The 144,179-nt window shown below is 42.1% G+C and overlaps 1 protein-coding gene across 1 annotated transcript; it reads right to left on the reverse strand.

Moving 5' to 3' along the window:
• Positions 1–3,211: 3,211 nt before the first annotated feature.
• On the reverse strand, positions 3,212–101,571 carry SPHKAP (SPHK1 interactor, AKAP domain containing). Its single transcript, XM_075004187.1, has 12 exons — positions 101,444–101,571; positions 73,956–74,058; positions 66,208–66,318; positions 39,444–39,503; positions 33,362–33,496; positions 25,080–25,335; positions 20,969–24,773; positions 11,764–11,943; positions 8,802–8,888; positions 8,340–8,392; positions 8,060–8,244; positions 3,212–5,435 (listed from the first exon to the last, which is right to left on the reverse strand). The coding sequence occupies exons 1-12, from the start codon at positions 101,554–101,556 to the stop codon at positions 5,292–5,294; spliced, it is 5,232 nt and encodes a 1,743-aa protein (XP_074860288.1). The 5' UTR covers positions 101,557–101,571; the 3' UTR covers positions 3,212–5,291.
• Positions 101,572–144,179: the final 42,608 nt, after the last annotated feature.

Genomic DNA, 144,179 nt, shown 5'->3' on the forward strand with positions numbered 1-144,179 from the left:
CCCTGTCTGCAGCTGTGCCTGGCTCCCTTATTTCGATGTGTGCTACTTTGGCGTGTAGACGTTCCCTCGCTGCGCCTATTTCGATGTTGGGCTGAGCAACGTCGAAGTTGAACATCGACGTTGCCAGCCCTGGAGGACGTGTAGACGTTATTCATCGAAATAGCCTATTTCGATGTCGCAACATCGAAATAAGCTATTTCGAAGTTGGGTGCACGTGTAGACGTAGCCCCAGAGTGGCAATAAGATCTGCCATATAAGAAATTAAATGTTTTATTCTGTCATCCTTTTTTATGTTGAGGAATCAGTACTATATACATACAGGGAGTACTATAAACTTCACTGAACCTTAGTGAAGGTTGGATTCTAGCTCCGCTATACGTGGGTGTGGTGTTTACTGAAGAGAAGAGCTATATGGAGATTTCCTCTGCATGCTCCCCCTCACCTTTATGTATGGGTAAGGTGGAATTATTAAGCAGAGCCACAGGCTGAGGAGCTGTAGTGATCTAAGTCCAAGTGTAGGCTGCTGGCATTATCTGAATCTGGATAAAATATGGTGTTCTCATTTCTGGTGAATTTCCCATACCATTTAACATTCACTGTAATTTTGCACTGCACTTTTTGATAATGGACTCCCCCACACCCCAGTCTGATTTTCAAACCCAGTTAAACCTGGCTTTGGGTATTCTTTTCTGTTCAGAAGTGGGAAAAGCATTTTTTTTTATATCTGCCCCTTAGGAGTGTGCAGCATTTATGACAATTAAGTAAGGCACAGGCATTTCTGCACTGCTTAACCAGTGACAATAAGGAACCTTCTTAGGTCTTGCATCTCTCCTGCACTGAGCAAAAAGGAGAAAGAATAGTTTGGTTTTCTGAACCCAGTCCTGAAACCCAATGAGCACTTCCTTCCTATAAATTTCCAGGGAGATGCAGGTGCTCAAGATTTCAGGATCAGGTCACATGTAATCTGAATAAAACTTGGACCCTCAGTAAAGCCATGGCGCTCTCAATGGAAACGAAAATGAACATACTCTCAAAAGAAAAGTTAAATGTATAACATGAATATAACATTTCATTGACACAGGTCTCTAAACATGTTAGAACCAATGTACGAGTTAGTTACAGTTACTTAGATTCACCCACTCTTAAAATTTTGAAGTGTTAATATTGCTAGTTAGTTTGCTGCCAGCCCATTGCTCAAGAGTTTTGTAAAACTGCAGGAGTGAGGCTAATTACCACCCCCAAACACAACAGTGATCCTGTGGAAGACAATCTTCCAAAAGATTATCTTTTGAGGAATCACATCCACACGTAAAAAGCAGATTGAAAGGGTGATCTGCTCTTTTGAAAGAGCATGGCCACGCAGCCAGAACAGGCCAGGAAATGCCATGGACAGGCTTGCATGGCTGGAAAGCCCTTCCAGAAGTGCTGGCCATGGGCTCCCTTAAAAGGCCCCTCCAAACACCCCCTTCCTGCACATGCTGCAAAGGCCTGCCTCACTGCACAAAGCACAGCAGAGCCCATCTGTGGTCCTGAAGCTCACAGCCAGGAGCCATGGAGCCCTAGACCCACATGCTTGCCCTGGCTGGGCTGCTGGCCACCATTGTTGCAACCACCTTATGGAAAGCTTATGCTCCAAAATACCTGTTAGTCTGTAAGGTGCCAGAGGACTTCTTGTTGTTCTTGAAGATACAGACTAACATGGCTACCTCTCTGATACAGATATCCTCTGTGTAGCGTGAAAGCTTGTTATCAATAGAAGTTGGTCCAGTAAAAACATTATCTCGCCCACCTTCTCTTGCTAATATTCTGGGACCAACATGGCTACAACTAACCTGCATATTACCTTATTATAGAGTGATCAGTGTTTTCCAGAAAGACAGTGCCTCTAGCAGGAAAATGTCTTCTCATACTTTGCAGGGATGTTGGTTTATTACTGATTCACTTCCTATTGCATCGGATCCTCTTACAAAATTACATATCAGTCTATTGCCAAGCCTGGAAAAATTGGAGGATTGGGCCAAAAGCAATCTGGTGCAGTTCAACAAGGAGAAGTGTGGAATCCTGCACCTGGGGCAGAAGAATCCCAAGCATTGTTACCGGCTGGGGACCTCCTGGCTAAGCAGAAGTACAGTGGAAAGGGACCTAGGAATCATAGTGGATGAAAGGCTGGATATGGGTAAATGGTGTGTCCTTGTAGCCAAGAAAGAAGGCCAATGGTATATTAGGGTGCATTAGGAGGAACATTTCAAGCAGATCGAGAGAGGTGGTTGTTCCCCTCTATTCGGCATTGGTGAGGCCACATTTAGACTATCGCATCCAGTTTTGGGCCCCCCGGTATAGGAAGAATGTGGATGTGCTGGAGCAGGGTCAGCAGAGGGCACAGAAAATGATTAAAGGGCTGGAGCACATGAGTTATGAGGAGAGGCTGAGGAATTTGGGCTTATTTAGTTGCAGAAGAGCAGACTGAGGAGTGATTTGATAGCAGTCTTCAACTTCCTGAAGAGGTGCTCTGAAAAGGATGGAGAGAAACTGTTCTTGGTAGTGACAGACAGCATAACAAGGGTTACTGGTCTGAAGTTACAGAAGGAGAGGAGTAGGTTGGATATTAGGAAAAACTACTTCAGCAGGAGGGTGGTGAAGCACTGGAATGTGTTGCCTACAGAGGTGGTGGAATCTCCATCCCTGGAGGTTTTTAAGTCCCAGCTTGACATCATCATGGCTGGGATGACTTAGTTGGGGTTGATCCTGTTTGGGGCATGGGGCTGGACTCGATGACCTCTTGAGGTCCCTTCCAGCTCTGTGCTTCTATGATTCTATGACTGTAAGTCTCACCCTGCAGGGCTTCTGATAACTGTTAAGATCTAATCACTCATTTCATAGCCTTTAAAAATAGAACCACAAGTAGGTACAAGTGATGGCTTGATTTTCATAGGTGCTGAGCAGCTACAAATCCCACTGAAGTCAGTGGGTGCTAGAGATGAAAATTAGAACATAAACTAGGGGCGTGTGCCTTTGAGGAGATAAGTGACATCAACTTCCACTGACACCTTTTGTGTCAGGGCCAATTGTGAGACATGGCAATTAGCAAAAGCAGGTCGGCAAGGAAAGAGGATATTGTCTAGTTGGTTCAACAAACTATATGACACTGCTATTCTGTCCATTTACAATATGCAATAAACACATCAACACCTTTTAGAAAAGCAAAAGAGACTCATACTATAACACAAATTTATTTTGGATTAGATTGCAACATTAAGAACTACTGTATAGAAGGAACTTCATCACACCGTTACAACCAACTCATGATAGTTGTGCTTTGTAGGATAAGTAAACATGTATTTTAGCACAGCAAAAGTTTGTATACTGACAACTAATTGGATTTTGTCTAAAAATACCTTTTCCCATTAATTAGAACAAACTACTTCCAATCTGTTAACACAATGTACTTAGTTATTAATAGCCAGCCTCTCAAAGATGCTGAGAGCTCCCACAACTTCTACTGGCATCAACAGGAGCCAGGGAGCTTCAGCACCTCTCGGGAACCAGGCCCAATAGCTGTACAGTTAATGTATATAGTAGATTGATCTTTATATTGGCAGTAAAGCGACCTTTACTGTTTTGTGCATACTGCAGAGTAAATGTAGAGTTAGCCATTTGCCTTTCTCGCAAAGATACAGGTGTAGATTCAATGACGATTTTCCTCCCTAGCAAATGAGTGAGAGAAGGTGGAGATGAATTTAATGGTGGTAAATTGATAGTATGGCTCTTCATAATTTATTTAAAACTATTTCAAAAGTTTCAAAAATATTTAGTGCAAAAGGATAATAATTTCAGGAAAAATTACAGATGCATATACTAATATAAGGAAAATAAATGAGCTCTGTCCTATCATTTTATCAGGGATATAAAGGTAGAATTTCTATGACATCATTTAGTGTGTGGGGAAAACAAAAAATGTGTTTTCAAAGAAATAAATCACAGTATATGTGAAATTAAGCAATAGGAGCTCTACTGCAATAAACTTTTTTCCCTTTAAATTCAAAACCAAACTCTTTGGCAGAATCAAAAGAATTTACAATTACATGCATAATACTAACTGATCTTCGCAACAGTCAAGTCTACTGTAATTATATCATGTTATTTTAATAACATCAACTATCATTTTTATGCTAAACGTATACCTCCAAAATGAGAAGGTAGCCCAAGCGTAAGTATGTGCTTATAGATGCTAAGAATCATTCTGTATTCTTACAAGTAACAAAACTAAAATTACCATTTAGGCATATGTATGATAGGATAATCAGTTTTTCAGGTAGCACTATGTTCAGCTGATTTTTCTTTTTAAGAATCAAATTAATTAGACTAAAAATCATGCCATATGCTCTGCTTCTATCCATAGATTTCAAAGCACTTTTCATAAGAAAATGGCCGCATCACCCTCTTTTCAAATATAGGAAAACTGAAGCACAGAGGTGATGTGACTTGCCCAAGATGACACAGCAGGTCAGAGCTGGGATAGAACCTATTATCTTTTGATTATCCACTGGTCCAAACTGCCTCTGATTAAAATGGAAAGGAATCAGAATGGTTTTTAAAGAGTAATATTTGAGCATCTGGATCTCAGCTCCTCCAGAAGAACACAAGTACAGTGAAAGGTTATAGGGAATAAATAAATGGTCTGACATGAGGAAACTATGATGCATTTTCAGCAGCTTTTTATTGTATCAGCTGCCTGTAATGGTCTAATAGTTCAAAGCCTTTTACCTCTTCAAACACTGTGAGGATTTAAAAAAATATCTATATAGATCTATATTACTTATCTAAAGAAGCACATCTTTCTAAACACTCATTTAGTTGGCCATAAGAAAAAACCACTAGTGTTCTTATAGTTAACCTGTACAAATATTAATGTTTTAAAAACTGAATGTTATTACTGTGTAATTCCATTTCAGTTGATTGAATTAATCAAAGGATATTAATAGACTATTTGTTTATATCAGTATATCTTTTTTCATCCATAATCTTATCCATTCACTTCACAGGCAAAAAAACCATCTCTACTAATACAATACATCCAAAAGTAGGATATGTCAAAGTTTCTCCACATGATACTACAGTAAATGGTGCACCTTGATTTCACTTTGCTCAGTGTACAGTTGTGTGCACAGTGTCGGCAGAATTTCTGTATCTCTGCTTGTTTTATGCACTGATGTTTGAAAATTAGAGCATTACACAAATGACTGCCACTTAAGCTGGATTGAAATGAAAATGTCAGACATTTAAGAGGTTTCTTATCCCAATTCGAGAAGCCAGTCAAAGAGGCTAGGCGTCCTCTCCCTGCTTTCCTCATGTAGCTTGCAGTATTGCACCACCGCATGAAAGATATCACCCACTTTCCAGGACTTCTGGTGAACTAACTGCACAACATCTAGAAACTAGATAAAATGGCACATTTAGGGTTTCATTCAATGTGTATTCTTAACCATCTTTTGTTAAATAAACACATGCAAATAATGCTTTAGAGTATGATGACATTCCTGATCCCTGCCAGGCATCAGAAATTCACTGTTTCAGGAACTGCATACACAAAATCGCAATGCAATATGCTGAGGGTTCTGTCTATAAAATATGGAACTGAAAGATGTCTACTTTTGGACAGCTGGAGACTTTGCTTTTAATTTCTGAAAGTCTAAAATCTGTGAGAGTCAGATTCTGTTCTTCATGACACCAATTAAATCAAGAGCAAATCTGCTCTAATTAGTGAAGTTATTCCTGTTTACCTCTATGTGAGATCTTTAACCTTGATAAATAATTGCAACCTTCCATGATATTGACAGCATATTATCAAAATAACGGGTACTTTATCTTGTACATCCCCAGGGATCCAACCTGAAAAACTTAGATATGAAGAAAGAATACTTTTCTCTTTCAATATCATAGCTGGCATTCTTGCTTACACTTAATTTGAAGTCTTAAACAGCTGGAAAACCCCCCCCCCACATTCTATCCACTTCTGTGTTTTTGTATTTTTAAAAAAGGACTTCATAATGCCATCCATCTGGCCTGTCTTTTCTCTGACTTGGAAAAGGCAATCAAAGCTTTTCACTTCCTTGAATTTCACAATCAATAGCTAATTAGGCTCCTTTTTATACATCTTCCAGTTTTAAACCACACAGGAAAATATTGTGTGTGTAGCTTGTGTAGCTGTTTGCTATTTACATAGTGAGTCCTAAACTTTAATAGGTGTTTTAATTATATGTAATAAGCATGTGATTCCCAAAAGCAGCTTTGTAGGCAGGATGTACTTCATTATTCTCTAGTGTATTTTAGCAATTGAATTAACTGTTTGGAAAAGCACATGGGTAAAGCTGACATCTGCTTCTTAAATAAGATGCAATTTGGACAGTTGCTGCTGAATGGTTTTTAATTTATGTTTATAATTCCCAAATGCATGTACTCAAGAAATACCAAATATCTGTGGTACATAAATGGAACTTCACACAGATATTATTTTAAAATACCAAAATATTGACTCTTTCTTTATTTTGTTACTTATTTAAATATCTTGACATTTCCATAAACCTGATGGCTGTATGGGCCCTTTAACACTGAACCTGGGAAAGGGACAGACTTTGGCAGCCATAACCTGCTTTTAATGGTATCCTATGAATATCATTAAGGGGGAGTCATCAAGCCTTTGGTGTCTGAAACAGCCCATTGTGCTGTAGGCCATTTTGAGTCTGAATGCTCTGGAAAAACACCATAATGAAACGTGAAAGGGCTTAAAATTCTGTCTCCTTCTACATCGAAAGATAAACTATCCCACAGCCCTTTGAAGACGAACGAACTTATTTACTAGGTAATTGGTACTGCTACTAGGTAATGCTAGTCTTTAAGGTGCTACAAGACTGCTTGTTTTTTATGAAGTTACAGACTAACATGGTTACCCTTCCGAGACAACTAAAAATAGTTACGCCTTCACAAATGTGGTTGCCAAGATAATGATTAATTAGTAGCAAAAGCCAGAGTCCTGATGGACTGTCAGTTTTAACAGGGAAAGATATTCTTGTGGAAAGCTGATTGCTGTAAGTAAACATGCATATTCAGAGGATAGGCCATTGCGGGTTTTGCAATACACTGAAAAGGTCTGGAAAAAACCCTCTTCATTGGGCAGAATAAACAACAGATCAAAGGTCTAGTCAGTAGATCATGCTGTCTTGTACGTGTGAGCTCTGGGGCTCCAGGTCTTTACTGTACTGCACCTTCTCTAGGACAAAGGGACTATAAAGCCAAGGGATCTGCCCCCAGGAGAGTTTCTTTTGGGTGTGTGGCTGTGGAAAGGGAGGCATGCTCAGCACACAGCTGTGCTCCAACACTTCCCACCTGCAGGAATGGCATCTTGGGTCTTTGGGCAACTAGGCATGAGTTAGTCATGTCTGAGGTACCTCTAATGTGCTGGAGTGGAAGCAGGATGACCCTGTCAAGGGGCAGTTCAGTGTTGGTGTAGAGCTATTAGCAGTGCACCAATCCTAAGTCAAGCATGAGTAAACAAGACCCCTTTTCATTTTTTTTTTGGAAGTGAAATTCATTTCCCTGTACAGGGTCCATGCAGAGTTTTATGTGCTACTATGGTCTATGTCAGAATCTGTTCCTGTTGCCACTGACATCAATGGGATCAGGATTTTGCCCACCTGGTTTAAGTGAGAGTTCAGTGGAGACTAAGACCTTGCATGGCATTTGTTAAACTCCATGTAACCCCTTGGCATTGTCCAAGAACATCCTCACCAATGGCCTCTTTTTTGTTAACACTGTCTCACTTTATGCATCTGTCACTTTCATGCAATGGAATGGTTGATCTGAATATGTGAAATTTGCTTTGCTGGTGCATACTGTACTATATTTGAGAAGGTCTAATGTTATACGGTGATTGTTCTTTTGAACTACATTTAACAGCTGTAAAACCCCTTTAGCGGGGAATTTTTTTTGTCATTACAAACTTTTAATTTATGGTTCTGAGGTTCAAGTACATTATGCTTATGCCCTACACTGTAAATACTACCTTTTCAATTCTGTTTTCCTGAGATTTCTGAAAATAGATGGTTGGAATTCCAAGTTCAGAAGCAGCTATCCACTGAAGAGTGGTTCGTAGCTCTGCATCCGGGCACTCTGGCTCCAGGTCGAAGTTTATCACCAGTAAGTCTTTTTGACAATTGGCTGTTCCCACTGATTGCCCAGAAGTACTTTCTGAAAAAGTAGTCACTATGAAATTACGCATATTAACCTCAGAAGCCCTACATCAAATCATATGTCTATGTCACAATTGATACAATTCAACTTACCCTCTACGTTTTCTGGTTGTTCTTCAGGAAAAGACTTTTCTTCTGCTAATTCACTTAGAAACAAACAACAACAATGCCTGTTGTTAGTAATATTATGAACAGCATAAAGCATTGTTTCATTAGCGTTGAGATGACAAATTTATCTTATGATGTAAAATTTTAACCATAATATTGCAAAAATGATAAACAATATGGGGAGAGATCTCAATCCACCAGTGTAATCACCTGTGTATGATATACCACTTACAGGCCGTGTCTACACTGAAACAAAATTTCGAAATGGCCATGCAAATGGCCATTTTGAAGATAACTAATGAGGCACTGAAATGCATAATGACTTAATCAGCATCTTAGAAGCACTGATAAGCAAGGGTTTGCACATTTTGGTTGATATAAATGACCTTCAGTTGAAACTGGAACAGTATTTCTATATATTAGACTTGATTTTTAGTGGCTACTTACTTAAGCACAGGAGAAGAGGGCATGTTTTCCTGATAAATTTCCAGGTCCATAATGCCAAGACTGCTAGTGGTACTGCTGTTGCCATTGCTAACAAAGCAAAAGTTTAAATATTAGTGCCAATCTGCATGAATCCAGGTTACACAAAACTAGGGCACGTTACTCCACTCCTGCTCAACAAGTGATTTCCAAGAAACAGGATACTGACATGTTTAAAACAGTTCTAGGTGAGTTATGCATCCAGTGATTCTCTGCGCTGAAAAATAATGTAACCTATCTTTTTAATGGCCTATGCAGTGATATATATGAATTTTAATCCAACAAATGACCTTTGATAGAAGAATAAGCTGCATAAAAAACAGCGTAACTATCAAGTAGTTGGAGATGTCCTGGGTTCACCTGCAGAGATTCAAGTACCTCTGATCATGGTGTGGTGAGGCAAGGTATCTGCTTGCTTGCCTCACTACTTACCTTCTGGGTAACTCCATACCAATAACACAGGCAACTTTCAGTGCCTTAAATCATATCATCTGAACACTTCAGGGAATCTGATGGAATTTACAGGCACAGTGGCAATCTGTCTGGTTTTCCTGGACAATGTGAAATAGACTGAGATTGCAACCAGAGCATTGCTTTCAATAATTTTTTATCCTCTGTTGCAGGGCTGAAATTGAACCAATCTATTTCTGTTAAAACTCCTATAGTATTTTTATCACATCAGAGTAGTGATTATAGAGTACACCTTGCCATCGACTTTTACAAAGTCAGTGATTGGTGCACTAGACGTCTTTGCGTTCCTTCCTCAGTGGGGAAAGCCATGAATAAGAGAATATTAGCTTTTTCACAGTTAAGAATTAGTTAAAGGCTGAGTCTATGTACATCATGAGATGAGCATTCGCTCAAACTCATATACATAGCCCAGCTCAACATTCTTTCAACTAACCCAGTATTGCTGTATTACTTTCCTAGACCCTCTGCTGTTTCCTGCCCAATAAAGTACATTCTCTCTTGTCTTCATAATGCTGAAGAGAATGATGTGGTTAACTGGCAAACATTTTACCTTTATCTAAGAGTTCGTGAGGATAGATTTTAGTAAACAGTATATCTGTAAAGGGCTGAGGTCAGTCAGACTAACAGAACTGTATATAAACTCTAACGGTCAGGACCTTTTTTAATGGCGTGGCTGTGGGAAAGGCACAGAGGCTACATCTACAATACAGAGTTACTTTGAAATAAGATATTTCAAAACAGCTGTTATTTTGAAATAACAGAGGTGCATGCAAACTATGTCAAAATAGCTCCCAACTATTTTGAAATAGCATTTCCAGACTCTCAGCGCCATTCTGAAACAGTGCCATTGGACACCACTGTGGATTGTTTTGTAACAGTGCTATTCCATGTCGTAACGGTGACTATGTTCAAATACAGTAAACTCTTTGAATCTGGCATCCAGGGGATCAGCAGGTTGCTGGATAATCAAATATTCTGTATAATGGAGGGGTCATTAGTCATGCTGGCTGGGGTGCAGAGGAGCCTGCCAGCTGCACTCACGTGGAGCATGGAGGGATGCAGGGCAGTGCTCAGTGGGATGCCCCCGTGAGGGGCAGGGTTTTGCTTGCGCTCTGTTCACAACCCCCAGCTCCCGCTCCCTGTACTTTTCTTTCTGACTCTATGCTTGGGCAAAGCAGGCAGGTTTGCAGCTGCCATCTTTCACCCGCAGGGCTCTGCAAAGCCCTCCAAGGTGGAGCTGCACAGCATGTAGTGAAGGGAGTAGCACCACAGGGGAGCTGCGGCTGGTTCTGGAGTGGCTCTCCGCCCCCGGCTGCCAGCTTTCCCCTTTTAAGAGAAGGCAGATCATCGTGGATCCTGAAGCAGGCGTCAGGTTCAGAGGAGAAAGGTAGCGCCTGTTATGTATTAAATCGTTACCTAACTACATGATTAATGGAGCTAGATTAAACATGTCTGTTTTTAATTTCTTTAGGGAACAGGATGCCAAGACATGTGAGGTTTGTCAGTTACCATCTAAATGTCCCTCTACAAGAGCCACTTCCAACTAAACCAATGAGATTTTATTGCTGCCAGCTTATTACAATGTATCTTGTAGCTGCTGCCAGGGGGCACAGGGAGGGAGGTGTGCCGGTTATTTGAGAGTGCTGGTTACTCGAGTACTGGTTAAACAAGTTTACTGTACCTATTTTGAAACAGGTGCAATTGCTCCTGTAATGAGGTTTACTGATTTCAAAACAATGCACCCGCTATTTTGAATTTATTTCATAGCCAGACTGTGGAGTACTATAATGGCAATTCCAGGAAAAAGTTTTGCCAAGTCAGCCACAATTGCACCTGCTAATCCCCCAAAAGAACATACTAGAGCAGAAACTCTGTCATCCTTTAATCTTCTGCCTGTGTTGGTCAGCTGTGAGAGTACAGAGGGGAACACTAATACTACCAAGTGCTGCTGGCCTTGTCCAGGCCCTACACTTCCTGTAGCTGCATCTAGGACTCCAGGGAAAGGTGAAACTTCCTGTGCAGCAATGGAGGCCCAGTGACAAAATGGCCCTAATATTTTGCTCTGTATTCAGTCAACAGAGAGCACTGTACAACATCCTAAAATGCAAATTATCTCAAAAGATGCCAAAATGAGAATGTTTGCCCACAGCAGGAGATGAAAGAATTCACAGTCAATGGTAATTAATCTGGCAGGTGGTCCTTTCATTGTAGAGGAATGATGCTTTTGTTTGGGGTTGCGTAGTTCTTTCTGTGTAGGCTTTTAGTGACTAATTCATACAAAGACCTGTCTAAGAAGCAGCACATGCACTAGAATTCAAAAGACACATTCCGTGGCTAGTTCTGTTTCTAAACATTCTCGTTACACCTCGAGTGTCTCTCACATTCTTGACACGTACTCATTAAACCTTGGTAATTAGTCCCTATTGTACATCAAACTTAAATAGAATGCACATACCTCATGGATCTCTCACTGAGTTGCAAGTAGCTACTTGCATCATCAGGATTGTCCTCATCATTAACTAGCTGGGACCAGCTGCCTGTACTTTCGTCACTGCTGTTGAGAGGGTTTGGAAAGTCTTCAACTGTTTTTGTTTCCACCATGATTTCAGCATCTGGTTTGCTTCTAGTATCAACACTGCAAGCAAAAGCATTATTGATATGGTAAGTCAAAAATGTAGGAGTTTAAACTAGAGTGGTTGGCAATCAGGCAGTGCAGAGACAAGTTGCAGCAGGACACCATATGACAATTTTTGGCTGTGCTGGAGTGGGGATACTTGTGGAGACTAATTCTTTTCCCATTCATTGTAAATGTAGGGTAAGTCCAGCACTGAAGTGAATGTTCAGCAGAATAAAATGGCATGAGCTCAGAATCTAGACTATTGGTTGGTCCATAAAAAGTTAGTTAAAAATCTGGTATAAGAGTCTCTTTAAAATGGTTTTTATTACTACAAACCAAACCAAATGAACCTTTATTCTTTTGGGATGGCACAACACATAACTGTTAAAACTGTCAAATTATGGACCTGTATCATAAGCCAATTGTAACTGGATGTTTAAACCCACACATGTAAAATATGTCCTTTGGCTGGGAAGGGAAATGGGTGTCAATTAAAGTCCAGTTCAGGCAAAGAGAAACATCTCTTAGTATGCCCTTAGAACATCAGTAATTCGCAGTTACATGGGACAGCACTTAACATTTGTATAGTGCTTTGAAAATATAAATGCATTAATTTTGTTAGCATTAAGTATTTTAAGTATCCTTGTTCTTTTTCCATTTACAGTTGCATAATTGTGGTGTTAAATTTCTTAAAGTGCAACAGTAAAAAAGACATCACCAACTATTAAAGACAAGAAACATTTCAGTCAAAAATCCCTGAAAACAAGCATGCATGATAAAAACTATTAAAATATTTAGAAGTGAAAGATACCAAATTTATACTCAAATGCAAGTCCCATTTCATATTTTCTTATGTGATACATACATTCTTTTCCCTAATCCATTTGGACTCAAAGTACAGATGCTTTGTGAAAGACCATCTCATACATATTCCAGCTACTGACTGTGCTGTACTCCAAAGCTCTCCTTTATGTTTAATTAAAAAGTGTCTGAATTATTTACAATGTAAACATCCTGCTTAAAAAATGCAAAATGCGGCCAGCAAATTTTCACCATCTTTTGACCAAAACTTGGCTATTTCAATACAACATGCAAAAAATCTAACAATCAACCTTTAAGGCAACAGTAAATCCATTCATAAGAAATGACAAGAGAAACTAAATAAACAATAGCGTCTTTCATCATGAAGGACCGTCACCCTAACCTATTAGAATTACATTAACTATTTATTCATGCCATCATTGAAACCCAGCTATCTGTTGGTTGGACAGATGGGTTGAAAGCACACTGCACAACAGAAGGTAATGGAAAATTTTCTGAAGGATGCTGTGTCAGATGTTTTTACTCTCAACATCCATGAAACATGTCTGAAATGCTGAATTTTACAGAGCTGCTCCATGTGCTTATCCAGTCATATTGCCTTACTTTAAACAAGCTTTTACTCTTTGTATTCCTGATACAGCACTGCAGACCCAACTGAATGCATGGTGGGTAAACTGGATAGTATTCTGGTTCATGCATCCACACAGGCCGAAACTCTCTAATCCATAACTCTCTCATCTGGCAACTACCATAATCCGGCATCATTTTCGTTAGCTGGGCAATCACTTATCATGGGTGTGGCAGAGTTTCCATGATCTCATAGTCTGTTTACAGCCTCCAGTCCTGGCTCTCAGTGTTTTGTGCTGTTATTTAGCTGTAATTTACCCCTACATGTCTTCTAAAAGCCCAATAAGCAGTGAAAGCATTGGTAATGTGCTACAAAATATTGACCTCCCATGGTCTGGCAAATTCTCTCATCTGGCACCAGTCAGGTCTTGAAGGTGCCAGATGAGCTAGGTTCAACCTGTAGATTAATTATAAGGCTCTTGCATAAGCATAATCCTATTGAAGACTATGTGGTTGCACAAGCCACAGTGAGGCTATATCTGCACTATGAGACAATATTGATTTTAAGTCATTTAGCCTGATTTTACCAAGTGCCTGTCTTCACTGTAAATTCCATTCGTTCGATTTATGGAGCACTATTGATATCATAATATTGTAGTAACCTGACAGGTATAGCATTCAGTTAGAATATAAAATTCCGAATGAAAGACTGTGAGGAAGCACCGTGTCTTTACATTGAATTCATTAGCCTCCAGACACATCCTGTATGTGCCCCACAATTCCCCCCAGTTCTCTGCTCTGACCTCTTCCATCTCCACTGCTCTCAGGTGCAGAGGAATTAGGCAACAGGAAGCCCATTTCAATTCAACACCTGGAAGCCTGCGGCTGTAGAGTCATGAGAGGCTGAAAAATCTTCTTTCTTTTTCTTTGCTGGTAGCACAGCTGTGGGGTCTGTAGTTCTGTGTCTGGCTTTGCTAGCTACCTTTTCATTCTGCAATGCCTGGCACCAGCTGCTGCCCTCCCCCCCGCCTCACGTGGCAGCTAGTTTGTGGGTGGGAGGTCATGTTTGGACATGAAACTTCTTTTCAGCTGCTTACATTTTGTCCTGATCCCCGCATCCCTTCCCTTCCCTCTCCCCGGAGGCGCCACAGTCTGGAACCTTCCCATGCCCAAGTATATCACGTAGCTTGACCCCAAACCAATAAAAGGACGTGCTGTGAAAGGTGCCAGGGAAAGTAAGTCACTATTTTGGGGTGACTGAGGAAAATACTTTGTCTCTAGCATGGCTGTCCTCTGAGAGAAAATTTTTGGATAGGCTTTATCTAAAGACCACGGGGCAGGCTGTAGCCAGGGGTCTTTTAGCCACCCGGGGGAAGTCTCCCTCAGCAGTCACGATTTTCAGGGCTGGCTGTAGTTGGGGGTCTTTCAGCTGCCTGGGGGAAGCCTCCCTCAGCGGTCATAATTTTCAGGTGCTGGCTGTATCTGGGGGTCTTTTAGCCTCTTCAAGCCCTAACTGTTTCAAGGAAGGCAATGTTGTAGCTATACAATTACCACAGTTCTCGACGTAAGGCTTGCGGTGAGGAATATTCTTGTTCTGAGGGTCTTTTATGGCAGGTGCAATCCCGGCTGTAGTCTAGGATCTATTAGCCACCCGGGAGAAGTCTCCCTTGCTGGAAACCACTGTTGGGGCTGGCTACAGTCTTTTAGCTGCCCCGAGCTGTAACTGTTTCAATGATTCATTGCAGTTTCAGTGTAGCACCCCGTCTACCTAAACATTTTCTTCTGAGGGTCTTCTTTTCCAGGAGGCTTAAACCCAGATTCAGGTCCAAACCTAGATACAAGCCTAGGCATACTGTTAATAGGGGCTGGTGGTTGGGCTCCCTCGGTGGTCATGATTTTCTGGGCTGGCTATAGTCTGGGGGTCTTTTAGCCAGCTTTTACTTCTGAGTGTTTTCTTTGACAGGAGGTCTAAATCCAGATCCAAGTCAGCAAAAATCTAGTGCTTTTGCATCTCTTTTTCAAAAAATTGTCAGTTGGGACAGGTTTACTACCCCTCCTTTCCCCTCAATTATAAAAAAGCACATCTCTTACAAAAGCAAGCCAGACCTGCATCTGGAAAAAGGGACATTTGTTTAACACGGCAGGGGAAAGAGGGGAATGAAATGTGGGAAGCTGTTGTCAGATACCCACATCTACTTGTGGAGCATTTTTTCCCATTCTGCACCAGTGAAAATAGCTAGAATGCTACCAGGCTCAGGGAACTGTGGGATAGATTCCCATAATACATTGCTACAGCACTCAATTTAAGCTACTTGTGTGTGGCAGCAATAAGTTGATTTTTGTGGGGAGCATGTGGGAAGGTGAGGATGCTGAAAACTGAATTGATAAAACCCAGCATTAATAAATCAATTTTAATACATTTGATTTTCGCTTGTAGTGTAGACGCAGCCTGAAAGTTTACTGTGAATCAGGGATCAAACCTCCCAGCCTGGGTCCATGGTCCTGTCCTAGCAGGGCTTTCACTTATGCACTGAAAATAGCTGCACAGACATTACAGCTCAGCTGGAGTTTGGGCTCTGTAAGGTGGGGCTGGGAGGTGGACATGAGCACCTGAACATCTACACGGTGACAGCTGAACCTCAGAGTTACCAAGACCTCAGGACTGGAGGTTGTTCATATCACTGAATGTCTGTAACTCTGAACAAAACATGATGTCTGTCGTTTAGAAAGTCTACAACTGGACACTGACTTATTACAGCTTTGAAACTTCATTGTACAGGGAAAAAGCTGCTTTCAACCACCATAATTTACATGAAACAAGGCTGAGAACGTTTCCTTACATTGTCAGCGTGGTTAAAAATCTTTCTATGTAGTATTTTAATAGTTTACATTTAACCAGCAATATTGTCCAATATTGGCTTTTTTTATTTGTCTCGGTCGCTGGTAATTGTGTACCTCTGGCTCCAAATGAGCTTTGTGGATGATTTGTCAGTTGACCGTTCCCTTCAAGGGTAGTCAGGGACTAGTCTACTTCTGAAAGAAGAACAAATCATCTTGGCCTATTTGGAAGCAATTACCTGCCTCACCAGTGGGCTGGCACCTAACAGACAGATAGATGGAACACTTGGTCCCAGCATGTTTCCAGAGCACAGCTGGAGGGCTGTACTTTTCAGACCAGCCTTAAAGAGGTGCAGCTCCCAGATCAGCTAAGAAGAGGAAAAGCTGACTGAGGACTACATCTGAACTGAACTGTGACTCAGCCCTAGGAGAGCTGTGGACTTCTTATCTGAAGAGGGTGAGTTTACTGAGCTCTAACCCAGGCTTGGGAGCTTGGCTGGGGACTCCTGAATTGCAGAGAGGAAGCTCATCAGTGTTGGACTGAGGGAGAAAAGAGGCAGCTTTGAGCTCTGTGAAAAGAGTTAATATGTGGGATCCCCACAAAGGGGGGATCTTCTTCTCAGTTTCCAGATCTAAGTAAATGACTGTAGGCACCGAGAAAGCGCTGTGGACATTGAACCTGCAGGGCTATGCTGGGGTGTGCCACTGCAAGCAGGATGCCCAGGGGGCTGTGCACAGAGAAATTAACCTCATTTTCATGTGGTTCCCTATTCCCACAAGGAAGTGCCACACTTTGTCCTCCTTTCAGCATAAAACCATCACCTTTATCTTTCAGCCTGCTGAGCAGCCAAGTAACATGGCAGTAGGGCATATTGCCATGTCAGCCACACCTGATACTTAGCCTTAAACATATAATTCCCTCACGTTTTTGTTACTGACAAGTATGTCCTTTTCTTTTAGAGTCATTAAGCAATTAGACGCTGCAACTGAAATGTCTCAACCTAACCACTCTTTCCGTGTGGTCCTCATCCTCACATAGAGAAATTCCACTGGATTCACTCAGTTTTGTCTCAAAGGGGTGAGTAGTCATGTTAGTCTGTAGCATCTGTAACAAAACAAAACAACCCCCTCCCCACCAAAACAATCCTGTGAAGACTAAGAATATATTGTTTGGGTAATGAGCTTTCATGGGGGTAAGACCCACTTCATGGAGTAGAACTAAGCAATGAAGGAAATATAAAGCAGGGAGTGGGGAAGGAGGATGGGGAGAAAAAAACAAAACAAAAAAGAGATGGAGGCGGCAGTCACCTATCATTTAGAGGATCTCTGGAAGGGTGAGTTAAGTGGGATGGCTGAGATTCCTATGAATATCAAAGAAGGGGAAATTGTCCTTGTAATGCATAGGATAATTGAGATCCCAGTTGAGCTCAGGGTTAAATGTGTCAAACTTGCAAATGAATTCTAATTCAGAGTCTCCCTTTGTAGTCTGGTGTTAAAATCTCTTTGTAACAACAGGAAGTCCTGTGGCACGTTATAGACTAACAGATATTTTGGAGCATAAGCTTTCATGGGTAAAGCCCCACTTTGTCAGATGCATCTGCCGAAGCGGGTCTTTGCCCATGAAAGCTTATGCTCCAAAATACCCGTTAGTCTAAAAGGTGCCACAGGACTTCTTGTTGTCTTTGAAGATACAGACTAACTCGGGTACCCCTCTGATACTTGTCTCTTTGTAACGTTACCCTAAGGTCTGTTATAGTATATCTTGCAAGATTAAAGTGTTCACCTACAGATTTATGTGTATTTCAATTCCTGATGTCTGCTTTGTCCATTCATTCTTTGGCGTAGGGATGATTCAGTTTATTCTACGTATGTGGGACAGGGCATTGCTGGCACATGATGGCATATATCACATTGGTGGATGTGCAGGTGTATGAGCCCTTATGGTGTGGTTGATGTGGTTAGGTTCAGTGATGGTGTCTCTTGTGTAGATATGTGGACAGAGCTGGCAACAGGGTTACCTAATAAATAATTAGTCTTTAAGGTGCTACAGGACTGCTTGTTTTTGTTTTTGTCAGAGTTTTGTGTGTGGATCTTCACTGGGACCAATATATTCGCTGCAGAGAGAGCTTCCTACCCCAGCTTATCATGCTCCATTTGTTTCCTCAACTATTTTCTCTCTCCATTGCTGTATCAACTAACCCAAAATGAAGTAAGCCACTGTTAGAGAGTCATATCAGGTATATTGGGTGGAACAAGAGTGGCATTCTTTTGTTTGCTTTTAGACAAAAGAGGAAAACTTGAAAGAGGAATATTTCAGTAACATAACCTCAGCTTTTCTCTCTCTTCATTTCATAGAGGGTCATTCAAGGTCTGTACAGCCTGTATTTCTGGACAATGAGAGCGTGCTGCTCACTGCACAGGTAGAGCATCTGGGCTAAAATGTTTGTACTGGACCCCTCTGTTTCACAAGTATCAGCAGTGCGTGCACATGGCCATATCGAGAATGGTTCACCCAAGGCACGGATGAGCCAGGGCATATTTGTCTGACAACAGAGGCTACGACAACTCATCATTCACTTCATCTCCCTGCATATAAACTTTACGTATGCAAACAGAAGCATGTTGTCAAGTGTGCAGATGCATACAGCCTTGCTCTGTTATCTTTCTTTCCCCAGTTTTTGTGGTATCTTCCCCCCTGCACCACACACACCATGGAAGAGTAACTGGGACCCATCTGCCTGTGTGGTGAGCCCTGCATGACCCCTGCATCGCTATGCATTGAAACCTTACTGTTTCCTCTATCCGCAGGGAGAAGTGAAATCCTGGCCTCACTGAGTTTTTTCATTGACTTACATGGAGCCAGGATTTTAGCCAAGGTCTCTCATTTCTTTCTCTCTTAAGAAGTCCTGTTATACCACATGAGCTACATAAGTCACAAAATCTCCATAGCTGTCTTCATGGAAAACCTTGCAAACTCAGAATTGGCCTCAGCTGTCTTTCACAAAGGAAAGTGCAAACAGTATCTTTAAGCATATCAGAAGCAGGCACACACATTGAAGTGATTATCCACCAAGATATTCAAAATAGGGGTTCAACCTCTCTAATCAGGAACTCTGTCATCCAACAACATCCATAATCCAGCATGATTTTAATTAGCTGGATGACCACTTATCATGGGTGTGGCCAAGTTTCCTGTGATCCCAAAAAATTTGGTTACAGCCACCAGTCCTGGCTCTTAGTGTTCTTTGCTGTAAATAAGCTATAATTTACCCCTAAATGTCTTCTAAGAGCCCAGTAAGCAGTGAAAGTGTTGGCAATGTGCTAGACAACATTGACCTCCATGGTCCATCAAATTCTCTCATCTGGCACCAGACAGGTCCTGAGGGCATCAGATGAAAGAGGTTCAATCTGTAGTTCAGTTTCTACTACTTTAAACCTCTACGCTATACAGAAGGAGCAGATACAGTTGATTGAAACATAGTATAACCAATTGCAGAAAACTGGGTCTTCACACTATAACAATAAGTATGATGTAACTATGCCCTGAATTTACTCCAGCTGGAATTACTCTCCAAAGGTACAGGCTTCTGGGCGTTCTGAGTTTCATGAAATCCAAAGCCAATTCAATATAAGAAAATCCCCTCTTGTCAGTAACTCTTGAGCACCCAACTCATCATCCAAGCATTACATCTAGTTACATCAAACCAGCCCTGCAAAATTCTAGTTACTAGCTCTTTTGTTTCTGGACAGGCAAGAAAATAGTTAGGATTTCCATTCCAAGTGGTGCTTCTGCAAATAATGCACAAGTAATTGAGAGAGTGAAAACCAGATTTGGACACTGTCCTACTGCCACACAGCTTCCTGTTCCGGTGGGCAGTTACTGGCACATGTATACAGTTGCTTTCTTAGCAATGAAAATTAGGACCAGCACATACTAGAATTAGTCTCTCTATATTTAGATGTTGCTACAAGACAATAGAACTCATATTTGTCCCAAACTGAGACAGAAGCAGAGGTAGCATTCTCCAAGAGAGAGATACCATGCTTCTTTGAACCAAACGAGCCAAACTTTTCATTTCACTAAAGATCTGCAGCTCAATAGAGACTTCTTCCTGTCCAGGGTTGTCAAGATGCCCATCCCAACATATGTAATCACAGAACTGAATGTCAAATTCTAAGAGGTCTAATTCTCCTTTCCAGGCACAGAGTATAGGGCTGAACAGAATGGACAGCTCAAGTCCAAACTGTGGTTTTGTTTTTACAAAAGCAGCATTAGTTTAAGCATAGGTGTTAGCCAAGTGTGCATGCCCACATCGTTAACTGTGAATATGATTTTTGCCTGGGTGGCATTAATGGGCAAAGAAGAAAAAGCAGAGTGTCATCAGGTGAACCAATAAGGTCCACACTAAAACACATGTTGAGTCACAGACAAGCCTAGAAGTAGCAAAGAAGAGAGGACATGGACAATGCTAAGTCTGTGGGGTCCTGATGGTAATGCAAACCATGTGGAAACCATTCAAGCCTTTCACTCTCTCCCACCCTGATTTTTCAGCTGTAAACCAGATGTTGGTCAGCATTCAGCTCTATGTGTCCCATGGTGTTAGAAGTGGGACTCAGTAGTATTTTTGCTGTGAATTTACTCATGGGTCTTTGGGAGAAATTATTTAGTATTTCAATTTGTTTCCTTCATTAGGGAGCTGTGATCAGATTTATCTCCAATATATCTGAAAAAGGTAGGTTCCCCACAGACACCAGTACATACGGTTAAAGTTTAAAAGGAAAGTGGTGTCTTGACTTACCTTTTTCAGTCGCTTACCTGGTATTTATTATGGAGCTGGAAACCACATGCTTCCCAGAATATGCTGCTGGAGGCTTTTCTTTGGGTAGATGCTCCTGATTTTCCCCACTGGGGATGATACTAGAAGTGAAGGACTCCAAGTCTTTATTCAGCTCTTCTCTTTGATCTGTTTCTATCTGAATCAAAGGCACTTCCCTCAGGAAGGCAGAGGAGCCTGTGTGGCTTCCTTGAAGGGATCCACGGTTTGCAATCTGTTCTTTTTTCTCACCTAAATTTATGCTGTCCATTGTGGGTTTACACTGACTTTGAATCACACTTGGGAGATATCTGCTTTCTGCTACATGTTCCCTGTTTGTCTCAGCAAAGGAATCTTGATGGATGACAATTAATGTTTTCCCACTTTCAACAATATTCGCAGCCAGTTTGTTTGCATATTGTTCTACGTGCAGTGGGGAATCACTAGAGAACTGAGCAGTGTCCGTACCTTGTGCATCATCCCCTATAATCTTGTTCTTACGCATTAGCGATTCAATTGAGCTCGCCCATGTCTCATGAATCAGCATATCTGTTATCTGGTCAGTTCTACATCTTTGGTATAGGCACGAGTCTGACTTGCAAAGACCTGAAGAAGACACAGAGCTGACCTGCTGTACACTTAAGGAATCTCGGTGTCGGTTGTGAGCAAAGCCATCTAATGAGTTGGCTTTGATGGGTGCATTCACTGTTAGCTTGGAACCTGAAGATCTGCTGTCAGGCATAGAGGATTGTCTAAAACAAAATGGTGATCGTGGAGAAGGTGGTAACAAGTTGTCACTCCAGTCCTTTGAATTCCTGATGGATGAAGCATCATCTTTATTCTCCTTTTCTATTTCCCTTAACATATACCTATAAAACTCCTCTGTGATGCTCTCTGTGCTAGACTGTTTGGATGGGCAACTTGGCCTTACGTTGAGGTGGCCATTTTTCCTGGCTACTTGTTGCAAGGCAGAAGTTAGAATGTTGCTTGCATTTTTTCCAGCATAGTAGTCCAATAATAAATCAAACCCTCTCCCTTCATTTTCCATCTGGTTCACCATAAATCTTGAAAATTCCTCTGTAATACTTTCACAACTAGACTGCTTAGAAACAGAACTCGTCTGACTTCCCATCTGACTTAAAATGTTCATTGGGCCCAAAGTATTTATGGACCTTCTGGAATCCAAATCCTCCTCTGGTATGCTCTCACAACTGGATGCCTTGGCCCGGCTCCATCTTTCACAGTGCAATCTGTTTCTGGGATGGTTTGGACCCTGCCAGACATGATCAACCAGAGAGAGCTCAGTTAGGTTCATAATTTTAGCAGCCACCTCATTTGCAAAGAGGCTGACGGACTCTGGAGTGTCTTCAAGGTTGATGGATTCATCCACTACTCTATTCATCAATCTCTCCTTTAGTTCAGGGTGCTCATCTGTTTTCCTCTTGATCTCACTAAGCCTAGGTGGCCTGTGCTTCCTAACAACTGAGCCATTGGGCTGTGATTCCTTCTTTCTTTTTATAGTTCTGCATGATAAACTCTGTGTCACCAGATATTCATTTCCTCTCTTCCACGCACAGAACCAGGGTTGCTTACCATTTGAATTTTCAAGACAAATGGCAGCTATTTCTGTGGCCATAGAAACCACAGTTTCTGCCAATTCTTCTGCAAAATCTGTTACACAGTATTTATCCCTTGGATGTTTTACCTGCAGTACAGGCTGAGAAGGAAGCAAGACGTGATTACCTAATAAAGACACACCAACTTGGAGTTCGTTATTTAGCACAGCATCACACTTACTTGTGCTCTGATTTTCTGTGGTCACAAAGGCATCTGAGGGTAACTGCTCTTGCACGCCATGTGTGCATTCGTTGACTGTAAGTGAGTTTTCTCTGTCTGAAAATGATCTGAGGTCTTTCCTGCTTTGATATGGGGATCTGTAGCCATCTCTTGTGGCTCTTTTCAGATACCTTTTCTTGGGGGATGTTTTTGTAACCAGTGCATTATGTCCACTGACACCACACAGCACGTCTGAATGCACTGTGGCACTTCCCGTGCCATTTGGCACTCCTTCCTCCTTATCATCTTTCTTTGTAATTGTCACATTTACCAGGTCTTTGCTAACACTGGTATCGTAAAAGGTACCAGATGGTTCATTGGGGTTACCTGAGGCTCGCGATGATGTTTGAGTAGCTGCTGTCTGTGTTGCTTGGCTTTCTGTTTCCGTTACCCTCCATCTGTCTGTGTCCTTGGAGAAGAGAGGTGAACACTCACCAACCTGTGCAATATCTCTCATCTTCTTGCACGTGAAATAGATCACGTTAAAAAGCAGTTCATTTGCAGTCTCCATAAACATGTCACATGTGCTCAAATCTGAGTTACTGTCCGAATGGGGGTGTAGCTGTCTCTTCTTCCTAACCTCTTCCACAGAATGCCGTAGTATGACATTCGACACATTTTGTGCCAGTTCATCACGACTTACTTCATCCAGGGGTGAAATCCGGGGCTTAGTTGCCGTTTCAATAATTCTACCATTTATGGAGTCCATAAAGTCCCCTACATTTCTATATGTATTGGGCTTTGTCAAAATCATGGATGCCTCTTTGAGCAATGCCTCCGCAATGCTCTTGTTCAACTTCTCCATGCTGCTTCCTATGGCTATACTACAGTGAAGCGTAATAGCTGCAGAAGTCTCAGCTGCAGATAAGAGTCCACCTGAAGTTACAGGGTGTTTATCTTCCTTTGTTTCTCCAAGACCACAGACTGCTACAGCACTTGCTACTTGAGTCATACCACACAAAGCAGATGGAAATGAATATTCCATCTCTGCACAGGTATCAAGCACTTGTGAAGATTTTATCTGTTCCTCTTCATTATCAACTGTTTTGCTTTTAGAGTCTGTGGCTTCTTGTTCCCTTTTGAGTCTTTCTGCAGCGTGGGGACTTGAAATGGTTCCTATAACTGTGGCGGCACAAGCCAATGCTACTTCCAGTGCGCTCTGGGTGTGTCCTTTGGAATTCTCTTCCTGTAGGTAATCTGAAATTTCGGCAGAACTTTCTGATTCAGACCAATGGCCCAGATTTGGAATACCAGACCCAGACCATTCTGATGTATTTTCACAGCTGTCTGGACTTTGAACTATGACAATTTTTGGAAGTTCATTCCATGATCGGGACGTTATGTCTTCTGTTGTACATCTCGCTGAACTTAAGGAATTTCCTCCAGAGGTGCTAACAGCAGCCTCCTTGGTAAAAGTGGGTTGAGACTGGGACAATCTAATAAATGCATCTTGCAGAACAGACTCTGCTAAATTTGTAGCATATTGACCTGTTGTTGCTTGCTCATGTTGCAAAGGAGGGTGAGGTTTCCTTTCACCTGCATGCTCCTTTGTGTCTAATGTACTGTTGTGCTTTGCTATTGTGTCACACTGAGAAGTTAGTTCCTCCTTAGCCATTGTGGTTAAAAATACATCTGCTGAAGTGCATACTAGATAGGAATTTTCAGCCTCATCTGGAGGAGATGTTTCCAGGCTATTAGGGGATGACCTAATTCTTCCAGCTAAATCATCTTTCTGCTGTAGTTGCTGGATGGACTTATCTGCAGTCTGTAAGATGATCTCTTCATCCACAACATTCTGTGCTTCTTCTGAACAAGCCAACCTTTTAGCAGAAGCTGGGTTGTCCTTATGAAAGCTGTTGTCATCAAGTGCAAATGGCAACCTGGTCTTCCTACAATGAAGATTCTCAAGTCCCTTGCCTTTATGTTTTCTGATATCTGATGCAGATTCTGTGAAATGTAGAGCTTCACGACCTGCAAAAAGAAAAATGATACAATAGCTTTTAGGCACCCAGCTGTCATTTTTAAAAGGGTGAGTATATATTAAAGCAATGTCTAGTACTATACAATTAGTGCACAAATACCATGTATCCTATCTCTTGAACAAAGATTTTGAAAACAGTAAATTGTGAAAACAGAAATTTTTTCTCTCTCCAAGTATTCCTTTTCTAAACTGCAGTTAAATATATGCATGGATTGACATCAGGTGGCATTTACATCACAATGCCATTAGTATTTTGCACTACAAACAAAAATTATGGTCAGTTACATTGCTTTTACCATTTTTGTATTCATCAGCCTCGTTCTCATCTTCGAGGTGCTCAGATGCTGTAAGAAAATCTTCTTCTATTGAAGACACTGAACAGTTTGTATCATCCTCAGGCTTTAAAACATTAGCTTCTTTCTGCAGCTGTCTCTCCTGCACGAGCTCCAGTCCAATCAGAAACTTGTTTATTTCAAAGATGATGCAGCCTATGCTATTTTTTCGGTCCCCTCTTGCACACTGAACCAAGCATACATCTGCCAACCACGGACACTGCAAGGGAAATAATATCAGACAATTATTTAACTGAAAATGATTTTTAGCACCCGCTCTCCTTCCCCCAAAGCTATACTGGGAACATTCTGTTGCAAAGAAGCAAGAAAATTTGTGAATTAGATGCTTTCAGAATACTTTGCAGATACATTAATGCCAAATATGAGACTGTTTGGAAGGGACATTATCAGTTACAAAAGTGTTTTACATAAATCAGGGATAAAAACACACCCTGCTGTAGTACAACTACTTTTTTAAAGTTACCAAATTGCTCACTCTTAATGCAGTTTTTTGTCCTTCTGACATACTGTTCTGTTTGCCTTTAGCTTGTCAGAGTTAACCGCCCTCTCCATTATTAAGATATACACATTTTTGAATGTTATTCAATTAGTTAAGGAATGGTTTATGAAAGTTCTACATTCTTTTTCAAGAGTATTTCTATTGCAATGCTTGTAAGAAAGCAGCCTTGTGGGTGACTGGTTTGCAGGGCTGTTGGAGATGGGGTTGTTTACATATTATCATATTACAATGCAATATTGAAAAATCATAGGTACTTTGCATTCCTCCCCCTTAGCCTTGTGCCTGTGCAAAGCACCATTATTCATTATTTGTATTACAGTAGCACCTTAGGGGCCCCAAATGAGATTGCAGTCCCATTGCACTAAGTGCTGCACATAAACATAGTAAAAGACAGAGAAGAGTTTTACCATCTAAACCAGGGCAGGAAAAATATGGCCCACTGACTGTCTCAGCCCCACCAAACCTTTGGATCTGGCCCATGGCCTGCCAGGACCCTCAGGCAGGCTCCTTCCCTGCTGCAGTGCCAGGCTGCTTAGAGTGGATGGCTACTGGGGCCATGTGCTGCTGGGTGCGGAGGTGCTGGAGACTTCACATGCTATCCCTGCCCAAGCACAATCTTCATAGCTCCTATTGGCTGGAAACTGGCCAATGGGAGCAGTGAGGATTTTGCTGGGGGTGGAGGCAGCATGCAACGTCTCTCCCCCCAGCCAGGGCGTTCAGCACAGAGAGGCACATGGGCCCCTGCACCTGCTCATTTTGAGAGGCTTGGGACTGCAGCAGGCAGGGGGCTGCCTGAGGGCCCTGCTGTGCTGCTGGCTGGGAGCCACCTCTGTAAACAGCTGCTGGACAGACGCTGCACCTGGCACCCGGCCCCCTCTCCACACCTCAACTGCCTCAGGTCACCACCCAAACCCTCTGCGCCCTCCTGCCACCATGCCCCAGGCTCACAACTCCACCCCAGACCAGACTCCTCTCCTGCACTCATACCACCCCCCCTCCACACCCAGCACCCCACTGTCCTGCCCCATGTCACAACCCCCTTGTCAGGGCACTTCCCCCACTCTGGCACTCTGAGTGCAGAATGTGGGGACCTGCAAAAACTTAAAACACCTTATCTACAAAAAGCTCTGTCTTAAAAAACAAACCTCCCCAAAGTCACAGAGTCCCTGACCCTAGAGGGTAGGGCTGCCACCACCCCGGTCTCAGAAAACCCCTTTAACCCAGGCATACACACGTCAGCGCTGTTCTTCCCATACAGAGGGCTTGAGAACAGAGGGAGCTGTAACTTGATAGCTGGTCTTGCCTAAGGCACGTACACAGACAGACCTCACTGACGATGCAGGGATTAGACCAGTTGCTTAAAAAATGGTAATTTATTTAGAAAACAAGAAAATAAATCATGGGTGTGCAGAACAGAGATCACTTCCCTTGGATTCAACTTAAATGTTACAAGGGGAAAAATCAAGTCATCAACCAAACCAAGAGTCCACACCAAATTCAAAATCATCATAATCTGATCGCATCTAACTACACGTTTCCCTTCTACTTATATCTCTATGGCTGACTTTGAGATGGTCAGGACATTTATTGGATTCATTCCAGCTGCTTGGGGAGAAAATCATCTCTCTGTCTTCCCTCTGCATCAGCCAGCAGACAAAAGACAACTTAAACTGCAATTGTTCTCAGTTCAAAAAAGTCTCTCTCCCTCCCATTGGCTTACCAGACCACCCACTGCTGTGAGTTCTCTGGAAGGGTTAAAACTTTTCCTGCTTTCATTCATGACACCCCTTCCTCACCCAAACTCCCTCTCAGACCCCACACACCCTCCTACACCCCAGTCCCTTAGCCCAAGCTCCCTTCTGAATACAATCTCCTTCCCACACCCTTCACCCCTTCATAGAAAAGTGGGCTCTTGACCACTTAGAAAAATTTTGGAGTGGCCCCCAATCAAAAATTATTGGCCATTCTGATCTAAGCAAAAGGGTGGGGGTGAGAAAAGACATAATCTTATCCCCATTTTACGATAAGGAACTCAGGCCCAGATCCTTATAGGTATTTAGTTGCTTAATGAGAATTAAGTGCCACACTAACTGTGAGCCTCTGGATCAAATTGAATTGCCCAAGGTCACACACAGACCTTGTGGCAGAGCTAAAACTTGAAGCCAGCTGTAAGTCCTCATCCTGCGCCTTAACGAGGAGACCTTCTGTCCTCACTTTTCACTTCAGTTGGAGTCATGTGAGTCATGGGAACATGAGTGAAAGAGTAAGTGTGTCTAGGTCTGACTCAAGGCTTGTGACCTTAAACTGAAAGATCTTCAGCTGTGTCCTTCTAAGTGTTCAGGCAGAACATTACAGCCCTGTCCTGACTGGCTTTAGGATGCCTCTGTTAAGATTATGTATTTACGAGCAAATATCTTGGAATTAGTGTTATACTGTAACAGCACGTTTAACTGCCCTGTTCCTCTCTTCTAGCTACACATATGTTGCAGTGCTCGAATAAGTCAGTTAGAACCAAAGAGGGCACCATAAGATTGGCAGGCTTTGAGATTACTTGTTGTTAAGAAGCTGTCACTGAATTCTGATTTAGCACAAGTACTCTGAAAAAATGCAAAATAATGAAGTAATGTGAAAAGTAAATGAGATTAAATTTGTACTACTTCTAAGGTATAAAAATATCAAGACAAGAATTTACTTAAATAGGATGCTGCTAGCTTTTATTGAAAATGTAAACAGGGCGGTTGGTTTTTTGAAATTATGAAACCCAATAACATGTTTTCATGAGATTTATACAACAAAATCAATCAAACTAGATATATGTTTGGATGTAAACATTCCTCTGCAAATGTCCCAGTGCACAATTTGTGGTTAGAGGTCAGCAAGTGAAATGGACAACAACCAAAGGCTACAGGTACACTACACTGCTCTGTCAACAGAAGTCACTGTCAGAAAAGTTTTCACAACAAACCATCTGTTGACAGAGTGTGGCCACACACAAAAGCCAATCGGAAGAGTGCTCCATTCTGTCAACAGAGCATCTGGACTGCCCAGCTACACTCTCTCTTCAAAACAGTCACCCGGAAGCACAGCAAATAGGGCTGCCCCTTGTTGTGGCTGCCTTGTCTGTCAAGAGATGGCCTCCCCCAGAGTGGCCACACAGCTTTTTTGTCGACAGAAGCTGTTGACAACATTGTTCCTCAAAGCTTTGAGGAAGAATACTGCTGCCGAAAGTGATGTCTTGTGTCCAGATACTGTTGACAAATCCCATTTTGTGTTTGTGCTCCACGAGTTTTGTCAACAAGACCGTGATTTTGCTGGAAAAGCTTGCAAGTGTAACCACAGCCAAAGGGAAAATGAGATGAGAGAGAGACTGTGTGTGTGAATTTACTACGTACGAAAAAAAAAGATATCCCTGAAATCTGTTTTCTACCTGGATAAATACCACAAGGACAGAATTAGTGCAATGTGTCCTGAGGCCACTGCTATCTTACGTCAGCTTGACACGGAGAGTGCACCTCTCAAGTGAGACGTTCAGGTCAGCCTTCATTCCTGTTCCTGGCCACACAGTGAGGGCACCAGCTGTGTTTTTGTGATGTGAACACTTGTTTTCTGGGGTACTGAAGACGGGACCATTGCTCCTTAGTGGTACTAGGGAGCTGCTTGGTATTTAACAGGAACCATGCCATTATGTTTTTTAAATGAAGCCATTAGGTATAAACAGCAATTAAATTCAATAACAGACCAATTTTGTCTTTACAAAGTAGTATATTAGTAGGACATAAAATACACTGATCTCTGCAACAGAGGTCACAGGGCCAGTTTCACAAATATTTCAGTGCACAGTTTTTCTTCAGGGGTGGGTACAGGCCCTGCAGGTTACTGTAAGTGAAGATAACCTGATTTGCTTTTAATCTTACTTCACAGGATTTACACCTCCATGGATTTAAGGAAGTTGCTCCTGATTTACATCTGGATAAATGAGATCAAAATCAAGCTCAATACACTGAGCTATTTTCATCCTTTTCTTTTGCACAGGTATGAACGTAAGGGCACAAATAAGAATAATGTACAAGAACAGAAAATCTCTCATTGTAATAAGTAGCTACATTTCTGAAATTTCTGTTTAAAAGTGTTTAAATTACTGTCACTGTTTTATATTTGCTTCCTTTCCCCACATGGAGCTGGAACTTCAGAATTCCGGGTATGCAAATCATTGCCAGAGCCAGCAGAATATGGAGCTTGGATGCTGAGCTTTACTTTTGTGTCTAAGCATTAGTTGAAGAAACTAATCAATTAGTTTTATTATTGCACAGAAGCTCTTGCAGGGACCAGCACTGATGGGGTTAATAGCTTTCAGACTCTCCCATGCTGAAACTAAGTGTAGCCACCGGTAAGTGATATTTAAAGCAACCTCTTATTTCCTTTCATGGGTGCATAATGAGACAGGCATAGAATCACAGAACACTAGAACTGGAAGGGACCTTGAGAAGTCATTGAGTCCAATTCCCTGCCTTCACCGCAGGACCAAGCACCATCTATACCATCCCCGACAGATGTCTGTCTAAACTGCTCTTATATATCTCCAGTGATCGAGATTCCACAACCTCCCTAGGCAATTTATTCCAGTGTTTAACCACCCTGACGTTAGAAAGGTTTCCTAATGTCCAACCTGTTTGCTGCAGTTTAAGCCCATTGCTTCTTGTCCTGTCCTCACAGGCCAAGGAGAACAATTTTTCTCTCTCCTCCTTGTAACCCTCTTTTAGGTACTTGAAAACTGCTATCATGTCCCCTCTAAGTGTTCTCTTTTCTAAACTAAGCCAGCCCAGTTTTTTCAGTCCTCCCTCATAGCTCATGTTCTCTAGACCTTTAATCATTCTTGTTGCTCTTCTCTGGACCTTCTCCAATTTTTCCACATCTTTCTTGAAATCTGGTGCCCAGAACTGGACACAATACTCCAGTTGAGGCCCAACGAGCACTGAGTAGAGTGGAAGAATGACTTCTTGTGTCTTGCTCTCAACAGTCCTGTTAATGAATCCTAGAATCATGTTTGCTCTTTTGGATACAGCATCACACTGTTGACACCTATTTAGCTTGTGGTCCACTATGACCCCTAAATCCCTTTCCGCAGTACTCCCTTCTAGACAGTTGCTTCCCATTCTGTATGTATGAAGCTGATTGTTTCTTCCTATGTGGAGTACTTTCATTTATCCTTATTAAACTTCATCCTATTTACCTCAGATCAGGTCTCCAGTTTGTCCAGATCATTTTGAATTCTGACCCTATCCTCCAAAGCAGTTGAAACCCCTCCCAGCTTGGTATAATCAGCAAACTTAATAAGTGTACCCTCTGTGCCAACATCTAAATTGTTGATGAAGATATTGAATAGAACCGATCCCAAAACAGACCCCTGTGGGAACCCCACTTGTTATGCCCTTTCAGCATGACTGTGAATCACTAATAACTACTCCCTGAGAATGGTTATTCAGCCAGTTATGCACCTACCTTATAGAAGCTCCATCTAAGTTGTCTTTGCCTAGTTTGTTGATAAGAAGATCATGAGAGACCGTATCAAATGCCTAACTAAAGTCTAGATATACTACATCCACCACTTCTCCCTTATCCACAAGACTTGTTATCCTGTCAAAGAAAGCTATCAGAGTGGTCTGGCATGATTTGTTCTTCACAAATCTATGCTGGCTGTTACCTATTACCATATTTTCTTCCAGATGTTTGCAGATGAATTCCCTTATTACTTGCTCCATTATCTTTCCCAGCACAGATGTTAAACTGACCGGTCTGTAGTTTCCTGGGTTGTTCTTATTTCCCTTTTTATGGATGGACACCATATTTGCCTTTTTCCAGTCTTCTGGAATATGTCCCGACTTGCAGAACTTTTCAAAGATGGTAACTAAAAATTCCAGTACCTCCTCTATCAGCTCCTTGAGTACTGTAGGATGTGTTTCAGGCATGGTGGGAAGGATAGCTGAAGCAAGCTGACGTGTGGGACATTACTTAAGAGGAAATCTGCAGCAGCGCTGCCCTAAAGCCCCCCCCTTCTCCTTTCGCTGCCCCACTATGGATGCTAAAGCATTAAATCCTCTTCCCTGCCCTATCTATGCCCCCTTTCTGGCCCCAACTCTTTCTGGAAGCAGGATCCTGAGTGAGTAGCTAAGGCTAAGAGGAAGGAATACAATCCTACAAAATTCCTGGTCCATTTGGGTCAATGTCACAATGCTAACCAAAAGAAGGAGTCCTATGGGGTCACAAGGTTATTGTATGGGGGTTGGCGTATTGCTGCCCTTACTTCTGTGCAGCTGCTGGCGTTGCCTTCAGAGCTGGACAATTGGAGAGTGGTGGCTGCTGGCCAGGAACTGAGCTCTGAAGGCAGAGCTCCTGCCAGCAGCAGTGCAGAAGTAAGGCCAGATCTACACTAGGACAAAAATGGATCTAAGACACGCAGTTCCAGACACTCAATTGCATAGCTGGAATCGACGTATCCTAGATTGATTTTTCTGGCCACCTGCACAGAGGGAGGCTGACGGGAGACCTCTCTTACTCGTCGCAACAGTGAAGAGTACCTGGACCACCTCTAGAGCCCTTATGGTTTGATTTAGCACGTCTCCACTAGATACACTAAATCAAACCCCAGAAGATCAACCCTGAAGAAGTCACTGCTGCTTGCAGAGCTGGGCCTTTAGTCAGCGGCCACCACTCTCTGGCTATCAAGCTCTGAAAGCAGCAGTACAGATATAAGGGTGACACTGGCATGGTGTTACCACCCTTATTTCAGTGCTACTCCTGCTGGGGTACTGCTTTCAGAGCTGGGCACAGCCAGTATTACAAGCACCACACTCCAGTTGCCCAGCTTGGACAGCAGCACAGAAGTAAGGGTGGCAATACTGAGACCCTCTTAAAATAGCCTTGTGATTCCCTTGTAACTGCCTTTTGGCACACGACTCCCAATTTGAGAAACACTGGTCTCCCCCATGGAATCTGTATACTGGAGGTGAAGAGGTCAGATTTCAGAGTCTGTGATGTGTTTTCCATGGCTGGACCCTATGAATGAGACACCCCACTATTGACTGTCTTCTCAAGAGGAAGCACTGTACAGGTTGAACCTCTCTTGTCTGGCACCCTCAGCAACTGACTGGTGCTGAACAAGAGAATTTGCCAGACCACAGGAGGTCAATACTGTCTAGCACGTTACCAACACTCCCACTTCTGACTGGACTCTTAGAAGACATTTGGGGTAAATTACAGCTAAATAACAGCACGGAACACTGAGAGCCAGGACTGGTGGCTGCAAACAAACTTCACGAAACCATGGGGAAATTGACCACACCCTTGATAAGTGGACATCCAGCTAACTAAAATCATGCCAGATTACAGATGTTGCCGGATGAGAGAGGTTCAGCCTGTGGTAGCTCCTGGGGGTACTGAATGAGATTTTGAGTTAATATGTTTACTGCTGTATTAACTTTCACCCAGATACCCATAGGCTCTGGAGGCAAACAGGTTCCATCCCTCAGTTCGTCTTTAATTTGGGCGTTTAATTATGAGGCAGCATAAATAGCTTTTAGATAGTGATGCATCTTCTTTTTGTGTGCCTGCACCCGGGTGGTTCTAAAGGTAGTACTTGACTCTGTGCTCGCAGCTTCTTTCCCTCAGATGACAGATGCTGTCCTCAATTGGTGCGGTGGGTTCCTAAAGAGAAACCTACAGATCCTACCTGGGAAACTTCAAAATCAGCCTGAAGGTTGCCTGAAGTTAATCCGCTCAGCAGAACGATTTCGTTTTCTTTTGGTGTTTGTACATTCATGGAGCTGATAAGTTTGGGGAGATTTGGTGAAACACTGATCAGTCTCTGCAATGGGAAAAGAATACATTTTAAACAACACCACGCCACCTTCCTCACCCCAGTCTGAGTTAAACGGCTGCATGTGTGACCACATAAAGGACCCTTGGTAGAGATTCCTTGAGAAAGCCTTTAAAAATGGACTCTTTTCTCAGAACATATCGGAACAAGAACTGGCAACACTGAAAGTGCAAGTGCTCTATTTATGTACCAAACAGTTACAACAGAGGCAATGCAAATATCCCTACCCTTCCCTAGAGGGATGACCTGGATAGGACAACAACATCAATTGGAGAACAGTGCAGTACCCGTGTCTATTACAATCCTTAGTCTTTATACTATGAGTAACTCCTAAGTGAATGGGAACACTGCATATAGAGTTAATATGTCAAATACAAAAAGATTCTATAAAATCTGGTACGGGCCAAATCTTGCCGTATCTACCCTGCCTTATGATTAGCAAAAAAATCAAAAGGAGTTTTACTGGAAAGAGATCTGATGGATTTTTGCCCTGTGAAATGAATCTGTTTTAAATCTATATCTGAAATGATGTATGTGATACACAGTTTGAATTAAACACCCATTTCTTGGATTCAGGCCTGCCAACAGGGGCAGGGCAGAGGGGGTAACTGCCTGTGGGCCCAGGATTTCAAAGGGGCCCAGAGCTCCAGCTGCCATCACTGCCAAAGTTCCAGGCCCCTTTGAAATGGCTCAGAAGGCACATGGTGGGAGGGTTAAGGCTGAATGTCCCATGCCCCGCACCAATCCCTTGGCTCCACCCCTTCTGGGGAGGAGAGCTGGGTCCCCTTCCCACCTTGCTCCTGGGCCTGTGGCACCTGTCAGCACCACTGGCTGGATTTAAGATACTCTGTAGATACTTTGGTTTCATAACCTATCTGCGATGTGAAAACTGAGTAACTTTCTAGCTGGCATGTGTTTTCCATATAGACACTGTACATGTGAGCAAAGTGTAGGTTACTACTGATGATGATGACACTTTGCTCTGTTATAGTATTTGTACAGCAGTAGCATGTGTGAGCCCCTGCCCTGGATCAGGACATCCTAGGTACTGTACAAATGCAAAACAAAAATAAGGCTCCCTGCCCCAAAGATCTCAGATAATGCCCTCAATATTCTGTAGGAACAACAAGGAATTACTGTACCTCGCTAAGGCACTTAACCATTGTTATCTCCACTTTAAACATGATGAAGTGCAGCACATCAGGCCATAGCCATGAAAAGAATTCAGACTCTAGACACCCGGTCCATTGTTTTAATTCCAATACAATTCAAAGATACAGGTTGAAGCTCTCTTGTCCAGCTCCTAGGACCTGACCAGTGCTGGACGAGAGAATTAGCCAGAACATGGGAGGTTAATATTGTCTGGCAGCATTACCAACAATTCCACCGCTTACTGGGCTGTCACAAGACATTTTGGGGTAAAGTAGAGCTAAATAACAAAGCAGAACATGAGAACAATGACTTGTGGCTATAAACAAACTTTATGGGGCCATGGGAAACTTGGCCACACCCAAGATAAGTGATCATCTGTCTAATTAATATGCCGAATTACAGACGTTGCCAGGTGAGAGAGTTCCAGATTACTGTACTTCATTTCCCCCTCCCCCATCTTCAAAATGATAAGCTTACAGTTCTGATATTTCTCCTTGCACTGGTTTAAATTAGACATAGTACAACTGGCTGGCATGGCAAGCCTAATTCAGTTATGGGGAACCAGCTATTTCACAGTACCCTGATCTGTAGATGTGACTAAGTTTTATTATTTTGACATAACATTTAAATTCAGTTTTTTAATTCATTTTGCCATAGTTAGTCTCATACAAAGAAGTTCTGGTCTTTTTTCAATAATATTTCTTCACCGTAGTCCTTGCGCTATATCTCTACTTTCCTCTTGCTTAAGTTACCATATTTATCAGATTACTTGGTTGAAAAACCAGGACATTTTACATGTCCCTTCCCTCTTCTTCCCCTAGCTCTGCACCCATTTGGTATCAAAGGGAAAGGGCTGGAAGAATGTTCTTAAATACGTAACTAAGAAACTCTTGTAACATGTTCTATAGGACTAGAGACTACATTTTATATGACAAAAAGATCATTTTAAATCCTAACAGTACCAATATTTAGCATATGGCACTGTACAACTTACATAAAACATGTTTTGTGCCTTACAGTTATGCCAAGATCTTTTACCTTCTATTAAATATTTTCACGGCACTAGCATGTTGTTTAAATCCATACAGTCTAAAGCAGATTTAAAGAAAATCATTGCAAATTATGCATAGAAATGCAGACAAATTGATCTCCCAGTTAGAGGCTGATGGATAATACACAAACCTTAATTTTGGTGGCACATACTGTAAAATGTTCATTGACCATAGGGGAAGGAACACCAGTTTTCCTGCATATCTAACCAACATTAAGACTACGCCCTGGAAATTCTCCTTCTGGAAGGCCAAATCCTGTGGCCTGCCAAAAGACCACATATGTAGAGCCTCTGAGGTAGCAAACCTGGCATTTTCAGCTGCCATGCAGGGAGGGAGGGAGGGAATCTTGGAAGGAAGGGTTCCACCCTCTCTGTATCACTGTACAGGAAGGCCCTGTGGGTAGCTTAGGGAGATGGCCAGTGAAGGCATCAATATAGAGATCTATGGGTTAAACTCCCTGCAAATTTGGGAGTCTCCAATGGTGATTTGTGCTTGTGGGAAAGGATTGTAACTCTAGCCTCTTGCAAAGAAGAGCTGCAAAAAGCCCACTTACTGGTGTTTGTACACTTGCCAGGGTCTGGTTATTTTAAGGCTCTCTTTCTCATTAATCAGTCCCTGTGATGTGTTGCAGCATCAGTTCATTTAAGAAATTTTGAGGTTGTAAATAAATTTTAAAATGGCCGCCTCTCATTAAGAAATAAGCTAGGACTTCTGTGGATTCAGTGAAGTTAAGCATCTCAGTCTGGCATCCATGCTTAACCAGCTGATTCATCAGAAAACTCAATTTGCTTACGGAAGTTGAAGCTGTATGTATTTTTGCTGTATTAAGTATTCACAGCTTGAGGCTGTAGACAGCTGCTTGTAGAAAAAATTAATGAGTGGCACAAGGCAATTAGGAAAACAACATGGCAGTCCTCAACGAAAGTTAGAATAGCCCAGCAAATCACTTCTAGGAATATCCTGAGCATGGCCAGTGGACTCCCTCCTGGGAGCTGTTCACTCGTCATGCATTTTTGCTTCCAGGATAGGATGACAGAGGTGAAAGACAGTAAGGGAAGGTTTAAGCTTTCCTTCGTGTGCCCTATATAAAAGCTTATTTTGTGCCACACTTCTACAGTATCGGAGGGGTAGCCGTGTTAGTCTGGATCTGTAACAGCAACGAAGGGTCCAGTGGCACCTTATAGACTAACAGAAAAGTTCTGAGCATGAGCTTTCGTGAGCGCAGACTCACTGATGAAGTCTCACTGATGAAGATGTCTGCATTTGATGAAGTGAGTCTGCGCTCACGAAAGCTCATGCTCAAAACTTTTCTGTCAGTCTATAAGGTGCCACAGGACCCTTCGTTACTTTTACAGTGTGGCACCTTATAGACCAACAGATTTACTGCAACATAAGTTTTTGTGGGCAAAGATCCATTTTGTCAGATGCCCACAAAAGCTTATGCTCCAATAAATCTGTTAGTCTTTAAGGTGCTACAGGACTTCTCACTGTTATTGCAGATACAGACTAACACAGCTACCCCTCTGACACATCACATCAGCATTTTAGGAGGATGCACATTTTCAGCTCTATGTCCATTGGTTTTATGGACTGCGAAAGAGCTTTCTGTTTTTTTGCAGTAAATAAGCAGAAATCTATTGAATCAAAACCCTTAGGCCCTTAAACATTTTTTATACTGTCTCTACTCAGAAACTCACCGTATGAAATCATCTGGAGTATACCTGACTAAGACTGAACAGCTGATTAAAAAAACCTGAGTAAGTGATTTAAAAAAGTGGAGATTATATCCTAGTGGGGAAAACAGAAGCATGAACTCTATCAAATGAAGTGAATGTAGTTAGGAGAGCCAAAAAACAATCCGAAGAACAACAAGCCAAGAACACAAAAAGTAATAGCAAAAATCTTTTTAAAGTACATCAGGAAGTCTGCTAAACAACCAGTGGTCAGCATTCAGAATGGAGAGCTTTCAGAATGGAGCGAGATAACTCGAGGTGTCTCCCAGGAGTCTGTGTTGGGACCTATCCTGTTCAACATAATCATAAATGATCTGAAGAAGTGGGTAAACAGTGAGGTGGCAAAATTTGCACAGGACACAACTGTTTAAGACAGTTAAGTCCAAAGCAGATTATGAAGCGCTCTGAAAGGATTTTATAAAACTAGGTGATTGGGCAACAAAATGGCAGATGAAGATTTAATGTTGATAAATGCAAAGTAATGCATATTGAAAAACATAATCCCAACTACATGTCTAAAATGATGGAGAGTGAATTAGCTTTTACTACTCGAGAGAGAGAGATCTTGGAGTCATTGTGGTTGTTTCTCTGAAAATATTCACTCAATGTGCAGTTAAAAAAGCAAACAGAATATTAGGAATCATTAAGAAAAGGATAGAAACTAAGACAGAACATATCTTATTGCCTCTATATAAATCCATGGTACACATCTTGAATGCTGTGTACAAATAAGGCATTGGAGAACATCCCAAAAAAGGCAATAAAAATTATTACTGATATGAAATAGGTGCCATGTGAGGAGACATTAATAAGACTGGGAAGTTTTATTTTGGAAAAGAGATGAATAAGGGGGGGTATGACAGAAGTTTATAAAATCATGACTGGTATAAAAAAGTGAATAAAGAAGAGTCATTTACTCCTTTCAATAAGAAAAGAATCAGGCATTACCATAGGAAATTAATAAGTAGCAGGATTAAAACAAAAGGAAGTACATCTTTACATAACGTACACAGCCTGTGGAACTACTTGCCAGAGGATGTTGTGAAGGTCAAGACTATAATAGGGTTCAAAAAAGAGAGAGAGAAACTCATGGTGGATAGGTCCATCGATGGCTATTAGCCAGAATGGGCAGGGATGGTGTCCCTCGCCCCTTTGTCAGAAGCTGGGAATGGGTGACAGAAGATGAATCACTTGATGTTGTCTGTCCTCTTCATTCCCTCAGAGGCATCTGGCACTAGTCAGTGCCAGGAGACGACTACTGGGCTAGACAGACCTTTGATATGACCCAGTACAGCCATGCTTATGTTTGTAAATGAGCAGAAGTGCCACAAGATTTTGCTTGATAATAGGCAGAAAAAACCACTGTAAGATTACTTTTGTAGTCTGCGGTGTCAAGATAAACAATTACAATGCCGACACATGGCAATGTTTATTTAACAAAACCAAGACTCAGCAGAAAGTCCACTTACAAAGCAGTCATTGTGAATTTATACCACAAAATTCTGGTAGCTGAGTTAAAGCCACAAGAATCATAGGGCTGGAAGAAACCTCAGGAGGTCATCAAGTCCAGCCCCTGGCCTAAAGCAGGATCAACCCTAACTAAACCAGCTCAGCCAGGATTTTGTCAATCCAGGACTTAAAAACCTCTAGGGATGGAGATTCTACCACCTCTGCTGTCTGTTTTGAAAATGTAAATGGCTGCTCATTTGCATATTAATTCACTAGTAGATTTTGCTGCCAGCACAAAAAAAAACCTGTGTAAACACAGCTCTGCCGGTGAAACCCCCACTTTGTCGGCAGTCTCTTATGCCTGCAGAACCACATTTACGCAGCCTTTTTTGTTCCAGTGGCAGCACCTGCCAGTGAGCGAATATGCCAATAAGTGGTCATTTGCATTTTCGAGACTGCCTATTTGCATACTGCTGCCAGCGGTTTGGGTCAGTGTAACCATGGCTATAGATATTGTAAACATTATTAAGGCCTCTTCTAACTTGTTACCTGTTTCAAGTGCTCATCACTGCAGTCACCTTTGTTTGCATCCAGATTCACAAAGCAAACCTGCAATACAAAAGAGAGAGAAATGGTAAAGCTGCTCTAGAAATTAAGCCAACAATTTACAGGTTAACTAATATAAATACATTTCAACACTTGTAGCTGGCTGGTGCACCTTTTTGTTGCACAAGCAGAACAGTCACAAGGGAGTAATGTACCTGCTCAGCATTAAACTGGAAGGGGAAAAAGGCAAGAGAATTAAGAGCAATGACTGTCTCTGTATCAAAACAACTTTTTAGCCATTACACTGCAACATAACCGATCTGGGAGAAGAGAGGAAATATGGAATGCCTCTGGCAGCTGCTAGTGCTACGATAGTCCTCCCCATTTCCTGTCATGTGAGTCACACTGCCACAACACAGCGCATCTTTGCCTTACATAGCAACTACCACTAGGTGAGATGTGCTCCTCTTACCGTACGTAGCATTGGTCCATTTATTCGAGCTTGGGAGACTGGAGAGGGGACACTAACAGAAATCAAACATCTGTAATCACCCAACTGGCAACAGGTTAAGTTTGTGGTGTGTGAGTTTAAGATCACATGGCTTAAAATGGTTTTGGCATGTCCAGATGAACCGAAAGTAATTTTATTTTTCTTTTGAGAAAAGGGTGCTTAAGCCAATAACACTCATGGGCCCTCTTTGTAGTCTTAACCAGGCAATGCAGCTGCTGGAATTAGCAAAACAGCTGGTAATTTTAGACTTGGTTCTGTTGAAGATGTCTGTTTTCATCCAGGAAACGGGCATTTTCCCATTGCCTGACCAGTTCTAATCATCATCTATTTAAATACAAAGTGTATAATTGGCATGATATGATGGTGGAGATCAGCCAAAATTGGAACCTCAGATCCAACTCTTTTTTTTAATGTGGGTTTTTTGCAAGGGAGAAGAGAGCCTGCTTTGAATTTTCTGCTTTGGTGCTAAGCTGGTATCAAGGCAGAAGGCTCCTGATTGGGCTTGCTCCTTTTTTGGATGTGGCAGAAATCTCAGATCAGTCACGTGATTTAGTTGCTGATCCAGCTTAACCTAAATTCAAGTCCAGATTCAAGGTAGAGTCCAAACCTTACACTAACCCACAATTAGGTCTAGCTCCAAACTTCATTTGCTTGGACCACTGATTTGTAATAATCAAAGGAGGAAGATGTTCCTTGTCTGATCCAGCTGAAGACCTGTGTGCTTATCTATTGTTCTTGTGAACAGAAGTAGCCCCTTAAGGAAAACTGCACAAACCTCATACAGCACTTGTGGACTGAACTTTGACATATTTTGAGTGTTAACATGGCTGGATATATTACAACAGATTAAACATTTTCTTTTTTTCCAACAACATCGAAGGACTGGACTGGCCTAGTTCAGGAAGGATTCTTTGGGGCAAGTGTTTTCTCAGCTCCTGTTTATTTGTCTTAACCAATATTGCTTCACTTCCACAACCTGTAAAACTCTCTTAGAAAGGTATACATTTTAAAAAAATGAAAATAATACAGTCTCCCAATATACTGAAGTCAGACCTTCTACTGCAGATTGTGTGTCAGGTTCCACCCTAATGTGGCACTGATTTTATATGCGCATACCATATGTACAGAATCTGACCATCTGGAGTAACAGCAAGCACAGCAGATGGAAAGATTCAGCCCTCCTCGCATGAACCAAAAAAAGTGCAAAGAAGGATGCTTTTTGCCCTTTAAAAGACTTTTACTTTAATAATGTAACTTCTTTATACAAATACATAACCTATTATCCACCATTGCAATTTAAAGAAGACAACATTTCTCTGCTTGAGCACATCAGTCAGAACAATGTGCCACTCTTACTAGGGTTTTATGTATGGCTAACTTTTAAAATATAGTGATGATTAGGAACATCAATGTCATAAAATAATAAAAATATCTGTTAGCAGTACAATACTATCGTTACATAAGGACTTGAGCCTGCTATAGTTAATTGTATAGAGGAACAAAACCCCCTTTCTTTCAGTTGATTCTCAGGAGTTGTGTACTATTGAGGCACATGATGTATTAAATAAACCATTAGAAAAATACTGCTGCCAGATTTAGCAAAAACAACTTTGAAAGGGTCTACACTGAGAATATGTTCCTAACCATGTAAATATATGTTTGTATGTATATACAACTATGTAGATGAATGGCCACAATGAATTCAGCTTAGCTGTCAGGAGACCTTCTGAAAACCCGTTGGAAATGTACGCCTCCACTTTTAAAAAATCTTCTCAAGCATACTTCAGCTGGTGGCCTGAGGGATAAGATGTGATATGGGTTTCCAAGTGACTGCACATTAAGTGCTTTGACAAATTCACCCTCGGACTTAAAAGACCCATTATTTTCTTAACTCCATTTTGTCTCTGTCCCGGTATGGTAAGGTGCCATTTCAGCAGTGGATTCAATGGGAGTTTTGTGCAGGGAAAAAAACCAAACATGCAGTACTACTCAAGCACATTTTTCTGCGGTAATCCTTGTTTTCATTATTTTCCTGAATGCCTGACCTAAATTTATATATATATATATATATATAGAATCTCCTGTAACAGTGACTTCAGCTGCCAACCTAAAATTATGCCACGACCAAGAAAGCATGTGCTGAAACTGTCAGTCTCATTTCATGTGGAGTGGATGGCATACATTTAGCTCTTCAGTTCCTCATTAGGAGACTCATGTGCAGGTACATGCATTATTTAAAGACATTGCTTGTTTCCTTCATCTTTTTTAATCTGATAGCCAAATGTATTACTCATATGTATCTAAAGCAGTACTATACCGATATATCAGACTACACTGAAAGTTACAAATTTCATAGACACCAGTTTATTACATTGCCTTGTTATTGAAATCTCCTGGCGTTCTGCATGAGTGAACATTGCAGATGTGAATCTATAGGCAACTAGTGCACCGATAAATGTTGTGCCATGACAGTTATTGGAATGTACTGATTTTCAGAGGTGTAGCAATGTTAGTTTGCTTAATCCAAACATGGAGTCCTCTGGCACTTTAACAACAAACAAGTTTATTTGCGCATAAGGTTTTGTGGGCTTGAGCCCACTTCATCAGACACACAAAGACATATGCCCAGTATTCCCTGTAAGGTGAGCTCATGGGCCACCCAGGAGAGATTCAGGTGCTGCCCAGCTGATGACAAGAGCACCCACAGCCACCACCCTGTGTTTCTATTGGTGATGCACGTGTGCACATGCCTTGGTGTACATAACAAAATTTATTCCACCCATGGATGGAAAAAGTTAGAGGAAACCCTGCTTATGCCCAAGTCAATTTGTTAGTCTTTAAGGTCTGAAGGCTCTTCATTCTAATTGCACAATGTGCTTGCTTTTTGCAACTGAATTGGCCCTGAATTATAGCAGGCCTCTATAAGACCCATAAAAGGTACACCTGCCCAATTTAACAGATATGGAAGGAGAAAACGGAAAATCACTCATGGTTTTCAGCTTGCCCAATACCAGTGAAATACATTAGGGGCAGTGACTTATATTGATTAACTATGAGTGCTCTCACTGGGAGGCCTCAGTTATAATACAGTAAAAGAATACTGAAGGATAATTCATAATTTGAAAAAAAAAGATTTAATTGTATAGATGAGGAAGGTTAGGTTGGTGTTAGCTAATCTCAATTTAACAGTGAACGTTTCTCTAGTGTAAATGCAGATTAACACCTTTAACTACAGTTTAGCTACACTGGTAACCTAACCCAAATCTGAAATTGTGGGCAATACGTCTAGATGCCAAACTGCTCCTCTGCCCACCTCCCTGCCACACCATCCTCCTTTCTATCTCACAGCCGATTATTTTCCTACTGTAGCTTTTCACTTTCAAAATCTGGCTTGTCCCCATCACACTGAGCAGCGATAGTAAAAGCATTCATGAATGCTGCCTGCTGGCTTTGTCTAAGAAAATATATTGAATAATTTATTTTGAAAAACAAAACACCCAAATGTATGCACTTTACATAAGAAATAAAGGGAAAATATTTCAAAATAGCAGAGCTACCAGCCTACACACTGTCCCTTAGATCCCTACTGCACCTCTATTTGATGTTAATTTAGGGTGTGTGTCATAGCTCAGGCTTGCTCCCTTGAGATCAGTCATGAAACTCATGTTGACACCAACCCTTATGTAAAAGTCATTTCTGTCCCTTACAACTTATATAGCTGCACCATGGTGTATAAGTCTAAGGACAGATTTTGGAAAAAATGATAACACTTCACAAAGTCATTCATTGCATTCTGAAAACCAGCCTTAATGGGTACTTGAACTCTGAGCCTCATCCCCATCACACAAAATATTCCCACGAGGAATATGGATAACAAGGGCAGGAAACTAGAGTCCATGGGCTTTACCTAATGGTGCCTTTTAATGAGGTTGGCTGGGGCAAGTTCTTTAGACTGGTTCCATACGTGCATCACCTGACAGAATTTGCCCACTAGCATATTGAACCTGACACTGAAGGATTTTTAATCTCTCAGGCTTGCAGAAGAAATAAAATGAGAAAGACATCACATTCTAATGATTATTATTGGAACTGCTTTGGGAAGGGAAGAAAAGAAAACACTTCGAAGGAAATTTTCGATGAAAACCATTTCAAGATGCTAGAAACTCCTGAATTTAATTCTGGCTCTGACATCGTGACCCTTGGGCAAATGCCTTGATTTCTCCCCCAAAACAAGAATAACAATACTTCCTAAACTTGCCTGTTAGGACAATAATAAAGTCCTTTGAAGACATAATACATTACACAAATATTTTTACTTATTTTATTCATTAAAAGGTGGGCTGCTAACCTCAGGGAATTGATACAAGCATAGCACTTTTTATTTTCACACCCTGGAACACAATTTCAGAGTGTACCCTGGTGCTGACATTAGCAAGCAGGTTAGTAACTAGAATCAAGGGACTGGAAGGGGCTTTGAGAGGTTGTCTAGTCCAGTCCACTGCAGTCATGGCTGGACTAAATGTAATCTAGACCATCCCTGACAGGTATCTTTTTAGCTCTCTCTTAAAAATCTCCGGTGTTGGAAATTACATATCCTCCCTAAGCAATTTATTCCAGTGGTTATCCACCTTGACAGTTGAGAAGCTTTTCCTAACGTTCAAGCTAAACCTCTCTTGCTGCAATGTAAGCCTATTGCTTCTTGTCCTGTCCTCAGAATCACATTAGTGCCTATATTTGTTTCATTCTTCTATGATAGGGTATCAAAACAGACACAGGCAGAACTTAATACCCCGAAAGAGAAAAGCTTAATGGTAGAAACACAGATGTTGTGCTAGACGCTCTTCACCCTTCTACATGCAGTCTTATTTTCTTCCCTAGTTCGAATTATGTAACCTTTTTCCAATTATATACAACAGGGTGATCTAGTAGCAAACGTTATAGGATTTTGTGACCTTTCCATTAGAAGCTCTAACAGCGCCATCATTTGCAACAGGTGTTCAATATTTGGCAAGACAAAATCCCCTGGGCTCAGGATGTGCCTTTTCTTTGTTCCATGCAGTTCTATTCAGCTTTTGCTGAGATAAAATTTGTTAAAAGCCCAACATTTCCTTTTGTTTGTGTTCCTGAGGAAAATTCTGGAACCCTGCCACAATAATAACTAAATACAATCATTCTAAGGTGAGGCTGATCCCATGGTCAAAGGTGGCGCTGCTTACACCGCAGTGGGAAAACCTGTGAGCTGCCCAACCAACTGTGGGATGAGAGTGAGAGGGGTTCGGTTCCCCAGTCCCATTAAATGGCCTTTTTAGGGTGATAGATGGGGCTGGAGCTCTCCCAACCTGTTTGGGAGAGCAAAAGTCGTGCTGAGTAGGGTGGCCTCCTCACCCCATTCACCAATTATCTTCAGCACAATGGATCTACCACCCCACCTGTTCCTGGGTATGACAGCCTTCTCTTGAGGCAGGTTACAGCACTTAATGTTGTAGCTTGCAGAAGTAAAGGCCTGTGTTGGAGTTTCAAAATGATTCATAATAGAAGTTGTTACAGTTGTGCACACACAGTATGTTTTGTCTTTTCATTTGAAAAAGCTAGAAAATTACATACAATACAATCTTCATTAAATAATGTTATTTTAATTGTGAAGGCAAGCAACTGAAGATTAGGAAATGCTGGATATACAGTTGCATGTGCAACCTTAAGTCAGTCTCCTTGTGGATATTGATTAAAACACAGTCACTAATTACATGAACACCTACGTACTCTCTTCCCCACACTACCCCAGGAGCCTTGACTGGAAGAGTTAATAGTGTATGATCATGTAATTAAAGCTTATTAATTACTGCATGAGAGGAAGTAGACAGAGTTCCAGTTGCATAGGCAACTATAACTTTTCTTTTTCAGTGCTTAACTCTGTAGTCTTGAAGTTTTCCTGAGGTAACACAACTTTTTGCATATTACTGTATATACAGCTAGAGAAGTGACATACTAGGATGTTGCTGTGAGGTTCTTTTCAGTTGTGTCACTTTTCACTCCCATCAAAGAAAAGCAATCATTAAACCCCTCCCCCACCAGCTTGTACGTACCTTAGATTTTAACTATGCACTACCTTTCCAGCCAAGCTAAAACTTCTCTCCAAGGGCTGTGTATTTACATTTTCACCACTCCTGAGAACACTGTGCACAATGTGTAATTCATTGCACCAAAGCCAGTACAGAAATTTATAAAACATGTAAAATCTAAAATTCATCTGTGTACAGGGTCAGCCTGAAACCTGTTAAGTTCCAAGTAAGCCCTAAAGTAGTTAGATTTAATTGATACAAACAACTTAGGGTCCCTCCCTATGCAGGTGATTTTCACCCACAGTACCAACCCACATCGGGGGACTTGAATAAATATGCTTGACTGCTGGTATGTAAATAATTCCTGTAACAGAGCCAGCTGAGCCTTTCAGGGGTTCAAGTCCTAGCTCTGTCCTATTCCCCCTCCCCACTCTCAGTCACATGACTGAGAGAGCAGGTGACTATGAGACAGATCAGTTCTTTCATCAGCCTCAGTAAAAACGTGGCAGATAGCAGTGGTTTGCTGGGCTAAAGGATCACCCACCTAACTGATGTAAGCCTTTCCAGGAAGGGAGATGAAGGAAGTAGTCAGTCCTAGACCCAGGAGGTGCTGTGGAAATAGCCCATAGGGAGCAGGTAGGAAATAGTTTAACTAGTTCTTTTTCCCAGGGTATGACTGTTTGGGCTAAGGGCTCATGGGTTATTGAGATTAGGAGTGTCTGGAGCTTGTTTTTTGTTTGCAGTCCTGCTTACCCTGCAATGGGTGGTCTCTTAATGGGTTTGACCTGCTAGTTAAACCCCAAAATCATTATACTACTCTGGAAACACGGGCTTGAAGAGTGAAAACTAAGCCTGTGGCTGTGGTTTCATGGTGAGAAGCAGCTAGCTACTCCTGTGCTGTTCCTTTTGTTGAAGATCTCCTGTGCAGCTGGTAAGCAATTACTGTGTTTAGTTTTGAATGTCTTGAAATTGCTGCTTAACTCTTCTAGAAGCCCAGCCTATGGAGCAGGAAGGAAGCTGATATGGGTAACAAGCTTAGGGAGGCAAGGGTTGGCTGTTTCAGCTGTGCTCTAACCAGGATGATGTAATTGGATGCCTTTTAATGGTCAATGAAGATATTGTTTGTACCTTTTCTTGCTTATTATGCACTATGAAACCTGGATCTTGCATCATACAGGAATATTATTGTAATTGTTTAAGGAAGCACTTCAGGCTAAGATTAGTAAACTGAAGATTACCTATCTGCATTCTTCTTATGTTGTTCTAGGATGTCAGAATTTCTGGTATCAGCCAACTTATCATGACTTCTGACATGTTATTAAGCATTCTAGTGCTAACTAAACACTTTTTAAATCTACTTGTAAAAGCAAAGTAAAAAGGTGTAGACTTACAGTTGTTGTAGGGAATATGTAAATTCCCTTTCCTCTTTAATTACTATTAACATCACTTGTAAAGATTTTCAGTGGAGTTTTTAAATATTTAAAATCCATCTCTTACAGTGTCCCTTCTTGTTCATTTTTGCCCCCCAAGAATAACATTCTCATGTGATAGCAATTTTCAGAATTCTCTGATCCACATTTTGATCTGGTTTTGTCAGTGCAAACATGGAACAACAATGAAGGGACTCCAGATTTTTAGTAGTAAAAGTGAGATCAAAATCTCCATCCATCTTTACAAAAGATAATTTACATCAACAAAATTTCCACGTAGCAGTGACCACATATATAACTACTCAAAGTCTGCACACAGTAGTATGATATAAATCAACAGCTGCAATCCAGTCTCTCTTGGGAACTGAAGTCAGCAGAAATCTAAGGAAAAAATTCACTTCATGTGTCTCTGAGGCAAAAGCAAAGTGTAACCTCTAGGAAATATTAAAGGAAACATGATATGGCAAGCTTTCCTCCAGGAATTTTGTTTAAAACTTTGTGCCTTTAAAAATGATCAGCTATATCAATCTGTTTCTGATTTGTATTAGGGTAGAATGAAAGGACTTTTTCAGCTGATTCTAACAATGCAGCCATCTGGGAGGGTCTTTTGTTTTGGTATCTATATGGCAGGATTGTTTGTTCTGATGACCATCAAAATGCTGATCTACTAACCTTCCAAACAGAAAGTTACATTTGTTTTACTTGACTGATTTCTGCTAATGTAATGTAAAATTTTAGATGTTGAACATCTAAATCAACAATTTTTGCCTATCCCTAATAGGCCTAATCTACCTGCTTGCATGGACTCCTAGATAATGCTGCCAACCCTCTTAATCTGTAGCACGATTCTTGTATTTGGTGTATTTTCTTAAAGCTTTAGCTTTAAGAGACATATGACTAATGAAAACTAGGATTCTTGGGAGGTAGGGGGTGTTAAACACCAAAATTGTAGCCTTCACAATTGTGAAGAAGCTTTAAAATGTATTATGAGTGTACCATGAAGGTTTGAAGTGTGTGTGGGGGGGGGGGGGGGGGGTGAGGGATGGGGCAGAAGGTATCCTACAAAGAATCCCGAACTGAAAAGGTGACATTAAGTTAATCTCCTTAACATTTGGGGCTAACAACACTGACTATACCTATATGAACAGGTATAAGACCCTAACCATATGGATCTTACTGCAGTATTGTGATCTTGTTCAGTTTACCACAACGTCCAACACAAGGAGAGTTTTCTGAATTAATGCCAACATTACCACCTACATAAATCTAGAAATACAACTGAAATAACTGTCACTTTTGCCAGCCTCAAGAGGGAAAAATCCTGAGACTGGCTTTACCATTTTTTAACACAAATGTTTTTTATCTTTTGACTTTACAACTCCTCTCCACTTGTAGCTAAGTGTGTGTGTGAGAGTGAGAGAGAATTTCAGGTTGAAAAATTGACCATTAATGCGCGCACACATGCATGAATCTGCTTGGCTGCTCAGATGGAGATGACACTTGTTCCCTCCCTATGCCAGAGAAAGGAAAATGACCATTTGCTATCTGTTGTTGGTGTGACCCAAGAGCAATGCATCTCAGCCTCCTATGACCCTCTCTGTGCTCTAAGGCCATCCTTAAACTCAGGGCTAATTTGTGCCTCAGCCCCAATGCTCTTGTACAGGGTTGTGTCCATGTACTGAAAACCATAGAACTGCAGGAGCTTCTTCCATGTACCAAATCCATGATTCATCATCAATTAATAAGAGCTGGCAATGCTGCCTTCCTCGGCTTGCTCCATATACCTACCACTACCACCAGGCTGGGGGAGATACCATTTTAGCACCTCAGCTTCCTTCTGCCCTCCACATCCCATTCCATTGTGTAACCACCCATAGGTGAACTCACACCTTGGACCTCTGGAGCTTAACGCAAGAGCCTCTGAGCTAAAAGCCGGCTGCCTCTCAAATAAAGCTGTACAGGAGACTCATTCCTTCTTTGTGGAAGTGGTCTAGGTGTCACTACATGGGACAGTGAACCACACCCTGTAGATGTGTGGGTTACATTTGCAAATCCTAAATCTGCCTCCTGCTCCCCGTCCTCCACCTTATATGCTTTTCATAATATCCCTGTTGCTTCTTATGATCCCGGAGTCCTGATTAGCCCTTCTCTGCCCTGGTAACATAGAGCGACTGCTGTCAGTGGGTGGGATAACTCAGTGGTTTGAGCACTGGCTTGCTAACTGCAAGGTTGGGAGCTCAATCCTTGAGGGGGCCATTAGGGATTTGGGGCAAACAGAAAATGGGGGGGAAGGGGTGGGGTGGTGCTTGGTCCTGTCAAGAGGGCAGGGGACTGGACTCAATGACCTTCTAAGGTCCCTTCCAGCTCTGTTAGATGGGAACCTCCATAAATAAATTTTGGTATCTTTCCTGCCCTGATACCATAGAGTGGCAGTCATTTTGCCCACTTGCGAGGCTGCAGTGTTAATGAAAAGGATGGGAGGTGGCAGCCAACTTGATCAAGGGCAGCCTCGCTTCTGCACTGAGATGAACAGTGGCCTTGCTGGCTACAGCTCCACTAACAGAAATAAGAAATGGTGACCATTTGGGATAAGGGAAACTTATCAGTGATCAGCCTTTCATCATGTTTTCATGAGACAGGTAAACAAAAATACTCAAATTATAAGCCAAGATCAAATCATCAGAGTTGATAGTTCTGGCTATTTGGTGCTGCTGGGCACAGAATGTGGGTTAATGGGGCTCTATGTCCCACCCCTGTTCTGACAGTTGCAGGACTGGCACCCTGGCAACTTGACTCAAAGCCCATTGATTTTTAAACTAGAGTGATTTCAGAGGGAGCATTTCTAATCCACTGAGCTCTGAACACATCATAGCCATGACAACAGCAAGAAAAAACTTCCGTTCACGCACATCCGGCTGGCACTGCAGAATAAAACTATCTAGGTCAGGCATGGAGACCCAAACACTATTTTTATTAAAGAAAATACGCAGTCAGGAATGAAGACAAGAAAAATGTTATAAAAGACAGTTGAAACTAAGGGTACATCTACACTTGCATACCTCTTTCGAAAGAGGTATGCAAATGAGGGAAATCAAAAATGCAAATAAGGTGCATATTTGGCACCTCACTTGCATGTTGTCTCAAAGGAGCTTCTTTGGGAAAAGAAAAGGAGAGTAGACACTGCTCTTTCGAAAGTAAACCCCATCTTCTCAAGAATCCTGATTTTCTTCTTTCGAAGTAAGAATATGCAAAATGAACTGCCAAATATGCATATATGCACCTCATTTGCACTTCTGATTTCCCTCATTTGCATACCGCTTTTGAAAGAGGAATGCCAGTGCAGACACACCCTAAATGTACTATTCATTTGATTAGCACCAACTGACCTACCTCTAGAAAATGCCCACTCTTCCATGGGATACTTCTAAGTTTTCAGTATTTAATGTTTTCTCCTTTTTATTAATTTCTGAGTTATTACTGAAACTTGGGTTATCATGTTAATATAATTCTTTCAAAAAGCCTATGTAGGGCAACCATATATCCCTGTCCCATATTTGGGACAGGGAGATATGGGGAGAGGGGTGACTCCTCCTGGCTCCACCAAGCCCTGGGGAGATAGGAATTAGGCAGCAGCCCCGGGCCCTCCCCTGGGACCCCAGGGAAGCCGCAGGATGTGGCAGCCACCCCCACTCCCCTGCTTCCCTGAGGCAGCTGCTGACGGAAGAGGTCAGTAGGGGAGTGCCCAAATATGGGACAATTAGTCCCTTTTAAAAAAAAAATAGGTTGGGTTGCCTTTTCGGCATCCCAAATACAGGACCATCCTGCCTAATATGGGACAGATGGTCACCCAAAACCTATGTCTGTATTATCCATTTCTGCTCAAATGACTCAACTGTAGGCCCAGCTACCTACTGACTTGATTCTGTAACCATTTAAATGTCAAGTGCAATCTCTGAAGACTATAAATAATTTATGATGTTTAATAAAGCCAATAAATCTCATTCCAGGGCCAAGCTGTATATGATGATGGCTGAACTAATGCTGGGGGCAAAACCAGACAAGATTACTTAACTTTATTAAGCTTAATTTTATCTCCATACATCATCCTAGTTATACAGAGGCTTACAATAAAAAAGGCCAGACTGTTGCCATGGAAAAAACCCATATGCTGGAGGGAAAACTTTTTGTCTTCCTGATTGTTTGTTTCACAGTGAGCTGGTGTCACAGAGGACTTGGCTTCTCACCAGAATGAGCGGGAACAAGTTTAGACCGAAGGTCTGTTGAGGGTCAGGCTCACTGTTCCCCTTGGCTTCCCAGATCTCTATGGTGTGATGATTCTCCCCTCCTCCATCTTGCAACAGAAACATCAGGACTCTGGGCAGATTTGATCAATGGTAAGTTAACCATCAAGTGGGTTGCAAGCTTAAGATGCTTCCAGATGGCTGGAGAAAGAAAGTGGGGGGTGGGAAAACTCTCAGCAAAGAATGTCTTCTCCCCATGGGCTACTGCAGACCAGCTTTGCTCTCAAGAGTGACAGGGCACCTGTGGGCTTGCATACCAGTTTGCTCCATCAGCAACTGAACATTCAGACACCCTAATGAGGAGACTGGGGGAAGCGGGAAAGGGGTAATTGCCTAATTTCTTCCATGCTGCAATTTGTTGGTCACACTTGATATAGTGCTGCTCTGAACTATTATAAATAAATTAAATTACAATAGCTAACAAATACAAAGCATTAGTAGCACTCATAGCAAGACAAAGGAAGATAATTAAAAATATAAGTATTGAAGTCCATCCCTCTTATCTGTGCATGTTAAATAGCTTTGCAGTGCATCAGCGTCCGTTTCAGAACTCAAAAAGATGATGAAATAAATGTTAAGTCTAATTTTATGCAAATGATTTCACTAAAAAAGATATTAAGGGAAAAACATTCCAACACACTAGCAGGAAGGCATGTTGAACAACCACCATAAGTTCCAACTCTTTCGCTTCTCCAGAGTGTGTGAGTGAGTGGCAGCATATCACGAGCACATACTTCATCTGGATAGATACCTGAGGTACTGCAGCAGACTTGTGCCTTTTCATCAGAACTTAAAACACGACTCTCTCGGGTAACTCTTAAAATCGAAGCAAGAAAGAGACTTGTTCTCCCAGCCCACTTGTGCAATTCAGTAGTACTGACCAACCAGTGGTGGCCAAGTATGCTTTAGACTTCCTGAACACAGACTCCAAGCTGCTTCTCCTTCTTAACAGAACACTGACAGGCAACCATTCAGTTTTATGTCCTTTCACAGTGGAGTTGGGATGTTCTGAACACTAGGCTGCTGGGTTCATTGTAGGCTGTAGCAATGAATGGGAAATGGAAGTTATAGCAAACTACCCTGGTACAGTTCCACAAAGGCAGAGAACCCATATTCCAGAATGCCGTATGACAGTACAGGTGGCCTACATGATAGTAATGGTTTATATTATACTTCCTTTATTTTTAGTGTGCCACAGACTTGGAATAAGGGAATGTGTAGATGGCACCACAAAATCTTTTCCTCCAGGAAAACCAAATGATACTATTTAAATCTTCCACTCCCTGACACAAGAATACACACTGATTTATCAGCTCCAGTTTTTCAGGACCACAGGCTGAGATCTGTGTTTAAGAGGAAAGAGCTGAAGCAACATGCAAGGAGCATCAACACTATTAGGGGGTTACTGTCAGACCAAATATTCAGGGAAAAGGGGCTGCAGAATGGGGCCCTATGCATGCTTTATTTTGGACAGCTCCTTTATTTTATTTAATTTTTAAGTGCTAGTGTGTGACCTTTGAATTGCAGGTACATGGGCAAGTAGAATGACAAGGTAGGCTCCTTTCTCTGACAGAATGGAGGCAGAAACACAAAAATAAAGAACTCCAGGGAATGGAGGTCTGTAAATGCTTTGTCTGGGTTTGTTGTAGGACAAATGTTCATTATTACATTTAAAAAAAACAACCAAACAAGCCAAGAATAAGGGTGCAAAGCAAGTGCCCCAGCCTGTCCCTTAACCCTCTGTGCCAGGAGCAGAGTGCTACCTCCTAGGCATATGAAGTGGGGTCTATGGAAAATTCTTCTCTACCTTAGGATTTGGAGCATGCTTCACACAGATGGATTCTTTGGGGAATTGAGGAACAAATCTCTGTGCTGAGTATGTGCAAGCACTATTTCCAGAGGCTTATATCTGGGCCAGGTGTCAGTGGATTTCCAAAGGAATGGCAAAAAGCACTTATCTGATCCAAAACATATTTTGAAAATGAAATCATGAATCACCAACACTCCAAAGCTCTTAGACCTTGTTGTTCAGTTTCATTGGAAAGATTCATCAATTCAGTTAATTTGACATCTTAAATATATGCTCTCAAAACCCTAAATGCCACAGCATAATTAGAAAGGGAGGCATGACTGCACTTTGAAATTAACTTTTTATCCACACTTCCCATTACTTAGACTTATTTTAGCACTGCTATAGCAAAAGCCTGAATGATTAAGCCAACCCCACGGTGTTTACATGAGGTGATACAAAAGCTGAGTTCATATTTATCTGGAATGAAAGCCTATCTTATTAATCTCTTATTGAGGTGTTAAAAACAAAACACTTATAAGAGTGACAGGGTGACATCTTAATAAGATAAGCATGAGAGACCCACAACCTCCATGTGTCACTTTCTTGTCTGTAAAATACCAGTCAGATTTGTACAGTATGCTGATACCTGACTGAAGGGTACTATATTTATTCCAAGCACAATTATTATATGTACCTTTAGATTAAAGAAAGAGAAGCCCAGTTTGCAACCACCTTAAAATACTGCATTGGTTTATTTGAGGCATAGTTATGGGGAGAAGCTTGGCTGGCAGCTTCTTCTGTTGGGAGGGTGCTGGATTTTAATAGTACTGTCTTCCCCATTGTTTCACTTATACACACACCCAATGAGAGAGAGAGAGAGTGTGTGTGTGTGTGTGAGAGAGAGAGAGAGAGGGAGAGATTACTGTAGAAGCTTACTTCTTCAGCCAGGCTATGTCTAGACTGCAGTTGCTATTACGGGATATAAATGTATCCTGAAATAGCAACCCCACGGCTTTCCTCTGTGCTCAAAATAGTTGCACTATTTTGAGCACGGTATTCCTGTTCCGTTACTCCTCGTCATCAGTGGGGTTAGTGGAACCTTTGAAATAAGTCCTTATTTCAAAATAATTGACACAAATTGCATACATTATTTTGAGCTAGACCTGCAGTCAAGAGGTAGCCCCAGTGTCACAGACATACAGAACCAGAACAGTGTAATTTAGAATTTATATTGGTATTGTTCCATACAGCTTCCTCCACTACCTTTAGTTTTATCCTGGTTAACACACTGCTCTCCCCCATTCATCTTTTCCTTTTCAAGGTTTGATCCTTCTACCTTCATTTCTTATGAATGTCCTCAGGCTGAGGGGATGAGGCTTGTAATATATCAGCAGGCTGGTATAAAGGAAAAGTACATTTCCTGGTGGGTTTTTGAGACAGACCTTGGTTGAATCTGACGTAAATTGCCAACTCAAATATATTCAGCGTACAAGGATAGAATTTGGACAAACTGCACCTGATTTTTCTGGACTAGTGATGCTTGCTTTGCCCATATGTCCAGGCAGCTCTGCCTCAGCAGTAGCACTGGATAATACTCGGATCATGAGACTTGCATTCTGGAAATCTGTGTTCTGTTCCCCGCTCTAGCAGTAATTTGCTGAGCCATCTTGTGCAGTGCGTGTGTGGGGAAATAATTGTCTGTGTTGCCATATGTACTTAATAGGGTCTTATGTGGATTAACACAGTAATCTTTGTTAAGTGCTTGGAGACTTAGTGGAAAGCAACTCAAACATTAGAATTATTTGCCTTTAGATGTATCCTCTTTTGTCATCTTCATTTTGGCAAAATTTACGCTGATTTTTGTGGACATAGATTCTCATAACTTCCATTAATGTCACTAACAGTTAAGACTACGTACTAAAGACGCTACTAAGCACCCGTCCCCACACCTTGGCTCCGCCACATACATGGATGAACTTTGTTCTTTAATAGCTAATGATTAGAGATGTGAAACTGTGTCTAGCAAGTGCAGTATTTGGAACAGCATGTTATTTAGACAGGATAAAAATGACTTGCTTTTGGAAGACATTTGAGCTAATTATCCATTCAAATTTAAATGGAATGCTACCCATGTTTAACTTCCATACTTGCCTTTGGCTGAGTAACCAGCTGTAAAATGTAGCAATGAGAACATTGAGCTGAAGGTATTTGATTGTGCTGCAAGAGTGGATGCAGGATGAGGAAGGTGGAAACATGAAGAAAAGCCCAAAGCAGTCTTTCCTTGGGAGAATAGGGGAGAGGAGCTGGGAGGGGTGTGCCAATAGCGTGAAGTTCAAGGTGCTCACTGCGGATGGGAGAAACACAGGTTTGTGTCCTGATGTTGCTTGATTCAGAGCATGGACTTGAAGTTGGGTCTCACAACTCATAATCACCACACAACGGATTATGCTTCTCTCCTTCTTCTGTTTTTTTTTTAAACCAGTTTTTGCAAAGGCTTTGGTTTCATTTCAGTGCAGTGCAAAAATATTTCTGAAATTCTGAATATTTCAACTTTTTTCACACAGTGGAAATCACACTGTGAGGCCAGCCCTATCTCTAGTACATACTTGCAGAGAGTAGCTCTCTGGCACTCCTTTTGGCTCTCGCTTGTGCTGATGTAAATTGTGTGAATCTCCACTGTAGTCAGTGGAGTGCACTAGGGAAGCCTTCGTGCAAATGTCCCCATCAGAATTCAGCGTCGGTCCTAAAGCCCAAGATGCAGAGGCTGGTAGGTACATAGCAACTTCTAGGCTGGACTGATCCTGCTGCTATTCGCAGGACTGGAGAAAGTGGCAATTGCCCTCTTCTAGCAGTGAGTAGAGAGAAGGCAATGAGTCACTTGTTTTCACTTTCCTGTACCTCCAGTCACTGTGAGCTTGGGCCACATCCTCTGTTAATCCTGTCACGTTCTCAGATTCCCAGGGTCTCGTTCTGGTCCAGCGTGCACATACAACACACTAATGTCACTGAATGTATCTTATTTCTCTGCCTTACCCACTGATTGTTCAGCTTAAGGTGAATCTGACTGTCTATTGTTACCTGAATGATGCCCTTCTGGTTTGGAGAAGGGGGGACAGATGGCTTTTTCTGATATAAAACAATAAATACTTCAAGGTGAAACTCAAGCATAAGATAATCCTCAGAGAAGCCTGCAGCATAGGTATTATCTCCTCTGTACAGATGGGAAACACAGGTTAAGCACTGAGATTAGAACTAATACTTGGTTGGCATCCTGTGCTGTGCTCACATTGTTGTGACTGAGAACTGTTGTAAGGACAAGAGATACAGGGAGCAACAGGACAGTAAAGGGCACACTCTTGTCTTGAGTTTGTATTTAGCTTTTCACTTAAAATGTAGCAACTACAGAAGAATAAACATCCCCATAGAGAAGAGACTAGCTCCTTCCTTCGGCCACTTATTTGGAGCTTGATCAGACTGTTGTGGTACAAACCATTTACCCTTGTAGCTCAGTAGCACACTGAGACATGATTCCCTACTAACAATGCCTTTCAAATCAATGCACAATGTTTGAGTAGGGTATTCAATTTTTTTTAAAGAATTCTGTGCCCACCCCCAATTTCCTATTACACGTGCAGTTTCTGCACACCTCAGTAGCTTAGATCCACAGTAGTTCAAATCTCCAGAACAAGCCACCACTTCTAACAACCCTGTGCAGGTTGGCAGGAGGGACTGAACCTGGAATGCCTCGTCCCAAAGCATAAACCTATGCCACTTGAATTCAAGGAGTATCTCATCAATACTCTGCACCAGTCGGGAGTTGGCTACATGTGGCCAGTATGTTATAGTTTGCACTTCTGTGTTGTTATTGTGGTATGCATTGACTGAATGGCTGCACAGCCTGAGACAACCCACACACCTAATAATTAAAAAGTCTCAGCCAGTTGGAGGTGAGAGGCTTGTCAGTTTGAACAGTTGCTCTCCACAGTCAATCAGTAGAAAGGAGGAATGTCCCTGAAAAGAGATGGGGAGGGTCTGCAAATAGTGTCCAGGAAGCTAATTTACATGAGATTCTCTGCCGCACCTCCCTATGTAGCTCCAAGTGCTGCCAGTGGAGCAGATGAATGTTTTGGCTGCTCCCTTTGCAAAGTGTTGCTGACTGTCCACAGGAACAGTCAGCCCAGACCCCAGACCACTTCCATGAGCTCACCAGTCTCCTGATTCCATCCATTGTAAGTGAACTGGGCCCAGGATCTGGCCTGCAGTAGCTGTTTCTTCCCTTCAAATGTAAATCTCTTCAAAATGTGTTTTTTATGACACTCAGAGGGTTTAGTGCACTTTGGCATGAGCTGATGGGGAAAAAATATATCTGAAATTTGGTCACCATTATTATGTCAGAAAGTCCGTAACTTGGATACTTTGATGAGCGTATGCATTTTGATAAAGACTGCCCTTCTTTTAATGGCAGGGCTGCATCTGTGAATCAACCAGAGGCCCTCTCCATATTTCACAGCTTCAGCAACAGCTGTGACTGTTTTCTTCTCATTAATGCTTATTCCTTTTGGTTTTGATGTAATTAATTGTCACTTACGATTTATACTTAAAGAAAATATGCCAATAAATATTTATGCCATGTGTGCCATCTGCTCCCTTTTGCTGTCCTGTATATAAAATACGTAAATAATTAATTTAACACGTCTGTTCACCTCTCACTGTAATCTGCCATAGTGAGCCCTGTGGTTATGACAGCAGTAAATTATCATAAACGTGTTTTGGAAGTAGCATTAGAGTTCTCATTTCTTCAGGAACTACATCTTGGTGCTTTATGAATGTGACATCTTAAGACCCTGAGGGGGACCCTGGATGCACTGCTAGACACAAATCTCTCTGGAGCAGTATTTATAGCATGGCCAGGCCATGTGCTCAATTCTTTGACCAATAAGAACTCCTATTATTTTTACTGTGTAATAAGTTGTTTGCGTGGATCAGAGGAGATAAGAGAAGATGGCAGCTCCAGGATGAAAACCAGATGTGATGAGGAAGAAGCCAAAGTTGAGTGTCGGCCTCCAATTTCTCCACTCAAGAAAAAAATACTCCAAGCATTCTGGGCTCTGTATAAGAATGTGCAGCACTGGTTAGAATGTGCTGACAAACAGACGTTTAGCAGGTGTACAACAACAAATATAAATATTGTTCCTTCTGAAGCAAAAGTAGTACATAAAGGCAGATCCTGACTCAGACTTTAAAGTCAGATGGGACTATCGTGATCATCTTGTCTGAACTCCTGAACATTGCAGGCCACAGAACCTCTCCTGTATTAGACCTCTAACGAGCTGAGTTATGATTTGAAGACTTCAAGTTACAGAAAAATCTGCCATTACACTAGTGTAAGTATGCCAAGGACTATGACTCATTCTGCCAGGAAAGGGGACAATCTCCAGGATCTCTGCCAATACAACCATGGGGAAATTCCTTCCCGACCCCGCATATGGCATTCAGTTAGATCCTGAACATATGGACAAGAGCCAACAGCCAGACACCCAGAAAAGAATTCTCTGAACTAATTCAGAGTCCTTCACATCTAGCGTCCCATCACCAGCCATTAGAGATGTATGCTGCCATAGGTCACAGATGGACTACATGCCATTGTAGGCAATCTCATTGTACCATCCCCTCCATAAGTTTATCAAGATCAGTCTTGAAGCCAGCTAGGGTTGTGTGGAAGGTTGTTCTAGAATTTCACTTCTCTGATCAGAATCTTCATCTCAACTCAAGCCCAAACTTACTGATGGCCAGATTATATCCATTTGTTCTTGTGTCCACATTCCTGCTTAACTTAACTCCTCATACTTCCAGGTACTTTGCCCTCTATAATTAGAGGGAGATTATATCTCCCTTAAGCCTTCTTTTGTAGGCTAAATAAGCCAAGTTCTCTGAGTCTTCTTTTCAGCATGAAGTATAACTGGAACTGGGCTAAAGAAACACCAGATTCCAGTGAAAAACTTAATCCTCATACAGCAAGTGATTCACTGGAATCTCTGCTGTTTCTTTACACACCTGAAATTTATACGCATTTAAACATTTTGTCAGTATCTCTATAAGAGGGGTGTTTCTTATTCCCTAATGACAAAAACTTGGAGTAACTTTTCAGCTCATCCTAAAAGAGTACTGCTAACCCCTTTAAACTGCCTCTACCATCAGACAGTCTGTGAATTCAATACAGGTGGCCAAAAAAGTGTCTTGGGGACGGTTAAATTTTTAACATTGTACTGAAACTGTCCCCAGAACCCACTGCCTATAACACCAGGTATTTTACTGACCTGTTTGTCCAAATAGGTCTCTGAGGGAGACACAAATACACTTAAAGACCTTAAAAGGACTGGCAGAATCTGTGAGGAGGATAGTTGGATGGGATGGGATTGGTGGTCCTATACGTCACACTTTTCATGAAGGGGTGAACCATGACCCTGCACCTTCTTAAGAGTGGCATGCTCTCTGGCCAGTCTAGGAGGCACTTTGCTTCCCAGAATTTCTACTGAGGCAAAGTAACAATATCCTCCAAGACAAGGCTGTAGTTTTATGCCACAACTGAGCCTTCAGCTGTTGATTCCTATTCCTTGTCAAGATATAATTAAGGTATTGTCAAACTGAATAGTAACTCAGGGCTTAGGACTAAAAATACCTCCTAGTAATTATAGCTTAGGTCTGGAAAATGAAGGATTTCAATTTGTGAAAGATATAATGCTGTTCTGTAAGATGCTCATGTAACCATGGGAGTGAAAATACACTCTCTCCTACTTCCAAATCTCAAGGTCAAATCATAGGAGTAAAGCTGCATAAGGGCAAAGGAGTTGGGGCTGCCTAAATGGAGCGGCATATTCTGCAACTACACAAAATAAAATGGGGGAAATCCATCATGATCAGTTAATTTTCATTCAGGGCCAGCAGTAGGGTGGGGGGAGGTGCAAAGGAGGCAGCCCACTGCCTCCACTACCACACTCCCACTATTGTTAAAAGCAACTTTAGAACTAATGTGGACCGCACTTAAAAATGAGATTCTTTTGTCACCTTTGAGTCCTTACACTCCAGAATATAACATCCTAGGCCTGCAGTCAGTGTAATTTTAAATTGGTTGGGGGTGAGTAGGGTGGGGACAGAGAGAGAGAAGAAAACTCTTGAGGTTTTTGTTTACACAAAGGGTTTGTTTGGGAGCTGATCCAATGTTGGTCATGTTAGAGGACAATGGTCAAAGGTGTTTTGACAAATTCCCTCTATCAGATGGCTGTGGCCACCACACAGAGGAAAAGAGATGTACAGTTAAAAAGAGCGCTTTAAAAATGTTGCTGTCCTGAAGATTAGACATGATCATTAAAGTTCATTATATTTTATAGTATTGTGACCTGCTCATTCACAAGATGCACCTAATGAGTCCATATATTTACTGTATGTCATGATTTTTGATTAGATCTTAATTCCAGCCACTATTTTACGCTGCTACAATTCAACACACCTCTTCTGGGGTACACATCTAACAGGTGCACATCTCAGTGCCCTCTGTGATGTCCTTCTGATTCTATTCTCTGTTCTGAAAAAGAGTGGTGCCCCAGTGGCTTCACCCCTGGAGGCAGCATCCTTGCCCTTATCTCAGGGCTTTAGCTGAGTCCCACCATAGGCCACCAGTTTCCACTAAGCTTTCCTAAAGGAGACCAATGGACTATCGCATGAAATTATGTGAGGTCATTTAAGTCCATTGTTTGTCTAGTCGTCAGCAAAACAAAAGACCCCCAGAGAATGGAGAGCAGTTAAAATACTTCTAGCTGTGATGCCTGTCTGCAGCAACCATTGTAGATGCTCACGGCTATTGGAACAGCTGTCAGCTATCTACACACCTTGCATGCACAATTGATCAACCCATCAACATGCATGGTTCAAGTATAGAAAAGCCTGGATTTAGACCAGCAGCCTGAGGATATTGCTGATTTCTTTCTTTAGCAATTGCACAAGCTTCCAACACAAATTTGCAAAGCAAATGATGGCCTGATGGAAACCAGTTTGAAAAGGGGTATGGGTACAGGGTACTCTAGGAATCAATAGACCTTCTAGAGTTTAAAACACTGATATGTGTGCAAAAGTTCATGATCTCATTGAGTAAGGAAGAAGAACTTTTACATGAAAGTTTTAGGTGGATCCTTGGGATGCTCATTTTATAGTTGGAAGCAGACTAATGAAGCAGGTGAAAGCCTTTGAATCCATGTGTAGAGCATTAGCTGCAAACACATACTTCTTTTTTTAAGGAAATTGTCTTTTGAACTTAAGCTTGTTCATGACCATAATGTCTATGTACCTTGGATCAAAAGACATCTCTAGCACCATGTTATTAAGTGATCTGCTAAACAGATCATGTTGCAGAAAGGGCCTGTGACTGGGTGTATTGGGGGCCCTGAGGCCCCCTAGTGGAGGCCTTGTGGTCCTGACACATCCTGCCCCAGACTGACAATAGAGAAATCCTCCAAGCAGTCTGGAGTGGCTGCAGAGGAAGCAGCCAATCAGGGGCCAGGAAGGCCTATAAAGGAACTGGGGAACATAGCATCAGTCAGTTCCTCTAGAGAGTTCAAGATGTGCAAACTTGGTGACTGGCTGGCTGGGAGAGCGGCAGCACTATGGACAGCTCCACATAACTTATTGAAGACTGGTGACTATGGTGGGATCCTGAGGGGAGGGTGAGGATGCCTTCCTGAAATGCACCAGAATCAGAGGGACACTACAGAGGGCACAGAGATGGGCCCCATTAGATGTGTAGCCTGGATGGGATTGGTTTGATTTGCATGCAGGATGAGCGGTGACTTGGTCAAAGGGTTGAGTTGCTGAAGATGCTTTGCAGGCACATGCACTTGGCCAGAGGGGGTCCTTGTGAGAGGTGAGTGCCTCCCCATTACAGGGCCACTGTATACTTGTGAATGAATACTTGAACAGTTGATTCCCGGGTGCCTTTTGACCTAAATAAGGAAAAGATGCAACAGTTCAGATGTGTCAACAGCATTGTTTCTTGGCACATGTACAATTCAGTTAGCTGGATGAGTGGTCCAACTTCTACACGGGGAAGAGTTACATTTCTCCTTTAAATCTAGAGAAGAGAGATCTTGCCTACAGGTTTTATAGCTGTAGTGCACGAGGGCTTCTGGAGTGGAAGACCTCATTTGGGTTCTGTAACTGAAGCTCCAGGATGCCAGCTTCTCATTTACATAATCTTTGGATATGTATCTCTTTCCCATGAAGCATTAGGCCTGAATTCTCTGGAGCAGTTCTTGGTAAAGTCACTTTTCAACTACACTAATTACATGTTTAATTACTATATTAGAATTGAAAATACATATTGCACTGTTGGTGTCTGAACCTGATAAATACCTGCTACTCCTATTAATCAGTCAAGATGGAGAGCTTGGATTTGAAGCACTTATCTAGTAAAGGAAATGTAGGCTGTAATTTCAAACCTTTAGATTGCAAACTAGATACCCATATGGTTTAAAAAATATTCCAAATGCATCCATAAGAGAGCTGAACTTGAAGTAGGTTTTTTCTTTTTTTCTTTGAAGAGAGCTCTGAGCTAGCCCCATGTACTACTGGGCTACTGTTAGGTCACAATCTTAGGTAAGATGCATTGTTTTCACAACATAATGCCCTTTTTATAAGCCCAGTTCAAAAAGTAACAAGTCCCACGTATATCAGAAAAAGTGATTTGGTTTTAAGCCTTCTCTCTATGAACTCGAACTCTAACATTAATCTTTTGAACTAAACCATGAATGTGCTTTCCAGCATATGCAGGGGAGCCACATACCTATTTTTTATTTGTACTAACTGTACTAATTCATAGTGGATATGTAATGACTGCAACAAACAGTCATGGAAGATTATTTTGATTCGAAGCTGTGGGTATTCACCACCACCAGTAGGCATGGACCATATAGACCTAAAGTGGAAACTCATTCATTCAAAAGAAAGTTGAATACTCCATAGATGAAAATATTAGTTGGCCACATTTCATAGAACACTAGAACTAGAAGGGACCTTGAGAGGTCATTAAGTCCACTTCCCTGCCCTATTGGCAGGACCAAGCATTGTCTATGATAGCCCATACCCGATAGATGTCTGTCTACTTGTTCTTAAAAATCTCCAGCGCTGGAGATTCCACAACCTCCCTAGATAACTTATTCCAGTGTTTAACCACCTTGAGAGTTAGGAAGTGTTTGCTAATGTCTAACCTAAACCTCCCTTGCTGCAGTTTAAGCCCCACTGTTCCTTATGCTATCCTCAGAGGCGAAGGAGAACATTTTTTTTTCTCCTGCCTACTTGGAATCCTCTTTGAGGTATTAGAGGGAACATGATAGTGGTTTTCAAAGTCTTCTCTTTTCTAAAGTAAACAAGACCAGTTATTTCAGTCTTCCCTCATAGCTCATGTTCTCTGGACCTTTAATAATTCTTGTTGCTCTTCCCTGGACCGTCTCCAATTTCTCCACATCTTTCTTGAAATGTGGTGCCCAGAACTGGACACAATACTCCAAATGAGGCCTAATCAGTGCAGAGTAGAGCGGAAGAATGACTTCTCATGTCTTGCTCATAACACTCTTGTGAATGTATCCCAGAGTCTTGTTTGCTTTCTTTGCAACAGTATTACACTGACTCATATTTAGCTTGTGGTCCACTATGACCCCAACATCCCTTTCTGCAATACTCCTTCTTAGACAGTTGCTTTGAAAAGCAAATTACAATAGTGAATTAAATAATAATTAGAAGAATAGTGAGGATTATATAAAGGCTAGATTGTTTAAAAAAAAATCAAGCCACAGCCCAGTAGAATTTCATTTCCCTCTCCATTCCATTTTTCTTCTACAATGAGCACCTGCTAGACAACAAGATCCTACTTTGCAGGCTGCATAACTCCTGCACAGAGTTCTGGAGGGCAGGGGTAAGAAGCATGCCTCTGTTCTACAGGGACCTGTCATGTAGGTTAGGTGAGTGTATGACCTAGGGGAGCAGAGCAGGGTTGAAGGCTCTGCTGCAAAACCAATCAAAACCACTTCCTTCTAAGAAAAGCGGGGTCAGGGCCTTGCAGGTTATTGCCGTTTTGAGGCAGCAGTGGCAACTAGGCTGCAGTTGCATGTTTACACCAGAGCTTTGATGGGGTGTTCTCCTCTCTCAGATCTATAACAGCAATTTTAAATAACTGTCTGATATTAACTGTAAGGGGACAGCTACTCAGAAAAAACAAATCCAGCTCCGCCACCCACAGAAGAGAGGCTCAGAGTCATCTGAGTTCGGGAGTGAGGAGGAGGAGGAGGGTCTCAGAGGCCAGGGTCCAGCCTGAGCAGGCAAGACTGCATTGCTTTTATTAGCCTTCTAGTAGGATCCCAAGTCAGCTGACCCACGCTTTGAGACTTGCTGCTGCAGGGTTTATTCTGACTGTGGACTTACCCTACAATGCTGTGTTTCTCAGGGGCAAGTTCTGAGAGATGCTGAAAGCCCAATTCCCCTTCATGTAAACAGGAACTGAGGGAACTCGGTATGGTGCAGGAACAGGCCCATGGCATGGAATGGTATTTTGTGCAAGTGAGCATTCAGCACCTGACAGGATTTCATCTGGTCCTGGGAACCATGAACTGAGCTGTAAGTACTTTTATGACACATTCTTTCTGGGCACCTGAACAAAAGTCACTTAACATCTCTTTCTGCCTTCTCATCTGTAAACCGGGGACACAAAAATTTACTTCCCTTACAGTTGACTGACAATGACTTTCACTTTCCGATGAAAAGTGCTCTTTAGTACCAAGTAACCATACTATATATTTTTCTACATCAAAGCTCTTAATCTGAGTAGGAAAAAGAAAATCTTCCCGTCAGTATTCCTCTCACTCAGACCTAGCAAAGATAAACAGTGGGCCACTCTTCTTCTGTGGGAACAGTTGAAAAGAAGTAATGTGGAAAAAAATATCAAAACTAGAAACCTGAAGAACCATGCATTTAACAGCTTTATGTAAGTAACAGGTGTGTTCAAAACACTTACTGCTTTGGGATCACTATTCATATTTTTAGAACACTTCTTGTAAGGCCAAGGGTTCAAGATAAATAAAAGAACCCTTTGCATTAAAGGTGAATGTACTGAATACATCTGTCCCTCCCGCCTCCCAAAGCATGTTTTTGAGCTCCCTATACTTATAGAGCTATGCCTACATTTGAGGGTTTCATTGACAAAACTGGTGTTCCCAGATTTCCCAAGATGTTCTGTTGAAAGTAAATTGACAGAATGCAGCACTTTTGTCAAAAGCCTTATCCCGCTCCCGAATGAGGAAGAATGCCTCTGTATGCTTATTTTATCCTTGTCTTTCTGCTGCCGACTGAATCAACGTGATGGACTTAAGTCTGCAGACAAACTTTCAAAGTGATCCTTTCCGGGTCTACTGTATACAAATTTATATCCATATTTTTACTTTGGTTGCTTGTTTAACTCGTTTACTCCCAGTTGAAATTCATGGTGTCCAGTTTTAGGTTACGTAATTGGTTACATATGTTTTCTTTTACCATGCAGTGATTTTATTTTTTCTCCTCAATGGCTGATTTAATTACTAAGACAACTCCCTTCACTCGCTTTTCCCTTCATGAGCCTAAAGCTTCTGAGTACTTACTGATGCATATTTGTTTTCTGCTCTGTCTTCCACAAAGCCAATACGGCATGGTGTGCTCTGATTCTGTAGCCAGTAGTCGGATGACTCTAGTAGACTGTTGCTGCAGAGGACCTGTTAAAATAGATTAATTTACTTTGTTGTAAGTTTGCTTAAAAGAATGCCATGGACTTGCATCCTTTGAAACCAATGGAAATCTTGATAGTGAGTTTCATTTGGGTTTGGGACAATGCTGAGACTTTTTTTGTTCCTTTGAAAAACATATATACTCAAGCAAAATGAGATTGCAGAAGTTTATGCCAACCTCAAAATCGTATCCCACTCATTTAATAGTGAAAGTGCTTGAAGGCACATGTTTACTATCAAAATCAGTGTTTTACTGGAGTACACTACTGCAGAGGCTTATAACTAGTAGCTATGAAGAGTAAAAAAAAAAAAAAAAAAAAAAAGAATTTGGCAACAAGGCTTTTAAAGGGAAGTAACATATTCATTTAAATTCTACTGTCATTCTCGGTCATCCTGGAGGCTGCCAGTCACATGCACATCGTTCTCATACCTGAGCACTCATGTGAACTTAGAAGTAGCGAAGTATCATTTCAGCCAGTCCTGAGTTCACTCCTGCTTCTGTTGAAGTCGGTGAGGATTTTGCCATTGCCTTCAGTGAGACTAACAGCTCACCTTCCGAGTTCAAAACTGACGTCTTTCCTTACTGCCCCTCTCGGTAAATAAAGACCAACTGGTTTTGCCTTTTCTGCCTCTTTGCTAATGGCGGCTTACAATGTTTGTAGACCAGAAAGTTGGGTGGTGCAGCTTCTAGAATTAAGTCCCTTATGATGATGTTCGTTGGGCATTGTGTTTCATATTTGTCAATGTTTTGATAACAAAATCTCTGCTATAATGTGTATTTTTATTACTGGAACAGATCTGCATACTATTATATTTAGCTTAACAAAAAAGGGTATTTCCTTTCTGAATGTGGCATGACATATATTATTAAAATGTCTCAAATTAAGACTGTTTTGAAGCTGTGACTCATGATACACATGCTGGTTGTGCCAAAGAATTGTACTAGTATGTGTTTAGGAGCAAGTATGTTCACAGTTGCCTTGCCCTAAACAAATTGCAAAATATAGTTACGTTTTCCAAACAGGTAGACCCATACTCTAGTAAGCTTATGGAGCAGCCGCAGAAAGCGTCTTACCATAAACAGAGCTGGCTGAAAATGCACTCAATCTCTCTTCACCCTTCTTCCAAAAATGGAACAGAACAAACCAAACCACCTGACACATGCTCCATCTTGGAAGAAAGGCTGGTCCTGCAGCACAGGTGGCAACCTGGGATGCATAAGACCTGAGTCCAATTTCTCACTCTGCTATAGGAAGTCTGTTATCTTGGACAAGTCAGGCATTCCATGTCTCAGTTCCCCAGACTATAAAATGGGGATAACAGCACTTTCTTACCTCCCAGGCTGTGAGGTATTTAGACAGTGTTATTCTGTTGCTGGAAAGCTCTCATAGGTACTATATGCATAATGAATGCTGAATCAATCTACCTAATTTACTTCTGTGTCTGACATTATTGTACTAAGTTTTTAGCAGCAAGGGTTGGCATAACTGTTCTGAGCACTTGTTATACGTGGTTACTCTGGATTTGATCAGTGAAATATAGGGGGAAATAGACACCAAACAATATAAAATGCATTAGCAAGAACACAAAGACATTGTGCGCTAGAGAACTGTCTCATGTCAATTTTCCAGATGTTTGCCATCCATGTACACAACAAATCATAAGCTGCATGGCTCCATTTCTCCCACACACAGGAGGATGATGCTGGCTTCTAACTGTGCAATCGCTGTTACTATTTAAAAGAGGCTAGGGTTTCTGAGTGTCAGGATTCATTTGCTTGTGCCTGACAAATAACAGAAAAAGCAGAAGACTTTTCAATTAGCTTTTAAAAATGGGCTGAACAGTCATTCTAGGCCATGGCCCCATTTCTACTGTTGGGTCTGGAGATGCAGCACACAATCCACAGCCCAGGTAGAGGTGAAGCAAAGGTAGCCTCCAAGGGCTTGTCTCCACTACTGGTTGGATCAGTGCTGTAGAGATTGATCCATGGGTGGTTGACTTAGTGAGTCTCGTAAAGACCTGCTGAACTGAATGCAGATCTCTCCTGTGTCAACTCTGGTACTCCAGCAAAACGAGATGAGTAAGGGGAAGTCAACAGGAGAAGCCTTTTTCTGGTGACCTCCTGCAGTGTGGACCCTGTGGTAAGTACAGCTAATCTATGTCTATTTGAGTTATGCTACTAACATAACTCAAATTGCGTAGTTTTGATTCTTTGCCTCCAAAAACTAGACTGAGGGCCAAATTCAGTCCTTTATGTGAGGCAGAGCAATTCACTATTCACAATGCACTATTATTCGTGTCCACTTTAAGTAAGAGTATTAGTCTTTCTTGTGCTCAGTGCTGTACATTGCAGCTCTGGCTGGGTCACAAACACTAAAACATGATTTTTTTTTTTTTAAATTAGATTAAACAATTACTTCTGAGCCTGATTCTCTACAGCTTTTCTTGCACTCTATATGTATAGCATACACATGGCACAAGCTTAAGAGGTGTAAAATGCTCTGATTCTGAATGTGGTAATGGTCTGTCTCCTAAATGCAGCTTGCATGATTACACTAGGTGTAAGACACTGAGAAATGAGACCCAGTACAGACTTTATAACAGACTGGACTGCTCCTCTAAGGTGTAGATAACTTTACATCTAAAACCTTGATGCTATATGTAGAGATCCATTCAAGTTCCACTCTCATCTCTGTATCCTTTCCTCTAGTCTTTCCTCTTCAGCATCTGAGGAAGTGAGTTGCATTTTACAAAAGCTAATGGCCCTAATAGAACTATTAGGCTTTTAAAGTGCCACCAGACGCCTTACACAGCTTGTGGTTTTTTGGTTTTGGAAGGTTTTTAAAGGTAAGATACATTTCTATAAAAGATCCAGGGCTGCCAAAACAAAGGGGTATTAACTAACTTCATTTTTTCAATTTAATAGTGGATTATGAAAAACAGTTAATACTTCCTAATGTTTTTAGTAAGAAGAAGTGTGTAAACTAAGAGCTACCTCTGGGAAAAGAGACCAAATCGTTGGAAGTCTGTGCCCAGGGAAGAGAAGCAAAGTAGTAAGGTGCCTCCAAAGTTTACAACTCCGGGCCTTTAAAATACATGTTCCTGAATATATAGTATCATAAAGTGATAGAAAAAACTTTCCTTGCGCCCTATAAGGCCAGTTTTCTTGGGGTAGAGACAGAGAAGGCAGATATCCTTTCCCCAGATTAAAGAAAATTTTGGGTCTGCTTTTCCAAAACACCAATTTCTTCAAGAAAAGCAAAGAAAAAAAACTGGATAAAAGAATAATGGGTAGCAGTAGCAGAATATGGGTGAAAATATTAGCAGCAGGTTGGGAAGAACGTTTGTTAGTGTGACAAGATGATAGACAAGAGGGAAAAAAAATTAACTGCATTGAGATGGGGGGATTACAGATGGTCAAGTAATCAAACAGGACAATGGATAAGGCCCAAGGTTCATCTAGTCCACTGCCCTGTCTTTGACACTGGCCATCACCAGATGATTCAGAGGAAGATGTGAGAACCTGAGGGGAGGCAACTGACCATCTTTCCCCACCTTAGATCTCATCGTGATTGCTAATTATAGATAATTTTAAAGCCTCAAGAACAAGGATATTAATGTCCTTCCAAAATGTGATTATAATTGACAGCTTTGGCTTGTCTTTATTCATTGTAAATGTCCAATCCTTTTTCTGAACCTTAAATTCTTGGCCTTGGTAATTCCTGTGGCAATGAGCAGGATGGAATGGCTATGCAGGGCAAAGGAAAGGAAGATGTTATCTGTCTAGAACAGCTATTCATTGGCAAATGTGAGAATTCACCAAGTCAAAATATTTACGGAGAGAAGCAAATTGTGAAAACCACAAAATAACCCCAGATCATCTTTCTAGAGAACAACTCATTAGGAGTGGCTAAAGGGAAAACTGTGCAAGGATCTCTTCGCAGACCCGAGCTACCACTGGCTAGGTCCCAGTGAAGCTGCAGAGGGGAGCACAAGTCCCTTTTATTATCTTGTGGGCATGGGACCTCTAACATTTACTACCACAAGACTGTAATCATAACACTAAGCTGAGCAACCAACTAATACAGCTCCTACTGGAATATCCCCGTAAATTCTCTTACAGAAGTCTAGGCGAGATATAGTGCCTTCCTTCCTTCCTATAGTGGGCATTCACGTCAGGCCAGATACACTGGAATGATTCTTCAGAAGTGTTGTCCTTCTGCTTACCCAGCAGACAGGGGAATATCCAGTTTGTGGAGGGAGCCCTCTACATCGAGGACTACCCGGACCTTGGAATACAGATCTGTGCCAAATATATTCAAGCAACAAGGGCTAATTTACACTAGCTCCCCCCCTTCAAACAGGGCACATAAACGAGTCTGAGTGGTGAATAGCTGCGTGAATTTCGAAGTTGCTAATGTCGAAACGCTGACAAGCCATGTAGCCGCTGGCACTTCAGAGTGCCCTTATACCCAAAATGTTTTGGATGTTAGCAACTTATTTAGCAATTGAGTTAGTGACCACAACTATGCCAGTGTGACCACAGACTTTATATGGAGACTGGCAAAGCCTTAAATACTAAAACAGTCCTGTTCTTGAGGACTGTAAGTGTCTCTTGTTTAGTAGTTCAGTGACTCCACACTGGATAAATTCCTTACCTTCTGCCTCAGTGAAAACAGAGCCCTGCTACCATAATTAGCTCAGACTAGAGTAGGGGTGGATAATAAAATAAAAAAAAAAGCAGCTGCCCACCAGGGTTAGTCCCTGGCAGGCTGCTGCCACTTTATTTAACTGTGTTTCTGCAGGTATACGGCAATCACAGCTCTTATTGGCTGCAGATGGCTGTTTGTGGCCACTTGTGTATGAATTTGGTACCATCAGGCCCTACGTAGCACTAGTTATCTTCTCAAAGGTCTTTTGGACACATATGCTTCTCAGATGGGTAGCTCCAGCAGTGTGTTTTGTGAACAAGCACCAATTCATTTTATCAGCTGCAAAGTACATTTTTAATCTGAGTATCACAAACTTGCATATCTGTAATGAATAACGTGAGCTTGTACTATGTCACCAGTCACTTGGTACCTTCTTTACTGTCCATTTTAGAATAGGGTCTCCCTGCTCTAAAAGGCTTTGGAGACTCTCGTAATTGGAATTATTATCTCTTGTGCCAAATTTGGCTCAACTTCCTCTGATGTACATCCATAATATTTTGCTAAGGTCAATGAAGTTACTTCAGACTTTTCTAATAGTGTAGCTAGAAGCAGAACTTTATTACACAGAGTACTTATTTGTAGCAGCTGCATGCGCCACACTGCTGTATATTGGGTGCTCAGTGGAAATCAACATACTTTTAAATATTTCAGGATGAATCTGTGTCATGTATTAAATGTGAAATCAGCAGTAATTCATGGCTCTAAAAAAAAGTTTTCCATTTGCATCTAGACCTAACTGTCAGCATTACTCAGTGTGTGGTGAATCAATGAACTAAATCACCCTCCAGCATGATGTAGAATAGAAAAGTCACTCTTTCCCAGAGGAAAAAACCTTCACACAAGTTCAGTGTAACAACTTCCTGCTCTCAGACATTTATATACGGTAAATGTATCTACTACAGACAGAACACAGAGGCTCTGCTCTACAAACAAGACATCTGCATGTTTATGCCTGATCATCTTAATTGCTTTGGTTAATTACCACTTTTCAAAAAGATATGAAAGAGGTACATGCAGAATAAGATGAGACACAAAGGAGCACATCTTATATTCATTCAGATTGGCCTGTAAAGTGATAGGCATCGTATGAGATGCTGCCTAACTGTGGCTGCTCATGATACAAATAGCTCTTCAACCTGGCAAGTGAATTTGATGGAATGCTTAAATCATTCTGCCATTGAGAGATCACAGTGGTTCCGATCTAACAGCAGCAATTAGCAATCTTAATTAGAACTTCTTTAATGAATGTAAGGTAAGAGAAAGTGGATTGAACTGCTATTTCTGTATACTTTTAGCCATGTGAAAGCAATGCCACAGCATCCTGTAACAATTCCTCAAATGTGCCCTAAATGTTCTTCTGTTGGTAAAATGCAAAAATACTGTTTTGTTTTGTTTTTTTTATTTAACTATTAGGGCCCAGGCAGATAGAACAGCACTGGGAGTGGTATCCCCTTTTAAAACTTTTTAAAAAGTACATTTAGTGTCTGGGAAGGTGCAAGTGTTGACCCACCCCAAGGGTGAAGCCTTCTGAATAGGTACAACTGGTACACAATCTTCCCTTTGCTAATAAAACAATGTCCCATAATATGAAGTGAAGTAGCAGCCTCTGGTGAGGTAAATAGAGAATCAAGGGGGCCCAATTTCACTGAACACTTGTCTCTTTTATGTTTTCATTGCAATGAGGAGGAATATGGGGGGTACCTGTCAGATTCAAGTTACTTTTCATTCCTCTTCTTAAGCAAATAAGCATTCTCCCAAATAAACCAACATTTCAGTTCACTCTGAAGAGTTCAGCTGTGGCTTTTAGCTACTGCCTCATGCTGAAATGAGCTGGACCTGCGCCTGTGAAAGCAATGGCTAGGGGTATGGCTAACTGAATAGCTTTGGGGTTTTTTTCTGAATGGCTTTTTGACCAAAATAGAACTCTTTCCAGTTTTCAGTGGAAAACTTTTGACCAAGTGAATTTTTTTCCAGTAAATTTCAGTTTACGGTAAAAAAAATTTTTTAGTAGTTTTTTGAAAACCAGAAAGGGCATGGAATCTGACCTCTTGGAGGTGGGGGCTTGCTTAAAAGAAAAGCTAGAAAATCCTGTGGGGCAAAAATAACGGGCTTTTTTCATGGGCTCTAATATTGTGCCTCTGCTAAACACAATTTCTCTGAGCTTCCCAGAGCACTCCTGGCTGCTGCAAAATGGGAGCAAAGCTTTCACCTTGCCCCCTCCCCCGCCGCCTTTCATCTCCTCAGAGGTGCTGCTAGTACGCTCCCTCGTCTGCTCCCACACAAGTCAGTCCTAACCTGCCCCATCAGATACAATGTATTTTTCTAAAGTTTGTAGTTCTTTAGCGGAATCGTCTCAGTCTCAATGCAACAAGCATACATACAAACATTTGTCCTGCTCCTAATGTTGTGTGGGTAAATATGCACACCTGCTTCTAGTCCAAACATACCCTTAGGTCACATAAATCAACCCTTAGCAGTTCCTGTAGTTGTCTCCCTTGTTCTGCCCTTTGTTCCCTCTGCCTCGGAATTATGTTTACTCTCTTTTTTCTGATCTTGGACTGTTGAAACTCTAAGTCAGACACCAGAATAGACAGAAGAGCTCTGGACCTCTGTGTAAGGTCCTACACACTCTACTGCTTTGGTAAGAGGGAGAAAGTGGAAAGGTGACTATCACAATGATCACTGAGACACTGAACATGAGTCATATCAAATCACCGGCAGAGTCTAACCAATTAAAACCACAGAATACCCAGCTTGGTCCCCCTTTTGTTTTAATATGAATGTTTTCGTATCCTTGACTTTAGTTTGTGCATCAATTGATTCTGTAATCCCCAGGAAGGCGTGAACTGAAAGCAGAGCTGATTGTGAGTTTGATCTGCCTTGGAAAAGGAAATAAGCTTAGAGAGAAGTTACCTTCTTACATGCTGTGACAGAGCTCCCCAAACTGCTTTCTGAGCTGTCTGTGCCGCTGCCTTGGTGCTCTGAGCCTTCATACATCAGTGGGGATTCAAAGTTACTGAAGAAAGAGAACAACAAAAATCCTTCCAATGACTCATCTACATAAACATGTGAAATGATGCCAGAATACAGCTCAATTTAAAGACCTGCATCTTCTCTCAAATTGCACCAACTTCTCTGTGTTTTTTTCCCCTTGGTGATTTATCCTATTTTTCCCATCTTTGGAGGACTATACTATGATGACTGTGAAATAGCAGCCTGCTGCCTTTTAAGGACTAGAATATAGCACTTAACTTGACCTAGTTACATCTGCCTGTCTTTAATAATGTACTAAAATGTGGTGCTAGCTTCTTTTCCTGAGCCATTTTAAAACAGTAAATGACATCCTTTCTATGTTAATTGCGCTTGGCAGACACCAGTATAAAAGAACTCATACCGTACTTCACCCATGCTATTACCTGCCTGGGATTTGAGAAGTGAGTTGAATAATAGTCATTAAAGCAAAAAGAAAACAATGGGGGTGACTGAATTCAAAAGCCCAGGCAGAGCAGCTTTATAATCACAGACTACAACAATGAGAATTGCACATATCCCCTATACTGCATGATGTGTGCATGCTACTGAATTGTATTTATCCTTCATATCTGCTTATTTTTGTGAAGTCATGCAAGTGAAACTTCCAATCAGTCGTTATATATACAGCTGAAAAACTGCAAAACAGTGCTTTTGGATTAGCTTAATTATTTCTCGTGAAAGACTGCTAATTAAATATCAGTAATCAAATTACAGCAATATTCATTCAGTTAAATAAACCTGCACTTCTTTTTAGGCATGACTTCAGAGTTCCTAAAGATCATTCAGCACCCAGTGCTGAGTCCTGCAAACGTTACTCGCCACAGTAAACATTACATCTTGTATTAAGTGACCCATTCCACCTCGTTATGTGTTAGCAGAACTGGCCCTAAATTGTATCTTTGATGTGTTTTCAGGTTACTGCCTGGGGAATTCAGCAGTCTCTGTACTTCCTCAGAGCTGTGCATCCAGCTTCTTGAGAAGCAAACTGAATATTTAACCCACATAAAATATGGAATATCTTCAAAATAGAAAACTTGCTCTACATAAAAAGGCAGTGGCAGCAAACAGGGAGTTTGCCTGGGAGTTTGCCTTGGGAGGAGCCTCATAACGATTGGTCTCTTTCTTACAGTTTTTCTCTTCTGTCCTTCAAGGCAGCACTAAAAACATCAAAGAGAACTCCCTGAGGAAAGGAAAAGTTTGGATAGTGAAAAGACAGTTGTGACCTCCACAGCATGTGCCATGTTTGTCTTTCCCTCGGAGACACGTGGGATTTTGTCTGTACCAAGTGCAAGGTGGAAACCATCTTGGAAGAAAGGATTAGAAGACTTGAATCTCAAATATCAGCCCTCCAGTCCATCAGAGAAGGTGAAGACTTCCTCAACAGAAGGCAGCTTTTAATACTGGAGGCACAGCAGGTTTTGCAGTGACCTCACTGGTTGCTCAGCAAGGAAGAAAACTGGAAGAATGTAACCTCCAGGTGAAGAAAGCCAATTCAAGTATCTCCAATTCCAGTGGAGGTAAGCAACCACTTTCAAGCTCTCTGCATGGATGTTATGGTGGAAAATGCTGTGGGCAGAGACCTCTCAGGGAATGAATCAAAAGACGACCCCACTGACTGGAAGGCATGGGATGTGTAGCCCTAGGGATGAGGGATCTACAACAACCACCCCTAAGAGAAGACAATGGGTGGTGGTGGTTGGGGACTCCCTCCTAAGAGGGGCAGAGTCATCCATCTGCCATCCAGAGCTGGAATCTCGGGAAGTTTGCTGCTTACCAGGAGCTAGAAGCCAGGATGTAACAGAGTCTTCCACAAATCATCAAACCTGCAGATTAGTACCCATTCCTACTTTTCCAGGTAGGAACTAATGACACATCAAAGAAAGACCTTGAGCAGGTCACTGCAGATTATGTAACTCTGGGAAGAAAGATCAAGGAATATGGAGCACAAGTGGTGGTCTTATCCATCCTCCCTGTTGAAGGAAGGGGTCCAGGTAGGGATCATCGAATCATGGACATCAACGCATGGTTGCATAGGTGGTGTTGGAGAGAGGGCTTTGGTTTCTTCAATCATGGGATTCTGTTTTGGGAACGAGGATTGCTAGGAAGAGACGTGGTCCACCTAACCAAGAGAGGGAGGAGCATCTTTGCAGTTAGGCTTGCAAACCTACCACGGAGGGCTTTAAACTAGGTTCATCAAGAGATAGTGACACAAGCCCTGAGGTAAGTGGGGAAGAAGGAGGGTACAACAAAGGAGGAGCCTAGATTCAAAAGGAGAAGATAGTCTAATCAACTAGTTATCTAAGGTGTTTGTACATGAATTCAAGAAGTCTGGGAAGTGAACAGGAAGAATTAGAGGCCCTGGCACAGTCAAAGGAGTATGAGGTGATTTGGAATAATGGAGACTTGGTGGGATGACTCCTATGACTGGAGCACTGCCATGAAAGGACAGGCAAGGGAGAAGAGAAGCAGGAGTGGTGCTGTATGAAAGAGAGCAGCATGATGGCTCAGAGCTTCGTTATATGGAGGGAGAAAAGCCAATTGACAGTCTTTGGGTTAAGCTTAGAGGCTGAAGCAACAGAGATTATGTGATTTGGTGTCTCTTATAGAGCACCAATCAGGTAGATGAGGTAGTTGAGGATTTCTTCAGATACCTAAGAGACATTTCCAGATCTCAGGCCCTGGTTCTCATATGAGACTTTAACCACACAGATGTATGTTGGGAGACCAATACAGCAACACACAGACAAACCATGAAGTTTTTGGAGACTATTGGGGATAACTTCTCGGTACACGTGCTGCAGAAACTGACCAGGGGCTATGTGCAGCTTGATCTGCTGCTCACAAACAGGGAAGAACTAGTAAGAGAAACAGAAGTGGAAGGCAACCTGGGCTGCAGTGATCAGGATATGGTGGATTTCAAGATCCTGACAAAAGGAAGAAAGGTGAGCCGTAAAATACAAACCCTTCATTTCAGAAGACCAGACTTTGACTCCCTCAGAAAACTGATGGGCAGGATCCCCTGGGAAGCTAATATGAAGGGGAAGGGAGTTCAGGAGAACTGGCAGTATTTCAAACAAGCCGTATTTGTCAGCTGCCAGACTACTGCATTACCTAATGCCGTATGGGAAGGAGCTCTGGGATTCTACTTTTCCTGACTCTGCAAAATCTCAATTAAATCAAAAGGTGCAGTCCAATAATATGCCACAAATGGAGGATTTGCTCTATATCACAGGTTAAGGAGTCCTGAGATTGCTTTCTCAAATGAATATTTACATATTGCTGCTGCGCCATAGCAAGTAATATCTAGCCCTAACCAGTGTGAGTAAGCAAGGATAGGGTTAGGGTTAGGATAGGGTTAGGGTTCTTCAAATAGGGACTTGTACTAATTAAGACTTTGAGTGAGGTCCCAGACCCACTTAGTGCAAACGTATCTGAAGCTGATCCATAATTTAATGCAAACTTTTATGTCTAAACATGGTGAACTTAAAAAGCTAACAAAGAAAATTTAAGGCTAATGTAAAACTTTTAATACATGTATTGCATGGAAATACAGTGCAGTAATAGTTACAGTAAAGGCACAAATATTCTTATAAAGTTTGGTTCACTTAACTGATCGCTACACTTGTGATGGGACAGACCAACTACTTAAGGACAGTGAAGCCTAGTGGTAAGCCCACCCCTCGTCACACGGCATTGTCCTTTAATGTGTTTTTTTAAGGCTGTGCTATAGTTAAACACTTAAGAGACTTTTGGAGAGGAAGTGGTACTGGAATAAGTTGTATTTGGGAGAAAGTCAGTTAGGGTGTGTCTACACGGGCACAAATCTTTGAAATAGCCATGTTAATGACCATTTCGAAGATTACTAATGAGGCGCTGAATTGAATATTCTGCGCCTCATTAGCATTAGGACACTTCTGGCTGCGGTGCTTCAAAAGTGCTGCTTTTGAAAGCGTATGACTCGGCACAGCTTCATGAGGGTCCTTTTCGAAAGAACCCGCACCTTTTGAAATCCCCTTATTCCGATCAGTGAGTGGGATAAGGGGATTTCAAAAGGTGCGGGGTCCTTTCAAAAAGGACCCCCGTGGAGCCAGGCCAAGCCGTGCGCTTTTGAAAGCGGCACTTTCAAAGCGCTGAGGCCGGAAGCATCCTAATGCTAATGAGGCGCTGAATATTCAATTCAGTGCCTCATTAGTAATCTTCGAAATATGGCTATTTTGAAGATTTGTGCCCATGTAGACACAGCCTTACCATTTAAGGGACTGGACCAGGAGCCTTGCGTAGGGTACAGGACAAGGCTCCCCTCTCACCCAAGCACTTGGAGATGGGCTGTGAGAAAGGGATTAGTGGGTATGCTGTCTCCTCCCTCAGAGCAGTCATCTGTAGGCCAAGGCTGTCTGCTGAGCCCTCCATGGACTAAATGGGGAGAGAGGCTTTACTTGAAAGAGAAGCTGCTGAGACCTTACAACTGGCATAATTTACAACCCAGCTCCAAGGAGGAGAGCTGGGACTTCCTGTGGGAGAAGGGAATGGCATGGCTGTTTAAAGTAAATCCCAGATCCTGGCTGGGAGCTGGATGATATCTAAACAGGGACAAGAAAGTTGATTGGGCCTTTCACAAGGACTCATTGTCTGCGTATGAACTAGGGTAACCAGCCAAGTGAGTGTCACTCTGTAAAAAAGAAGTAATAAATAAAACCTCAAGAATTGATGCATGTTTTGAAGCAGTGTAGTCTGGGAAATGAACAAGAGGAGATGCTGACTACAATGGTCCTTCTGGGCCACAAGGGGGCTTGAGGAAGGGAAATGCCCCTTGTGACACCACTATTTAATGTTCTCAATTTTCAGCCTTTTTTTCACCTGTATATTCTAGACAAACAGCCTTAAACACTCCCGTATCTATGGTTAACAACTTCCTTGGAATTTAGCAAGGAAAAATTGCGTTATTATAGAGGATTTCTGTGTAACTCTCAAGATGAAGTATGGAATGGATTCTGTTCTTCCACTGGCCTAAAACTGGAATACCCCCATTAAAGTCAGTGGACTAATTCTGGTTTCTCAGTCTGTTAGTTAAATCAGTGAGATTCTGATCTCTATCTCAGGATCAAATAGTGATCCAAGTGTGGCTTTACCCAACCAGCTGGTCCAACAGGGAATGATGGTCCCTATTCTTACACTGGGGATCAAGAACAAGATTTAATTAGGCTGTTTGAAGCTGTATTGCTTCTTCTTATAGGCTATGTGCCATTTTCACAGTCTACAACTAATGTTCAAGTTAACATCTAATCTTCTGTGCAAGAGCATCTGTATGCTCATAATTTTAACTAAGTACAGCTTAACACTAGAGGGAGTTCATGCATTGATGATAAATTATCTTATGTATGTTGTTCTAGATACCATCCGGCATATTGCGGTGGGTTAACATGAGGAGTTTAAAAATCAATCAACATGACCTCAAGCCAAAGAGATTACTGGACTTGATGTTCTATTTCGCCATTTGTAAAATGTATAGATGGACAACTAGCCCAGCTGTTACCTTTGACTCACGAACAAATTTGTTCCCTTTGAATATATGATCAGGTCATAGATGTATATAAAGTATCACAGGGGTAACTGTGTTAGTCAGTATCTGCAAAAACAACAAGTAGTCCTGTGGCACTTTAATAGACAGATATTTTGAAGTCTAAGCTTTTATGGGCAAAGACCTGCTTTGTCATGTGCAATGTTGTACGTATGTCGTACACACAACACCAGTCTCTTCAACCACAGAAGGCAAAAGATCTCCAACATTTTGCAAAAGAAGACAGGTTTAAAGTGGAGGGGGCGGGGAAACCAAAGGCTTGCTAGGGCTGGATAAAAGGCTATAGAATGCTCTCTGTGTTGCACATTATATCAAATAGAACCAGCTAGTTGATGGACTGAAGTTCAGTGACTTGCAGTGCTTGCTGTTGAGGCCTCAGGAGACTGGTAAGCGCTAAATTTGAATGTCAGACAGAAGCTTTTAGCTGTGAATCTTGTTAGATTGGTCACTTGGTGTATACGGGACAACACAGTAGGGCTTTTAGAAACCCCTGACAATGTGCTTGGTTGTACTTGAGAATGAGCGTGAGTCTGGAAGTGTTGACAAATCCATGTTCTTGGTCTCCAGAGGTACTGGAGCTGAACACTCACTCCTACGGTGCATATGGCATGCAGCTTGTTTCTTAGGTTTTGTGTTTGGCCCTACTAACTTCATGATCCAGTCTGGTGAATTTCATGGTGGTAAGATTATTAAAATGGAAAACTTCATTATTTCAGATATTTAAATTATGAAATTTCATGGTATTATAACTGTAGGTGTCCAGCCCCAAAAGGCTGTTGGTGTTTGTAAGATTACTTTGTGTGAGAGGGTTATCCCAGTAACGTCACCCTGACTTCTGCACTACTACTGGCAGCTGGGCTGCTTTCAGAGGTGGGCTCCCCGACAGCAGTGGTTGCTGGCCAGAAGTCTAGCTCTGAAGGAAGTAGTGTAGAAGTAAAAATGGCATGGTAGGGTATTGTCACCCTTAGTCCTGCATTGCTGCCTTCTGGCCCACAGCAGTACTATGCTCCCCAATAATAATTTTGCTACTCCATCCCATTCCTGTGGCCACTTTTGGGTCAGAAGTCCCAGTCTGAGAAATGCTGAACACTGAATAGTGTAGGGTAAAAATACCCAAGACCAGCTTTCACGATTTGAGGCATTTTTTATGGCCATAAATTTGGTAGATCCTTAGGCATAAATAATTACTGAATAGCTCATCTGGGTTAGTTATTTTCTGGAAAGGGAAATTGACTTATTTAAAGGGTAGCTGTCATGTTTGATCACAACAAGATGACCTCGGGGAAAATTTCACAGGATGACTTCAGTAAGCTAGCTGATCGTTTTGCTTAAGGAGAAAAATGACATACTAAAAATGTAGTCAAAACTTCAAAGAACTCAGTTTGTGCTGAAACCTCTGCCTCTGTTTCATGAGGTTTACAAATCTTTATCTCCAGATGGGGTCAGATGGAAGGTAGCAACACCACCTCTATAAAGTCGCCTCCAAATTCAGATCCTCCTTTGGTTCGGCTTTCAATTCTTCAGGCCACCTTGTGAGCTTTCCCTCCCAATACACATCTGATGTCTTGAGCGGATGGCTGATGCCCTCCTCAGGCTCTCCCACCCTCATTCTGTGGCAAAGCCAGCAAGACAGACCTAAGCCTTTCTTGGGGAAAATCTTCTGTGCTGCGTGTAGCTTGCCTGCCCTTCTTGCTTCAGCAGAAGGACCTAAAAAGTTCTGCTGCAGTACCCCAGTTGGCCTTTCTGTTCCATTCCCATTCTCAAAGCATGCTCATCAGTGTGCCCCTGTGGTTTAATCTGAAGACCTAAGGTTGTGAACTAGGGCCTTTTTCCACTGTCTCATGGGATGAGCCGGGTCATTATGCTCACATCCTAGCTCTGACTTTGCATTATTTTTCTCCTTCTGCACTGAAGTCCTATATCCAAGAGGAGATGCCTGAGAGCTGGCCTGCTGGGGAAACAGGAGGCAGCCATGTCTCATCATTAAGGGTAGCTGGTAGGAACAGTGCTGTGCTGGAAAGCTGTCTGGGGTCAGAAGCTGGAGAAGGAACCTGGGAAAGGCTGTGTGAGGAAGAAGCCAGGAGAGGCACAAGAGCAGCAGGCACGGTAGAATGCAGAGCACTGTTTGTGGGTTTAATAGACAGCTGGACACATCTTAAGGTTTCAATCCTGGTATCTTGCCCAAAATGGGAGCATGGTCCATTTTAAGAGCCCCGTAGAGAGGTGGCGCAAGAGGGCTGAAGAGAGAGTATTGAATTCAAGAAAGGGCTAAAAGTTGCGTTTTGTTTGGACGCTTGCAGTTTTGTCAACCCCAAGCATTCAAAAATCATAGGTTTGGCTTGAGTGGTGAGGCTCAGATGCAATGTTAGGATTCATTTTACTTGTTGTCTGCTTTGACCCTGTGGGAAACACTTTTGACCTTTTCCAAGCTTTTGTTCTCTGCAAACACGAGGGCTAGAAATTTGTTGAATGAATCCTGAGATTCTGAAGGTACTACAAGAATCCAGAAACTGGAGTTGGAGGGGGAAAATGCCAATTATCAAGCTGACATCAGCGTTGCTTTCCGTTGGCAGGAAGGGACTCCTACCAGCAAACAAGTCTGCTAACCAGACTGCAAAACTGAAGCAGCATTTGTAACTTGATGCCTCCTAGAGCAACCTGTTGCTGCTACACACTTGGATTTAGGGCCCTTTTGGTCTTGTATGACATACTCCAGTCTGTGCAGGTTGTAATTGCTCTGCTGCATAGTCTCATTCTGGGAATTCTGATGGTAGGAAATATGCTTACTGCTTCCAGAACTGAAGCTGCAGTGCAACGTTAAAATGGAATAGGTATCTTGGGTCCTGTTGTAAAAGTGAGGAGGAGGGTATGTCAACCACTTTCCTGCTGAAAGAGCTTCCTTTGGTTTTGAGGCTGGTGAAACTGCCTTTGTTGCAAGCCACCCTTGAAAACAGAGATAGCAGACTAGACCAAAGACAGTAGATGTGAGAAGAGGCATGTTACGGGCTCCTGCCCTCTCTGCAAGACACAAGGAGTGTGTCAGGTGTTGCCTGTCTGACACAAAACTTCGACTTATTATTGTGAGGGCTTGTCTACACTAGCTCCCTACTTCAAAGGGAGGATAGTAAGTAGGGTGTCAGGAATTTATTAATGAAGTGCTGCGGTGCATAGGCAGCACTTCATTAAGCAAATTTCCCCCCCCCACCCCCGTGGCAATTTCGAAGTGTTAAACTTCGAAGTGCTGGCTCACGTCTAGCCATGGCTAACCTGCCAGTACTTCGAAGTGCCGGGGCAACTTCAAAGTTCCTTTACTCCTCAAAATTTCAAACTTTAACACTTCATTAAGCAAATTCCTCCCCACCTTGCAGCAACTCTGAAGTGCTGCATATGCACTGCAGCACTTCATTAATAAACTCCCAACACCCTATGTACCATGTTCCCTTCGAAGTAGGGAGCTAGTGTAGACAAGCCCTGAATTTTGCTGTTATAAACACCATAATGTTCCTACTGAGAAGGCAAGTAAAAACATCACAAGTTACTAGTTACATCCATGGGAGCACAGGGAGTAACTCTGGGGAACAAAGTGCTAGCCACAATAAAACATATTCCTTTTTAAAATAACGGGCCAAAATGTGAAATGTTTTGCTTCTATTTTGCTGTATTGAATGTCAAAAATAGTGACCTACATGACTCAAGGCTTAATCAAAAAACACATCTGCTCCTAAAAATAACTGTCTTCCTTGCAGATCTGGCAGATGGTGCTACACATCACACCAGAAGAGGTAATTTAAAGAATTCCCCAGGTTATTGCTAAGAAAATTAATCTTATGAAACGGTATCCACAAACTTCAATTTCTACCATCTTGAGCTTCCAAAAAATCACTGATGTTCAGTAATTGTTCCTATTTAAGGAACATGTTCAATAAATACTAAGTGCCCATTACAGTTCTTTATTGCACTAATCCTATTAAAGCCTACTGCTTTTCATCTTTTCATTATGATCCTTAATCTCAGCACTTTGAACATACAAAAATGCTGATCCATGAAAGACGATAATCTTGGTTAAAGTAAGAGAACCGAACAAATACAGTTATTTTAGTGCAATTAAATCCCAGCTATGGCATACAATATGCCTAATGCTTTGTTGATGAGAAAATGGAAACTAGCAAAAATGGATAGTGGAAGACTGTTGACTTAGAATTTCAGGTCAAGTAATTGTACCACAGTGGAGGGCCAACAGCCTGAAACTTCTGAGATCCATCTATCATAGTTTAGATAGTGTTTTGCAAGAATTCAAAATGAACTTGACAGATTGGAGAAATGATCTGAAACAATAAGAAATTCAATATGGAAAGAAGCAAAGTACTAATACAAACTAAGAAATAAGTGGATTGGAAGGAGTTCTGTATTTGGGATTTACAGTGGATCACAAATTGAATAAATCAACTTTGTAATACTGCAGCAGAAAACATGGTTATCTTAATGAGCTGAATTGGCAGGAGTGTTGTAAGCAAGACACAAGAATTAACTCTTATTGGCACTTGGTAGTATGGAAGAACTTGGCTGATGTATTGTGTCCAGTTTTAGGCACCACACTTCAAAATAAAAGGGGACCTTTGGGCTTTCTCCAATTGGTGACCAACAAAAATTAAGAAAGATCTAGGAAACATGAGCTACAAGACTTTTTTTTTTTTTTTCCCTAAGAAGAATTTGGCTTGTTCAGTCTGGAGAAGAGAAGACTAAAGGAGGACAGGACAGCAGTCTTGAAGAATTCAAAAACTGTTGTAGAGAGAAGGTTGAAGAACAGTTGTCCTAGCCTCAATGGCTAAGAAGATGAAGTAATTGGCACTAAGGGCAGCCAGGAAAATTTTAAGTTGTACATTAGGGAAAAACTGACTAATTCAAAGGATAGGTAAGCATTGGAACAAACTACCTAGGAAGGCTGTGGAATCTGTCCTTGGTGGTTTTAAGAACAGGTTAGACAAACACCTGTGAAAGGTAGTCAAAATAATATATAGCTCTGCCTCAGTGTAGGGGACTGGCCTTGATGACCTATTAAGGTCCCCTCCAATCCTACATTTCTGATTTCTGCACTTAATCCAAAATTCATCAAAATGCTGGAAGCTTTTGTTCACTGTTTTACTCATCATTTCACTTCTCCTAACAGAAACTTTCTGTGAACCTCGCCTCCTGACCAGTTCTCCCTTTCTTTTCCCTTCTGATGCTGTTTGCTGCACATGTTCTGCGGTTTCAGCTTGTTTTCTAGTCCATGTTGGGTAAGTCTTCAAAATCTCACTACTTCTCCTGGGCAAGGTAGGAAGAACCTGAGCTAGTACTATCTAAGGTAGAGATGGAGGCCATCACCAACTATGACTTCCAGACCTGTTCAAACCCTTACAGGTTCATCCTCTCTAGTCTGGCAATATCCGTGGTCCAACAGGCTACCGGCTTTTTCTAGACTAGAGAGCCGTGGACACTGGGAGCTGGGGCTGGCCAAGAGTCTGGCAGGAACGGGATCAGCAGCCAGGAGCACAGCCAAGACAAGAGCAGAGTGGCCAATGTCTGGCCCTGAGGGTCACAGCGCCTGGAGGCCAGCAGCAGAGGGGCTGGCACTGACCTCCCTTGGTCCAGCAACCTCCCTGGTTCAGGACCAGTCAGGTGCCATGGATGCCAAACCATGGATGTCCAACTTGCACTTGAATGTGGCAGAGTAGTCAGAGACAAAGGCATTATTATAAATTGGAGTGCTATTTTCCTCAATACATGCAACAGTTGAAGATAACTTAATGTTTAATTTCAGACCCCCTCCCACTCTCTGTGCCCTTAATCGATGTGCACCTATTGCTACTTGGAACTTGGAGAGTAATTCAAGCTCAAATATCCCAACATGACATTATGAACAGATCAAGTTTATTTAACTTAAATCCATTACTAGGTCTGCTAGTATTCACCTAAGCCCAGGTTCAGTTTATCCTTCTGACTTCATTTTCAGGTTCCAGCTTTCAAATTATACTAATCTTACTTTTCACTTTGAATTCAGAAGGATCCCAAAGCATCTTAGAAACTCCCCTACACATTTTAAATAGACATCAATACATCCACCATCTTCTAGGATACAAAAGAGTAGCTGTTCACTTGAATATAGCATCTCTTGTCAACTGTTTTTACAGGAAGTGAAAGAGCACTCTTAGCAAAACTGCAGGGAGATTGTAAAGAAGCGTAATACAATTATAAACTGGACTTTAGCTGTGACAGCAATGTTAATGCACCTACATTTATAGAGAATACTACCAGAGACTATAAGAGAGATAAGTAGCCAGGCAAGGAGACACAAAACTTGGGGATGGATATGCGCCTGCTCAAGTGGTGTGAACAGGAGGGTTTTGACTTCCTCATCCAGCAAGAGGTAGGAGACAGACCAGTCGAGAGTCTCTTGTTAAAGATACAAAGCTCTTAAAAATGAGGGGTGATGTCATGGCGATTTACTATAGACTACCAAATCAGGAAGAGGAGGTAGATAAGGCAGTTCTAGAAGAAATAACAGAAACATGTAACCCACAAGAGCTGCTACTAAAGGGTAACTTCCAACTGCCTAGACATCTGTTGGAAAAGCAGTACGCCAACAAAAATTCCAATAAGTTTTTGGAATGTATTAGGTGAAACTTTTGTTCCAAAAAGGGGAGGAAGTAATGATGGACATCCATTTTAGACCTGACTCTGACTAACCAGGAAGATTTGGTAGTGAATCTGAAGGTGGAAGGCAATTTTGTATTTAAAGTGATCATGAAGTGATAGATTCAAAGAGAAGGCAAGAGCAGCAGAATACAGACAATGGTCTTTAGACAGGCTGACTTTACTTACCAGCTGCCTGAGTTTAAGGTCCTCTGGGAAGGAACTCTAAGGGAAAATGGAGAGTTGGCAGTTTGTCAAGACTACACTAAAGGCACAACAAACTATGCTGATATGGGAGAAAGTTTAGAAGAATAGTGAGAGGCCAATATGGCTCTTCAATAACCTGGAAATCAAAAAAAATGAAGCCTACAAAAAGTGGAACATGAATAAATTGCTAGGGAGGAGTAAAAAAAAACTGTAAGAGCCAACTCAGGCTGACACATCTAGGAAGAGACATAAAAGGTAATCGGAGGAGATTCTTTCTATAAAGGACCAGGAGAAAGGAGGACAGTGTAGATCTACTATTTAGCAGAGAAAAAGATCTAATAATTGATGTCTGAAAGTGGAGTTGTTTTAATGCATATTTTGCTTCAGTCTTCACTTAAAAATGTTAATGGTGACATACCCAACACAGCAAATATGAATAATGGGAAAGAAACACAAGTGAAAATGGGCAGGGGAGCAAGTTAAAGAATATTTATTTAAGTTACATATATTCACATCAAGAGGTCCTAATAAAATTCACCCTCTGGTACTTAAGGAAGTAGCTGTGAAACAATCTAAGAAACATTAGCAATTATCTTTAGGACCTTACTTTTCCTCCATGAGGTTCTCAGAGGAATGGAGAAGAGCAACCATAGTAATTGCCTTTTAAAAAAAAAAAGGAACAAGGAGGTCTTATGGCATTATAGACTAATCAGTTTACCTTTTGATACCTGAAAAGATACTGGACAAATGATTAAGCAATCTACTTGTAATCACCTAGAGGATAATAAAATTAAGAAGAACATCCCCCATAAATTTGTGGTGATACAGCATCCTTTAGTAGTAATTCTAATTTTATTTTCTTTGGCTCTGATTGTAACTAGACTCAAGGTGCACAAGGGCTTAAGCCATTTGAGATCCCTTGATTAGGAGCAGACCATAATCTTTATCCTTTTCATTCTCACTAAGGACAGAGACTGTTCCATGCTAGTGTCTTTTCGGATATGTGACGGACCCCTGCATTCTCTATGGAAAATGAGTTATAAATATAAGATGCTTTGGACAAAATGTTTTGCAACCTATCTTTTCAAATGGTATAATCTGATGGATCTGTAAATCCTATTTATGTACACATATCACTTTTGTAGTTGAAGTGATAAGTATTGTCTACATATTTGTGTTCCAAATATCTGTCTCTGAAGACCTCAGCAGGTGTGACTTCCTCACTGTGAGAGTGTGGCTTGTGAGGGGTAGTCGTACTTAGCTAACAAAAGCCTTTTATGGGTGTCAATCCACATCTGAAGAACTTTGCTGTTATTTGGACCAGTGAGGAGGCAATGGCTGATTGCCTAAAAAGGACAGACAGGTGAAGTCACTCATGACAGTCCCCATCGTGGAGAATGCTTTTATAAAAGAGAAAAACGGAATTCCTTCCACATGGGAACAGTATAAAGAGGACCCCGGGGTTCCTCCAACTTTTGTCTTCAGCCTGCCTTGGCAATTGGCTGTCACACCCTAAGGAGAACCTAAGTGCTCTTCCGTTTATGGGAGACCCAAGTCAGGGTAATGTCATTCCTAAAAGGAAGATCTGACTTGATTTAAAGGCAGATGTGTAAGGTAAGAACTCACAAAAGTATACAGATTCTTGGGGGGGAATGGAATTAGCTGGATGTTTTTTCTTTTGCTTGATTTGGAAACTCACTTTAATCTGCCTGTTTTCTTAGAACCACTTAAATCCTACTGTTTTGTTTAATAATTTTGTTTATAATCAATCCCAGTGTAAATTACCTGGGGAGGGATCCACTGTGCATAACTTCCTTTCATTAAGGGGACTTACTTAATGACCTCTTCCTGTGCAAATCTTTTTGCTCAGAGAGAGAGAGACTGATTTATGTGGGGGGTTGATGTCCTGGGTGCTGTACCCCAGAGCTGCATCCACCCAGAACTGTAGTTAAACAGTGTCTGCATTGCTCTGCGGGAGAGCAGTAACCCTAGCTCTGTGCCATGGCTGGAGGAGACCAGAGGATGTGGCTCAGCAGGACAGGGTAGTGGGGAGCCGCAGACAGCAAGAATGTGGGTGTCAGTGGCATGCTCAGCACACCAGGGAACATCTCAAGGGGTCTTCTGTGACTGCACCCTGTCACAGGATAGATGTGCAAACCTAATGAAGTATTTTGCTAGTCTTTAAAGTGCTACTTGACTGCTTTTTGTTTTGATAGTGTATAGACTAGCACGGCTTCCTCTCTGTCACCATGTGCAAATGAGTGCATGTTGCCCACCTAAAGAGATGTAACAATGGGTGAATTCCCACTGCGCACCTGGAAGCTCCAAAAAGCAACATTTCCTGTTCTTTCAGTGAGCGGGGGCAGCTTCATAATGCAGGGTCACAGTAGAGACTCCTGGCTTTGTTCCAGTGGCTTATTTGCAACTTCAGAATATTCATACTTACATTACCACGTTTCATTACAAAAGTGTGACGTACAAGAATTAAATAGGATCCCATGGGGGCTACTGAGAGAGGAATAAACAAGCTGTTGCCATTATTAACAGTCAGCCAAAATGCATTGCTAAGAGCAATCCTTCACCCTCTAACATCTCTTTTCTACACTGAATTCAATATGCACAATGGCCCCAAATAGGTGTTTTTGAATGAGCCCAAACACATCAGTCTCTTGTGCTAGAAGCATCATTTAAGCTTCAGGTCTCCGGCAATCGGTTGCTAACTATCAAAATGATCTCGGTATCAAAATATACAAAGAGGTGTAATTACCTAAATGCCTTTAAGAGACTTTCTTCTTGCTTTGCTAGAATTTCCAATAAACATTACCTAAGAACTTTGTCATTTGTAAAAAGCTTTCAGCATCCAAGGCAGAGACCGCACAGTTTAGGGGTAGATAGTCATAGCTGTTGCTCAACCACCCCAGGAAGCAAGGCCCTACTTCACTTCAATCTAAGCAGAAGGGACTGGAGATCTAGGTGTTTTTTTGACTAGGTCTTTTTTAAAAACAAGAAACAGACTATTTCTGCTCCTCGGTATTGCTAGTGTCTGCTGAATTTTGTGCCCCTTTTTAAAATTTAACTTGTATGTAAAAGGGTCAATATAGTCATTGTACACCCACAACTTTAGACTTGATGCTTTTAAAATCGCTCTTCTAAATGCTCAATTCATTTTGATCAGTTTCAGCTAGACCACAAATGATTAGTCAAATGATCCATAAAGACCTGGAACAAATGTGATTATTTTTATGGATGTGGGACCTGTGTATAATGCAATGGGACAATATCTAGGTCTGAACCTGTACAGTGCTTAGGGCCTTGTGAAAGCTATGCAGCTCCCTCCACTCCTACTGATTTGTGCTGGGAATTAGGGGTGCTGACCACCTCCTCTCAATGTAGCGTGTGGGCAGAGAGACTCTAGAAAGTAAAAAATGTATTGTTACTTTTATGCCAAGCATCAGCGGGATAATCGTGTTCGTCTGTATCCACAAAAACAAGGAAAGTCCTGTGGTACCTTTTACATTAGCAGATATTTTGGAGCATAAGCTTTCGTGGGCAAAGACCTGCTTCGTCAGATGCAATGTAGTCTGGAATATCCACTACACCGCATCTGATGAAGCAGGTCTTTGCCCACTCAAGCTTATGCTCCAAAATATATTTTGGTCTAAAAAGTGCCACAGGACTACTCGTAGTTTTATGATGTTCCTTTAGAAAAACCTAGTTTCCTTAAGCACCTGCTTCATTTTAAGATCTCACATACCATCATTCTTCTGGGGTGCATATTTTGATATTTTGCAGAAAATTTGCATTTCAAATGCTAGATATAGAAATGCCAGGCATTGAGCTAGATGTCACAAAGAGAGAGAGAGAGAGAGAGAGAGAGAGAGAGGGCAAACTAACCTACAGGAATTTTAACTATAAAAGGACCTTTGCTACCTAAATGTAAGTATTCTAGTAATCTCAGGCCCACCTTTTGGCTTTCCAAGTTCTTCAAATGCAATTATTCTTTTCAAAATCAGAAATTTTATTGTTGGCATTTAATAATGATCAAACTTATTTGTAAACAGTGTTTTAAATCTTGGCCAACACCCCAATGAACAGCAAGATGCACTAAAATTTTCGTGCTATATTCTTGGAAATCCTTTTATTTTGTCATGGTTCCTAAAATAAGGACAACCAGGTTTACATTCATAGGTCCTGATTCTGATAGCCTGACAGCTGCTTCTGGCTTTTACGTGAGGTTAGCTCAGTGTAAAATTAATTGATGTGAAACCAGAATCAGTCATTACCAGGAAGCTGCTTTGTTTTGAGCACTTCTGTCTCACCAGGGCTACCTCTGAGAGACGGGAGAGTTAAAAGTAGTGAGGTAGCCTTAGATGGATGATGCAGACTTATAAATCTAAGACCTGATTCTGCAAACACTTAGTTACATGTTTAACCTTACCCACATGAGAAGCTCAATTGAAATGAGAAGGGCTACACACACAAATAAAATTTAAGCATGTGCACAAGTGTTTGTCAGATCTGGACCTATATCCTCCACTTCCTATAATAAAACATCACACACAGCACAGTATTGATACAAAATGGGGGTCTGGACTCATTAAATAAAATAGCCATAGGAAAGCAAACATGGAAAATGTACCAATGAAAATAATTAATATATAGTTATAAGCAAAACTTGATGGTAGAAATTCTAACTCCAACTTCACAATTACTGCTGCTAGAGCTATGAAGGGCAGACAAGAGAGCAGTGCCTACTAATGATTTGTTGAGCAGTCACTCCTGACTTTTCCAAATTTGTCTTAAATTCTGATTCTTGTGCCCCTGAATGTGTCAGGCATGGCAAAGCATATGGAAAATGGCAAATATTCTAGCCCTTTTTTGGTTAACATTTTTGAAATCTGTTCTTTGGGGCTAACTTGAAAGACTCCCCATCCTCTTGCCTATGTAGACTGTAGGTGCTTCTTTTTATGCATAATGCCTTGCACAGTCTGTCATTTGATTTTTAGCTGGGGCAATCATGTAAGACTGTTTATAATAGCTGACGTACGTGGGCCTGTTCCTAGAGTTGCTGAACATCCAAATACCTCCGATCTTGTCTTCAGTGAGTCTGGAGTCAGCAAGACTTCTGTTTGTATTATAGATGCATAAGGACTTGAGCATCTGGACCAGTGTTCCCTCTATTTTTTCCATCCATGGATGGAACAGATTTTTATGTGCATCACCAATAGAAACACAGGCTGCCCACAATCAGCTGGGCGGCACCCAAATCTCTCCTTGACAGGCACTCAAGCACTCAGTTTACAGGGAAAGCTGATCTGGAGTAACCATGACTTCTCCTCCTCGGAGATGTGTAATCTAGGTTTACTTCCCTAAAATAATTTTTACCTGGAGTGCCAAGTCCATTTTCTCAGGAGGTCTCTGCTCTTCTTCCTCTGACCTATATTGTGCACATCCTCTGAAACTGACTACAGCTGCCCCCTCTGATAAAATGAGTTCAGATGACCAGTTGTTTAGAACTTATCAGGCTTTAATTTTGCTGGATTTTATGCAAGATCTCTTCTTCCCTTCCAGAAATAGGTACTAGCCTTGGCAAAATCTAAGTATGAAGACATCTCTCTCAAGCTTATTGAGATTTCATTCACAACCTTTGGTAGCATTGAGGTCCCTAGCTTACAGGTCACCTTGTGAGATGGTCTTGGCAATTCATTTAAATCTTCGTAAAACAATAGGTTGAGCTTGTCTGGTTTCAAGACATGATGCAGGTCTCAAAAATAACATTATCTATACATGATTAATATTTAAAAATGGAAGTTGACACAGCTCCTGTTTTAACTGCATGACGGTGCCATTAGTTATACTCAGCATCAGTGTAATTAATCATTAGGACAGAAGACTGTTTTCAAATGCTATGCACTAAATTTATTCTTTGCTCCACCCAGTTCTGGATCTTCGTCCCTTATTAAAAAACAGTTAATATGTTTGACTTCTATTAAGATGTAGGAAGTAGTGCCCAAATTGACTATGGTTTTAATACACAGGATCTCTAACTTTCAAATATTAAAAGATAATTTACATAGTGAAATCTCTATTGTCACAGAGTAATGCTAACATCTGCAAAGAGGGTCATGGTGATTGAAACTGCAAGCCACTTTATTCTACTCCAGTCATTTATATCTAATTACATGGGAACCAACTTTAGGGCACATACATAGCAAGATAATATTCTGCACACAAATATTTTTACACTATTTAAGCTATTGTTTAAGTACCCAAGTTTCTGTACACAGGACTTGATCTTTCTCTCACAGTGGCATAGAGCCAGCAGTATATGGAAACACAGCAACCAATATGTACTGACGACTCTGCATCTAACTCGGTTACAAAAAGGCTGGAGGGAGTAGACTATTATATGTAGGATTTTGGTTATGTTGCACTAAATTCAGCAATAGCCGCTAATCATGAATGCACAAAAAGCCACATTCCATGGCTGCAATTCCCCCGAATATGAAACTGCATACTTGGCCCTACAGAAGGAGCAGTTACTCTAAGCGGTGAACAGATGCTTTTCATAGGATTTGTGATTCTGAACTGACAGAGGCTGATCTGATTTTCTGAGTTCAGTGAATGATGATAATACAGTGAAACAGTCTAAACAGAGCGTCTGCATCTAATTTACATTCAGAAGTTTCCCATGCTGTAATGAAACTGTGTCTATGACCACACGCAGATCTGCTCTTATACTATACTAAGCTAGCCAGTTAAATTGTACAGAACATTCTGTGATCATTTTGACGCCAGAGACTCCTATTATTGCTTTCTCACAGAAAAATCTATTTTAACAATTTACATTAGGCTGGTGCTTTCAGTCCTTCTGTAGGAATAAAGCTCTATTTCCTTCTGACATCCCAGAGGGCTAGCAATTTCAATCATTTTTGTCTTTTGACAATATGAAGTTAACTGTTCATTGATCAAAAACTGTGGTGCTTTCTATAGCAAACAAGGCTCTAAAATCACTTCTGAATAACTTCTACTCACCCTGGTAGTAATAGAGAGGTAGCTGTGTTAGTCTGTATCATAACAAAACAAAAAAAAAACAGTCTGTAGCACTTTAAAGACTAACAAAATAATTTATTAGGTGATAAGATGATGAAAGCTCATCACCTAATAAATTATTTTGCTAGTCTTTTAAAGTGCTACATGACTGCTTTTCTCACCCTGGTAGGGCAGCTCAGTACTGTTCAACCCTCTAGTGGCATAATATCATTCACCCATGTGATCATCTTGGCTTCCTTCACACCAGAACACACATTCCCAGAATAAGAGGCCAACAATCCTGGCTTTCCTTGTCTAATGCTTTGCCAGTTATCAGGACTTCTCTTTTATGGACTGATGCTCCACTGCCTTGCTGTTTGTTTCATATTACAGCAAAACCAGTGTGAAAACACTAGCAGCCTGATTTTGGTGGTGATTTACTCATTTTTACACAGATGTACAGGGCAACCATTTTTCTCCTAACACACTAAAATCCATTGTTCCTAACTATATACTAAACCCAACTGTAGATAATCAGCTGCCTGATCGCTTGACTTTATTGAAGATTATGCAGAAAATTCACTGTTCTTTCAAAAACCCAGTAGCAGTAGAAACAACTTTTTTTTCCCCTGTGGCATAATGAAGGAGTTCTGCATGGAGCTATACTTCATGAAATCCAGCAGAAAGTATAACTTCCCCAGTAGTGTGTACAGCATGAACTGGGAGGAGAGGGGGTAAAGGCGCAGAGCTAAAGATCCTTGCTTTTTCACCTCATGCTTTGTCTCCTCAGTTTTGTCTGTCAAATGCAGTTATTTCAGCTGTGAAACTGTTCTTTGTCTTTGGCTGGTGGTTTGTTTTCCCCCCCATACCTGAGACCAGCTTTCAGGCTGATTGCTGGGAAAAGGATCTGCTCTCATGCCTTAAAGGAATGACCCAGCTACCCAGTGAATTTATAAAAATACTATTGTACTGTATGGGAGAAATACATATCTATTAATGATGAATGTTCACTAGAATTGTTACATAGTAAAGGGTTACTAGGAAATCAGGTGATTGTTTCAGGTGCATGAGACTTATGGGGTCAAAACCCGGAGCACAATTTTAATTCCCTTACTTCAGTTCTGTGGTGCTCACACAAGCGGACCCACTGCCCTCTCAAGGATTGCTGCGTAACAACAAGAAAGCCTAGCTATCTTACACCTCTTACCTGTGAAATGCCCAGTTAATGTAGCTACTAATGAGCATCAGCCTGAGACATTTTAACATTTTAGTGTATGTCTATGCAGTAATTTGGAGCTCATGGGAGTGGGCATCCCAGCCTGAGTTGACAGATTTGGGTAAGTGGAGATGGTGCTCTAACATTAGCTGTGTAGCCAGCACTATGAACCCTGCAGGGGAAATGGGGTTCAGAACACCTGAGCTCCAGCTAAAATCAGTTTCCAAGTTCCGTGTAAACAGCTCTCACAAGCCCAAGTCTGCTGGCTGGCCTGGGAAGCTCACTCCTGTGGGATCAAAGGTGGTGTAGACATGACCTTACTGACTGACGTTTCTTCTGGTCTTTTTTTAAACTTTTAACCAGATGAAATGGACCAGTGGGAAAGGGACAATGGAAGGGGGGCGTGCAGTCTGGGATGAGATAAATGCCTCAATTTGGATAGTCATCCTTGGTACAGATTTCAATACCTTTTATTTATGCTGAATACTACCTTACGCCATGAATAATCCTTTCTCCCTGACACTTCCCACCCCCTAACATTAAGTGGGGCTGCCTGTGGACTTGAAGAGTACTAGAGAGTATTAGAATCTGGCCTTTGTCATTTTAAAAATTATATTTCTTCAAAAGCTTTTTAATAAAGATTAGTCCCTATGTAAAATATACCATATTTTTATCATCCCATCCTCAAATGCTCACAAATTATATATTAGCAAAGTAAAAAAAAACCAGACATCTTGCTCAGTTACAATTAGAAATATCTTCAGACTATGTCATATGATTTTACTTAGAAATCACCTCCATTGCTTTAAACCAGAATGACCTGATGACAGCATTCTAAACCATGCCTTAACATTATTTAATATGTCACAACCCATAGCACACATTGGAAGGCTTGATTAATCTTAGCTACCATGGCTGTACTACTTTAAATTGCTAATTAATTTTACAAGTAGACCGAAACTCCACACACACTGTTGGTATAGTTCAAACATGGTACTTGCTTTTGAAAACACAAAATGCTGTCTTGAATTTTGTTCGATTTATAATCTGTTTATGCAAAAGCTCATAAATTAGCAAAGTACATAATGTGACAAAGATTTCAAGATGTTTTAACCTACCTGCTTAATAATTACATTGTTACTACTGTGCTGTTTCTGAAAATCTGTGGAGGCTGTGTATTTCAGAGTTCTTTGCAGAAACGACAAGCTTTCTATCCAGATGTTAAGAAAACATTAGAACAATTTAATTTTAAGAGGCAAATATTGGTAATTACAGCAGATATTGGCACCAAGACTGATAGCGGAGAAAGCCCAAAGAAAGAACAAGAACATATACACTTGCTTTGTCAATTTTTCTGAGGTATTTGACAGTATGGATCAGAAAGACACTTGGATGGTGTTGGAGTCACAGGGAGTGAAGAGCAGACTGATGTGGTTGTTAAAGGATATCGGTGACAATGCAGAGGCATGTGCAGAGAGTTGGGAAGTTGGTTTAGCATGAGCAGAGAGAAAAGACAAGTAGATCCAATATCGCCAAGGATTGTCATCGCACATCTAAAGAGAGTGATGGACAAGATCAAGGAAGAGAGAGAGAGAATATCTGTGCACAGGAAAAGAATTAACTTGAGGCTTGCGTATGATATAGTTATCACTGAAAAAGATGAAAAGCTAGTGAAAATGGTGCAGGTGCTAAATGAGGAAGGGAAGCGTTACTGACTATGAACATCAATAAAACAAAACAATGGTATTTGGAGATAAGGAAATAGGAAGGAAGATCAGTGTAGATGGGATTGAACTAGAGGACGTAGAGAAGTTCACGTATCTGGGGAGCAACATCATGTATGATCTAGACTGTAAGAAGGAAAAAGCAACTAGAATAGCGAAAGCAAAAGTAAGTTTGATGGATAAGATCTGGAAAAGCAAAGCAATCAGCTTAGGAATGAAGCTGAGTGTCTTGAAAACGTATATTCAGCAGCATGTTGTATGGATGTGAGGCATGGGAGATGACAGATTCGAAGCGAGAACATTGGCATTCAAAAGGAGTTGTAATGGAAAGATCCTGAGAACAGGATGGATGCAGAAGGTCACCAATGAGGAATTATATAGGAAGACACAGCTAAAAGAGAACCTACTGCAGAAGGTTAGACAATGGAAGTTCACAGCTATTCGGCATATTTGCAGAATGAATGATGAACGAAAAATCAAGACCCTGGTATTTGGCATAATGGATGGCTTGAATAGGAGAGGCAAACCCCACAGAGAATGTGAAGATTGCTATGAAGCTAGTCTGCAGAAACTAAGTCACTCTGCACTGGATAGGGAAAGATGGAAAGAAATAGTGAGAGGCATCGGACACCAATGGGCACTGAGTCCCTGGTTGTTGTTGATGATGATGATGATGATGAAATATTGGTAACCACAGAGAAACTAGCTGTACTACCCTTGGAGTAAAATAATGGAAAAACTGATAGGAGTATAATTTGAACCCCATAGCCTTTAATTTTTTAATGTTTGTCAACATTTTATGCCTATGATTTTGACTCTTTGGTGAATTGCACTGATGTAATAGTAAAATGTTTGTAAGCTCTTTGGTAGTAAGTCAATGTTCTAATAAGAAACATTAGAACTGTACAGAGACAAAGCACACATTTAATGTTTTAAGAAGTGGCTAACTGGTCTCTGGTTAGAAAGATAAGACTTGTACTTCATCCTAATGGGATACCTTCCAGTCCAGCCCTGCACAATGTGCATGAAGAGTTCAAAAAGAGCTGCGGGGGGGATTTAGCCTAATGAAGTGCTGCATTTGCACCACAGCCCTTCATTAGTAATCTCCTGACACCCTAATTACCATGCCCCCTTCGAAGTTGGGGGGCTAGTCTAGACACAGCCAGGGTGTAGCTGTTTTAGTCTGTAATTCAAAAACAACAAGCAGTGCTGTGGTACCTTAGAGACTAATCAGTTTATTAGGTAATGAGCTTTTGTGGGCAAAATCCACTTCATCAGACGAGTTGGAGGGTTTTACCCATGAAAGCTCATGGCCCAATAAACTGGTTAGTCTCTAAGGTTCCATGTGATTGCTTGTTCATCTCAGCTAGCTATTAATGTGGTTTCCTCTTGGAATGTGCATTTTTCCTTGTAGGGTTCAAAAGGAACATGACTAAAGGCTGCAAATCAACACTTACATCAAAATCTGATACTGAGTACAAAATTTGTGGATGGGACAAGCTTTGGAAAATCAGGGCATCCATACAAAGCAATTTGGATCACCTGGTAGAATGGGACCCATTCAAACACTGAGTTTTAATACAGCCAAGTGCAAGATCATACACATAGGAACTGAGGCTATGTCTACACTAGCGAGTTCTTTCAGAAAAACTGGCCCTTTTTCAAAAGAACATGCAGAGCATCTATACACAAAATACTTCTTTGATCTGAAATCAAAAGAAAGTGGCTTTACTTCTAGAAGCCCTCTTTTGCTCCCAGATCAGAAAAGGCACCATCTTTCGAAAGCTTCTTTCCAAAAAGAAGTGTAGATGCCCTGCAGGCCTTCCCCCACCCCCATAATAGCAGTCCTCGTGGCACTGAATTTTTTTGAACCCTGGCCCATTCTTTTTAAAGAGCAGGGTCTGTGTGGACACTCCCTATTGAAAGAGCAGATTTAAAAAACAATCAATCTGATCTTTTGTGTGTGGGTGTGCTCTTTTGAAAGAAATTTTTGCAAAAAAGATTTTCCAGAAGAACTAATTTTGAAAGATTGCTGTAGTGTAGATGTAGCCAAAGGGTGTTGGCAATGCCTACAGAATGGGGCACCACATCCTGGAAAGGAGTGATTTCTGAAAGATTAGCAGGCATAATGGACAAGTAATTGAACATGAGCTCCCTATATTATGCTGTAGCTAAGAAGTCTAATGTGATCCTTGTATGTGTAAAAGGGGCAAAAGTGGGTTGGAGCAGAGTGGTGAAAATTGCCGCTGTGAACAGGACTATGATATTGATCAGTACTGCATGCAACTCCAATGTCAGAATTTGGAATAAGTTATTGGCAAAAGCTGGAGAGAGGGCAGAAAAGAGCCACAGCTGATGTGAAAACCTCTTTAGAATCAGAGACTTAGCTCTGTCTGCTTCATCAAAATATGTCAAGAAGTGGCTTGCCTGCAGTATATAAACACCTACGTGGGCAGAATACACTGGAGACTAAAAGGCTCTTTACTCTAGATGAGGGAGAACTACCATGAACCAGTGGTTGGAAACTGAAGCTAGACAAACTCAACTGGAAATTAAGCACAAGTTTTTGTTTTTTTTTTAATAGTGAGGGTGATTAACCTATCAAGGGAAATAAGTGGTAGATTCTACTTCTTTGTCTTCAAAAGGACTAGATTCCTTCCTGAAACACAGTTAAACATAAGTTAATGGGCTCAACTGAGGGGTAACTGGGTGAAATGTAATGGCCTCTGAGACACTAGAGGTCAGAGAAGCTGATCTAAGGGTCCCTTCTGGCCATTAGAATGAATCCCTTGCAATTGAAGACAGATTTTTGGTTAAGAGGGTAGACTGTAAAAGTATCTCAATGTTTGAAAACTGAAAATATATAAGTGAACTTGCACACATTTTTGTTTTAGGACCTGTTCCTGAAATTACAGCCACAGGGGGACCTACTGGGAAGAGGAGAGGAAGGTTTAGCGCAACCAAGTAACAGGTTTTTGAAAAAATGCAGCACAGAGGCAACTCAAGGTTGGGGAAGGGGATTACTGTCAGGAAATCTTATCTAGCCAAATAAAGCAGAGCTCTTCTTTTGGAATTCGTAAGAACATATAAGCAAGTTGTTTAAGCTTGTGTATTGAAATATCTGATTTTTTTTTTTTACAACTAAACAACCAAGTGTTTAAAGTTACTGGAAGCTGAGATCTGTGGGCACCTTCCACATGTTGGTTATCACCTGGTATTTCTCCTCTTAACTACAAGCACTCTTAATTTTAGCATTAATTTTCTTCTCTGAAGAGCTTCTGGGGAAGCAAACCCCCTTCCTCATACTCACTGCTAAAAGATAAGATGTTTTTCTCTAGTAGTAAGTATCTTAATACTATTTAAACAAAATAGTTGTGGGCATCCTATCATCCAGGAATCAAAAGTAAACTGCATTTTGAAGATTACTTTGAGAAGACTTGTAGCAACATTTAATGTTTCCCTTCTGTACATCAGTTTTCTAGCAAAAAGCATAAATGAGAGCATTTCCTATCAGCTGTTCAAAAATACCTTGTCTAAGCTACACTCTGGAATGGAAACAGCTACATTTTGGTTTATTATTATTAAATGAGGGTGACGGGTATACATGCATGTGTACGTGTACACACACACACACACACACACACACACACACACACACACACACACACACACACACACACACGGAGAGTGGTGAAAATCTCTAGGATGTTCTCATTTTTATTGCTTTCCTGAGAAACCATGAATCTTATACTGATTTTAATAATGTTTAGTCTGTTTTTAAGCCCACCACACCATTAGAAATAAGACTGCATTTAACTTAAACCTAAAGTCAGCTTTTTTAAAAAAAAAATCTTCCCTTATCTTTCTGATCTCTCTGAATACACTTATGTCCACAAACTAATCAAATGTAAATGCAGATTTGTTAAATAGTAAGTACGACATTAAAATGCACCTTAATGTTTTGCAGTGCCTTTCTAATTGATGTAAAATAAACGCAGCCGGCTCCAAATTTGACAGCCCACTCCTAGCTTAGAACCTATTCCCAAGCCTCTGATTACATGATGTATTCATAGGGCTGATTAATATTCAGGTCTATATGCTACAACTTTTATTTGCGGTTTTGCGTCACGAACCTATTTCTCTCCTCCTGGGCAGCAGGAAAGCCCTGAGGGCGTGGGCTGCCCTTCCCTTGCTCTAGCCTTTCATTTTACACGCCCGCTCTGGAAGCGGAGCTGAGGGCCGTGTGGCGCCGCACTCTCTTACACACGGCTGGACACCGCGGTCGAAGACGAGGCACGTTTCGCCGGGAAGCGCAGCTCGGCTCAGTTCCACCAGCGCCCGTCTCCCTGCACAGGGAGGGGAAATGCCCCAATTTCCGTGCCAGCGAGTCCCGTTTTTCTCCGTCCAAACACGCCCCCCCCCCCTCCCGCTCCTTGCCTGCGCCTAAGCGATTTCCGGCGGGGGGGTCTGTTGTGCCGGAGGCAGCGCTGCTCTGGCAGCCAAGGAAGCGCTGTCCCCGCGCCCGGCTCTGCTGTTCACAATCAGCGGAGTTAGCGGGAGCAGAAGTTTGGGGCCAGGCGCCGAGCGGCTCCGCGCCGCCGCGCTCCGGCAGGCCAGCCCCCTAGCGAGCGGGTCTGGGGCTCGCCGAGCCGCAGCCCCCGCCGGCCTGCTGGGGGAGGAAGCGCCACCGGGCCAGGGGCTCAGCGCCGGCGGGATTCGCAGGGCCCCGCGCAGCAGCTGAGTCCCTGCGCTCGGTGTCTCCCCAGCCCGTTCCCCGCACCCGTTCACATGGGCGCGCCGGGCCGTTCGCTCCGCAGTGCCCCCACCTCGGGCAGCGGCTGGGCGAGGCGCGCCTGCCCCGGGCCGGGTGGGGGGGTTCCGTGCCCCCAGCCGCCTGCCCGCCCGCGGGCGGGGGATGGGGCGGGGGCCCGGCTCCTACCTGGGGACGGCCAGCAGGGCCTGCGCCATGGCGGGCAGCGGCGAGGAGGCGGGTGCCGGGCTCTGGCGGTGGCCGGGGAAGAGCGAGGGCTCGGGGCGCTCAGCTGCTGCCATCGCACCGCTCCAGCCGGGCTCCGCGCCGCCCTCCGCCTTGCTCCGCCCTCCACCCCCGCCCTGAGCCACGGCGCTGCCAGCCGGACCCCGACTGCCGCCGACCGCCCTTCGGTCCCTCGCACCGGTGCCCGCTCCAGCTGCCCCCGCTGCTCAGGGAGGCCAGGGCGTCGCTCTCACTGCACCGACCATCCGGACCCGGGAGCACGCTGCAGCCGGTGCCCCAAAGCCCCCGCTCTGGCGCACGCCTCATGCCCCCCAGCTGTACATACAATTTACTAGGAGTAGCTGTCACGCCTCCCGTGGACCATCCCAGGCCGGCAGCACTGGGCAAATCAGAGCTGGAGCTCCCCAACTTTAAATGCGACTTTCCTCCAAATGCCACCAAATAAACACGAAGGGGCGGTAGCTGCTGCTGTACCAGAAGATCCAAACTCGGGAGTAAACTGACACGGCAGAAATGTATATCTGGTACCAGGGCCTTTTTCACTCCGCTTAATTATGCTTGGTACACACTTACACCTTGTAGCTAGACTTAAAAGGGAAGTGCAGATGCTGCCTTTTAAGGACATTGATGCATATCTATTGGAAATGCACCCAAGAATTGGTCTTTCAGGATCCTACCACCTTTTGACCCCCTTTCTTAAACACAGACAACATATGTTGCTCTTCCTATATGGCCAGAAGAACCTAGGATTCAGCAAATCCCTCTGCAAGAGTATTAGTTGCCACAGAATAAAGGGCTGTTGACTTCTGAACTATAGTATATACTCACCTACACTTTACCAGGGGATGGGTGGGGTAAATTGATTAATAGATCCACTAAATGAACTGCTGATTCCTCTCTTGTTGACTCCAGTAGCCGACTGGAAGACGTATAAGGGAAATTAATGGTAGAGCATCTCTCACTGACAACCCCACTCAACTAGTAGTGGACACCCTAGTAACCACCTAAGGTACATTGACTCTAGCTACAATAGTCACGTAGCTGGAGATGTGTAAGTTAAGTCAACTTTGCCCCTTAAGGTGGCTGCTCTTAGGGCAGGCCTACACGAGGCCTGAAAGTTGAATTTAGATACACAATTCCACCTACAACAATTGCATAGCTGGAATTGATATAGCTAAGATTGATTTATCAGGCCACCCACACAGAGGGAGGTGGAAAGGGAAACTCTCCCTTCAGTCTACTTTACTTGTCCTTGGAACAAGGAGTACCAGGGTCAACTGTTGAGCCCTGATGGTTCAATTTTAGCAGGTCCCCATTAAGTGTGCTAAATTGAACCCCACAAAATCGGCCAGTAAGTATAGAAGGACCCTGAAACTGTCACGAATATCTTGACACTCATGCATACTGACGCATGAGCACCCTTCAGATAAACATATAAATACATTAGCTTGTCTTGAAAATCTCATTCATGAGATCATGAAAATGTAGGACTGGAAGGGACCTCACATGGTCATCTTGTCACCCCCTTGTGATGAGCTAGAACCAAGTAAACCTAGACCATTCCAGCAGGATTTATCTAACTGTTAAAAACCTTCAGTGACTGGTATGCCACATACTCCCTTGAAAGTGTATTCCAGTGCTTATCCCTATAGTTAGAGGGTTTTTCCAACTATCTAACCTAAACTTGATGCAAATGAAGCCCATTATTCCTTGTCATAACTTCAATGGACACAAAACAATTGATAGCTGTCTTCTTTTTAATAGCTTTTACATTTGAAGACTGCTATCAGATCTTCCCCTCAATGGTCTTTTCTCATGAAAAAACACATCCAGTTTTTTTTTAACTCTTTCCTCACAGGTTTAGATAACTTGACTTGAACTTTGATCATTTTTAGTGGTCTTCTGTGGATAACTCCAGTTTGTCTGCCTCTTTCCTAAAATGCAGTGTCCAGAACTGGATACAGTTCTCTAGTTGAGGCCTCCCCCATGCCAAATGGAACAGGACAATTCCCGTGTCTTGTATATAACATTACTATTTATACATCCAAAGATATTAGCCTTCTTTCACCTGCTTCACATTGTTGAGACACAAAGCGGGCAAAGAAATATCTTTTTCTGGGGCAACTTCTTTTGAGGAGAGAGACAAGCTGTTGAGCTACCAACAGCTCTTCCTTGAGTTTGAACTGAAGAAGTGCTCAATATAGCTCAAAACTTTTTTCTCCCACCAACAGAAGTTGGTCAAGTAAAAGTTATTTCCTCACCCACCTTGTTGCTCTAATATACTGGAACCGCAGCTACAGCTACAGCAACGCTGCATATCACACTGTTGACTTGCATTCAATTTGTGATCCACTGTAATCTCCAGATCCCTTTCAACAGTGTTACTGGTAGCCAGTTATTCCCCATTTTGCAGTTGTGCATCTAGGTTTTTAATTCCAAAGTGCATTACTTTGTATTTGTCTCTGTTGAATTTCACCTGGTTGACTTCAGACCAATTCTCCAATTGGTCAGTGCCATTTTGAATTTTCATCCTGTCTTTTAAAGTGCTAGTAACCACTCTGAATTTGGTATGAGATGAAAATGTTATAAGCTTACTGTCCACTACATTATCCAAGTCATAAATGGACATATTGAATAGTACTGGGCACATGACAGACTTAGGCAAAACACTGCTAGACACATTCTTCCAATTTGTCATCAAACCATCAATAACTACTTTTTAAACAGTCTTTTTCAATAAAATATGCATCCACCTAATGGCAATAGCTAGACTACATTTCCCTAGTTTGCTTAGGAGAATCTCAACAGCCTTAATAAAATCGATATATCACCTCTATCTACCAAGCCAGCAACCCCATAACAGAAGAAAATTAAGTCTCATGGAATCCATACTGGTTATTCCTTACAATTCTGTTATCCTCCTGGAGCTTACCAATTGTTTATAATGTGTTCCATTATCTTTCCAGACATTAAAGTTAGGCTTGACTGCTCAGGTACTCTTTATTCCCCTTTTAAAAAATACATACTATATGTGACCATTTCCACTCCTCTAAGTACTCACCCATTCTCCATAAGTTGTCAGAGAGTTTTCTTTGGGTCTTAGATGACTGTGTGTAGTTCCTTAAATTCCCTAAGGGGAATTCCAGTTGGTGCTGCTGCCTTGAATACATAATTCATATAAATATTATTTAACCTTTTATTTCCCCATTTTGGCATGTGGTCTTTCCTCCTGTTAATATTAACTGTGTTGACTATCAGGTCAAAGTTTACCGTTATAGTGAAGAGTAAAGCAAAAGAGACATATAATACCACAATGGCATCTGTCATTAGTTTCCTTCCCTGCTAAGAGGAGGACTTTCCCTTGCACCTAATATATTTACAGATCTTCTTCTTCTTGTCTTTTATATTCATTGCTGTATGGAACTCATTTTGTGACTTTCTGATTTTTGTCCCTAAATGTGTGCTGCTCTTTTGGACTTACTCTTAGCAATTCGCCCATCTTTCCACTTTTTAGGAAGATTCCTTTGGTATTTTTAATTAAGAGAAAAACTCTTGGTGGAGCCCTATTGACCTCTTACTAGTCTTTCTGTCTTTCAGACTCATCAGGATAGTTCGTTGTTCTGTCGTTAGTATTGTCCCTTTGAGAAACTGCCTGAACTTCTGTTTCCCTTAGGGTTTCTTCTCATGGATCTTATTTATGGGTTCTGAGTATTTAAAAAGCAGAATGTAAGAAGTTCATTCTCATTAATCACACTTTCCTTTCCTTAGCAAAACAAAAATTTGTCATTTCCTGATCACTATCATCCAAATTGTATTAAATATTCAAATGCACAACACATTCTTTGCATGTTGAATAGTAACAGAGAGAAAGCTGTGCTCATCTATATACTACCAAAACAAAAAGCAGTAAAGTAGCACTTTAAAGACTAATAAAATAATTTATTAGGTGAGCTTTTGTGGGACAGACCCACTTCTTCAGATCATAGCCATACCAGAACAGACTCAATATTTAAGGCACAGAGAACCAAAAATAGTAATCAAGGTTGACAAATCAGAAAAGAAAATTTCAAGGCGAGCAAATCAGAGAGGAGAGGGGCAGGGGGGCGGGGAGTCAAGAATTAGATTAAGCCAAGTATGCAAAAGAGCATGCATACCTGTCTTAATCTAATTCTTGACTCTCCCCCCTGCCCCTCTACTCTCTGATTTGCTCAACTTGATAATTATTTTTTCTGATTTGTCAACCTTGATTACTATTTTTGGTTCTCTGTGCCTTAAATATTGAGTCTGTTCTGGTATGGCTATGATCTGAAGAAGTGGGTCTGTCCCATGAAAGCTCACCTAATAAATTATTTTGTTAGTCTTTAAAGTGCTACTTCACTGCTTTTTTGTTTTAATATATTCTTCCCTGTTAGTTAGAATCAAGTGTAAATTGGTTGCCCCCATGGTTACCTCCCCCACTTTCTGAAACTAAAACATTATCCCTGATATATTCCAAGAACTTATTGGATGGATTGATAACTGGTTAAAAGTCAGGAAACAAATGATAAAGATAAATTGTTCACTTTTTACAATGGAGAGTGGTAACTAATGATGTCCCCCAATGGTCTGTCCTGGGACCAATCCTATTCAGCCTACGTAAGTTATCTGGTGAAACGGGTAATCAATGAGGTGGCAAAATTTGCAGATGATGCTAAATTATTCAGGATAGTAAGAACAAAGTAGACTGTGAGGAGCTTGAAAAGGATCTCACAAAACTAAGTGATTGGGCAACAAACAAAATGGCAAATGAAATTTAATGTTGATAAATGTGAAGTAATGCACATTGAAAACTAATCTCAACTATGCACATACAACATTGAGGACTAATTTATAACCACTCAAGAGAGAGATCTTGGAGTCAAAGTAGATTGTTCTCTGAAAACATACAGTCAATGGGCAACAGGAGTCAAAAAAGCAAACAGAATGTTAGGAATCCTTAAAAAAAGGGACAGAGAATAAGAGAGGAAATCTTGTTGTCCCTCTATAAATCCATTGTATGCCCACATCTTGAATACTGTGTACAGTTGTGGTCAACCTATCTCAGAGAAGATATTCTGGCATTGGAAAAGGTTCAGAAAAGGGCAACAAAGTTATTAGAAGTTGGGAGTGGGTGCCATATGAAGAGAGATTTAAAAAGACTGGGACTTTTCAGTTAAGAAAAGAAGAGACTAAGGAGAGATATGATAGAGGTCTATAAAATCATGACTGGTATGGGAAAAATGAATAAGGAAAAGTTATTTATTTGTTCCCATAACATAAGAACTAGGGTCACCAAATGAAATTAATAAAGGACGTTTTTCTTCATGCAGCGAATGGTAGGCTTGTGGAACCCGTTGCCAAAGGGTGTTGTGAACACCAGACCTTTAACAGGGTTCAGAAAAGAACTAGATAAATTCATGGAGATTAGGTCCATTAATGGCTATTAGCCAGGATGGGTAGGAATGGTGTCCTGAGTCTGTTTGTCAGAAGCTGGAAATGGATGATAGGAGAGGGATCACTTGGTGACTTCCTGTTCTGTTCACTCCCTTGGGAGCATCTGGCATTGGCCACTGCAGGAAGACAGGATAATGGGCCAGGGGGATCTTTGGTTTGACCCAGTATGGCCATTCTTATGTTCCAAATTGTGTTTTGCCATCTTATTTTTCCAGTTGATATCTGAGTAGTTGAAGTCCCCCATCAACGCCATCACTTTGACAATGAGGAGCACTGACATTTATGTGTTTTGGGGTTGCTTCCCTGCATCATCCCACTGCTCCCCCAGAGCAAGAGTGTCCCATTACACCAAGTGATGTTACAGGCTTCCCCTGGGGCCTTATTTAGCACAAAATAAGGACATTGAACACTGCATCAGTTTTTTTCCTTTATTCATCAATACAAATCATAGCCACACAACAGCAAGGGAGTAAGCTTGCTGGTATAGAGGCAGGGGTTTGGATGAAAGCATTACAATTTGGTCAATGCCCAGCTGTCAAAGTGACAGCTGTGCTGGAGAGTGAAGCGTGCGGTAGAAAAACATTCTCAGACACTGAAAAGGATTGGGTGGGCATGGAAAGAGCATTTCTGGATACAGAGATTTGCATGCCCTGCGAGAGAGGGCTCAGAAAGGTTGCAGAGGGAGGGTTAATGGGTTAAGAGCTCTGATGAAGGTGCTGGCAGGGAAGCCTTTGACAGTTCTGTTCATGCTTCATCTTAATTAGACAGTGCAGCATGTCTGACTGATCTTCCTTCAGCTCCTGCACCCAATCAGTAGTTTCCTTTGTGTCTTTCATCTCCTTGGCCGACCTCTCCTCTCTTTTTTCCATTTGGAGCAATGAGTGTTGCAGTACTTCCCTCACTAGGGCCTCTCTTGTCTGTCTCATTTTTTCCTTCTGGAGATTCTGAAGATGGTCAGCGGTGGAGTCTGGCTGACTGGTCAAGGCTGTGCCTGCACAAAGTATTACCATTTACGTTAGAATGCCTGTTGCCGCCCTGATAATAGGGTTGAAACATTTTACTCAAATGCATTCTTCTGAACACAAGCTCTCATTCCACCCTTTCCTGTGTAAGCAGAGGCAGACCTCTTGAGACATTGTGATCATGGTGAGTTGGAAACAGGAGGCAGGGGGTTCTGCTGGGAAAGCAGGGATATGCAGGAGTTGGTGGGGAGACAATGAAATTACATTCCTGCCTTGTTCAGTTGACGTACATGGAAAGGATTCTGAAAATCCCTCACTTGTCCACAGGCTGCCATAACTGTGGGGGATATCTCCCTACTGAAGGTTAACAGGCCCACCTGTGATGTGCTTCTGCATGTGAGAGGAGAGCAGCCGGCTCCGTATGTGTGCAGTTGTACTGCCAGCACAGATTCAAGAAAGGATTGGGGAAGAGTTGTACCACAGGATTGAGGAAACCCTGGAGAAAATCCACAAGTACCTCAGAAAAACGTTTGACAATATCATCCTGCAAGATTCCCTTGCTATATATGAGCCTGTAAATACCCTCCTTGGCCATAACACCAAGACAGGCAGAAAATAGGCAGCTCACAGAAACACAGGCACAAGTTCTCTGTGTTTTGTGCACGTTTCATGATTGCACATGGTAAAAGGAGTGCAAGGGGCAAAAGTCCCTTGGGGAGGTGAAACTTTTGTCATTGAAGCTGGCCTTTCTTCTGCAAATGTTATTGTGCTGCTGTGTGCATGCTCTCATTGTCTCCAGAAATGGATTTTTGGTGACAAAGTTGCTCAGTGTAGACAGTCCTAAGCCACATACTTCTAGAGCTCTTTTGTTCCTCCTCCTGTTTGTCCCTCATTCACTTTCTTGCCATTCTGCACAATCATCACGTCTAAGCCTTTCTGACTTTGTTAAAATAATGCCTTAAACATTCACTTGGCATCCTGGCAGCCCAGTCAGAGATGAATATTTTATAAATTCTCCCCCTTTTACAGATGGGAGTGGGTGAGAAATAAGACTCAGACTTGCCTAAGGCCATTCTCTATCAGTTTGAATATTTCAGACCCTCTCACCCTTAAGCTATGATGTTCTCCTTTCCGTAAATTCATGTGTATTGCTTTCCTCGGTTCCTGTACCTCTACCATACTTTTTTGCCTCTCTTTATTTATTCTTGCTTCTTCTGATGCCATTCCCACTCTTTCAGCTTCTCTGCCATCACTTTTTTACCTCTCTGAATCATGGATTTTTACCCACAGCTTGTGCTTTCCTACCGCTGGGCTTCAGCAGCAAAGAAATGGTGCTTACTCCCTGGAGGGAAGGGAGAATCAGCCGAGAGACAAATCTTCTCACTGCCATCCCTGTTATTGTCAGTCAGGTGGGACAGCTGTAGCTCCATCTACTGACCTAAAGGCTGGGGTTTCCTAGTGTTTTCTCAGCCAGTTTGTCCTACTGCTTTCATCTCAACATCTCTGCCCTGGTGTGTCATCACTGGTAAGCCAAAGAGGAGAAAGAGGTCTGGAGAAGCAAAGCACCCTTAAATCAGAGAGAGGAGGAGGAGCTGTGCCCATATTCCCCTCTACTTTAGCTTCTGTTCCAGAAGATGCCATGTCAAGTGCTATTTTTCCCACCACTCAGACTCATGACACACCACTCATTCCACTTTTACTCCATTAGATTGCTTTGAGATTACACTATTTGATTTTTATCACATCTGAAGAACCAATTTCAAACCCTCTCATTCCTCTCCTATAATTGGATTTCTTCTCCTTTTTCTTATTCCATTAGATAGCAGTTTGTCATATTCTCCTTATTTGGCTCTGTCACCCTATGAAAACACTGCTTCAAGAATCTGACTGGCGCAATCCCAGTTCCATCTCACCATCATCCATCCCTGCCAGCATCTCTCTCAGTCACTCGTTCCCTCGGTTAGAGCACCATTTACTTATTTTCTCTCTCTGTTATTAAATTCCTCATAATCTACTCTTGACTCATTCTTTTATTGCGCAGTTAGCCAAGTCACTTACTCTCTGTACCCTGTATTCCAAAGCAGGCAGCAGTACCTGACTTATCCCTTTGCCTTTTTCTCTCCAGTAGTTTGACTGTGCTAGTAGACAAGCTCAAATCTTTCTTTCCCCAGTCTCCATATGACAGGACAAAACTGATGTATTGTCACTCACTGCCTTTTCATTTAGAATTATGTGTTATCCACAGCATATTCACCTCAGAGCTTCCAGATATGAATAAGCAACAGGAAAAACATTGTTATGCCTGGATAACTGGGTCCATCTGCATTAAACATATTGTGGTCTAGGCCACATTCTTCATTACGGACTGGGTGACTATATTTCCCTATGCTGAACACAGGACACCTGGCAAAATTACTCATTTTTAAGCAAGCTCGACTAAGCAATCAGAACTATGCAGTACAAACATTCAGATTAACATCAAGTTGACGGAGCCCTCCATTAAAAAGAAATACTGTGTAGTTGGATTGTTTTTATTTACCTTTTTTTTCCTTAAGGCTTCAGGACTCACAGTGGAAGAGGTGACCCTTCAGCATACCCCTATACATCTCTCACCTGGGGGACGGGAGGAGGGTTACTGACTCACCCAATCCACCCTGAGCTGTGCTCTCCAGCCCTGTATGCCTGGCTGGGCCCATAGGACAGCCCTGTCCTTGGTGCTGCATCATCGTGAGGCAATATGGGGGAACCTGAGTGCAGGGGCATCAGCCAATTCTGTCAGAGCAGTGTCTCAGCAGGGGAGGGTGTCTAGGGAATACAGCAGGCCCTCGTGCCCTGGGACAGGACCCAGGCTAGTGGGAGTATGTGAATTGCGGGGGGGCCCTCAGGTGGACACGGCAGATTTGGCATGTGTACGGGCTGTAACTCACCAACCCCCCGCCCCGCCACTCCAGCACCACAGTACCAGTGCAGGGTGGGGCACTGGCATATGCAGTGCTTGGATCCTCCTAAGCAGTGCCTGGGGTGGAGGGGTTTGGCTTTCTTGAGGCACTGGCCAACCAGAGGCAGTGTGTGTGGGGAGGGGAGGGGTGGAAGGTGCCTGCCGGCCAGGCTGTTGGTGAGCTGAGCCCTCGCACCAGGAGCTTGTTCTCCACACACTGCTGTGACTGAGAAGAGCTGCACCGGGGTGGGGGGAGGGGAGTGATAGAGAGGAGCAGCATCCCACCGCCACGCTCACCATCAGCGTGGAATTGCACCACTTCTGGTGAGTGTGGGGCCACTTCTGCCCCTTCCCTGGAGTGGTGCGGCCAGAGAACCGCACAAGTTAGAGCTGCTCTTGGGCCACGCTGCTCTGAGGGAGGGAGGAGATCACCTCCATGCTCTCCAGAAGTGCCGTGGCCATTTTGGGTGAGGGTAGGGGCAGGAGTGGAGCAAGGGTGGGGAGAGGAGCTGAGGGGACCTATTTTTGTTGTATTTCGTAAAATCTTTGGGTCAGGGACTGGACTGTATTGCTAATATGCAATGTCTAGCACAATGAGGCAGCTATCCTGACTAGGACATTTGGCCACAACCATGAAATAAACAAAGACCCTGTGTACACTTTGGAAGATTGCAACTGTTTTGCCTACATTTTGCCTGTTCCATTACTATAAATATGCATGCAGATGACTAGCTTGATGCTGATCTAGCAATTCCCACACAACTCTAGTGATTCAACTTCTAAGTGAAATTGTAAAAAAAAAAAAAGCAAAAAGAGCACCAGTGAGGTGATAAAAACTGAAAATATAAAAGTCTGTTTTAAAAAATGGACCTGAAAGGGGACAGGTGTAGCTCAAAAGCTTCTCTCTGTCACCAACAGAAGTTGGTGCAATAAAAGATATTATCTCACTCACTTTATCCATTTAATTTAAAACAGTTAATTAAAATAAAGTTCATCTAGGTACTTAATATCTTACTTGTTCAGTTTTCATTAAATGTTTGCTTACTGATGCAGATATTATAGTTTAGTTGTTGCATAAGTAGTTGATCACTAGGCACACTCTATTACTTCAGATGTTTGCAGAATTTATTAATCAGGTGGTGTAATTTCCCTGTTTCGTTGCATGCTGCAGTAGTTGTGTTCTGACAAGTAGGCAGATATGCATATTTTACCAATCTTTAAGTGTCTGCCACTAGAGAAGTTACACTTGGCTGATTCAGATTGTGTGTGTAGGAAAAGAGTGGGTTTTAGTTTTAATATGCTTAGTATGCTCCACATGTAGATAAAGACACAAACTCACTACATATAAGTGTGTTTACCCCATATCATATGATTCAATTCAAAATTCAGTTGAAATAATAGGAAGCCTTTCTTTTGACTTCATTTGGGTATGCATTTTGCCTCTAATGAATGCACTGTACATTCATGGATAGGAAACTGATTGTGCCGTTTGTGACAGATGGTTTAATTTCTGTTTTTCTTCATTTTTGTGTAATTTGCCTTTCTAAAATTAAATGCCTTGGTGTTAGGCTGCTGAGATACTTTTTCCTGCCACAGGGATGCAGTGTTCACTGTATTTTTTTCCACCCATGGGCAGAATAAATTTTGGTATGTACCCAAACGTGTGGATGTGTACCACCAATCTGTTCCAAAAAATGTTCATAAGGGGCTTCAGTGGATTTAGCAGCGAATGTCCATGTTACAATCTTACAAAAGAATAACAGCACTATTGTCCACACTCTTAAATCAGCCAACTGGATAAATCACTGATATACTTACTTCTGTAAAAGTTAGATTTTGTTTAAGCAACCATATTAGTTTTTTGTTGATGTGAATTGTTTGTGTGTTCTTGCCCAATCAGCTTCGTAAAAGATGTTCAGTGTAAAGAAACTTAATGAAAGCTTATGTGTAAAGCAAAGTTAAAACAAAAATGGTTTACGGTTACAACAACATGATTGAGGTGACCAGCTGTCCCATGTTTCCCAGGACAGTCCCTTATTTAACTTGTCTGACATGAGTTCTGGCCTTTTGAAGAAAATGGGCTAATTGTTCCATATTTTGTGGGGCTCCTGTTCCCTGGCAACTGGTGTATTGAGGCAGCTGCCCCCTGCTGCCAGAAAACTCCTCTGCTGGGCAGCTGCCCCGTTCTCTGACACCCCACGGAGTCAGCCCCCACTGCTGATGAGCTCTGCCACTGGGCAGCCTCTTCATTCCCTTGAGCCCCATCCTCTACTCCCCCTTATCAGGAGGCTGCAGAGCCCCCATTCGTGATGCCTCACTGTGGGGCATCTGCCCCCATCGCCAAGCACCCCTGACATGGAACCGCAGCCCACCATCCCTGGAGGCCAGTGTCCCGTATTTGCCATAGGGCAATGTGGTCACCCTAAGCATGACATAAGTCTGAAACTTGTCAAGGGGAAAAAGACAGGATTAATCTCAAAATGAGAGCAGAACTGCAAGGCTCTTTTACTGGCATGAAAACAGCTTATACATATCACTGGAGGATCCAGTTGTATCAATATTGTATGGGGTTGTTTGTGTATATGGAATTTAGTATTCACAGGAGCAAGATGCTGATAACACTAATTAATTTTCCCCATGAAATGGGATTGATTTATAACTGTACACTTTTTTTTTCCAGAAATACCAAGATAGATGCTACTCTTTACAAAGTTCTGGCTTCTATTTTGAAACAAGACCTCTAGTTGTACCAAATGGTGACGCAGATCAATAAGGACTGAAATGGTGGTTGCTAGCAAACTCATTTCAAGTGGGATCTAAAGGGCTGAATTGAACTCAGATCACCACAGGTGAAAAGAAAGTGTCCAAACCCTTGTTATCTATTCTTTTTACCATTCATTCTCTTCTCTGAATTTTCAGTAGTCATTTTGCACCCATTGGCTACGTCTACACAAGAAGCATCTGTTGACAGAAGTTACTGTCAGAAGAGATCTTCCAGTGAAACTTCTGTTGACAGATCACGTCCACACACAAAAGTGGATCAAAAGAGCGCTCTGCTCTGTCATCAGAGAGTGGCCAGACTGCCTGGCTGCTCTCTCAACAGAACAGCCAACTGGAAGCTCAGCACACAGGGCATCTGTTGACAAAAGGGCCCTCGAGCATTTACACAGGTTTTTTTGTCAACAGGAAACTGTCAACAAAGGCATTATTCCTGAAGGTGGAGAGGCACAACACTGCTGATGGATGTGCCGGGCTTTGATGGCAGTCTGTCGACAAAGCGAATTTTGCGTGTAGATGCTCTGAATTTTTTTTTTCAACAAGACCCTGGTTTTGTCAGAAAAAGCCCTCTCCTGTAGACATTGAAAATAGATAGACTACATCCACAAACAAGTTCAATGTGAACGTTTCAATATGAATAAGGATAGTGTAAAACATACAGTAATGAAAAAAAATTGGTGCTTCACAGAAAAAATACAAGTGATAGCACATACTTAACGTACTCTCTAGAATACCGGAGAAAAAGAAATTCACTATTTCTTAAAACTCTTGTGTCTTGTAATTGTTTGGCTAATTGAATTTTTAACATATCTGAGCCCAGTCGGTGCTAGTGACATACTGACTGCCAATACAATCTTGAAGGAGTCCAACCCTGATCTCCTATTTCTGTCTGTGCTCCTGGAATGGTGTGCTATGTGCTATCACAATTTCTTTTCTCTCATCCAGCACCCTTGGGACTTGACCAATCCCAGATGAGAGAATTTGCTGGACAAAGGAACATCAATATTTTCTAGCACATTACCAACATTTTTGTGATTTACTGGGCTCTTAGAAGACATTTAGGGGTAAATTACAGCTAAATAATAGCACAGAACACAGAGCCAGGACTGGTGGCTGTAAACACACTTTATGGGACCATGGGAAACTTGGCCACCCATGATAAGAGATTGTCCAGCTAACTAAAATCATGCTCGATTATGGAGTTTGCCAGATGAGAGAGTTCTGGATTAGAGAGTTTCAACTTATAGTAAGATCTCTAAGTAGAACAGTGCCCTTTCCAAAAGTACTTTGTGGTATCTGGTCCTCACAGAAGGCTGGATTGGGTGAATCACCCCTTGGTGGAGAGCTGTTACTACTTTCAGAGATGTGCCCAGTTGTACAATGTAATTAAATCAACAGTCATCCATGGCACTACTGTAACCAGTGGCATATCGCGACACTTCTAGAAAGGCACACAACAACTCACTTACATAGCCTGGATCATCCAAAATGAGGCAGTCCCTGCCATGTGACCTTGCGGGGCTGGATGGATCCAGCTTGAAGCCAGTCAGCTGACCACCACACAGTCCGTCAGGTACACAGCTCATTGCATACAATGACAGCATGCCACTGTCTTTAAGATTATACCAGTTATACTCCATGTATTTGAAAGGTAAGATTCTGGCACTCTGATGTAAACCTCTATGGCTTAAAGAATAAATTTAGTGTTTTTCTCTTGCAAACCATTCCTGGCCTTAAGGTGAATTAGGAAAAAGGCCCCAGTTAAGAAAAGCAAAAATAGTTTAACCACATGCTGAAATGCTTTTCTGAACTGGTGTGTAAAGGAAGTGCAGTTATGTTTTCCAATGTTTCCCCAAAAAGTCTAGTCGATTATCATTTAATTTAGAACTACATTTCTGTTAAATTCAAAGAAATTATAGATTTTTTCAGAGTAGAGATTTCAAGATTTATTGATTCATTACTCAACAACCCACAGAAACAACTTGCATAGTGGAGATTATGTGGTAGACTCACTGGAGGCATCGACTGACACTTTCTCATGAATCCCAGCTACGCGCCACCCAGCTGTCCATGTAAGAGAACTATGGTAAATTTGTGAAACTCTTCCAAAGTTTGTATTAGGTTAATGTCAATGGACAGGTAGCATGTAGCAACCTGGGGCATAAATCCACAGCTTGCTAGTGTGCCATATGCTGACGGGCCTTGTGGGTCCTGTTACCATGTATTAAAAATTCCCTTCTCAAATGATGATGATGATTAATCCCTTGGGCTCCTAGTGGAGCATAAGGCCTCCACAGTCCTTCTCTATCTCTTGCAATCCTTGGCTAGAGTCTTGATTTGATCACACGTTAAGCCAGCTGCTTTTACTTTGTCCCAAAATGATGCTGTCACACCAATGACCCTTCGTCGACCCCAGATGCCCCTACAGAGCAAGCTGCTTTCACATAAGAAATGCATAATGATTGGCACATTTCAAATAGGAATAGGTCAAATCCCACTAGGGAGCTTTTGGTGGGTGGCAGTAGGGTCCACATGGGCACTTAGTGCATGGTAACATAGTACACTGTAGATTTACATCTCTGCTTGCCATCCACTAACTCTCCACCTAGATCAACAATTTTCAACCAGTGGGCTGTGGCACACTGGTGTGTCATGAGCACTGTACAGCTCTTACCAGGAGGCAGTTGAAATGCAGTTTCCCGGCTCAAATGAGCTGGTGGGGGAGCTTGTCCCCAGGCCCTGCTGTGGCAATGGGAAGGGAGGGAGGGCAGGAGACTGCTGGAGCTCGGACATGGCTTAAATGCCATTTCCTGGCTCCAGTGGGCTGGTGGGGAAGGGATCTTGCTCCCAGTGGTTACACTCAACATCCTTAGCGTGATGTTGAGCAGATTGTAAAAATGCATCTGTGCTCGCTGCCTAAAACAGTGTGTTCTGTGGTGGATTTGAAACATTAATCCTTGTTTAGTTTGCTGCATGCACTGCTATGTTGCAAACCTCTCTAGTAAGACTGTAACTATCACAAATGTAAGTCAATGTAATATTTATGAGCAATCAATTCAGCTGAAAAAAGTAGGTGTGCTGTGGAATTGTTAGTCTCCTTGAAGTGTGGTGTGTTACTGAAAAGGCAGGGAACTGCTGGTCTACATAAAGTCATTGTTAAATATGATGAGGCACATTCTGGTCTCAGTTATGCTGGTACCTGTTCAGTTGAGTTACTCCAGCTATATAAGGAAGGAGAATTTGAATCTGTCAATTCAATCAATGTTGACAAATGACATCATTACCCTGGGGTGGGGAGGAATGATTTTTTGTCTGAAACTGGCTCTCAGAAGAGCAAATGCTTTTCTTTGGAGGAGACGTGCCAATGAGGGTTCTTCTTTTCACAAACCTACCAGGATAAATACAAAATTTGAAAGGAGGTAGTGGCAGTATATTAATTTTCAAAAGATGATGTAGGATATATTTTTTTTACAGAATCAATATTCATCTCTTACTGTTCAGTGATAAATCTGCTAATTCTTTGAAGACACTTGTTATTTATCACTCCCTAGGCTATGACTTCTAATCTGTGACTGACATTTTTGAGGTTATATTATATACTATCCGTTTAAGTGACTAATTCCTGAATTTGCATGTAAATCTGCTTTTTATTATTTTTACTGGTGTAAATTCTGAGTAGCACCAGTGAATTCTTCACCTTCCCAGGATAAGTTCCAGGAAGAATAGAGATCGTGATCATTGTGCATTGTGGAAACAGGGAGCTGTCTGCTCCTTTCTGAAACCATACTATGCTCTCCACCATAAACAGCTCATCTCCAGGCACAGAAAGGATAGCCCTCCCGGAGATATCTATTTTGCAATCAAAAACTGATAGCTGGCCTGTGCCACTGGGGTGATGCTTACAGGTTTGGGATTGGGATTGTTTAATTGTGATGTAGACTTTTGGGCTTGGGTTGGAGCACAGGTTCTAGGACATTGCAAGTTGGGAGGGTCTGAGCACTTGGGCAGCAGTCCAAACCCAAGGCCAACACCAGAACTAAAGAGCCCTTACACTAAACCCTTTCAGCTTGAGTCAGCTACTATGGGCCAGTCATGGGTTACAGTGTAGATATATTTATTTAGTGCACCCTATCCTGGAGTAGTCCACGTGTAACCTATGTTACGAAAGTGAATCTGTCTCTTTTAAAGATTTGCTTTTGCTACTGCTTCTAGGTAGAAGATGCAGGTCAGATACATGAAGGACTGATTTCAGCTGGAGTTTGGTTCCTAAATACCTTTGTGAATCTGGACCTCTCTACTTTTTAGCAGTAGTGGTGAGCTCATGCTTTTAGCTCTGAAGGTTCTGGGTTCAGGGTCCTTGCTTGGCCCAGGGAGTGTCTGATTATATTTGGACTCCTTGGCTACATCTACACTACAGCAATCTGTTGACAGAAGTTACTGTTGAAAGAGATCTTCTGGCAAATCTTCTGTCAACAGATCAAATCCATGCACAGAAGTGGATCAGACGAGCAATGTGGTCTGTCAACAGAGCGACCAGACTGCCCTGTTGCTCTCTCAACAGAACAACCAACCAGGAGCTCAGCAAACAGGGCTGCCTGGTGAACCAGAAACCCTGTGTATCAACAGAGGGCCCCCGGAGTGTCTCCATGACATTTTTGTTGACAGAATATGTTGACAGAGGCATGATTCCTCTTTGCGGAGAGGCAGAATGCTGTAGGCAGAGGTGCCAAGTTTTGTCAAACAGACTGTGGACAAAACGCATTGTCTGTGTAGATGCTATGTGAGTTTTGTCAGCAAAACCCCAGTTTTATTAACAAAACTCTCTAGTGTAGATGTAATCCTTGACTACAAGGATGACTTTGTGTCCAGCCTCAGTCTGGATGACCATTTGTGGATAAGCCTTGTGTGCAACAGGACTGAAGGGTTCCCCTCACCCCGCCTGCTTTTTCTGCACATTCCCAATTTGGAAAAAAAATCAATTGGAGAGGTGAAGTCTTCAGAGTGGAAGACAAGAAAACAAACAGTGACTTCAGCAACACCTAGAATTGTGCAGTGAATAATAAGGGAAGCTGCAGTTCATAAGGAAAGGTGGGGAAAATGTGCCAAGAGCACGTTTGAATTTGTGAAACAGATCACATGAGATAACCTTGGGAGAAATCTTCTGAAGAAATTTCAGGTTTGGAAGAGAAAGAAAATAAAACAACTATAATTTTATTGGACTTAAGTAGGCCACACAGTGGTAGATTCTTTGAGCACTGGTGAGACTCAGAAGATTTCCAAGCAATTTGCATGTTTGGGGTCATTGGCAGAGACTCAAATTGCCATGTTTGCATTTTGGAGGGAGAAGCTGTTGGTCATCTGTATTACTTTAGCAGTTAAGTTGTCTTTAAAAGTTAGATGGGTTTGTCAGTAATTGATAGCCACTGGGGACTTCTAATGCTTTTGGCTCACTACCAGAGTAACCATGTCATTAAACTTTAATCAGCCAACAATAATTTAGTGACAGTAAAAGAGCAGGTTGAGGTCAGGAATAAGCTTTCGGTCTGGACAGCTGGAGTCTAGCTCTGCTGCAGAACTAGGGACAATTCAGAGATTATTTTAAAGAAGTATCTTGTTACATCCTAGTGTTTAATTTCTGAAAGTATGTAGTTTTGGGTGGTTTGACCCCCATGTAAAGTATTGTTTAATGATATTTTTGCTAGCTTCTTGTACTGATTAAATGTCATAGTGCCTGTAACAGGATATTATTTGCTTTTCCTAAATTCAGTGAGGTTTTGTCTTTTCATACAGGTGAAACAAATAATTTATTCTATTGTAGTGTCGAACAGGAACAATAGCAATGGCTCTGTCATGTTGCTAATAAACCTTCAAGTGTAACTGGTCACCTTTTTATTCTTGAAATGCTAGCAACATTGTGTGCTGAAAGGACTCTAGTTTTAGAACTGGGATCAAGATTGTAAATATTATTGTATATGCATGCATTCACTCTCATCATTAAAATATATTTAAGTTAAAATGTCCTACAGTGGAGAGGTTTTTTGATGCCTCTATACAAATTGCTGGACACCTGTAGGTTTGTGGATATCCATGGATGTCAATATGGATAGCTGCAGCTCATTTTTATGATACAGATGTGAACACAGATACAATTTTTTTAACTTTGCAGGGCTCTAGACATTAGTTTGAAATGAAAGTTGACAAACTGCCGAATAACATCAACGATGGGTGCTTTCTCCATGTTTTCCTGGTGTATTGAAGCTGGAACAAGTTAGTCTCATAACTTTTGAGAAAATAACTGTTTGTAACTTGAGTTGAGAACCGTCCAAGCCTGGTTTTTCATGTTATCTTTGGGCACATATCCATGAAACAGACATCAATTACAAAGGAAAGGCAAGTAAATGTATACCTTTGCTTTGACAAGCATGCTGTCAGTGTCCTTTTTCTTATATTTCCAATATATTTGCACTGGATGGGTAAGCTCTCTACTGGGGGCTTTCAAAACCAAACAGCCAGTTGACTTCCATAAGGACATAATTTGAGTCAATGCTGAACAACTTTCAAAAATTTACTCTGTCTTGTGTTTTCCTGTTAGCCACATTTCTGTCTAGAGAATTCAATACATGGCTTTTTGTAGGTTTCATTTTTTTTCTGTGGGAAATTTTTTCTTTGTCTCCTCTTGCGGCACTACTTCTACTACCGAATAACTTGAATTTTTGCATTAGGTCAATGGCTATGCCAGTGGCACTGCCATTCCAAAGAGATCTCAGATAGTCCATGTAATTTTTCGGAAAGTTCCTTGTTTATTAGAATGTTGACAACTAGACGATCCCTTATGTGTTCATTCTCACTAATGGCAAAATCATTATACCCTCCAATGCAGTGGGAATGGTAATTGAGAATTGTTTAAGAATGCTTTACTGGATGCCACAAAAGTCATAACTGAGGAAGGGAGCTGTACTGATCAAAATGTCCCTCTGGTTTAAAGGGGAATTACAAGCAGCTATTACACACAAAAGTAGAATATTGTTATGGCAAATGGTCCTGTTAATGCCCTAGTCAATATACGGAGCGCTGAGCTAGCCGGGGCAGTTGACATGATTGCTCCTCAGTGCCCTCTTTGAGATAGTTAAGCCAAGTTCACTCCCTGGCTGTCTCGGGAGCTAATGGCAGCAGAACGATCTGTGTTTTTGGAGAGTAATGGCATTTCGAAGTAGTGTGGGCACTTCGAAGTGCCAGTGGCTACACAGCATACTGGCACTTCAAAGTTTGACACTTGGAAGTTGCCACGGGGAGAATTAGCCTAATGAAGTGCTGCATATGCATCACAGCACTTCATAAGTAATCTCCCATCACCCCAATTACCTACATAGCCTACAATGGACATGAAACACTGGCTGTTCCTTAACTACAGCAGAGCTGGTAGATGGCTCTATAATAACAAGAAAATTGTACCTTGTCATTTTGAAAAGTAATCATGCGTGATTTTTCTTAACCTATGGCCTAGTTCTTCCACCTTCACTCACTATAGCTTCTTTGAAATTATAAAAGACTTTTCCTTCTACATTTAGTTGTGCCTGCCAAGCGCATACAGGACAGTCCTTTCATAATGGGATGAAATGGTCTTTGGGGAAATAATTCCTCATTTTTGCATATTGTACCTTATCACACATGGGGTTGATACTAAGCCAAGAATGGATAATTATATTAAAATGTGTTGTTCTTGTTGGAGGAATGGGTCTGATTAGTTTTTGAGAATCAGAAACACCTGTGTTGCAACAAAAGCAGAGTTATCATGTAAAAAAGAGGACACGCCTGAGAGAGCCTATCAGTATTTACCAACTCACACTGTATTAATGTATTGTAGTATAGATAGCACATTAACACAACATGAACTGGTGGCTAGTGAGAGAGATACACTCCCTCTCAGGAGTGTCCTCTGTTTGGAAAGGTCAGATGTGGTATCCCTGAACAAAAATTTACTGCCAAGATCACTGTAGCAACAAACAAATAAACAATGACCAAAGAAAACAAGAACATTTCCAAGGGGAATCTGTTGGATCTAGAGTGGATAGGCTAGAGACTCAGCAGTATGACTGTAACTACGCTGAAATTAGTAGAGCTCTACTAGTTGATTAACCATTAGAAAATAAAATGCTTATCTTAAACATCTGATGCGTCAGTATTGCCAAATGGAAGCTTTCCTTAACTCTAGACTGAATTTCTTGCCTGAGGAACAAAGGCAGCTAATAGCATAGGCTAAGCAAACCCCCTGGTGATGAGCAATATTGAGAGAGCTGCTTTAATAAAAATTTCTTTCAAGACAGTCCCAGAAATGTGTAAAATCAGGCCTATAACCTCCCTTTATCACAAGGCCAAGATGCAGTTTGATTAATCTGCTGACTACTGGAAATTAGCTTGCTGCTCTGGGAAAATAAGACACTGCTTTATTCATCCCTTGAAGAAATGCCTATGAATGGATTTGCAGGAAAATAAACAGAAAAAAATCAGGGCAAAATATATGCAGATGGCTCTGTGTTTAAGGCAGAGTAATAAGGTTGTCAACATAAACTAGGGTCAGAACACACAAATCTAGGCTCCCTGAAATACCCTTCATTTCCCTTCAAATTTACTTTTAAAATGTCAGACTTGATGCCAAGGTGTTTTCATTTGACATCACCATGGCCACAACTCGTCTTTCTCTCTTGGACTAATCAAATTATCTGAACAAATTGTGAAAGCATTACTATGTGCATGAATGGGTGAGATTGGGTAACTGAGATCCTTGCAAATGTTAAACGTAGGAACCCAAGCTGGAAATGAGCAGAAGTCCCTAGCCCTCCTCCCATTACTTGCCAGAATATAAAGGGATGTGCTGGTCTATCTTTAACCTGTTTGTCACCTAAAAATGACTCAGAAATGAGCTTTTGTGGTGTTTGTGTTTTGGCAGATCAAAGAGAACCACCGTGAGAAGTAGGATCCAGATTTCATTAGCTTGTAGGACTTCATCTGGAGAGATGAGAAGAGGAGAATGTGGCTGCAGCTGAGTTGCTAAAGCCATGATGCACAGGATGACTAGAAGAATGGCATCAACAAAGAAAGTGCACAAACCAAGAAAGGTGGTAATTGTATGAGTGAAAAAGGGCTTCAGGACTGGACCTATGCACCTTCAGGTCTTAAGGACAAGTTTTCCTCTCATTAAAGTCAACAGCAGTACTCTCAGTGACTTCAGTGGGTGAAGTAAACTAGCCATTGGGGCTAGTCATCTGCATCCCAATGCTTGAAGCCAGACCTAAACCTGCTTCCCCCTCCAAATGGATCACAGGTCTCAACCATGCAAGTCAATCCAAGGCTGTGCCCAGCTAAGATCACTTTTGTATATCATTCAGGTAAGCTGTTTATTTTGCTGTGTGGGCACTGACCAGTGACTGCTGCTAGGGTGCAGTGGGGTTACTTTGGTTTGCAAGTGTAAGTGAAACCAGAATCAAGACCACGCATGTAATAGTTTAGAATTACTCATTTTAATTTTAAGTGCATGCTTAAGTCCCTCCATATCCAGCAGAACATTTAAGCAGACAGATGCCATTAAAGTCAATGGGATATAAGCATATGTTTAAAACTAAACAGATGATTAAATAATTTACTGAATTGGGTTCTTAAATTCTGCAAAGATTTCAATTTACTTTTTCCCCCAGGAATGCCATTTTAGATTAATTTGGTCATCTCAGAATAAAAATAGATATTTAAAATACTTCATATTTTAAAGAAAAAGCCAAATTGAAATGCCAAATCAGCCATATAAAAACATCCTTGTTAGAACAGTCAGCTGTTTAAATGGTATAATTAAACAAAGTTAAAATTAGATGCAGCTGATCTCTCCCTATTCCAGAGCTCCCATGGGTAATTTTATGGAATTAAGGAAGGAGCCAAGTTAGTTGTAATTATGTCTTATTTAAGTTATTTGACTGTCTAAACTTTTAGTACTACTGCAGCTGATTGAATGGGCATCTCTGTTGTGACTGAATTGTTTTTAATATATGCAATATACATTTATGCACAAATCTCTGTGGAGATGCAGACACAATTCAAACACCTCAAATGAATTCTCTCTACAGCAAACATACATAACATTCCTGTTATTCCTATATACTGCTGACTACTAGATAATATTATAAGGATGGAACTCCGTTTGTGGATAATTGCAAATCTTTCAGGGATTATTTTCTTGTTGTCAAATGTAAGGGCCCAATCTTGTTCAGAATGAAGTCACAGCTGAACTCCTATTAGTTGCAATGGGAGAAGGATCTGAACCTTTGAAAGATGACAAGTTCAAGAATTAATAAGCAGCTCCTTTATTAATCCACAATGGCATATACTCCATTTTTACTTCCGAGGCTACATCCAGCTACATTGAACTAGGAAGGGGAAATAGTTTGTATAAATATAAAAACAACCTTGACTCCAACTCAAATGAGAACCAGAAACCAAATAGTTTTAATAGTTATCTTTCATGTTGTGAATTCAACCCTTGTCAGTTACTACTGAGTTTGGAAGCAGACATACCAAATATCACACACGCACAAACATAGTTCACAATTTTGTAAGTTCAGGATGGTCAGTTAAGCAATGAGGCGCCTAATTTCTGGGTTTCAACAAAATGTATGTCTGTGCACAGATATGTGAATATGGCTACGTCTACACTAGCAAACTACGTCGAAGTAGCCTATTTCAAAGTTAGGACATCGAAATAGGCTACTTCGACGCGTATCATCTACATGTCCTCCAGGGCTGATGCCATCGACATTCAACATCGAAGTAGCGACGGGGAACATCGAAAGGCACTGTCCTGGAAGGAAATGAGGAGTGTCCACACGCACAAGCGCTCCCCGTCGAAATAAGGGGCCAGCAAAGGCCCAAGCCACTCCCTTAAAGGGCCCCTCCCAGACACACTTGCCCTGCACAGCACAAGATCCACAGAGCCGACAACTGGTTGCAGACCCTGTGCATGTAGCACCGACCCCCAGCTGCAGCAGCAGCAGCCAGAAGCCCTGGGCTATGGGCTGCTGCACGCGGAGACCATAGAGCCCTGCAGGAGCTGGACAGAGCGTCTCTCAACTCCTCAGCTGATGGCTGCCATGGAGGACCCCGCTATTTCGAAGTAGCAAGACGCAGATCATCTACACACACCCTACTTCGACGCTGAACGTCGAAGTAGGGTGCTATTCCCATCTTCGGATGGGAATAGTGATTTTGATGTCTCACCGCCTAACATCGATTTCAACGTTGAAATAGCACACGGCGTGTGTAGATGTGACGCGTGTTATTTCAACGTTGTGCTGGCTACTTTGAAGTAGCTGGCTAGTGTAGACGCACCCTATATATCATATATGGAGAGAGCAAGGTTCAGCAAACTTTCTGAGGTGAATGCTGAATTTTGACCTTTTGACCTCTGTGTACAGTCCGAGTGCTGGTGATACTTTTTAAAGTCACTAATAGTTTTTCTTCAACAGTTTTATTAAGAAATAAAGATGCAGAGCTTTACTGTTTAGCGGGTGCTTGGTAACATTAGCTGGTCTTTTATTAATCCACTGGTGGCACGGCTTTGAGCAAGTTCCTGGCTTCATCAGGGAGGAGGGAAGAAGATGATCTCCCACCTTGCATACTTGTGAAAACCAGCTTGTGAGCCACTCTTGGCACCTGGGCAGGGAGTTGCTGACTCGTCATATAGAGGAAGCAAGAAATAGTAGTATTTTGAGCATTTGCAGAGCTTTGATAGGGGAGCTATTGGATGTGATTTCTGCACAGTGACCCACTCTCTGGGACTCATGCTAGCGCTTTCAAACAGCTGCTCTTAATTAAAAAAAATCAATCTGCCACAGAAGTGTTTGCTACTTTCTCCAAAAAGTTTGAAACTCAAAATCATTGCCAATTGTGTTAGTGCAGCATATGTTGTATGCACAATATTTTACATGGACATAATCTAATCTTACTTATCTTATGCTTCCTGGGGTTATCTAAAAATGTTTATTTTACTCCAGGCATCCTATGCTCTTCTATGGCCTATGATTCAGAACAAGGTAGATTGCTGGGCGTAGACTCATATCTTTAATTTGTGGGGAACTGAAATGTATATTTGTAGGGTGTCTGACACTGGGGCATTTTGACTTTTGAGCTTGGAATACTGAGGAAAAAAGAAAGAACTATCATACGCCCTAGGAACCTACCAAGTTTAACACAAGTTTGTTTATTTGTTTTTAAATGAACCCATATCTCCCCAGAACCCATGAAGACAGAGCAGTTTCCCTAAGACTCCATGAACCTATTGTTGAACTTGAGCCAGTTTTGGATTGGCAACAGAGCTTAAGGCCAGCTGACATGTATAAGACTTGCACAGCTTTAATCATTTTAGCCTTTCTAAATCCCACCCACCGTAAAGAGCTAAAAAGGAAAAATAACAGTAAAGAGCAGAAATGAAGCATGCAGCTGATTTTCTTCAACTTTTTTTCTCTGGCAATATCATGTAACTACTCATCCCAGACTTTTTTTTTCCTTAATATTTGCACTAAAATGTTTCAACGGGATCCTTTGCATAATTGTCCTTTTGTCTGTCACCAGAAGTAAATTCTAAATGTTTGGTTTCTTGCGGCATCATGAAGGTTGTTATTTTCATTAGAAAACATTTACTAAGAAGCACATTCTACAGCAAGAAAAAAAATTGCACTGTGTGGGCTTATAACATACCATGCGTATATGTAAATTGCACCATGTAGCAAGGGCCATTTATACCAGTCAGATTATAACATTTGTTTCACTGAAGATTGAACTAAAAAATGTTTTTGTCTGACTATAAGGTTATAATTTGTCTTTGATTTGCCTTGTTTTGAGTGGAGATCTCAGTCAACTCAATGTGTGACACAATTGTATTGGCCATGCAATAAAGTATTTACCGCATCTAAATTGCCTAATTATGGAAAAGGTGTATTAGCTAAAATACATAACCAGTTACTTTAACTATAAGAATAAAATTCACACTGACGTTTTCCAATGTTCCTAATGTACACTTATAAATGTAAGTCTAGATGAAGAGACTTTTTGAAATGTTCAATGTTGTGCCTAAGTTCTAAACCAGTATAGAAATTCATTGAAGCCATTTTCTGATTCAAAATATATTGGTCTCAAGAGACAGAGCAGATGAAAGAAATAGGAGTGGAACATGAATAGAAATATAATACAGAAACAAGCAGATGAAGATACAATGTGTATACACTTGAAGATTAGGAGAGTATATTGTGTATATTTGTGACTTCATATATTTGCTGCAAGGAACCCGAAATACAAACAGCAAACTCTCCTTACCTTTATACTTTACAAAGTCTATGTTGACTTTTTTAAAAATCAACAAGACTAAGAGTTGCTGAGAGCCTCCGCTTCCCTTGCCTTTGGGAGTTAAGGGTACTCAGGAACATTGGCCTCCTGTCTTTGTGTATTCAACAACTATCTTAGCTGCTTTCTGCATTTTATTCAGCTTTATGCACTTTCTTGAAAACTTTAATGAATTTTAATAAAATTTTCTGTAACGTCCTAAGCTTGGAAAGCCATCAAGATTACTACCAAGGCTGTGATCCTGAAACCCCTTCTGCTTAGCTGTTACTTCAACAACAACTTCAGCAGTCTTTTTAACAGTCCTTTGTAACACTTCGGTAGCCCTTTTCTTTACTAGAATGACTTACATGGGTGAGTGATATGTGTGTTACTAAAGGCATGCCTATGATTTTTGTGCCCATAGGCTAACGCAGTGCTTGGAATTGTGCCAGATCCTTTCAGTGTCACATGCAGGGGAGCCAACCTGATTCACCATGTCTTTCCTTTCTGGTTTATTTATTCAGCATTATGACTCCAGAAAGAAATCTTTGGCAGATTTATTTGAAACTATTTGTGGCCCAATTTTCCTTGGTGACTAATTGGTAAAGTAGCCATTGTCTATTTTTTTTGTGTTCATAGACCACCCAAAGCACTGCATAAAGGATGGGTGGAGAGGGAGAGAGAACTTGACCCAACACTGATATGTTCCTGTACTGGGGTGGAAGACATTGGCAGTTTAACAATACAAAGTGGCACTACTCAACTATTACAGACTCAGTGAAGAATGTTTTCTCCAGTTGAAACTACAGGGGAGATCTAGGTAAGCAGAATGTAATTATCTTTAATGGCTTTTATTAGCTCGTACAGTAAATAATCCTGTTTGTGTTCACTAAAATCGTAAGGTAGGTTTTGTTGTTTGTCCTTTGGTTGGAGCTATTTTCATTAGAGTGTGAGTCACGAGTGGGTAGGTAGACGGTGGAATGTTTTAATTGGAATTCTCTAAATCAGTCTTTATTGATGGATAATGAAAAAGGCAGACAAGGCTTGAGAGGTAAATGGCAATATGAAGTCCTTTTCTCAAATTGTCCATGCATACTTCAGAGCAAGTGTTTTAGGAAAGGGGATTTTGTAGAGTTGTAGAACCATTCGCATGGGGACTTGAACCTGGAACCTCAGTGCGCCAGCCTCTACAGCTTGAGCTGAAAGCCATCTGCCTCTTAGCTAAGTCTGTAGAGGAGATTCATTCATTCTCTGTGTAAGTGGTCTCGGTGCCACGGCATCGGACAGTGTACCATCTCCAGTGTGTGGGTTACACGAGCAGGAAATGATTGCATTCACACTAACACCCACCCAGCCTTGGGTTCCAGCTGAGATGGTTATATAACTGGGAATCCGGTGAACTCCACACAGGCATGTGTCAGACTTTAAACGAGGATAGCATTTTTCGCCACAGTGGAGCAAAAATTCTAATTTCCAGAGTGTCACTCTATTATGTGGGCAGTGCACAAAACACTGAATGAGAAGTACTCCTCTTTGGTCTGGTGGCACTGAAGTTTGTGTAAAGACCTTGGCAGTGGCTTGAGGCTCTTGGCAAAATATGTACACTATGTTTTTGTTACAGCACTGCTGAGTTATGTTATTTTCGTCACATCCCACCTATTTTCCTGGTCATCTTATTCCCCATCCACTAAGTCCCTATATGCATCTGTTGAGTTTATACCTGTATAAAAGGAATAACAATTGCTCATCTTGTACCTCGGTTTGGAACTCAAACATTGTCCCTTTATTGTAAGAAGAGACATGTTTGAATTGTATCATTCCTGGAAAATCTAAATCAAATGCTAGTAGTTTATTGTGTGGCTACCTATTTAGGTCAGATCATTTTTCCTGCTCCACACAGGGAAACAGTCGTCTTCACACAGATTTCACCCCTCCTAGCTTTAAGTGTGGGATGGGCTTTGTCCATGACACTGTGGCCTCCCTTCCCTCCAGCCTCATGACCACTCTCCACAAGAGAAAGATCTGTGGGCCAGGAGGAACGCAAGCTGTGGGTAGACCTGTCGTAGGCAGCCACAAGCTGGGAGTAGGAACAAGGGGTTGTACATCAACTCCTTCCCTTACCACTAGCTGTTCTCTCAAAGAAAGATAATACAAATTATGGCAATACTACATTTTCCATAAGGCCCCTCTAGAAGGAGGGCTCTCAGGCAAGTGCTAAAGCTTGGGTACCTTTCCTACTGGTTGCTCTGCAGGAATAACACACAGTTCCCCTCCCCCGATGATGTAAGCAAAACTCCATCATAAGACCTTTGCAAAGGATTTTTTTCTTTTAAGCCGCTCCAGTAGGTTTCAGTGCTAGAGGGGTCTATCTAGATGAGATTTTTCAGAGGCTTGTAACTTAACCTCTTTTGGGTGGATTTTCACAGGCAAAGCACCTTCCTGACATGATGCCACCCTGAGGCCTTGCACCATGCCATGGCGACAAAGCCCCTCAAAGATAATTTGCAGTAGTATATTTGTAATATTCGGGAACTAATGTATTCCCCCCAACCTCTTTCTCAGAAACGACAGAGCTGTTTTGCCTAACATTTTTTCATGTGTGTATATATGCACACACAACCTGGAAAACTTTAGCTCAAACAAGCAACGTTATACACAACTAAAAACAGGTCCTGTAATGGGAAGTTTGGGCATGCTAAATAATAGGTGGAGCTACTTGTCCTGCGTACAATTTTTGATACTTGATTATCTTTAAATTCTCATAAGCAGCTAAGGAAGAATAATTTGTTGATTTTTTTCTCCCCATCTAATCAGCTTCTTACCTTTACCATTTTATCTTTAGAGTACAGAAAAAGGCAAAATCCTTTCCATTGCTATCAAGAGGTGTGTGTGAATGTGGGAACCAGAACAGCACTTCTGGTGGGAGTAAGGCCCAAGAGGCATCCTGTTGGCTCACTGCCAACAAGGATACGAGTCACCCTGCCAGGAGCACCTTACACCCACCCTGAAGGAGAGCAGTGTGTACTGCAGGCTGTGATGTGTGCTGCCAAATGCAGTCAGTGTGCCAGCAGCAGACAGGGGGCCATGCTTCAAGGGAGGCATCTGCCACTCTGTCTCTGGCTTCTTTGGTGGACAAGGCAGTGGAGAGTTCTCAGTGCATTCACGCTTCACAGGTCAGGATTTGATTCCACACGTGTACTTTAATATTAAAGGCTATGTCAGATTTCTCTGACCTCAGACAAATTAGAGCTCACCCTGGTGGTTTTTGCTACATTTAAAGTTTGCAGGGGAGCTTATCCAGAGGGAGGGCTGCCATGTAACCTATGGGGCTCAGAGAGCAGCTCCCATCTCTTTGGGGAATCCTTACGGAGTTCTCTCTTTTAACCCTCTCCAGCAGGTGCCCGCTCCAGAAATCTACCTGCATGGGCTTACTTAGCTGTAGTAAAGTCCACTGGCCCAAGCTGACACATGTCCTATGGAAATAGCTGTAGAGCAGTGAATACTGTTATGGGCTTTTTAAAGCCAGAGCAAGGAACTGACAAAAAAAGGATAGCTCTGTTCAACTAACTGGCTTCCCCCCAGAGGGTTTTGCCCAGTAATCATCCGGCAGAGGTTGTGTGTGAAAAATGACTAATAGAAATACAAAGATTTACATATATATTTAATTTACACATGATGATAATCTCACTGAAGTCAGTGGAATGACTCACAGTGTGTAAAGTTAGTATGTGCATAAGGCTTGGAGGGACTGGGATCATTGTGACCTCATTCCTAGAGCCCTGCAAATGCATGGATATCTGCTTTATATGCATGGGTCTCTGTGGATGTCAATGCACATAAACCACACCTCATTTTTGCAGCTGTGGATATAAATTTTGTATCTGCACAGTACTTTACTGATTCCCCAGTCTCTCATTTTAACCTCTGGAGCATACCATCCACCCCAACTACTGCCCTCAAATTAAAACATTGATTTATTAGTTGAGTTGGGCCAAAACCGAAACGAAAATACCAGTATAAACTTAAGGTAAATGTGTCCTTAGGAAGAGAGGAGCTTTTAGGGTTAATGAAAAAGAGCTGTTTCTTAAAAGCAGTAGGTGTGTTCTGCAGCTGTGCCATGGTAGTCATTAGGGAGAAACAATTCCCAGGCACTTGTAAGTGTCCTGCTGCGGTTGGGGGGGCCTGACTGATTAGTTCAGAGAAAGCAGGTGATAAAGCTTCTCATGTAAACAGGAATGCCAAAAGAATTCTGAGTAAGTAGTGGAGTTATTTGTATAGCGCCAATAACGTACCAGGGTTTTGCATCACTAGTCTTTGTCCCATTACCTAGAGTAATTTGAAAACCAGAGGAAACCACAAAGCAAAGTTAAGTGGGCGAAGGCAACAAGCATTTACCAAGCAGTTAAGGCTGAGAATGAATTATGTGAGTCACACAATGTTTTAAAAAAGTTTCTTGCTGCTTTTTACTTTGAGGGGTGAGGTGAATTTGTTACTCTTAAATATTTTGAAATTTGCTATGCTTTGTATTTTGGACTTTCATTCAGTTGATGCCTCCCACTGCAATGGGTCTCTGTTTAATAAGCATGTTGGAAGAGGGACATCTTAAGGATGGCCTGAATAGAGAAGCAAATAGCACCAGGGTAGGCAGGGAATTCCAAAGGCATGTTGGAAAAAGACCTGGGCCTAGATTCATGAAAGGATTTAGGTTTCTACCTTCCAGAGTTAGATTCTACTGGGATTCAAAAAAAATCCTGCTCAGCAGCCTAAGTTTGGTCAGTTCCTAAATGTTAGCAATAAAAGTTCCATAGGTGCCTGTGTTCCTGCCTGAAAGCATGCACGTTCTGGTGCCTTGCACCAGGCATCTAAATTGAGTTTAGCCCCAGAGTAATGCACAGACTAGGGGAAAGTAGATGTCTACCTTTCTCTCACCTGATTTAGTGAGCTTGCTCTAAACTCTCCCCCTGGATCAACCATCTATATGCTTATGCAAATCAGCTGGGGCACCATATCCCTTATAACTTTTAATTTAGTGGCTGGGGAACTCTTGAGGGCTTTGGTAGACCCCTGTGATTTGGACAGGCTGTGTCTCCTCTCAGGTGAGAACCATAATCATGTTAGTGGGGTGATAGTCTCTGAGGCAGAGTAAGTGGCCTGTAATAGCATTTTGACCTATATGCATCACAAATTTGCAGAAGGTTCATGTTTTCCTAGTAGTAGTTACCTTGTCAAATAGATCCTGAAATTTGTGCTCTTCAGAGAGCACATCCCCATTCCGACTCTAACCAAGCTTCTACTACATATGAAAACTTTTCCCTATTGGCCATAGAGATATCTTTTCTTTAGGCAGGATTTCCCCAGCCACAGCATTTGGTAATTACTGACTTCTACCCCCACTAAAATAGATAATACAGAGCACAAAGATCTTAAAGGGGGTGCAATGAAGCTCCTAACCTTGTTCACCGCTAATCTGCAAGGTCATGAATATTCAGTAGCTTCCTTTCATCTCCACTCTAGTCCCCCTCCCCAAACAACACAGAAACCATCTCAGTCACCACACCTGGAATCACTCCAGTCACATCTTTTGCTTATCCTGGTGGTCTAGATTCACAAACAAACTTGTGTGGTGACACGGAGCACTGCCAGACCTAAAAGTGACTAAGAAATCATTAGGATTCACAAAACCTGAGGTCTGTGCCGAAGTGAATTGCTGCCTCAGAATGAGACTCACTAAACTAGCCAATAGGAAATGCCAAATCCAGGGGTGTGTGAGATAAGCCCCACCTCCTTCAAATAAGCTCCTAAATCTAGCCCTACAACTTCTTTCTGTGATTTTCACTGGCAAAATCCTCTCCTGGCATTCAGGTACCAGTATCATTTTGGCAAAAGGGGGGTTCTAACATGTAGCCCAGTGGCATAGGCATTCACCTGTGATGTAGCACAAACCCCAGTTCAAGTCCTCTCTCTGCCTGGAGAAGGGACTGGAACAAGCACCTACAAGCTGTAAGGGGAGGGCCCTAACCACCTGGCCCTGAGATAATCTGAGGTGACCCACCCCTACCTTCTGCTGCTGAAGCTGTTCCTTGGTGGATGAATGATTTTAAAAAAAAGTTGTTTCCTTAGTTTCATCCTAACCATCAAGCTGCAGAGGCATTCTCATACTTGTGTGCTTTCTCTCCCCCACTCCCCTGACTCCTTCAGGTTTTTTTATTTAACAGCAGAAGCTGAGACACCAGAATATCCTAGAGCCAAGTGGTTAGGACCCTCTCCTGACACAATTGTCCCAACCCAAACAAGACTCTCTTAAAATATGGAGCTCTCTTCTCTACTTGCTTTTATTATGCTACTGTGATCCTCACTTCTCTGCCCTGTACAACTTGCATTTTATTAGTTTCATGTGCTGAACTAGCATAGCCCCAATCCTTCACTGAGAAACAGGCAAATGAAAAGCTCTGCCTGCGTGGTTCTTTGTGCAGGATCAGTGTCAAAAAAAAAAAAAAAAAAAAGGTGTGTTCACTACCACATGGAGTTCAGTTTAAATTAGATAAACAAGGGGTCATATCTGGTAGAAGTCAGCGTGTATGCATGCAAAAAAGCTCTGTTATAAGAATGTTAATATGCAAAATCCAGCATTCAAAATTTAAGAGAGGCTGTAACTGAAGTTTCTTGTGTGACCTTCAGGTGGCCCCTTGTGATCATGTACTATTTCCTTCTGTCCTTAGTCCTTACAAGCCTGACCTTTTCAGGTGGTTGTTGTCATCTGAATTCTCCTATCTTAGTGGTCCCCTTCACAGCTTTTAGTCTGTCCCATTAGCCCTCAATCTACACTTCCCCCTCCCCCATGTCCCAGCTCTCGTCCTCTTGCATTTATGTCCATTTGCTTCTTTCTCTATGCTGCCTGGCTACTAGCAGATGGAGCACTGAGGGCAGAGTCTGTCAGGTCCTATGCCAGATGCCTCAGCAGCCTGGGCTGGAGCATGCTCAGTGCAGACATGGTCTTCAGAGACTTTAGCTGTGAAGTGCTAACAAGTCTTTACTGACCTTGTATAAATAGGAACTTTTCAGAATCATAAATAGAGGCCACATTTAGGATGCCTTGTATAAGAACAGTGAAGAGCCCATTCCTGATACCGGGCCAAACCCTTTTGCCAAATTTCACATCCCTGTTCCAAAGTAGGGAGATTCTTGAGCTAATCAAAAAAACCAGCTCTTTTTAATATGGGCTGAACCAACATTTTTCCCCAATCTCATTTCCAGAAATGGATGAACTCCTTTTTGCTTGAGCTTGCTAAATAAAAGAAAAATCAAAAACAAACAAAAAATCAGCCTGAAACTTAGTGTTCAGAATTCCAGGCCAAAGGGTTTAAATGTGACAAAGTTATAAGCAACTGAAAAGGGGAAGTGTCAGATAACCTTAATTGCAGGTGGCCCTGACAGCTCTGTTTATAGAGGCTATGTCTACACTACAGCATTCTTTTGAAAGGTGATCTTCTGGAAGGTATCTGCTGGAAGATGGCATTTGAAAGAGCACATTTACAAACAAGAAGCAGATTAAGCTTTTGATCCACTTTTTTGAGAGATTGGCCCGCTCTTTTGAAAGAGAGCATCTACACAACCCCAGCTGCTCTTTCAAAAGAACGGAGGAGGAAACACCATGGATGGGGTTGCATACCTGACAAGCTCTTTGGGGAGCTGCAGCCAGCCACACCCTTAAAGGGCCTCTCCCCAACACCCTCGCCCTGCACGTGCCGAGGGCTGCCAGGCTGTCTGCAGCACAGCAGACCCCATGCACAGACCAGACTCACCGGGCAGATCCTCATGGATCCGCAGCAGCTCCCCGACGGGGTCCATGAGGTTGTGGTTCGCCTGCTGGCCATGGTGATCTTTGTCACCCTACAGTGACTCCAGGAGGTCACCCGCCTAGCCTTGGTCCTGCAGGCTGCCTCCGTGAGGCAATGTCTACGCCCCCTCTCCCAGGTGGTCTGGCTCCTGTGGAGCTATCCCACAAGCTCTGAGTGGTGGGATCGGCTCGTGATGGGGGAGGGGCATGTTGACCACTGGCACTAGAACTTCCACATGGCCAAGCAGACATTTCTGGAGCTGTGCCATTGGCTGTTCCCTGCTGTCCAGCACCGGGACGCCTGCATGTGGCTCACTCTTCCCCTGGAGAAGTAGGTTGCCTTTGGGATATGGAAGCTGGCCATGCCCACGCACTCACCTCTCGCTCTCCCCTTGGAGAAGTAGGTTGCCTTGGGATATGGAAGCTGGCCATGCCCACGCACTCACCTCTCGCTGCTCCTCCAGCATTCACAAGGGACACAGGGGTGCTGAAAAATAAACTCTTCAACTCACTAAATATTGGAACTGTGTAACAATGCAAAACTGTACAAGGAACTATATACGGGAGAATGGGGGGAACTATGTATGTAGTGGGGTCCTGGGGTGGGGGCATTGCAATAGGAGGGAGATTCTGGGGTGGGGGGAGGGGCCGCAGTTGTCTGCAGGGGTGGGAGCCATGAGCCATACTGGCTGTGGGACGCCCCTACCATCCTGGGTCTGGGGTCACTGTCGGAGCTGGGATGGGGCCAGGACTGTGAGGAGGTATGGGTGTGGGAAGGATGCAGTGGCTTTGGCTTTAACCAGGGAGTTGCGGGGCACTGGGGGGGACTGGGTTGGCATGGCCCATGCTGGGTGGCTGGGGGAAGTTAGACAGGAGCAGGACAGCGAGGGCAGGGGCTTCAGGAGGCTGGGGCACGTGGTCAGTCATGGCCTGGGTGAAAGCATGAAGGGTGACTGCCACCTCACCCTAGGCCTCCTGCTCCATTGCCAGACACTCCTGCAGGATGGCATTCTGCTCCTGCCAGGTGGCCATGTGGGTAGTGGGTTCCTCATTGTGGCGGCAGTGTGGCCACCTGCTACAGACCCACACAGGTACTGGAGGTGGGGATGCCCCAGCCCCCTCTGCTGCCACTATGGGACTCCTCTGCTCCTGGACAGGGCTCACCCAGCTATTCAACAGTAGAGCTGCGGAGTGAGAAGGGGAGAGAGATGATCTTTCAAACCTGCGTCCTGGCCCTGAGGGCCATGCTCTCCCCAGATATGCTGTCCAATGGCCCCAGGGGTTCCTGGGCACTGAAGGGTCCCCATGGGAGTGAGACATGTGGCAGGCATGGTCTGGCCCCCACTTCTCCTTCCCCAGGCACGTGGCTGGCAGAGCTGTCCATGGGAGCAGGTTCTGAGTGCCACGTGCAGCCCTCTCCGTGGTCCAGGGGATATGGCCAGCTGGAGTGCAACTGGACTGGGGCCAGTGGCTGTGTGACTGGCCCACTGCCAGCTCTGGTGGAGGGCAGGCTCCTCCTCCACGTGCTCAGGGGTGTCCGAAGCACCTGGGTACCTACCTGAGGAACCCTCAAGGAACTTGTGGGAGACTTATGTGGAGGGTGTCTGGGTTGAGGACCTGGACGAGAGGGCAATCACCAGCATCCCATCATTGGTGCCAAAGTTTTCAGAAGTGGGCTCCAGCTCCTGTTCCTGCTCCCAAGTGGTGGTCAGGCCCAAGGGTCCTAGCTGGTCCTCAGGCTTTGGCCCTATGGTGTCCAGCACCATTTGTGTGGGGGCTGCCTCCTTTGCCCCAAGGAGGCAGTCCAGCTCCTCGTAGTGGGCACAGCTGGTGGGCTCTGCCCTCGAGTGGCTAGCCGAGTGTCTGGTCCTGAAATATGCCTGCCACATTTCTTTTAGTTTTGATTGCCGCTGGTCCAGGGTGAGGGGGAAGAGGTTGCCCCTGGGTGGTGAGGCTGGTGGCCAGGCATCCGAATGCCATGGTGTTCCGGCGCTGGCCGGTCATTTGCAGCAGGACCACCTTGTCCCCTCACAGGCCAAGGAGGTCCCGCAGCTCTGGATCCAACCCAGAGGGGGCCCTCTTTTGTGCTCTGGCTGGGCTTATTGGCTTGGTTTGTGGCCACTGGGGGCTCCTGGTTGCTGGCCGTGGGGTGTCTTGTCATATCCATTGGCTTGTCAATAGTGTGCTGCCACGAGCTTGTGGCTGTGCTGCTGCTAGCACGCTCTTAGCTTCCCACCCGGGGTTTCTGGGTCCCTGTGGCTTTAAACATGGCTGGATGCAGGGAGCATAGAACTCTGCTCATGCTGGCCAGGTCATGTCCATGCTTCAGCTGGCTGGCAACATGGAGGACTGCTGTTTTGAAAGAGTGACCTGTGGAGCATTTACACATATTTTCTTTTGAAAACATCTTTTGAAAAAAGGCGCTCTTCCTGAAAAGGGAGCGGAAGCACGTTTTTGAAAGCAGCTGTTTCAAAAGAGCCCCTTTCTGCCGGTCTATTTCTAAGTTCTTCTGAATCATTCACAAGTAACCTGCCCCGTGAATAAACACCATTTCATTCTTTCTTTGGCAGGACTGTTTCTTACTGACAAGACTACTTATAATGCAGTGGAAAGGCTAATGGTCAGCATGCACTTGTGGGTTACGGTATGGGCCAAGCACTGCTGGAATGAAAATTTTGTGGGACAGAACCTCATCATGGGTAAGCTCTGTTTAAATATGTGATCCTGTTTCAATACACGTTCATAAGGAACTGCTTGCTTCCTGTCAACAGAGTTCTCAAGAGATTATTCCTAAAAAAAATTCATCCCTGATGTAAATGTTTAGAGTAGTAAACTTTTGTAAAAGTGAATATTGTCATGTTGCATCTTAGATTTTTCTGAACATAAATTCCTTTGTGCAACTCAGCTTATTAGAGTAGAGAAAATGAGATTTGTTTTATGTTCCCATGAATATTAGGATAAAAATAGCCAATATGTGACTGCGCATGGAGTCTTGTTTTGTTTGACTTTTACGGCAAGCTGTTGTTTTTGGCAAGTTAAGGAAATTGCTTCATGAACCTGCTTTTGGGGAATTGCTGATGTCTGTCACATTTGCAATGACTGAAGTCTCAGAACTTCTGAAACTGAAAGAAATGTTGACTCTTTTAAGGTATGATCATCAGCTATACCAAGGATGTGTAACTGTTTGTTATTTTCAGTGCTGTTGGAACACTGCTTATAATTCTTAAGTGCAAAATCTGTTGTTGTCCAAGCATTTAAAAAGTCTGATACTGATCTCCAAAACTTATGAGGCTATTTTCAGAATCCTGAGATCTTAAAATATGGGGTTCTCTTTATATTTGTCTGGTTGTAGAGTCTTAGGATTCACATGCTCAAGTGTTTCTACACTACTATGGAGGTTAGAAAAATTTTCATTTTTATATTTTAAACGAAGGCTGAAATTCTCAAGAAGCCATCCAACTTCAGGTGCTGAGGCTCCAGAAAAATGTCAGACAGCGTGACACGTGATTAAAATCATGAGAATTGATAACACTTTAATGATACATGGAACTGTCTGGAAAATGGTTTAGTCCTTCATGCTATGTTATCCTTTACTCATTATTGATTACTGGAACATTTGGTTGCAAACAGGATCTCTGGTTTTTTAAGTATTCATCACTGTATGATTTCTCCCCTGAGTCACAAAAATCTAACTTGCGTCAAACAGTTCTGTCACACACATAGTACTTGAAAATCAGGTGTGGAAGAAAGACCAGAGCTACAGAAAGTTTTAGGAAGAAAATATGCTGTTTTCTTACACAGGCTCTCTTTTAATAATAATAATAATAAGGAAACAATGAGGCATACCTACATAGGAGCAGAATTATCATTAAGTAGACTGTGGTTTTTCAAGTCTTGAAAATTGGTATTTTCTCAGCTATTTAATCTTGGTTTTGTGGTTCCTTATTCCCACCCACACAGAGACTGCATATGGCAAACCTGGGTAATCCTGCATTTTAGGAGTTTGCAGAGCATTTCCAATTGTCTGAGTATTCTAGTTTCATGCTGAGTTTGTTGCATCCTCCAACATCATGAAAAATCTTCATTTGATGATGAGGGGAAACTGTCATGTTTCATGTCTGTTGCATGAACCCACAAAAGCCATATCATTTAAAAATGTGACCGTAATTACGTTAATCTTTCCTTGACCCTGGTCTGCCTTGAACTTTCAGTTGAACTTGATCCCACCTTACTTTTCGCCTGATCTTAGGTTTATTGCAAATATTCCAGAGAACTGTAAGGATTAAAATCTCCACTCGTAGCTAATCATAGAATCACAGAATGCTGGGACTGGAAGGGACCTTGAGAGGTAACTGTGTCCAGCTCCCTGCCCTCATGGCAGGACCAAGTACTGTCTAGATCTACACATGCAACAGATGCAGCAAGGACTGTCACTCTCATGTGGGCCTTCACAGTCAACTACTACTACTACTATCCCTGATAGACATTTATCAAACCTGTTCTTAAATATCTACAGAGATGGAGATTCCACAACCTCTCTAGACAATTTATTCCAGCGTTTGACCACCTTGACAGTTAGGAACTTTTTCCTACTGTCCAACCTAAACCTCCCTTGCTGCAGTTCAAGCCCATTGCTTCTTGCTCTCTCCTCAGAGGCCAAGAAGAACAAGTTTTCTCCCTCCTCCTTATGACACCCGTTTAGATACCTGAAAACCACTATCACATCCCTCCTTAATCTTCTTTTTTCCAAATTAAACAAGCCCAATTCTTTCAGCCTTTCTTCATAGGTCATGTTCTCTAGATCTTTGATCATTCTTGTTGCTCTTTTCTGGACCCTTTCCAATTTCTCCACATCTTTCTTGAAACGCGGCGCCCAGCACTGGACACAATACTCCAACTGAGGCCTAACCAGTGCAGAGTAGAGCGGGAGGATGACTTCTCGTGTCTGGTTCACAACACACCTGTTAATGCATCCCAGAATCATGTTTGCTTTTTTTGCAACAGCATCACACTGTTGACTCATATTTAACTTGTGGTCCTCTATAACCCCTAGATCCCTTTCTGCCATACTCCTTCCTAGACAGTCTCTCCCCATTCTGTATGAGTGAACCTGATTGTTCCTTCCTAAGTGGAGCACTTTGCATTTGTCCTTATTAAATTTCATCTTGTTTACCTCAGACCATTTCTCCAATATATTCAGATCATTTTGAATTATGATCTTATCCTCCAAAGCAGTTGCAAACCCTCCTAGCTTGGTATCATCTGCAAGCTTAATAAGCATACTTCCTATGCCAATGTCTGTGTGAGGGTTTCACTAACCAATATTAAGTGCTGCAAGATCAGGCCCTAAAAATGTCCATATGCGCAAGAGTTGTAACTTTCCCGAAAACCCTGTGGGGCTGTGAGTGGGGTAAAATACCCCTTGGTTGAATGTGGGAAAGTGTCATTTGTCTGTTACCCAGGGCCAAACAAGATTCTCCCAAAGCCTCTGGATGGGCAAGACATGGAACCATCTTGGTTCCACGCGGAGGGAAGGCAGGGTGTGTTGGGGAAACCTATATTCCGATGGAAAGGCAGCTGAAGGTTTTAAGAGGTCACCTTGGTTTCTTCCTCTTCACCTTTCTCAGTGCCCCATTTAAGGTCTGTCTGGTCACAGCTAAATGTATGCACCGGGAAAACTGGTGCGAGTTATTGAGGATGCCTTGAAACTGAGCAAGTTTTATTTGCAACAACTTAACCTAGTCATTCAAAAGGCTCCTATATTAGCAGGAAAACAGAAGCCCCAGTGATTTAGACCCTGAGGACTGTCCTAAGCCAGCCTCTACGTTAGACTGTTGGTAATGAGAGAGGTGTGTTTGTATTGCTTACCAGCTTAACTGGGACACTTGTATAATCCTATATGAAACAGTCTAGCTGTTCCCCTTCACATCATGGCAGTACAGTGTGATCAAGGTATACTCAGTGAAGCCTCTGAAATGTGTGTGGATGCTAGTCCAAAGTCTTGCCCATGTTTGTGCCAAGATCACAGTTGCAATTATTTGAAATTCTACCTCTGGGCTGGAAGATTTTTTCCTTTCCCATTGCACCATGACAGCCACACAAGTCCCCGTTTTACTTGTGCTTTGCAGGAAGAACCAGCCTTTAGAATTAGGAGGAAATTAGATGGGGGGCGCGGGGGAAAGGATTGGAAACATTCTACCACTGCAGCTGTGTGCATCCAGCTTTGTCCCATTAGCAGCGAGGTGTCTTCAAAGCGTTCTGCCCACAAAGTGCTCAGCCCAGCACTCTGACAGGTCACCTGCTGAGATGTGCTTCTTAGGCGGTATGGGCTGTGAAATGCATTTTAAAAGAGATTTCAATTAAAATGATCATTTCAGGGCCTACTGCTGGTTGGACCCCTCTGGCGCTGAAGACAAAATAATTACTACAACAATTTCCAGATCTGATGCAGGGAACTTATCATATGTTTCCACTTATAGGCAGGACCAGTAAAGAGCAGTATTGTATTACAATATGATAAAGACAATATTTGTTAAAATAAATGAACATACCCATTCACTAATGGACAAACCTGATACTTCCAGCAATCATGTGGTGGGTATTCTACATAATAATATCCCTTTTTCCATACTCTTTTCTGGGAAGTTTCTTAAAGTAGGAACAAGTTATTCCCCATCAGCATGCCAAGCAATGGAGGGAGTCAGTTCTCCTCCATTATTAATCACTTATTTCACTGGAAGCAGGACTGGGCCCTAAAGTAGCATGCATGTCTTTCTTTTACTTACAGATTGAACTTTTTATATTTTAGTCTTGAAATGCCTTTTATGTGGGACACAAATATCTTATTATTGGATAAGATGAAGAGATACAAAACATCAACAGCTATGCAGACTACTGTTTAAATTCTGCAAGACACTCAGATACCAGAGTGTCGAGCGTGGTACAAAACCACAGGCTAACTGGACAGAGCGGGAAGCCTCTGCAGTGCAGTTGTTCCTGTGGCTGTGTTGTGTTGCAGTTGCACATGGCTGTCTTCTCATACTTCAGGGCGTAATATTTCAGTACTCTAGATTTTATTTGTTCCACAGATATCGGGTGTTCCTATTGTTGTGGAGATCAACAAGATTCAAACCTAGGTCTTGTAGCCTTACATCTGAGGTACTGGCAATTGTCGGATTTGCCATAATATAAAATTCCCAAACCAGATTTCCTCCTAATTTTTGCTCCCATTTATATAGGTGTTACCTGGTATATCTTTACTAACAGAGCATCCAGCCTAAAATTTGTTTTAATTTGTGCACATCTGCTCATATCCAGAAAGATCTGATATAGTTTAAATTCTAACTGTAACTGAAGAACTCAGATCTGACCTTCAACATTTAATTAGTGTCACAGAAATTAAGATGCGATTTCTATTGTTAGGGAAAGAAATCTTAAAGGAGGAAAAAAGAATTCTGTTCTCCTATCTTCTCAATAGGATTTAAGTATGTGTATACACAGTATGATCTGTCGTATGAGTATGACTGTGTCTAATATATCACAGAGTATGGTCACCTGTCATCTACAGTACAGTGCCTTACTATGGAACTCTTTGGAGCAAAATCATGCAAAACCTCTAAACGTAATCAAATGATTTGGCACAAATATTAGTTGAGGTACTATAGGAAGAAGCATGTGTGCATACACACACTTGCGTGTGCACAGAGAACAACATGTGGGGAAAGCCTTTGGCTATATACATCTGAAGAAGAGAACTAATTTTGCTACTCACTGCTTTTAGCATAGAAACAGCACCCTTGTCAACAAGGTATGGAGCGCATGCATTTTCAGGTGTACCCCCAAAATATAAAGGTAGATGAGAGGTAGGTAACTTAGGTTAAATCCTACACTGCATGATGTATTCTGCGGAGACTTGAAAAGGGGGTTTCTGGAGAAAAAAACCAGAAACACAAAACCTTTCGTTACTGATCTGTGAGTACGGAACTTATTAACATTGCATCAGGGGAAAAAAAACATCCACAGAACCTAAAGATAAAGGCATTGCACAGCCTATACAAGAGGAGTATTAAATAGTGCCACTTCAAACCCCAAAACTTTAAGTTGAGGACACCAGGAATTTCTTTCCCTTTTTTGTGAAAACAAAAAGCTCAAAGCACCATCTTGCACTCTGTCATGTGTAGATGAATGGCAAACGGAGTATGAATACTGGTAAAAACCAAATCTTACACAACTGCATGAGGTGATAATTTAAGCAGCAGCATCTGTGGCGAATTCACAGTAGAAGGACGGAAAAATAAATAGCCTTTTCTATTCATTATCCAAGAGAACAGAGCACATCAACTAGATTTAAAAATGTGTCAGGCAGTGGACTGAGAAATTTGGAACAGAATTAGAAGTCTAAAAATGGCAGTATTGACCTGTACCTTTTAAAGAAGAGAAACTACATGACAGTCTGTAACTACCAGTAAGGCACTAATGCCAGCAGCAGTTTGAAAATATGTATAGAAAAGATTAGCTGGAGGTTTTAATTTTACAGTGGCTGAACTGTGTACAATTTGAACCTCTCTCATCTGGCACCGTGGGGACCTGACTGGTGCCAAATGAGAGAATTTGCTGGCCCATGTGAGGTCGATATTGTATAACAGCATTGCTATCACATCCACTGCTTATTGGGTTCTTAGAGGACTGCAGGGCTTAGCTGAGGGACAGAGAAGTAGCTTCAGGCCAGCGCTGTGCAAGGCTTTGGCATATGCTCCTCCTGACCAGTGTCCTGGGCTATAGGGTATTGAGTTTTCCAGAGCTGTCCAAAGGCAGGCAGTGCCGGGGGCACTCTCCTGCCAGAGCCCCATGCACAGGGCCCTGGGCACACCTCCCCATGCACTGCAGGCCCTGTTCTTCCATCGCTCCACCTGACCATCTGGGCAGGGGTTACCTGGGGCAGGGCCAGAGGCAGCAGCAGGTGGAAACTCTCCCTCCTCAGTCCCCTCCCTCCTGCACTCAGCACAGGGTATGAGCAGCAGCTGGCTCTGTTCTGCTCCACTGCATCCTCCCTGCCCAGTGAGCCCCACTTCTCTGTGTGAGGTGGGTAGCGGAGGCTGTTTCCTGCTGCCACAGAGGAGCAGGTCTCGGTGAGCCAGGAGGGCACAGCAGAGCTGAACAGGCCACTGCTCGTGCTGCCTGGAGAGTGCGGGTGGGGTGAGAGGAGGTGACCGCCTGCTGCTGCCGCCGCTGCCAGCCCTCCTCTCTCCCGTCCACAGGAAAGCTAGGGCAGTCGCCGCAGACCCCAAAAGTGTAGAGCCAGGGGTTGCCGCCCCACCTTGTCCTATAGACAGG

The sequence above is a fragment of the Carettochelys insculpta genome, chromosome 10 (genome assembly GCF_033958435.1).
Source record: "Carettochelys insculpta isolate YL-2023 chromosome 10, ASM3395843v1, whole genome shotgun sequence".
NCBI lineage: Eukaryota > Metazoa > Chordata > Testudines > Carettochelyidae > Carettochelys > Carettochelys insculpta.

Coding starts and splice junctions, on each gene's coding strand:
- SPHKAP (XM_075004187.1), bottom strand. CDS start 101,556: ATGGCAGCAGCTGAGCGCCCCGAGCCCTCGCTCTTCCCCGGCCACCGC. Junction 39,504..66,207: donor CAGAAAACAAATATGCATCA/GTAAGTACTCAG, acceptor TTTGTATTGCAG/GTTTGCTTTGTGAATCTGGA. Junction 5,436..8,059: donor AGGAAAACAGAATTGAAAAG/GTAGTATTTACA, acceptor CATTTTATCTAG/TTTCTAGATGTTGTGCAGTT.